Raw genomic sequence first — 144,179 nt, 5'->3', positions numbered from 1 at the left:
CATCGGCCCATTATGACATCATCGGTCCATTATGACATCATCTACCCATTATGACATCATCAACCCATTATGACATCATCGACCCATTATGGCATCATCGACCCATTATGACATCATCGGCTCATTATGATATCATCGACCCATTATGACATCATCGGCCCATTATGACATCATCGGCCCATTATGACATCATCGGTCCATTATGACATCATCTACCCATTATGACATCATCAACCCATTATGACATCATCGACCCATTAAGGCATCATCGGCCCATTATGACATCATCGACCCATTATGAGATCATCGGCCCATTATGACATCATCGACCCATTATGATATCATCGGCCCATTATGACATCATCAACCCATTATGACATCATTGACCCATTATGACATCATCGGCCCATTATGACATCATCGACCCATTATGACATCATCGGCCCATTATGACATCATCGACCCATTATGACATCATCGGCCCATTATGACATCATCTGCCCATTATGACATCATCGGTCCATTATGACATCATCTACCCATTATGACATCATCAACCCATTATGACATCATCGACCCATTATGACATCATCAACCCATTATGACATCATTGACCAATTATGACATCATCGGCCCATTATGACATCATCGACCCATTATGACACCATCGACCCATTATGACACCATCGACCCATTATGACATCATCGGCCCATTATGACATCATCGACCCATTATGACATCATCGGCCCATTATGACATCATCGACCCATTATGACATCATCGGCCTATTATGACATCATCGACCCATTATGAAATCATCGGCCCATTATGACATCATCGACCCATTATGACATCATCGACCCATTATGACATCATCGGCCCATTATGACATCATCGACCCATTATGACATCATCGATTCATTACGACATCATCGGCCCATTATGACATAATCGGCCCATTATGACATCATCGGCCCATTATGACATCATCAACCCATTATGACATCATCGACATATTATGACATCATCGGCCCATTATGACATCATCGACCCATTATGACATCATCGGCCCATTATGACATCATCGACCCATTATGACATCATCGACCCATTATGACATCATCGGCCCATTATGACATCATCGGCCCTTTAAGACATCATACACCTATTATGACATCATCGGCCCATTATGACATCATCGACTAATTATGACTTCATCGGCCAATTATGACATCATCGACCCATTATGACATCATCGGCCCATTATGACATCATCGACCCATTATGACATCATCGGCCCATTATGACATCATCGACCCATTATGACATCATCGGTTCATTATGACATCATCGACCCATTATGACATCATCGGCCAATTATGACATCATCGACCCATTATGACATCATCGGCCCATTATGACATTAACGACCCATTATGACATCATCGGCCCATTATGACATCATCGACCCATTATGACATCATCGGCCCATTATGACATCATCGACCCATTATGACATCATCGGCCCATTATGACATCATCGGCCCATTATGACATCATCGACCCATTAAGACATCGTCGGCCCATTATGACATCATCGACCCATTATGACATCATCGGCCCATTATGACATCATCGACCCATTATGACATCATCGGCCCATTATGACATCATCGGCCCATTATGACATCATCTACCCATTATGACATCATCGACCCATTATGACATCATCGGCCCATTATGACATTATCGACCCATTATGACATCACCGGCCCATTATGACATCATCGACCCATTATGACATCATCGGCTCATTATGATATCATCGACCCATTATGACATCATCGACCCATTAAGGCATCATCGGCCCATTATGACATCATCGACCCATTATGAGATCATCGGCCCATTATGACATCATCGACCCATTATGACATCATCGGCCCATTATGACATCATCGGCCCATTATGACATCATCGGTCCATTATGACATCATCTACCCATTATGACATCATCAACCCATTATGACATCATCGACCCATTATGACATCATCGACCCATTATGACATCATCGGCCCATTATGACATCATCGGCCCATTATGACATCATCGACCCATTATGACATCATCGACCCATTATGACATCATTGACCCATTATGACATCATCGGCCCATTATAACATCATCGACCCATTATGACATCATCGGCCCATTATGACATCATCGACCCATTATGACATCATCGGCCAATTATGACTTCATCGACCCATTATGACATCATCGACATATTATGACATCATCGGCCCATTATGACATCATCGACCCATTATGACATCATCGACCCATTATGACATCATCGGCCCATTATGACATCATCGGCCCACTATGACACCATCGACCCATTATGACACCATCGACCCATTATGACATCATCGGCCCATTATGACATCATCGACCCATTATGACATCATCGGCCCATTATGACATCATCGACCCATTATGACATCATCGGCCTATTATGACATCATCGACCCATTATGAAATCATCGGCCCATTATGACATCATCGACCCATTATGACATCATCGGCCCATTATGACATCATCGACCCATTATGACATCACCGGCCCATTATGACATCATCGACACATTATGACATCATCGGTCCATTATGACATCATCTACCCATTATGACATCATCAACCCATTATGACATCATCGACCCATTATGACATCATCGGCCCATTATGACATCATCGACCCATTATGAGATCATCGGCCCATTATAACATCATCGACCCATTATGATATCATCGGCCCATTATGACATCATCAACCCATTATGACATCATGGACCCATTATGACATCATCGGCCCATTATGACATCATCGACCCATTATGACATCATCGACCCATTATGACATCATCGGCCCATTATGACATCATCGACCCATTATGACATCATCGGCCCATTATGACATCATCGGCCCATTATGACATCATCGGTCCATTATGACATCATCTACCCATTATGACATCATCAACCCATTATGACATCATCAACCCATTATGACATCATCGGCCCATTATGACATCATCGACCCATTATGAGATAATCGGCCCATTATGACATCATCGACCCATTATGATATCATCGGCCCATTATGACATCATCGACCCATTATGACATCATCGGCCCATTATGACATCATCGACCCATTATGACATCATCTACCCATTATGACATCATCAACCCATTATGACATCATCGACCCATTATGACATCATCGGCCCATTATGACATCATCGACTCATTATGAGATCATCGGCCCATTATGACATCATCGACCCATTATGACATCATCGGCCCATTATGACATCATCTACCCATTATGACATCATCGACCCATTATGACATCATCGGCCCATTATGACATTATCGACCCATTATGACATCACCGGCCCATTATGACATCATCGACCCATTATGACATCATCGGCTCATTATGATATCATCGACCCATTATGACATCATCGGCCCATTATGACATCATCGGCCCATTATGACATCATCGGTCCATTATGACATCATCTACCCATTATGACATCATCAACCCATTATGACATCATCGACCCATTATGGCATCATCGACCCATTATGACATCATCGGCTCATTATGATATCATCGACCCATTATGACATCATCGGCCCATTATGACATCATCGGCCCATTATGACATCATCGGTCCATTATGACATCATCTACCCATTATGACATCATCAACCCATTATGACATCATCGACCCATTAAGGCATCATCGGCCCATTATGACATCATCGACCCATTATGAGATCATCGGCCCATTATGACATCATCGACCCATTATGATATCATCGGCCCATTATGACATCATCAACCCATTATGACATCATTGACCCATTATGACATCATCGGCCCATTATGACATCATCGACCCATTATGACATCATCGGCCCATTATGACATCATCGACCCATTATGACATCATCGGCCCATTATGACATCATCTGCCCATTATGACATCATCGGTCCATTATGACATCATCTACCCATTATGACATCATCAACCCATTATGACATCATCGACCCATTATGACATCATCAACCAATTATGACATCATTGACCAATTATGACATCATCGGCCCATTATGACATCATCGACCCATTATGACATCATCGACCCATTATGACATCATTGACCCATTATGACATCATCGGCCCATTATAACATCATCGACCCATTATGACATCATCGGCCCATTATGACATCATCGACCCATTATGACATCATCGGCCAATTATGACATCATCGACCCATTATGACATCATCGACCCATTATGACATCATCGGCCCATTATGACATCATCGACCCATTATGACATCATCGATTCATTACGACATCATCGGCCCATTATGACATCATCGGCCCATTGTGACATCATCGGCCCATTATGACATCATCAACCCATTATGACATCATCGACATATTATGACATCATCGGCCCATTATGACATCATCGACCCATTATGACATCATAGGCCCATTATGACATCATCGACCCATTATGACATCATCGACCCATTATGACATCATTGGCCCATTATGACATCATCGACCCATTATGACATCATCGACCCATTATGAGATTATCGGCCCATTATGACATCATCGACCCATTATGACATCATCGGCCCATTATGACATCATCGGCCCACTATGACACCATCGACCCATTATGACACCATCGACCCATTATGACATCATCGGCCCATTATGACATCATCGACCCATTATGACATCATCGGCCCATTATGACATCATCGGCCTATTATGACATCATCGACCCATTATGACATCATCGGCCTATTATGACATCATCGACCCATTATGAAATCATCGGCCCATTATGACATCATCGACCCATTATGACATCATCGGCCCATTATGACATCATCGACCCATTATGACATCACCGGCCCATTATGACATCATCGACACATTATGACATCATCGGTCCATTATAACATCATCTACCCATTATGACATCATCAACCCATTATGACATCATCGACCCATTATGACATCATCGGCCCATTATGACATCATCGACCCATTATGAGATCATCGGCCCATTATGACATCATCGACCCATTATGATATCATCGGCCCATTATGACATCATCAACCCATTATGACATCATGGACCCATTATGACATCATCGGCCCATTATGACATCATCGACCCATTATGACATCATCGGCCCATTATGACATCATCGACCCATTATGACATCATCGGCCCATTATGACATCATCGGCCCATTATGACATCATCGGTCCATTATGACATCATCTACCCATTATGACATCATCAACCCATTATGACATCATCAACCCATTATGACATCATCGGCCCATTATGACATCATCGACCCATTATGAGATAATCGGCCCATTATGACATCATCGACCCATTATGATATCATCGGCCCATTATGACATCATCGACCCATTATGACATCATCGGCCCATTATGACATCATCGACCCATTATGACATCATCTACCCATTATGACATCATCAACCCATTATGACATCATCAACCCATTATGACATCATCGACCCATTATGGCATCATCGACCCATTATGACATCATCGGCTCATTATGATATCATCGACCCATTATGACATCATCGGCCCATTATGACATCATCGGCCCATTATGACATCATCGGTCCATTATGACATCATCTACCCATTATGACATCATCTACCCATTATGACATCATCGACCCATTAAGGCATCATCGGCCCATTATGACATCATCGACCCATTATGAGATCATCGGCCCATTATGACATCATCGACCCATTATGATATCATCGGCCCATTATGACATCATCAACCCATTATGACATCATTGACCCATTATGACATCATCGGCCCATTATGACATCATCGACCCATTATGACATCATCGGCCCATTATGACATCATCGACCCATTATGACATCATCGGCCCATTATGACATCATCGACCCATTATGACATCATCGGCCCATTATGACATCATCGGCCCATTATGACATCATCGGTCCATTATGACATCATCTACCCATTATGACATCATCAACCCATTATGACATCATCAACCCATTATGACATCATCGGCCCATTATGACATCATCGACCCATTATGAGATAATCGGCCCATTATGACATCATCGACCCATTATGATATCATCGGCCCATTATGACATCATCGACCCATTATGACATCATCGGCCCATTATGACATCATCGACCCATTATGACATCATCTACCCATTATGACATCATCAACCCATTATGACATCATCGACCCATTATGACATCATCGGCCCATTATGACATCATGACATCATCAACCCATTATGACATCATCGACCCATTATGACATCATCAACCCATTATGACATCATTGACCAATTATGACATCATCGGCCCATTATGACATCATCGACCCATTATGACATCATCGACCCATTATGACATCATTGACCCATTATGACATCATCGGCCCATTATAACATCATCGACCCATTATGGCATCATCGACCCATTATGACATCATCGGCTCATTATGATATCATCGACCCATTATGACATCATCGGCCCATTATGACATCATCGGCCCATTATGACATCATCGGTCCATTATGACATCATCTACCCATTATGACATCATCTACCCATTATGACATCATCGACCCATTAAGGCATCATCGGCCCATTATGACATCATCGACCCATTATGAGATCATCGGCCCATTATGACATCATCGACCCATTATGATATCATCGGCCCATTATGACATCATCAACCCATTATGACATCATTGACCCATTATGACATCATCGGCCCATTATGACATCATCGACCCATTATGACATCATCGGCCCATTATGACATCATCGACCCATTATGACATCATCGGCCCATTATGATATCATCGGCCCATTATGACATCATCGGTCCATTATGACATCATCTACCCATTATGACATCATCAACCCATTATGACATCATCGACCCATTATGACATCATCAACCCATTATGACATCATTGACCCATTATGACATCATCGGCCCATTATGACATCATCGACCCATTATGACATCATCGACCCATTATGACATCATTGACCCATTATGACATCATCGGCCCATTATAACATCATCGACCCATTATGACATCATCGGCCCATTATGACATCATCGACCCATTATGACATCATCGGCCAATTATGACATCATCGACCCATTATGACATCATCGACCCATTATGACATCATCGGCCCATTATGACATCATCGACCCATTATGACATCATCGATTCATTACGACATCATCGGCCCATTATGACATCATCGGCCCATTGTGACATCATCGGCCCATTATGACATCATCAACCCATTATGACATCATCGACATATTATGACATCATCGGCCCATTATGACATCATCGACCCATTATGACATCATAGGCCCATTATGACATCATCGACCCATTATGACATCATCGACCCATTATGACATCATTGGCCCATTATGACATCATCGACCCATTATGACATCATCGACCCATTATGAGATTATCGGCCCATTATGACATCATCGACCCATTATGACATCATCGGCCCATTATGACATCATCGGCCCACTATGACACCATCGACCCATTATGACACCATCGACCCATTATGACATCATCGGCCCATTATGACATCATCGACCCATTATGACATCATCGGCCCATTATGACATCATCGACCCATTATTACATCATCGGCCTATTATGACATCATCGACCCATTATGAAATCATCGGCCCATTATGACATCATCGACCCATTATGACATCATCGGCCCATTATGACATCATCGACCCATTATGACATCACCGGCCCATTATGACATCATCGACACATTATGACATCATCGGTCCATTATGACATCATCTACCCATTATGACATCATCAACCCATTATGACATCATCGACCCATTATGACATCATCGGCCCATTATGACATCATCGACCCATTATGAGATCATCGGCCCATTATGACATCATCGACCCATTATGATATCATCGGCCCATTATGACATCATCAACCCATTATGACATCATGGACCCATTATGACATCATCGGCCCATTAAGACATCATCGACCCATTATGACATCATCGACCCATTATGACATCATCGGCCCATTATGACATCATCGACCCATTATGACATCATCGGCCCATTATGACATCATCGGCCCATTATGACATCATCGGTCCATTATGACATCATCTACCCATTATGACATCATCAACCCATTATGACATCATCAACCCATTATGACATCATCGGCCCATTATGACATCATCGACCCATTATGAGATAATCGGCCCATTATGACATCATCGACCCATTATGATATCATCGGCCCATTATGACATCATCGACCCATTATGACATCATCGGCCCATTATGACATCATCGACCCATTATGACATCATCTACCCATTATGACATCATCAACCCATTATGACATCATCGACCCATTATGACATCATCGGCCCATTATGACATCATCGACTCATTATGACATCATCGGCCCATTATGACATCATCGACCCATTATGACATCATCGGCCCATTATGACATCATCTACCCATTATGACATCATCGACCCATTATGACATCATCGGCCCATTATGACATTATCGACCCATTATGACATCACCGGCCCATTATGACATCATCGACCCATTATGACATCATCGGCTCATTATGATATCATCGACCCATTATGACATCATCGGCCCATTATGACATCATCGGCCCATTATGACATCATCGGTCCATTATGACATCATCTACCCATTATGACATCATCAACCCATTATGACATCATCGACCCATTATGGCATCATCGACCCATTATGACATCATCGGCTCATTATGATATCATCGACCCATTATGACATCATCGGCCCATTATGACATCATCGGCCCATTATGACATCATCGGTCCATTATGACATCATCTACCCATTATGACATCATCAACCCATTATGACATCATCGACCCATTAAGGCATCATCGGCCCATTATGACATCATCGACCCATTATGAGATCATCGGCCCATTATGACATCATCGACCCATTATGATATCATCGGCCCATTATGACATCATCAACCCATTATGACATCATTGACCCATTATGACATCATCGGCCCATTATGACATCATCGACCCATTATGACATCATCGGCCCATTATGACATCATCGACCCATTATGACATCATCGGCCCATTATGACATCATCGGCCCATTATGACATCATCGGTCCATTATGACATCATCTACCCATTATGACATCATCAACCCATTATGACATCATCGACCCATTATGACATCATCAACCCATTATGACATCATTGACCCATTATGACATCATCGGCCCATTATGACATCATCGACCCATTATGACATCATCGACCCATTATGACATCATTGACCCATTATGACATCATCGGCCCATTATAACATCATCGACCCATTATGACATCATCAGCCCATTATGACATCATCGACCCATTATGACATCATCGGCCAATTATGACATCATCGACCCATTATGACATCATCGACCCATTATGACATCATCGGCCCATTATGACATCATCGACCCATTATGACATCATCGATTCATTACGACATCATCGGCCCATTATGACATCATCGGCCCATTGTGACATCATCGGCCCATTATGACATCATCAACCCATTATGACATCATCGACATATTATGACATCATCGGCCCATTATGACATCATCGACCCATTATGACATCATAGGCCCATTATGACATCATCGACCCATTATGACATCATCGACCCATTATGACATCATTGGCCCATTATGACATCATCGACCCATTATGACATCATCGACCCATTATGAGATTATCGGCCCATTATGACATCATCGACCCATTATGACATCATCGGCCCATTATGACATCATCGGCCCACTATGACACCATCGACCCATTATGACACCATCGACCCATTATGACATCATCGGCCCATTATGACATCATCGACCCATTATGACATCATCGGCCCATTATGACATCATCGGCCCATTATGACATCATCGACCCATTATGACATCATCGGCCTATTATGACATCATCGACCCATTATGAAATCATCGGCCCATTATGACATCATCGACCCATTATGACATCATCGGCCCATTATGACATCATCGACCCATTATGACATCACCGGCCCATTATGACATCATCGACACATTATGACATCATCGGTCCATTATGACATCATCAACCCATTATGACATCATCGACCCATTATGACATCATCGGCCCATTATGACATCATCGACCCATTATGAGATCATCGGCCCATTATGACATCATCGACCCATTATGATATCATCGGCCCATTATGACATCATCAACCCATTATGACATCATGGACCCATTATGACATCATCGGCCCATTATGACATCATCGACCCATTATGACATCATCGACCCATTATGACATCATCGGCCCATTATGACATCATCGACCCATTATGACATCATCGGCCCATTATGACATCATCGGCCCATTATGACATCATCGGTCCATTATGACATCATCTACCCATTATGACATCATCAACCCATTATGACATCATCAACCCATTATGACATCATCGGCCCATTATGACATCATCGACCCATTATGAGATAATCGGCCCATTATGACATCATCGGCCCATTATGACATCATCGACCCATTATGACATCATCTACCCATTATGACATCATCAACCCATTATGACATCATCGACCCATTATGACATCATCGGCCCATTATGACATCATCGACCCATTATGACATCATCGGCCCATTATGACATCATCGACCCATTATGACATCATCGATTCATTACGACATCATCGGCCCATTATGACATCATCGGCCCATTGTGACATCATCGGCCCATTATGACATCATCAACCCATTATGACATCATCGACATATTATGACATCATCGGCCCATTATGACATCATCGACCCATTATGACATCATAGGCCCATTATGACATCATCGACCCATTATGACATCATCGACCCATTATGACATCATTGGCCCATTATGACATCATCGACCCATTATGACATCATCGACCCATTATGAGATTATCGGCCCATTATGACATCATCGACCCATTATGACATCATCGGCCCATTATGACATCATCGGCCCACTATGACACCATCGACCCATTATGACACCATCGACCCATTATGACATCATCGGCCCATTATGACATCATCGACCCATTATGACATCATCGGCCCATTATGACATCATCGACCCATTATTACATCATCGGCCTATTATGACATCATCGACCCATTATGAAATCATCGGCCCATTATGACATCATCGACCCATTATGACATCATCGGCCCATTATGACATCATCGACCCATTATGACATCACCGGCCCATTATGACATCATCGACACATTATGACATCATCGGTCCATTATGACATCATCTACCCATTATGACATCATCAACCCATTATGACATCATCGACCCATTATGACATCATCGGCCCATTATGACATCATCGACCCATTATGAGATCATCGGCCCATTATGACATCATCGACCCATTATGATATCATCGGCCCATTATGACATCATCAACCCATTATGACATCATGGACCCATTATGACATCATCGGCCCATTATGACATCATCGACCCATTATGACATCATCGACCCATTATGACATCATCGGCCCATTATGACATCATCGACCCATTATGACATCATCGGCCCATTATGACATCATCGGCCCATTATGACATCATCGGTCCATTATGACATCATCTACCCATTATGACATCATCAACCCATTATGACATCATCAACCCATTATGACATCATCGGCCCATTATGACATCATCGACCCATTATGAGATAATCGGCCCATTATGACATCATCGACCCATTATGATATCATCGGTCCATTATGACATCATCGACCCATTATGACATCATCGGCCCATTATGACATCATCGACCCATTATGACATCATCTACCCATTATGACATCATCAACCCATTATGACATCATCGACCCATTATGACATCATCGGCCCATTATGACATCATCGACTCATTATGACATCATCGGCCCATTATGACATCATCGACCCATTATGACATCATCGGCCCATTATGACATCATCTACCCATTATGACATCATCAACCCATTATGACATCATCGGCCCATTATGACATTATCGACCCATTATGACATCACCGGCCCATTATGACATCATCGACCCATTATGACATCATCGGCTCATTATGATATCATCGACCCATTATGACATCATCGGCCCATTATGACATCATCGGCCCATTATGACATCATCGGTCCATTATGACATCATCTACCCATTATGACATCATCAACCCATTATGACATCATCGACCCATTATGGCATCATCGACCCATTATGACATCATCGGCTCATTATGATATCATCGACCCATTATGACATCATCGGCCCATTATGACATCATCGGCCCATTATGACATCATCGGTCCATTATGACATCATCTACCCATTATGACATCATCAACCCATTATGACATCATCGACCCATTAAGGCATCATCGGCCCATTATGACATCATCGACCCATTATGAGATCATCGGCCCATTATGACATCATCGACCCATTATGATATCATCGGCCCATTATGACATCATCAACCCATTATGACATCATTGACCCATTATGACATCATCGGCCCATTATGACATCATCGACCCATTATGACATCATCGGCCCATTATGACATCATCGACCCATTATGACATCATCGGCCCATTATGACATCATCGGCCCATTATGACATCATCGGTCCATTATGACATCATCTACCCATTATGACATCATCAACCCATTATGACATCATCGACCCATTATGACATCATCAACCCATTATGACATCATTGACCCATTATGACATCATCGGCCCATTATGACATCATCGACCCATTATGACATCATCGACCCATTATGACATCATTGACCCATTATGACATCATCGGCCCATTATAACATCATCGACCCATTATGACATCATCAGCCCATTATGACATCATCGACCCATTATGACATCATCGGCCAATTATGACATCATCGACCCATTATGACATCATCGACCCATTATGACATCATCGGCCCATTATGACATCATCGACCCATTATGACATCATCGATTCATTACGACATCATCGGCCCATTATGACATCATCGGCCCATTGTGACATCATCGGGCCATTATGACATCATCAACCCATTATGACATCATCGACATATTATGACATCATCGGCCCATTATGACATCATCGACCCATTATGACATCATAGGCCCATTATGACATCATCGACCCATTATGACATCATCGACCCATTATGACATCATCGGCCCATTATGACATCATCGACCCATTATGACATCATCGACCCATTATGAGATCATCGGCCCATTATGACATCATCGACCCATTATGACATCATCGGCCCATTATGACATCATCGGCCCACTATGACACCATCGACCCATTATGACACCATCGACCCATTATGACATCATCGGCCCATTATGACATCATCGACCCATTATGACATCATCGGCCCATTATGACATCATCGGCCCATTATGACATCATCGACCCATTATGACATCATCGGCCTATTATGACATCATCGACCCATTATGAAATCATCGGCCCATTATGACATCATCGACCCATTATGACATCATCGGCCCATTATGACATCACCGACCCATTATGACATCACCGGCCCATTATGACATCATCGACACATTATGACATCATCGGTCCATTATGACATCATCTTCCCATTATGACATCATCAACCCATTATGACATCATCGACCCATTATGACATCATCGGCCCATTATGACATCATCGACCCATTATGAGATCATCGGCCCATTATGACATCATCGACCCATTATGATATCATCGGCCCATTATGACATCATCAACCCATTATGACATCATGGACCCATTATGACATCATCGGCCCATTATGACATCATCGACCCATTATGACATCATCGACCCATTATGACATCATCGGCCCATTATGACATCATCGACCCATTATGACATCATCGGCCCATTATGACATCATCGGTCCATTATGACATCATCTACCCATTATGACATCATCAACCCATTATGACATCATCAACCCATTATGACATCATCGGCCCATTATGACATCATCGACCCATTATGAGATAATCGGCCCATTATGACATCATCGACCCATTATGATATCATCGGCCCATTATGACATCATCGACTCATTATGACATCATCGGCCCATTATGACATCATCGACCCATTATGACATCATCTACCCATTATGACATCATCAACCCATTATGACATCATCGACCCATTATGACATCATCGGCCCATTATGACATCATCGACCCATTATGAGATCATCGGCCCATTATGACATCATCGAGCCATTATGAAATCATCGGCCCATTATGACATCATCGACCCATTATGACATCATCGGCCCATTAAGACATCATCGGCCCATTATGACATCATCGGCCCATTATGACATCATCGACCCATTATGACATCATCGGCCCATTATGACATCATCGACCCATTATGACATCATCGGCCCATTATGACATCATCGGCCCATTATGACATCATCGACCCATTATGACATCATCGGCCCATTATGACATCATCGGCCCATTATGACATCATCGACCCATTATGACATCATCGGCCCATTATGACATCATCGACCCATTATGACATCATCGGCCCATTATGACATCATCGACCCATTATGACATCAACAGCCCATTATGACATCATCGGCCCATTATGACATCATCAACCCATTATGACATCATCAACCCATTATGACATCATCGACCCATTATGACATCATCGGCCCATTATGACATCATCGACCCATTATGAGATCATCGGCCCATTATGACATCATCGACCCATTATGACATCATCGGCCTATTATGACGTCATCGACCCATTATGACATCATCGGTCCATTATGACATCATCCACCCATTATGACATCATCCACCCATTATGACATCATCGGCCCATTATGACATCATCGACCCATTATGACATCATCGGCCCATTATGACATCATCGGCCCATTATGACATCATCGACCCATTATGACATCATCGGCCCATTATGACATCATCGAACCATTATGACATCATCGGCACATTATGACATCATCGACCCATTATGACATCATCGGCCCATTATGACATCATCGACCCATTATGACATCATCAGCCCATTATGACATCATCGACCCATTATGACATCATCGGCCCATTATGACATCATCGACCCATTATGACATCATCGGCCCATTATGACATCATCGACCCATTATGACATCATCGGCCCATTATGAGATCATCTGCCCAATATGACATCATCGGCCCATTACGACATCATCTGCCCATTATGACATCATCGACCCATTATGACATCATCGGCCCATTATGACATCATCGACCCATTATGAGATCATCGGCCCATTATGACATCATCGACCCATTATGACATCATCGGCCCATTATGACATCATCGACCCATTATGACATCATCGACCCATTATGACATCATCGACCCATTATGACATCATCGGCCCATTATGACATCATCGACCCATTATGACATCATCGGCCCATTATGACATCATTGACCCATTATGACATCATCGGCACATTATGACATCATCGGCACATTATGACATCATCGACCCATTATGACATCATAGGCCCATTATGGTCATAATGGGTCGATGATGTCATAATGGGTCGATGATGTCATAATGGGCCGATGATGTGATAATGGGTCGATGATGTCATAATGGGTCGATGATGTCATAGTGGGCCGATGATGTCATAATGGGTCGATGATGTCATAATGGGCCGATGTCATAATGGGTCGATGATGTCATAATGGGCCAATGATGTCATAATGGGTCGATGATGTCATAATGGGTCGATGATGTCATAATGGGCCGATGATGTCATAATGGGTCGATGATGTCATAATGGGCCGATGATGTCATAATGGGTCGATGATGTCATAATGGGTTGATGATGTCATAATGGGCCAATGATGTCATAATGGGCCGATGATGTCATAATGAATCGATGATGTCATAATGGGTCGATGATGTCATAATGGGCCGATGATGTCATAATGAGTCGATGATGTCATAATGGGTCGATGATGTCATAATGGGCCGATGATGTCATAATGGGTCGATGATGTCATAATGGGCTGATGATGTCATAATGGGTCGATGATGTCATAATGGGTCGATGATGTCATAATGGGCCGATGATCTCATAATGGGTCGATGATGTCATAATGGGCCGATAATGTCATAATGGGTCGATGATGTCATAATGGGTTGATGATGTCATAATGGGCCGATGATGTCATAATGGGCCGATGATGTCATAATGGGCCGATGATGTCATAATGGGCCAATGATGTCATAATGGGCCGATGATGTCATAATGGGTCGATGATGTCATAATGGGCCGATGATATCATAATGGGCCGATGATGTCATAATGGGCCGATGATGTCATAATGGGTCGATGATGTCATAATGGGCCGATGATGTCATAATGGGTCGATGATGTCATAATGGGTCGATGATGTCATAATTGGCCGATGATGTCATAATGGGTCGATGATGTCATAATGGGCTGATGATGTCATAATAGGTGGATGATGTCTTAAAGAGCCGATGATGTCATAATGGGCCGATGATGTCATAATGGGTTGATGATGTCATAATGGGTCGATGATGTCATAATGGGTCGATGATGTCATAATGGGCCGATGATGTCATAATGGGTCGATGATGTCATAATGGGTCGATGATGTCATAATTAGAGTTGAGCGCGGTTCGCTGTTCGAGGTTCTCCAGTTCTAGGCTCGAGTGATTTTGGGGCCTGTTCTAGATCGAACTAGAACTCGAGCTTTTTGCAAAAGCTCGATAGTTCTAGAAACGTTCGAGAACGGTTCTAGCAGCAAAAAAACAGCTAATTCCTAGCTGGCTTTCCGCTGTAATAGTGTAAGTCACTCTGTGACTCACACTATTATGAAATTTCAGTGTATAGTGTGCGTGAACAGCGCCTTCAGATCACTCCTGTTTGTATAATGGCGATCGCCATTTTTTTTTTTCCTTGTCTTCCTTCCCTAAGCGCGCACGTGTAGTGGGGAGGGCCATTATGTCAGCCAATCCCAGACACACACACAGCTAAGTGGACTTTTAGCCAGAGAAGCAACGGCATGTGTGATAGGATGTCCATGTCACATGTCCCTGCATTATAAAACCGGACATTTTCCTCCAGCACGCCATTATCTGCCTCCTGCGTCCTTGGTGTCAGACATCACTGGCGCAGCTCCGTCCTAAATCCTATCGCCGATACAGCTGTATGCGCTCCATCCACAGCGCTGGACAGCTTAGGGAGAGCACTTTCTATCAGTCCTTTAAAGGGCTCGTACCGGCAGGGTCAGAGCCATAGGTGACAGGTCCTGAAAACAGAGACAGCGTCTGTGTAGCTAAGGTCAGGGATTTCGTCGCTGCATTTCCACATTAGGAGGGAATAGAAAGGCAGGCTTCCATTCCTCTACCCAGAGCCCCACAATCCTGGCATTGTACCCTCCTGTCCTCTGCACACTCCAACTCATTATAACTACGCCATTATACTAGCAAACACTCAGTGTACTTAGTGGCATCCTAAACGTGGCTATTGGACTTTGCTATAGTCCCACTAGTGCAAAGATATTTGCAGCACCTCTGCCTACATTGCACACTCCAACTCATTATAACTAAGCCATTATACTAGCAAACACTCAGTGTACCTAGTGGCATCCTAAACGTGGCTATTGGACTTTGCTATAGTGCCACTAGTGCAAAGATATTTGCAGCACCTCTGCCTGCATTGCACACTCCAACTCATTATAACTAAGCCATTATACTAGCAAACACTCAGTGTACCTAGTGGCATCCTAAACGTGGCTATTGGACTTTGCTATAGTCCCACTAGTGCAAAGATATTTGCAGCACGTCTGCCTGCATTGCACACTCCAACTCATTATAACTAAGCCATTATACTAGCAAACACTCAGTGTACCTAGTGGCATCCTAAACGTGGCTATTGGACTTTTGTCTAGTCCCACTAGTGCAAAGATATTTGCAGCACGTCTGCCTGCATTGCACACTCAAACTCATTGTTATTAAGCCATTATACTAGCAAACACTCAGTGTACCTAGTGGCATCCTAAACGTGGCTATTGGACTTTTGTCTAGTCCCACTAGTGCAAAGATATTTGCAGCACGTCTACCTGCATTGCACACTCAAACTCATTGTTACTAAGCCATTATACTAGCAAACACTCAGTGTACCTAGTGGCATTCTAAACGTGGCTATTGGACTTTGCTATAGTCCCACTAGTGCAAAGATATTTGCAGCACCTCTGCCTGCATTGCACACTCCAACTCATTATAACTAAGCCATTATACTAGCAAACACTCAGTGTACCTAGTGGCATCCTAAACGTGGCTATTGGACTTTGCTATAGTCCCACTAGTGCAAAGATATTTGCAGCACCTCTGCCTGCATTGCACACTCCAACTCATTATAACTAAGCCATTATACTAGCAAACATTCAGTGTACCTAGTGGCATCCTAAACGTGGCTATTGGACTTTGCTATAGTCCCACTAGTGCAAAGATATTTGCAGCACCTCTGCCTGCATTGCACACTCCAACTCATTATAACTAAGCCATTATACTAGCAAACACTCAGTGTACCTAGTGGCATCCTAAACGTGGCTATTGGACTTTGCTATAGTCCCACTAGTGCAAAGATATTTGCAGCACCTCTGCCTGCATTGCACACTCCAACTCATTATAACTAAGCCATTATACTAGCAAACACTCAGCGTACCTAGTGGCATCCTAAACGTGGCTATTGGACTTTGCTATAGTCCCACTAGTGCAAAGATCTTTGCAGCACGTCTGCCTGCATTGTACACTCAAACTCATTGTTACTAAGCCATTATACTAGCAAACACTCACTGAACCTAGTGGCATCCTAAACGTGGCTATTGGACTTTTGTCTAGTCCCACTAGTGCAAAGATATTTGCAGCACCTCTGCCTGCATTGCACACTCCAACTCATTATAACTAAGCCATTATACTAGCAAACACTCAGTGTACCTAGTGGCATCCTAAACGTGGCTATTGGACTTTGCTATAGTCCCACTAGTGCAAAGATATTTGCAGCACCTCTGCCTGCATTGCACACTCCAACTCATTATAACTAAGCCATTATACTAGCAAACTCTCATTGTACCTAGTGGCATCCTAAACGTGGCTATTGGACTTTTGTCTAGTCCCACTAGTGCAAAGATATTTGCAGCACGTCTGCCTGCATTGAACACTCCAACTCATTGTTACTAAGCCATTATACTAGCAAACACTCAGTGTACCTAGTGACATCCTAAACGTGACTATTAGACTTTTGTCTAGTCCCACTAGTGCAAAGATATTTGCAGCACCTCTGCCTGCATTGCACACTCAATCTCATTGTTACTAAGCCATTATACTAGCAAACACTCAGTGTACCTAGTGGCATTCTAAACGTGGCTATTGGACTTTGCTATAGTCCCACTAGTGCAAAGATATTTGCAGCACCTCTGCCTGCATTGCACACTCCAACTCATTATAACTAAGCCATTATACTAGCAAACACTCAGTGTACCTAGTGGCATCCTAAACGTGGCTATTGGACTTTGCTATAGTCCCACTAGTGCAAAGATATTTGCAGCACCTCTGCCTGCATTGCACACTCCAACTCATTATAACTAAGCCATTATACTAGCAAACACTCAGTGTACCTAGTGGCATTCTAAACGTGGCTATTGGACTTTGCTATAGTCCCACTAGTGCAAAGATATTTGCAGTACCTCTGCCTGCATTGCACACTCCAACTCATTATAACTAAGCCATTATACTAGCAAACACTCAGTGTACCTAGTGGCATCCTAAACGTGGCTATTGGACTTTTGTCTAGTCCCACTAGTGCAAAGATATTTGCAGCACGTCTGCCTGCATTGCACACTCAAACTCATTGTTATTAAGCCATTATACTAGCAAACACTCAGTGTACCTAGTGGCATCCTAAACGTGGCTATTGGACTTTTGTCTAGTCCCACTAGTGCAAAGATATTTGCAGCACGTCTGCCTGCATTGCACACTCAAACTCATTGTTACTAAGCCATTATACTAGCAAACACTCAGTGTACCTAGTGGCATTCTAAACGTGGCTATTGGACTTTGCTATAGTCCCACTAGTGCAAAGATATTTGCAGCACCTCTGCCTGCATTGCACACTCCAACTCATTATAACTAAGCCATTATACTAGCAAACACTCAGTGTACCTAGTGGCATCCTAAACGTGGCTATTGGACTTTGCTATAGTCCCACTAGTGCAAAGATATTTGCAGCACCTCTGCCTGCATTGCACACTCCAACTCATTATAACTAAGCCATTATACTAGCAAACATTCAGTGTACCTAGTGGCATCCTAAACGTGGCTATTGGACTTTGCTATAGTCCCACTAGTGCAAAGATATTTGCAGCACCTCTGCCTGCATTGCACACTCCAACTCATTATAACTAAGCCATTATACTAGCAAACACTCAGTGTACCTAGTGGCATCCTAAACGTGGCTATTGGACTTTGCTATAGTCCCACTAGTGCAAAGATATTTGCAGCACCTCTGCCTGCATTGCACACTCCAACTCATTATAACTAAGCCATTATACTAGCAAACACTCAGTGTACCTAGTGGCATCCTAAACGTGGCTATTGGACTTTTGTCTAATCCCACTAGTGCAAAGATATTTGCAGCACGTCTGCCTGCATTGCACACACCAACTCATTATATCTAAGCCATTATACTAGCAAACACTCAGTGTACCTAGTGGCATCCTAAACGTGGCTATTGGACTTTGCTATAGTCCCACTAGTGCAAAGATATTTGCAGCACCTCTGCCTGCATTGCACACTCCAACTCATTATAACTAAGCCATTATACTAGCAAACACTCAGTGTACCTAGTGGCATCCTAAACGTGGCTATTGGACTTTGCTATAGTCCCACTAGTGCAAAGATATTTGCAGCACCTCTGCCTGCATTGCACACACTTCAACTCATTATAACTAAGCCATTATACTAGGAAACACTCAGTGTACCTAGTGGCATCCTAAACGTGGCTATTGGACTTTTGTCTAGTCCCACTAGTGCAAAGATATTTGCAGCACGTCTGCCTGCATTGCACACTCAAACTCATTGTTACTAAGCCATTATACTAGCAAACACTCAGTGTACCTAGTGGCATTCTAAACGTGGCTATTGGACTTTTGTCTAGTGCCACTAGTGCAAAGATATTTGCAGCACGTCTGCCTGCATTGCACACTCAAACTCATTGTTACTAAGCCATTATACTAGCAAACACTCAGTGTACCTAGTGGCATTCTAAACGTGGCTATTGGACTTTGCTATAGTCCCACTAGTGCAAAGATATTTGCAGCACCTCTGCCTGCATTGCACACTCCAACTCATTATAACTAAGCCATTATACTAGCAAACACTCAGTGTACCTAGTGGCATCCTAAACGTGGCTATTGGACTTTGCTATAGTCCCACTAGTGCAAAGATATTTGCAGCACGTCTGCCTGCATTGCACACTCAAACTCATTGTTACTAAGCCATTATACTAGGAAACACTCAGTGAACCTAGTGGCATCCTAAACGTGGCTATTGGACTTTTGTCTAGTCCCACTAGTGCAAAGATATTTGCAGCACCTCTGCCTGCATTGCACACTCCAACTCATTATAACTAAGCCATTATACTAGCAAACACTCAGTGTACCTAGTGGCATACAAGAAGTGGCTGTTGTACTCCATTAGTGCCCCACTGGTGCAAATCTATGTGCAGCACCTCTGCATGACACCCTCCTGCTCTGTTTTTAATAGGCTATAATGATAGCAAAAAATACTGCCATTTAGTGGCATCATAGAACTGGCTGTTGTATTCCATTAGTGCCCCACTGGTGCCAAGCTATTTCTAGCACCTCTGCATGACACCCTCCTGCTCTGTTTTTAATAAGCTATAAAGATAGCAAAAAATACTGCCATTTAGTGGCATCATAGAACTGGCTGTTGTATTCCATTAGTGCCCCACTGGTGCCAAGCTATTTCTAGCACCTCTGCATGACACCCTCCTGCTCTGTTTTTAATAAGCTATAATGATAGCAGAAAATACTGCCATTTAGTGGCATCATAGAACTGGCTGTTGTATTCCATTAGTGCCCCACTGGTGCCAAGCTATTTCTAGCACCTCTGCATGACACCCTCCTGCTCTGTTTTTAATAAGCTCTAATGATAGCAAAAAATACTGCCATTTAGTGGCATCATAGAACTGGCTGTTGTATTCCATTAGTGCCCCACTGGTGCCAAGCTATTTCTAGCACCTCTGCATGACACCCTCCTGCTCTGTTTTTAATAAGCTATAATGATAGCAAAAAATACTGCCATTTAGTGGCATCATAGAACTGGCTGTTGTATTCCATTAGTGCCCCACTGGTGCCAAGTTATTTCTAGCACCTCTGCATGACACCCTCCTGCTCTGTTTTTAATAAGCTATAATGATAGCAAAAAATACTGCCATTTAGTGGCATCATAGAACTGGCTGTTGTATTCCATTAGTGCCCCACTGGTGCCAAGCTATTTCTAGCACCTCTGCATGACACCCTCCTGCTCTGTTTTTAATAAGCTATAATGATAGCAAAAAATACTGCCATTTAGTGGCATCATAGAACTGGCTGTTGTATTCCATTAGTGCCCCACTGGTGCCAAGCTATTTCTAGCACCTCTGCATGACACCCTCCTGCTCTGTTTTTAATAAGCTATAATGATAGCAAAAAATACTGCCATTTAGTGGCATCATAGAACTGGCTGTTGTATTCCATTAGTGCCCCACTGGTGCCAAGTTATTTCTAGCACCTCTGCATGACACCCTCCTGCTCTGTTTTTAATAAGCTATAATGATAGCAAAAAATACTGCCATTTAGTGGCATCATAGAACTGGCTGTTGTATTCCATTAGTGCCCCACTGGTGCCAAGCTATTTCTAGCACCTCTGCATGACACCCTCCTGCTCTGTTTTTAATAAGCTCTAATGATAGCAAAAAATACTGCCATTTAGTGGCATCATAGAACTGGCTGTTGTATTCCATTAGTGCCCCACTGGTGCCAAGCTATTTCTAGCACCTCTGCATGACACCCTCCTGCTCTGTTTTTAATAAGCTATAATGATAGCAAAAAATACTGCCATTTAGTGGCATCATAGAACTAGCTGTTGTATTCCATTAGTGCCCCACTGGTGCCAAGCTATTTTTAGCACCTCTGCATGACACCCTCCTGCTCTGTTTTTAATAAGCTATAATGATAGCAAAAAATACTGCCATTTAGTGGCATCATAGAACTGGGTGTTGTATTCCATTAGTGCCCCACTGGTGCCAAGCTATTTCTAGCACCTCTGCATGACACCCTCCTGCTCTGTTTTTAATAAGCTATAATGATAGCAAAAAATACTGCCATTTAGTGGCATCATAGAACTGGCTGTTGTATTCCATTAGTGCCCCACTGGTGCCAAGCTATTTCTAGCACCTCTGCATGACACCCTCCTGCACATTTAGCTATGCTAATTTTATAGCAAACTCAGGGAATTCCTTGCTGCATTTGATCATTAGGAGGAATAGAAAGTGAGGCTTCTTTTACTGTCCTGGTACCCACAGAACACGGCCACTGTACCCATCTGTCCACTTTTGCCACGCTATTTAATTTGCACAAAGAGCTGACTCTTTTTCTGCCTTCCTAAAATTGTCTGGAATACTAAGTTAGTGTTCCTTTGCTGCCAAGCAAGGTACAACACATGTGCATTCTACTCTCCTTTCCATTTCTGGAATGCAATTATTAACTGCAGGTAGTCCAGGCAATCTGTGACGAAGGTGTAGGCGTGGATATAATGTAGCCTGCATCCAATGATGGTTCTCTCGATGTCTGACAGCTCAACAATACGTTCTGTTTCCACTTCCAACACAAGTGATGACCTGCCAATCACACTCCCTGTTGCGGGTTAAGGAGTGGAAGTTCAGTGTGAAAAACCATGTGTGACTGCTGTCCCCACAGTCACAGAGGATGAAGAGCACGCAGATGCACTTGATGGGGCAGGCGGTGGTTGCACAGGCACGCTAGGCCGCATTGTAGCACAGTGAAATTCACATTGCGACTTATGCTTCATTTTAAGTCATGTACAGGGTGGGCTCCCCAGTATGCAGCAAAACCAGGCAAAAGGAAAAGGACTCTAGGCAGTTGGGTTGATAAATGATTGTTTAACTTTACCAAAACAAACAATAAGAACCATGCATACAATTAAAATAATTGAACAATCTATTCTGTTGCCTACTACCTGCTAATCCCTCTGTGTAGCAGTAATTGTGTGTTTGTGCGTGTGTGTGTGTGTGTGTGTGCGAACACGACTTACCAGTGGCGCATCACAAGAGCTTACAAGTTATCTACCTAAACATAGACAAAACACATGACCCCCCCCTGAATACCCTTGTTAGCTGAAGCCTCACAGATAATACAGATGATAACAGTGTGAATGCAAACCACACAGCTCTGCAACACAGTCATGGAAATCTTGAAAAGCAACAGTCAATGCAAACATGTGTTGCTGTCCCTCTATGATTTAAACTGTACGTGACAATTTGACAGTGCAGAGGCAGCAAGTCTTATTGTCTATATAGTCGGCCTACCCAGAACAGATATGTGTTTTGCTAATAAAACAAAGTGTTGCGTGCCTGCATTATTGTCTGGGCACAGCCTACCGTACCCGGGTACTGTGATGTCCAGTTGCCAGAAATACAGACTTTATGCTTCTCTCATGGTAAACAGTATAGACAGCACCGTAAGAATGTTGTTCTGTGGCACAGGATGCTGCTCACTGACGTTACAGTGCTCATCATCAAAGTACAACACAACTCCCCTCACAATTGAACGAAGTGTTTCCGCGGTGGCTCCTTGCTGTAACACACACCTTTAGCTTTTCCTTCTGTTCATAGACAGCATCTCCAAGTCCACACCCGAAGAGCAATTTTATATTGCTATAGTGACCAAAGGCAGATCCAAAAAAACAGCAGCCCCTTGTGTGTAGTCTGCAACAATGCATGCAATGAACGGCAAATAAACATATTGCGTTGACAGTTGCTAAAGCTGAGCAATACACCTTCACGCTGTCAATTCATATCCATGTGATACTTCATGGAGGAAGTACTCAAAAGTGTGAGTTTTTGCCTTCAACTTACAGATTGTTGACAAATCTTACAGATTACATGACTTTGGTGATCCTTTGCGATGTCCAAAAATTCACAGGCTAGGAAAGGCTTACAGCCCATGCGACCTGCATAGCCAACACGACATCTGCTCAGAGTCAAAGTTGTGGTCCAGGATTCAGTTGTTGACGTGCTTCCAGTACTTTGTCTCTGGCCAGCAAGACGCAACGTAACCTCGTCGTCAGTAGCATCCTCCTCCACCTCCTCTGCTGACCTCATCGACTGGCTGACTTTGGTTTGACAGTAAGTGTTGTCTCCAACCTCATCAATAACCCTGTGTGTTTTCATTCCCCTCGTCCTGAGTCCTCCGAGACAACCTCTTCCTGCCCTGACCGAATAGTAAAGTTGTCCTTCCAATCAGGTATCTGTGCTCCTCATCATGTTCCCCATTGTCTCCACCAGGAGGATTTACTTTTTGGAAATGAGGGTGTAGATTAGGCTCAGCACCTTCTTCATCGGGGCCTGGATCCCACTCACAAAGCTTCAGGCTATCTGCGCAGATCATTTCCCCTGTCTCATGGAACTCGCTACCTCAACACGTTAGATTATATGCTACACACGCAAGCTTCAAACTGAATCTGAAAACTCATCTGTTCAGAAATGACTATAACCTTCAATGACACCACCACCATACGTACTTGACGCTCAACCTAAACAACTCCTACTGTCTCCTCCCAAAAATCCTTTAGAATGTAATCCCACAAGGGCAGGCCCCTCTTCCCTCTGTACCAGTCTGTCTATAGTTACTTGTATATGTATTCTGTATGTAACCCCCTTCTCATGTACAGCACCATGGAATCAATGGTGCTCTATAAATCAATATTAATAAAAATAATAATAACTTCCTTGTCTGTACTCATTGCAGCTTTGGAGCAGACCTCTGATTCCCAGGCTATAGTGCGACTGAACAGCTATGCAAACTCAACCATCTCTGTCACCCCATACTCAGCAGGGCTGGTGGAAACTTGAGAGCTGTTAGGAAGCAAGTGCGATTGGATTGACACCACAGAGGAATGGAGTATTCGGGATCTTGAAATTGGGGTGGAGGAGAGGCCACTTTATGGAGCAATTCAGATCCATTGAAGCAGCTGCTGATTTGGCCTCATCTACATTTGTTAGCGATGGTCGTGTCCATGAAAAAAGGGATCATATCAGATTATTCATGGGAAGAAGTACACCTGTTCTTTTTGATGTTATTTGTTGTTACAAAACGGTGACGCCTTAAACGCAAGCAGCCTGCTGCGGTTTCAGTTGCGCCCAGGCATCAGCTGCCATTTAGGCCTGTGCCTCGGGTTGTCCAGCTGGCTGCTTTCTCCTCCACGTCTAAGTGTGGAGAGGCAGCTAGTGCGCATGCGTGTGCCGATTTACCCCAGCCGCAGCCTAACTCCAGTGTTTCGCCTAGTGAGTATGCTCAGCCTGACTGTGCCATTCCTGAGGCTAAGTCTTCATTTCGGGCTACAGCGCATGCTCCCACACTTAGTGCGAAAAGCCTCTTTGCACAGGTACTTGCACTCCGTGCCGGGTCTGAGTCCTGTGTTGTGCATAGACACCATGCTAAAGCTGATGGTCTTTTTTCAGAGACTGTATTTCATGCAACTGACCATGGTTAGGCACTTACTGCATCAGAAACTAGGTCCGGTAATGAACTCTTTGGCCCTGCCCCTGATGTGGGGGGCCCATTTAGACCACAGGGCATCAGGTGTCCTGACGATGTGGCCAGGTCACTCCCAAATGGCTTGCAGAGGCCCGCCCCTATGACTTGTCACCTCATTATTGATGGTCAGACGATGACTGGTGAGGTGTTTGGGTCATGACAGCCATGAGGTCATCATTGAAGTTGCAGTTCCAAATAGGACACTAGTTATGCCACTCATGACGTATCACTCTGCTTTTGTCTCCAGGAGGTGCATTGTGGTCCACCCTGGTTTGTGGCAGACCCAGGTTATAAAAGGGGCTGGAGACAACAAGGAGGTGCGCAGTCTTCTATTATGCTCCGAAAGAGCACACCTCCATGTGTTGAACCCATTGCGGCTTTAGGCCAGAGGTAGGCAGGGATAGGGCGTCGATGCAGGCCGCCACCACAGTTGGTAACGCAGAACGGTTAAGACCAGCTCCTGTCCTACAAGTCCTGCTTGTGCAGCCCAGTGGCATTAACAGGCCTGCTGCTGCTGATGCGCCTGCTGTTCACAGGTGTGGCCCCAATGCACACGGTCAGCGTCCTGAATAGCCCCTGTGATGTTAACAGGGAGTTTCTGGGCTGGGTGGGCGTGTGGACCCTGTTACGCTAACAGGGCTCCCAGTCTCAAGATCCGAGTGGCGTCTAACTTGGTTCAGGCTACTATTAGTTTCATAGCCACACAGCTCTGTATCCTCCACCGAACCTTCCAGTTGCCAACCTCTCCTTTTCCATCTGGGAGCACGGTGGACACTGACTGCTGATGGGGATATATACCTTTCTCTTTCTTTTCTTATTAATTTTCGTTATATAGCGGTAACATAGTATATACCACCTTATCCAAATCTGCCAGTCCCACCGTAACAGATGGTGTTTCTTCATCAAATGTTACTTTTGCTTAACCACCAAACCCACGGACCAAAACTTTTTTCCCCTTTCCAACACACCTGTTCCCCTTTTCACCCGCATCTGTCCTTTTTCAACTCATTTTGTATATGACCAAAAGTGCAACTCTGCAGGGACACCGTACTCAATGGCATCTCAGCACAACAGCCAGCCCTCGGTCCCTCAGATGTGGACAAGTAAAAGACCATTTCCTCCTATCCATGACAAACCGTTGAGATTCACTCTGTGCAGCACTGGTGTTTAGTGGAAAAGCAGATCAAAGATTGCGTAACACCTTCTGAAGATACTCCTGTACACGTGCGTCCCTTTATATGGCAGGAATTATTTCGCCAAATTTTGTCTTGTACCGGGGATCTAACAGTGTGGCAACGCAGTAGTTAGCATTACTTCGAATTCCTACAATCCGAGGGTCATGTTGTAGGTAGTGCAGCAAGAAGGCGCTCATGTGTCTTGTGCATCCAGGAGGACCAAGTCCTTGGTGTGTTGGTGGCAGAGAGGTGAGAATCGTACCTCCTTCCTCTGCCCTCTCCCCCCAACCTCGCACAACCAAAATGTGAGCAAGCTCTCACCCATCTGCTGAGTCTTCCATGCCCATCGCAAGTTCGTCCTCCATTTCTTCATGGCTCCTGCACCTTCCTCAACAATTTTTGCTGATACTATGCGCCCTTGTTAATCCCTATCCCCCACCATAACTGCTGCCTAGGTGCCGCTTACCGTATGGACCTTGTAGATCTTATTATCCCTTCTGCATATGACTCCTCCTGTACTTCCTCACCTTCCTCTTGGACCAATACCTGACTCCGAATAATGCTTACAGTGTGCTCCATCATGTAGATGACCAGAATTGTCACGCTGAGAATGGCATTGCCAGTGCTAAACATCTTCGTCGACATTTGGAAACTGTGTAGAAGGGTGCATAGGTCCTTGATCTGACACCACTCCAGCAGCGTGATCTGCACCACCTCTGGATCAAGTTAGCCCAGGGTATACGTCATACCGTATTTCAGCAGGGCTCTGCGGTGCTGCCACACACGCTGCAACATGTGCAGATTCCAATTCCTGCGTGTCGGAACATCGCATTTCCGGCATTTAACCGCCAGACCCTAAGACTTCCGGAGCGATGACAGTTGTTGAGCTGCTGGGTGCGAAGGATGAAAGTGAGCACACAGCAGCGTGCCCGCTGCACAAGGCCATGTAGGCCGGGATGGTATTTTAAAAATTGCTGGACAACCAGGTTCAACACGTGAGCCATACAAGGCACTTGTGTCACATTGCCCTGAAGAAGGGTCGCAGACTGGTTTGCATCATTGTCGCACCCGACCTTCCCTGACTGCTGGTTGACTGTAGACAACCATTGATGAAACTCGATCTCACTCTCCAGAGCTAACCGTCCACAATTCCTCAGCGGTGTCTCACATTTCCCCTACATTTCAAAGTAAACATTTGACCGCCTGATGGCCTTGAGCTCTGCTGCCAGCATAGTAAGGAGGTGTGTGGGATTCCTTGGGCGCAGTTACAAGGAAGGGTGGCCTGACCACACAGGGTTTGGGCCGAGGTGGAGGACCCACACGAGGTTGAGGAGGCAGAAGCAGTGGAGGAACTTGTACATACAGAGGAAGGATTGACACACAAGTCGTGGGGACGGCAAGACTTGTACAGCAAACCCTTCTCCATCTCTCACCATAGTTACCCAGTGTCCAGTCAGCAACATGTAACTCCCCTGTCCATGCTTACTGGTCCAAGTATCTGTGTTGAAATGCACCCTGTCACACACAGAGTTTCTCAAGGAATTGGTGAGGTTGTGTGCGACCTACTGTGGTAGCGCGGGCACGCCTTTCTTGGAGAAGGAGTGACGACTGGCCATCGGCTCTTGGGGCACTGCAATGGGCATAAGGTCTCGAAAATCCTCGGTCTCAAAAGGGTGTAAAGGCAGCCTTTGTGTTGCCAACAAGTTGCAGATGATGAAACTCAACCTCTTAGGCATGTCATGCCCTTCGAAAATCATGTAAAACATAGCGAGGGGACTCCAACCACAGTCTCCCTCGTTGCCACTAATTGGGCCACACACACCCCACTTGACTGGCATCAGTTGACCCCACTTTTGAAAAAGAAAAAGATGCTTTGCATGAAGCACTCTCAAAAATACGCGTGCCTTTCCCGTCCCCTGACTGACCCAGGGGAAGAAAAGTCCTCTGAGAGCCATGACTTGTTCATCTTGGTTCTTTTAGAAACACAGCGAGGGGACTCCAACCACAGTCTCCCTCGTTGGCACTAATTGGGCCACACACACCCCACTTGACTGGCATCAGTTGACCCCCCTTTTGAAAAAGAAAAAGATGCTTTGCATGAAGCACTCTCAAAAATACGCGTGCCTTTCCCGTCCCCTGGCTGACCCAGGGGAAGAAAAGTCCTCTGAGAGCCATGACTTGTTCATCTTGGTTCTTTTCGGAAACACAGCGAGGGGACTCCAACCACAGTCTCCCTCATTGCCACTAATTGGGCCACACACACCCCACTTGACTGGCATCAGTTGACCCCCCTTTTGAAAAAGAAAAAGATGCTTTGCATGAAGCACTCTCAAAAATACGCGTGCCTTTCCCGTCCCCTGGCTGACCCAGGGGAAGAAACGTCCTCTGAGAGCCATGACTTGTTCATCTTGGTTCTTTTCGGAAACACAGCGAGGGGACTCCAACCACAGTCTCCCTCGTTGCCACTAATTGGGCCACACACACCCCACTTGACTGGCATCAGTTGACCCCCCCTTTTGAAAAAGAAAAAGATGCTTTGCATGAAGCACTCTCAAAAATACGCGTGCCTTTCCCGTCCCCTGGCTGACCCAGGGGAAGAAAAGTCCTCTGAGAGCCATGACTTGTTCATCTTGGTTCTTTTCGGAAACACAGCGAGGGGACTCCAACCACAGTCTCCCTCGTTGCCACTAATTGGGCCACACACACCCCACTTGACTGGCATCAGTTGACCCCCCTTTTGAAAAAGAAAAAGATGCTTTGCATGAAGCACTCTCAAAAATACGCGTGCCTTTCCCGTCCCCTGGCTGACCCAGGGGAAGAAACGTCCTCTGAGAGCCATGACTTGTTCATCTTGGTTCTTTTCGGAAACACAGCGAGGGGACTCCAACCACAGTCTCCCTCGTTGCCACTAATTGGGCCACACACACCCCACTTGACTGGCATCAGTTGACCCCCCTTTTGAAAAAGTAAAAGATGCTTTGCATGAAGCACTCTCAAAAATACGCGTGCCTTTCCCTTCCCCTGGCTGACCCAGGGGAAGAAAAGTCCTCTGAGAGCCATGACTTGTTCATCTTGGTTCTTTTAGAAACACAGCGAGGGGACTCCAACCACAGTCTCCCTCGTTGCCACTAATTGGGCCACACACACCCCACTTGACTGGCATCAGTTGACCCCCCTTTTGAAAAAGAAAAAGATGCTTTGCATGAAGCACTCTCAAAAATACGCGTGCCTTTCCCGTCCCCTGGCTGACCCAGGGGAAGAAAATTCCTCTGAGAGCCATGACTTGTTCATCTTGGTTCTTTTCGGAAACACAGCGAGGGGACTCCAACCACAGTCTCCCTCGTTGCCACTAATTGGGCCACACACACCCCACTTGACTGGCATCAGTTGACCCCCCTTTTGAAAAAGAAAAAGATGCTTTGCATGAAGCACTCTCAAAAATACGTGTGCCTTTCCCGTCCCCTGGCTGACCCAGGGGAAGAAAAGTCTTCTGAGAGCCATGATTTGTTCATCTTGGTTTTTTTCAGAAACACAGCGAGGGGACTCCAACCACAGTCTCCCTCGTTGCCACTAATTGGGCCACACACACCCCACTTGACTGGCATCAGTTGACCCCCCTTTTTGAAAAAGAAAAAGATGCTTTGCATGAAGCACTCTCAAAAATACGCGTGCCTTTCCCGTCCCCTGGCTGACCCAGGGGAAGAAAAGTCCTCTGAGAGCCATGACTTGTTCATCTTGGTTCTTTTCGGAAACACAGCGAGGGGACTCCAACCACAGTCTCCCTCGTTGCCACTAATTGGGCCACACACACCCCACTTGACTGGCATCAGTTGACCCCCCTTTTGAAAAAGAAAAAGATGCTTTTCATGAAGCACTCTCAAAAATACGCGTGCCTTTCCCGTCCCCTGGCTGACCCAGGGGAAGAAAAGTCCTCTGAGAGCCATGACTTGTTCATCTTGGTTCTTTTCGGAAACACAGCGAGGGGACTCCAACCACAGTCTCCCTCGTTGCCACTAATTGGGCCACACACACCCCACTTGACTGGCATCAGTTGACCCCCCTTTTGAAAAAGAAAAAGATGCTTTGCATGAAGCACTCTCAAAAATACGCGTGCCTTTCCCTTCCCCTGGCTGACCCAGGGGAAGAAAAGTCCTCTGAGAGCCATGACTTGTTCATCTTGGTTCTTTTCGGAAACACAGCGAGGGGACTTTAACCACAGTCTCCCTCGTTGCCACTAATTAGGCCACACACACCCCACTTGACTGGCATCAGTTGACCCCCCTTTTGAAAAAGAAAAAGATGCTTTGCATGAAGCACTCTCAAAAATACGCGTGCCTTTCCCGTCCCCTGGCTGACCCAGGGGAAGAAAAGTCCTCTGAGAGCCATGACTTGTTCATCTTGGTTCTTTTCGGAAACACAGCGAGGGGACTCCAACCACAGTCTCCCTCGTTGCCACTAATTGGGCCACACACACCCCACTTGACTGGCATCAGTTGACCCCCCTTTTGAAAAAGAAAAAGATGCTTTGCATGAAGCACTCTCAAAAATACGCGTGCCTTTCCCGTCCCCTGGCTGACCCAGGGGAAGAAACGTCCTCTGAGAGCCATGACTTGTTCATCTTGGTTCTTTTCGGAAACACAGCGAGGGGACTCCAACCACAGTCTCCCTCGTTGCCACTAATTGGGCCACACACACCCCACTTGACTGGCATCAGTTGACCCCCCTTTTGAAAAAGAAAAAGATGCTTTGCATGAAGCACTCTCAAAAATACGCGTGCCTTTCCCTTCCCCTGGCTGACCCAGGGGAAGAAAAGTCCTCTGAGAGCCATGACTTGTTCATCTTGGTTCTTTTCGGAAACACAGCGAGGGGACTTTAACCACAGTCTCCCTCGTTGCCACTAATTAGGCCACACACACCCCACTTGACTGGCATCAGTTGACCCCCCTTTTGAAAAAGAAAAAGATGCTTTGCATGAAGCACTCTCAAAAATACGCGTGCCTTTCCCGTCCCCTGGCTGACCCAGGGGAAGAAAAGTCCTCTGAGAGCCATGACTTGTTCATCTTGGTTCTTTTCGGAAACACAGCGAGGGGACTCCAACCACAGTCTCCCTCGTTGCCACTAATTGGGCCACACACACCCCACTTGACTGGCATCAGTTGACCCCCCTTTTGAAAAAGAAAAAGATGCTTTGCATGAAGCACTCTCAAAAATACGCGTGCCTTTCCCGTCCCCTGGCTGACCCAGGGGAAGAAACGTCCTCTGAGAGCCATGACTTGTTCATCTTGGTTCTTTTCGGAAACACAGCGAGGGGACTCCAACCACAGTCTCCCTCGTTGCCACTAATTGGGCCACACACACCCCACTTGACTGGCATCAGTTGACCCCCCTTTTGAAAAAGAAAAAGATGCTTTGCATGAAGCACTCTCAAAAATACGCGTGCCTTTCCCTTCCCCTGGCTGACCCAGGGGAAGAAAAGTCCTCTGAGAGCCATGACTTGTTCATCTTGGTTCTTTTAGAAACACAGCGAGGGGACTCCAACCACAGTCTCCCTCGTTGCCACTAATTGGGCCACACACACCCCACTTGACTGGCATCAGTTGACCCCCCTTTTGAAAAAGAAAAAGATGCTTTGCATGAAGCACTCTCAAAAATACGCGTGCCTTTCCCGTCCCCTGGCTGACCCAGGGGAAGAAAATTCCTCTGAGAGCCATGACTTGTTCATCTTGGTTCTTTTTGGAAACACAGCGAGGGGACTCCAACCACAGTCTCCCTTGTTGCCACTAATTGGGCCACACACACCCCACTTGACTGGCATCAGTTGACCCCCCTTTTGAAAAAGAAAAAGATGCTTTGCATGAAGCACTCTCAAAAATACGTGTGCCTTTCCCGTCCCCTGGCTGACCCAGGGGAAGAAAAGTCTTCTGAGAGCCATGATTTGTTCATCTTGGTTTTTTTCAGAAACACAGCGAGGGGACTCCAACCACAGTCTCCCTCGTTGCCACTAATTGGGCCACACACACCCCACTTGACTGGCATCAGTTGACCCCCCTTTTTGAAAAAGAAAAAGATGCTTTGCATGAAGCACTCTCAAAAATACGCGTGCCTTTCCCGTCCCCTGGCTGACCCAGGGGAAGAAAAGTCCTCTGAGAGCCATGACTTGTTCATCTTGGTTCTTTTCGGAAACACAGCGAGGGGACTCCAACCACAGTCTCCCTCGTTGCCACTAATTGGGCCACACACACCCCACTTGACTGGCATCAGTTGACCCCCCTTTTGAAAAAGAAAAAGATGCTTTTCATGAAGCACTCTCAAAAATACGCGTGCCTTTCCCGTCCCCTGGCTGACCCAGGGGAAGAAAAGTCCTCTGAGAGCCATGACTTGTTCATCTTGGTTCTTTTCGGAAACACAGCGAGGGGACTCCAACCACAGTCTCCCTCGTTGCCACTAATTGGGCCACACACACCCCACTTGACTGGCATCAGTTGACCCCCCTTTTGAAAAAGAAAAAGATGCTTTGCATGAAGCACTCTCAAAAATACGCGTGCCTTTCCCTTCCCCTGGCTGACCCAGGGGAAGAAAAGTCCTCTGAGAGCCATGACTTGTTCATCTTGGTTCTTTTCGGAAACACAGCGAGGGGACTTTAACCACAGTCTCCCTCGTTGCCACTAATTAGGCCACACACACCCCACTTGACTGGCATCAGTTGACCCCCCTTTTGAAAAAGAAAAAGATGCTTTGCATGAAGCACTCTCAAAAATACGCGTGCCTTTCCCGTCCCCTGGCTGACCCAGGGGAAGAAAAGTCCTCTGAGAGCCATGACTTGTTCATCTTGGTTCTTTTCGGAAACACAGCGAGGGGACTCCAACCACAGTCTCCCTCGTTGCCACTAATTGGGCCACACACACCCCACTTGACTGGCATCAGTTGACCCCCCTTTTGAAAAAGAAAAAGATGCTTTGCATGAAGCACTCTCAAAAATACGCGTGCCTTTCCCGTCCCCTGGCTGACCCAGGGGAAGAAACGTCCTCTGAGAGCCATGACTTGTTCATCTTGGTTCTTTTCGGAAACACAGCGAGGGGACTCCAACCACAGTCTCCCTCGTTGCCACTAATTGGGCCACACACACCCCACTTGACTGGCATCAGTTGACCCCCCTTTTGAAAAAGAAAAAGATGCTTTGCATGAAGCACTCTCAAAAATACGTGTGCCTTTCCCGTCCCCTGGCTGACCCAGGGGAAGAAAAGTCTTCTGAGAGCCATGATTTGTTCATCTTGGTTTTTTTCAGAAACACAGCGAGGGGACTCCAACCACAGTCTCCCTCGTTGCCACTAATTGGGCCACACACACCCCACTTGACTGGCATCAGTTGACCCCCCTTTTTGAAAAAGAAAAAGATGCTTTGCATGAAGCACTCTCAAAAATACGCGTGCCTTTCCCGTCCCCTGGCTGACCCAGGGGAAGAAAAGTCCTCTGAGAGCCATGACTTGTTCATCTTGGTTCTTTTCGGAAACACAGCGAGGGGACTCCAACCACAGTCTCCCTCGTTGCCACTAATTGGGCCACACACACCCCACTTGACTGGCATCAGTTGACCCCCCTTTTGAAAAAGAAAAAGATGCTTTTCATGAAGCACTCTCAAAAATACGCGTGCCTTTCCCGTCCCCTGGCTGACCCAGGGGAAGAAAAGTCCTCTGAGAGCCATGACTTGTTCATCTTGGTTCTTTTCGGAAACACAGCGAGGGGACTCCAACCACAGTCTCCCTCGTTGCCACTAATTGGGCCACACACACCCCACTTGACTGGCATCAGTTGACCCCCCTTTTGAAAAAGAAAAAGATGCTTTGCATGAAGCACTCTCAAAAATACGCGTGCCTTTCCCTTCCCCTGGCTGACCCAGGGGAAGAAAAGTCCTCTGAGAGCCATGACTTGTTCATCTTGGTTCTTTTCGGAAACACAGCGAGGGGACTTTAACCACAGTCTCCCTCGTTGCCACTAATTAGGCCACACACACCCCACTTGACTGGCATCAGTTGACCCCCCTTTTGAAAAAGAAAAAGATGCTTTGCATGAAGCACTCTCAAAAATACGCGTGCCTTTCCCGTCCCCTGGCTGACCCAGGGGAAGAAAAGTCCTCTGAGAGCCATGACTTGTTCATCTTGGTTCTTTTCGGAAACACAGCGAGGGGACTCCAACCACAGTCTCCCTCGTTGCCACTAATTGGGCCACACACACCCCACTTGACTGGCATCAGTTGACCCCCCTTTTGAAAAAGAAAAAGATGCTTTGCATGAAGCACTCTCAAAAATACGCGTGCCTTTCCCGTCCCCTGGCTGACCCAGGGGAAGAAACGTCCTCTGAGAGCCATGACTTGTTCATCTTGGTTCTTTTCGGAAACACAGCGAGGGGACTCCAACCACAGTCTCCCTCGTTGCCACTAATTGGGCCACACACACCCCACTTGACTGGCATCAGTTGACCCCCCTTTTGAAAAAGAAAAAGATGCTTTGCATGAAGCACTCTCAAAAATACGCGTGCCTTTCCCTTCCCCTGGCTGACCCAGGGGAAGAAAAGTCCTCTGAGAGCCATGACTTGTTCATCTTGGTTCTTTTCGGAAACACAGCGAGGGGACTCCAACCACAGTCTCCCTCGTTGCCACTAATTGGGCCACACACACCCCACTTGACTGGCATCAGTTGACCCCCCTTTTGAAAAAGAAAAAGATGCTTTGCATGAAGCACTCTCAAAAATACGTGTGCCTTTCCCGTCCCCTGGCTGACCCAGGGGAAGAAAAGTCTTCTGAGAGCCATGATTTGTTCATCTTGGTTTTTTTCAGAAACACAGCGAGGGGACTCCAACCACAGTCTCCCTCGTTGCCACTAATTGGGCCACACACACCCCACTTGACTGGCATCAGTTGACCCCCTTTTGAAAAAGAAAAAGATGCTTTGCATGAAGCACTCTCAAAAATACGCGTGCCTTTCCCGTCCCCTGGCTGACCCAGGGGAAGAAAAGTCCTCTGAGAGCCATGACTTGTTCATCTTGGTTCTTTTCGGAAACACAGCGAGGGGACTCCAACCACAGTCTCCCTCGTTGCCACTAATTGGGCCACACACACCCCACTTGACTGGCATCAGTTGACCCCCCTTTTGAAAAAGAAAAAGATGCTTTTCATGAAGCACTCTCAAAAATACGCGTGCCTTTCCTGTCCCCTGGCTGACCCAGGGGAAGAAAAGTCCTCTGAGAGCCATGACTTGTTCATCTTGGTTCTTTTCGGAAACACAGCGAGGGGACTCCAACCACAGTCTCCCTCGTTGCCACTAATTGGGCCACACACACCCCACTTGACTGGCATCAGTTGACCCCCCTTTTGAAAAAGAAAAAGATGCTTTGCATGAAGCACTCTCAAAAATACGCGTGCCTTTCCCGTCCCCTGGCTGACCCAGGGGAAGAAAAGTCCTCTGAGAGCCATGACTTGTTCATCTTGGTTCTTTTCGGAAACACAGCGAGGGGACTCCAACCACAGTCTCCCTCGTTGCCACTAATTGGGCCACACACACCCCACTTGACTGGCATCAGTTGACCCCCCTTTTGAAAAAGAAAAAGATGCTTTGCATGAAGCACTCTCAAAAATACGCGTGCCTTTCCCGTCCCCTGGCTGACCCAGGGGAAGAAACGTCCTCTGAGAGCCATGACTTGTTCATCTTGGTTCTTTTCGGAAACACAGCGAGGGGACTCCAACCACAGTCTCCCTCGTTGCCACTAATTGGGCCACACACACCCCACTTGACTGGCATCAGTTGACCCCCCTTTTGAAAAAGAAAAAGATGCTTTGCATGAAGCACTCTCAAAAATACGCGTGCCTTTCCCTTCCCCTGGCTGACCCAGGGGAAGAAAAGTCCTCTGAGAGCCATGACTTGTTCATCTTGGTTCTTTTAGAAACACAGCGAGGGGACTCCAACCACAGTCTCCCTCGTTGCCACTAATTGGGCCACACACACCCCACTTGACTGGCATCAGTTGACCCCCCTTTTGAAAAAGAAAAAGATGCTTTGCATGAAGCACTCTCAAAAATACGCGTGCCTTTCCCGTCCCCTGGCTGACCCAGGGGAAGAAAAGTCCTCTGAGAGCCATGACTTGTTCATCTTGGTTCTTTTCGGAAACACAGCGAGGGGACTCCAACCACAGTCTCCCTCGTTGCCACTAATTGGGCCACACACACCCCACTTGACTGGCATCAGTTGACCCCCCTTTTGAAAAAGAAAAAGATGCTTTGCATGAAGCACTCTCAAAAATACGTGTGCCTTTCCCGTCCCCTGGCTGACCCAGGGGAAGAAAAGTCTTCTGAGAGCCATGATTTGTTCATCTTGGTTTTTTTCAGAAACACAGCGAGGGGACTCCAACCACAGTCTCCCTCGTTGCCACTAATTGGGCCACACACACCCCACTTGATTGGCATCAGTTGACCCCCCTTTTGAAAAAGAAAAAGATGCTTTGCATGAAGCACTCTCAAAAATACGCGTGCCTTTCCCGTCCCCTGGCTGACCCAGGGGAAGAAAAGTCCTCTGAGAGCCATGACTTGTTCATCTTGGTTCTTTTCGGAAACACAGCGAGGGGACTCCAACCACAGTCTCCCTCGTTGCCACTAATTGGGCCACACACACCCCACTTGACTGGCATCAGTTGACCCCCCTTTTGAAAAAGAAAAAGATGCTTTTCATGAAGCACTCTCAAAAATACGCGTGCCTTTCCCGTCCCCTGGCTGACCCAGGGGAAGAAAAGTCCTCTGAGAGCCATGACTTGTTCATCTTGGTTCTTTTCGGAAACACAGCGAGGGGACTCCAACCACAGTCTCCCTCGTTGCCACTAATTGGGCCACACACACCCCACTTGACTGGCATCAGTTGACCCCCCTTTTGAAAAAGAAAAAGATGCTTTGCATGAAGCACTCTCAAAAATACGCGTGCCTTTCCCTTCCCCTGCTGACCCAGGGGAAGAAAAGTCCTCTGAGAGCCATGACTTGTTCATCTTGGTTCTTTTCGGAAACACAGCGAGGGGACTTTAACCACAGTCTCCCTCTTTGCCACTAATTAGGCCACACACACCCCACTTGACTGGCATCAGTTGACCCCCCTTTTGAAAAAGAAAAAGATGCTTTGCATGAAGCACTCTCAAAAATACGCGTGCCTTTCCCGTCCCCTGGCTGACCCAGGGGAAGAAAAGTCCTCTGAGAGCCATGACTTGTTCATCTTGGTTCTTTTCGGAAACACAGCGAGGGGACTCCAACCACAGTCTCCCTCGTTGCCACTAATTGGGCCACACACACCCCACTTGACTGGCATCAGTTGACCCCTCTTTTGAAAAAGAAAAAGATGCTTTGCATGAAGCACTCTCAAAAATACGCGTGCCTTTCCCGTCCCCTGGCTGACCCAGGGGAAGAAACGTCCTCTGAGAGCCATGACTTGTTCATCTTGGTTCTTTTCGGAAACACAGCGAAGGGACTCCAACCACAGTCTCCCTCGTTGCCACTAATTGGGCCACACACACCCCACTTGACTGGCATCAGTTGACCCCCCTTTTGAAAAAGAAAAAGATGCTTTGCATGAAGCACTCTCAAAAATACGCGTGCCTTTCCCTTCCCCTGGCTGACCCAGGGGAAGAAAAGTCCTCTGAGAGCCATGACTTGTTCATCTTGGTTCTTTTCGGAAACACAGCGAGGGGACTCCAACCACAGTCTCCCTCGTTGCCACTAATTGGGCCACACACACCCCACTTGACTGGCATCAGTTGACCCCCCTTTTGAAAAAGAAAAAGATGCTTTGCATGAAGCACTCTCAAAAATACGTGTTCCTTTCCCGTCCCCTGGCTGACCCAGGGGAAGAAAAGTCTTCTGAGAGCCATGATTTGTTCATCTTGGTTTTTTTCAGAAACACAGCGAGGGGACTCCAACCACAGTCTCCCTCGTTGCCACTAATTGGGCCACACACACCCCACTTGACTGGCATCAGTTGACCCCCCTTTTGAAAAAGAAAAAGATGCTTTGCATGAAGCACTCTCAAAAATACGCGTGCCTTTCCCGTCCCCTGGCTGACCCAGGGGAAGAAAAGTCCTCTGAGAGCCATGACTTGTTCATCTTGGTTCTTTTCGGAAACACAGCGAGGGGACTCCAACCACAGTCTCCCTCGTTGCCACTAATTGGGCCACACACACCCCACTTGACTGGCATCAGTTGACCCCCCTTTTGAAAAAGAAAAAGATGCTTTTCATGAAGCACTCTCAAAAATACGCGTGCCTTTCCCGTCCCCTGGCTGACCCAGGGGAAGAAAAGTCCTCTGAGAGCCATGACTTGTTCATCTTGGTTCTTTTCGGAAACACAGCGAGGGGACTCCAACCACAGTCTCCCTCGTTGCCACTAATTGGGCCACACACACCCCACTTGACTGGCATCAGTTGACCCCCCTTTTGAAAAAGAAAAAGATGCTTTGCATGAAGCACTCTCAAAAATACGCGTGCCTTTCCCTTCCCCTGGCTGACCCAGGGGAAGAAAAGTCCTCTGAGAGCCATGACTTGTTCATCTTGGTTCTTTTCGGAAACACAGCGAGGGGACTTTAACCACAGTCTCCCTCGTTGCCACTAATTAGGCCACACACACCCCACTTGACTGGCATCAGTTGACCCCCCTTTTGAAAAAGAAAAAGATGCTTTGCATGAAGCACTCTCAAAAATACGCGTGCCTTTCCCGTCCCCTGGCTGACCCAGGGGAAGAAAAGTCCTCTGAGAGCCATGACTTGTTCATCTTGGTTCTTTTCGGAAACACAGCGAGGGGACTCCAACCACAGTCTCCCTCATTGCCACTAATTGGGCCACACACACCCCACTTGACTGGCATCAGTTGACCCCCCTTTTGAAAAAGAAAAAGATGCTTTGCATGAAGCACTCTCAAAAATACGCGTGCCTTTCCCGTCCCCTGGCTGACCCAGGGGAAGAAAAGTCCTCTGAGAGCCATGACTTGTTCATCTTGGTTCTTTTCGGAAACACAGCGAGGGGACTCCAACCACAGTCTCCCTCGTTGCCACTAATTGGGCCACACACACCCCACTTGACTGGCATCAGTTGACCCCCCCTTTTGAAAAAGAAAAAGATGCTTGGCATGAAGCACTCTCAAAAATACGCGTGCCTTTCCCGTCCCCTGGATGACCCAGGGGAAGAAAAGTCCTGTGAGAGCCATGACTTGTTCATCTTGGTTCTTTTAGAAACACAGCGAGGGGACTCCAACCACAGTCTCTCTCGTTGCCACTAATTGGGCCACACACACCCCACTTGACTGGCATCAGTTGACCCCCTTTTGAAAAAGAAAAAGATGCTTTGCATGAAGCACTCTCAAAAATACGCGTGCCTTTCGCCTCCCCTGGCTGACCCAGGGGAAGAAAAGTCCTCTGAGAGCCATGTCCACATTGTCAGTGGACAGACACGTGTGCTTATCTGCCAGCAGACCCCCAGCAGCACTGAATATAGGTTCCGAGAGAACGCTGGCTGCAGGACACGACAAGATCCCCAAGGCATACGTGGCAAGCTCAGGCAATTTATCCAGATTGGAAGCCTAAAATGAGCAGGGCTCAAGTTGCACAATAATGGCATCGATGTTTCCTTGCTTATACTCATATATCTGTGTGTCCTCCTCTTTTTCCTTGTCCAGCTCTTTTGTTTTCGCATGAGTATATGTCCTTGTCACTTTCCCATGTGTTTGTGTTGTGTTGTGAGTTGTTTGTCACCTTTTGGACACCTTTGAGGGTGTTTTCTAGGTGTTTTTATGTGTTTGTGAATGCCTGCCATTGTTTCCTATGCGATTCGAGTTCGGTTCGTCGAACGTTCGACGAACTGAACTCGAACGGGACCTCCATTCGGCGAACCGACCTTGAGCCGAACCGGGACCGGTTCGCTCATCTCTATTCAGCACATAAGTCCAAGCAGGGAGATTTCATACAGGAGGACTTCTTACCTCCATACACAGACAGCTAATGAATCCACCTGAACCGGGTTGGGGGTATGCTAGCAGCCAGTCCCACCCACCTCACCGACTGCTAAAAAACCTGGCCCTTGTTAACTCTATTAACCCTCTCAATACTATATGTACAGGTGCTAGCTTCCAGGCTTACATCACAGAATAACCACCTCTGTGATATACATATAAATATCTCCTCTCCAAGACATGTCCGACGGCCATCTTATAATATACACACTGCACAGTGCCATGAAAAGTATTCATACCTCATCAGCGGCGGACTGGAGTACCTGGGGCCCACCAGCACCATGCAATTACTGTACTGTTTATAGTTCTCGGTAAACCCCGCCCATTTGAAAACCACACCCATTCTGTAACCACACCCATTCTGTTAGCCACACCCATTTTCACACAATTTCCTCAACCAAAAAATACAAGTAATTTAAAGTAAAATCTCCTTCCCCCTCCTCTCCTGTCCAGCATCAGTTGTTCCAGTCACTGTCAGTCTTATTGTATTAAATGATTTTTCTACAGTTTTTAAAAATTATTACTAAAGGAGCCCTGCTAAAATTGGAATGGACGACCTTCCCCATACAGATCTCATCACATTATGGCCTCTTTCCCCTGCAGATCCCATCCCATTATTGCCTCTTTTCCCCTACACATCCCATCCCATGTGGCTCCTTTCCCCTACACATCCCATCCCATTATGGCATCTTTCCCCATACAGATCCCATCCCATTATGGCCTCTTTTCCCCTGCAGATCTCATCCCATTATGGCCTCTTTCCCTTGCAGATCCCATCCCATTATGGCCTCTTTCCCCTGCAGATCCCATCCCATTATGGCATCTTTCCCCTGCAGATCCCATCCCATTATGGCCTCTTACCCCCTGCAGATCCCATCCCATTATGGCCTCTTTCCCCTGCAGATCCCATCCCATTATGGCCTCTTTCCCCTGCAGATCCCATCCCATTATGGCCTCTTTCCCCAGCAGCTCACATCCCATGTGCTCCTTTTCCCATATAGCTCCCATCTTATGTGGCCCCTCTCCCCATATAGCTGCCATCTTAATGCGGCTCCTCTCCCCATATAGTCAAATATAGCTGCCATCTTATGTGGCCCCTCTCCCCATATAGCCACATATAGCTGCTATCTTAATGTGGCCCTTCTCCCCATATAGCCACATATGCCGATGAGTAAAAAGCTGTGGAGAAGAAGCGCAATAGGGTTTTACCCCAATAACACACGGGGTAGAGACAGGGAGCAGTAATACTCACCAAGTGAAGTTGTGAAAGTCACAACTACTATGCAGGCATGGAAAGTTTTGATCAAGGCAGCAGCAACCCAGACTGCAGATAACAGAGAACAATAGAGGAAAATAGGGTTTTTTTGAGCCGCGCCAATGATCACTTCTCAGGTATTCAGATTAATGGATCTTTATTTTGCACAGGTCTACGCGTTTCTGCAGTCTCAGCTCCCTTCCTCAGGACCATCAGGCATAAGAACACATCAAATCTACCATAATGGAGACTAACACAGTATAAATACATTTGATGACATCACAAGACCGCCCCTGACAAAAAACAAAAAAAAAGGCGGGAAAGGGTGCATTGCAGTGAAGCATGATGCAATACAAGTAACTTCATGAAGGATGTGAAAAATAAAATCAATTATAGTGGCGATAACACATATCTCAGATCGTGAAATAATGAAATTACTCAAAACATAAAAAAAACCAAAAATAACAGATCTATGTGTGATCATGATTATCTCTCAAAAAATATACATATGTATGTATGTGCAGGGAGGACATGAAATGAGCCTAGAACTCACTTAGACATGTCAGTGCTGGAAAACCCAGGAATGTAAGGGGGGGGGGGTATTGTTCTGCAAGACAAAGATACCTATATTCAGGAAGCCTGGAGGATGCTCTCTAATAATCTACACTATGAGATAGTAGATACCACACAATACCATCTTGCCATCTCAGAATATCGTATTCTGATCCAGGGGGCTGCTGAGTCAGGGGTCCACAATAAGGATGAGAGGAAATTTCTCGACATCAAGAATCCCAAATTAGCTTTTCACTACCACCTTCCCAAAATACATAAGAGTCTCTCAAACCCCCCCGGAAGACCCATCATTTCTGGGATTGGGTCTCTAACTGAAAATTTGGCAGCCTATGTCGATCATATCATGAGGGTACACGTTACCAACCTCAAGAGCTATTTAAGGGACTCCACGCATCTCATTAATATCCTGAAAGACATTGTATGGAAAGATTCCTTTATTTAGTCATTTACTTCTTCAATATGTTCTTCATTCTCCACTAGTGTATGCAGGAGAGCAGACAGCAGCTGCAGAACCACAAGGCTCAGCATGCTCCATCCAGGACTGTATGCAGGAGTTTTTTGCCCTCCAAAGAAATGACGTGGGCTTTGCCATATTTTTGTATGCTAGCCAGGTACAGCAGGCAGCTATGGGCTGCCCCCAACCCCCAGCTGCCTATTTGTACCCGGCTGGGAACCAAAAATATAGAGAAGCCCTTTTTTTTTTTATTCCATGAATTTCATTAAATAATTAAAAAAAAAATGACGTGGGCTTCGCCCAATTTTTGAGTCCAGCCAGGTACAACTAGGCGGCTGGGGATTGGAATCCACAGTGCAGGGTGCCCAAGCTTTCTGGGCACCCCCTCTGCGAATTGCAGTCTGCAGCCACCCCAGAAAATGGCACTTTCATAGAAGCGCCATCTTCTGGCGCTGTATCCAACTCTTCCAGCTGCCCTGATGTCAGGTGGCTCGCTGGGTAATAATGGGGTTAGAGCTAGCTGTCTGTATATTATCAGCTGGCCCTAAGCCCGAAATTCATGGTGTCACACCAATATTAGACATGGTCACCATGAATTTCTAGTAAAGATTAAAAAAAAACCACAACACACAGAAAAATATTTTTATTAGAAATAAAACACAACACAATTAGTGACTCCATCTTTATTGAAAAAAAGAACCCCCCTCCGCAGTAATCCTGGGTCAGGGTCCCGCGCCGTCCAATCCAGATCCAATATCATCTGATCGTTTGCTGGAAGGCAGAGCGATCAGATGATGTGTCAGGATCAAGGATGTGAATTCCATGACACAGCAGCTGATTGTATAAAAGCCGTTTATACAATCAGCTGATGCATCAGTGCAAAAAAAAAGAAAAAAAACCCACACACTTCTGTGCAGACTCCTGTCAGACCGATCAATGCAGGACCCGGCGGTAATCAGCTGATAAAGTCTCCTGACGGCATCAGCTGATAGTTTAGCCGGCAGGGTAGTAAAAAGCCGGCATCACCGCTGTCACTATCACTGTCAGCTGATTCCATAAGGTGACCGCATCAGGTGATCAGCGCCAGGTCCTGCAGCTATCGGAGGTGTCCTGGCCGTCTGCACACAGCCGGAGCCGCGGTATCGGGAGTGGACATGGCACCGGGAGGCTGCAGACAGGTGAGTATGAGGGGCCCCTGCTCACTCCCCGGGACCCTGCACCCCCCCTCCGGGGCCCCTGCTTGCTCTCCGGGCCCCTGCACCCACCTCTGGGGCCCCTGCTCGCTCCCCGGGCCCCCGCACCCTCCCCGGGGCCCCTGCTTGCTCTCCAGGCCCCCGAACCCCCCCCCCCGGGGCCCCTGCTCGCTCCCCGGGCCCCCGCACCCTCCCCCGGGGCCCCCGCCTTCTATACTCATGTGCTGCTGCAGCCAGTGGGGTGACGCCAGTCCGTCCTCCGCAGCGCGCAGCGCGATGCTGTCAGCACCTGCACAGGAAGGAAGCAGTCATCACTCTGAGACTGCCTCCTCCCGCAGTGTCGCTGCGCAGATGAGTCAGAGCCGCGCGGCACTGACAGTGACAGCAGGGAGAGCGGGGAGATCGCTCTCCCTGCTTGCCGCTCCAGAGGGAATGGGATTGTCACTAATCATATCGGCAATGCGCCGATATGATTAGTGAAATTACTAGCCGGGGGGGGGGCCTCTCACACAATCCATAGGGGCCCAGGTGGGGTAGGGGGGGCGGGGCCTAAGGGGCATGGCCATCAATAGCAGGGGCCCACCGGGGGTTCTCCCGACCTCCTGGTGGGCCAGTCCGCCCCTGTACTTCATGAGCTTTCCCACACTTTTTTCATGTTAAACCCACAAACGTAAATGTATTTTATTAGGATTTTATGTGATATACGAACACAAAGTAACAAGTATTTCTGACGTGTAATGAAATGATACTAAATATTCAAAAAATATAAATCCAAACATTGTGATGTGTATTTGTATTCTGCCCCCCTGAGTCAATATTTTTAGGTCTTTCTTCCACATGATAGCTGTATCCCCTACATGGCTTTTTGCAAACTGCAGTGACTGACTTCTTATGACTTGCTTTAAGAAATTGTTTTCTTCTTGATATTCTCCCATAAAGACCAGATTTGTCGAGCATATAACTATTTGTCCTGTTGTCAGATTCTACCTCCTGAGCTGTTGCTACATCTGCTCCAGAGTAACCATGAGCCTTTTGGTTGCTTCTTTAATTACTTTTCTCCTTTCTTGGGATGTAAGTTTAGGTGTAGGACGGCCAGGTCTTGGTAGGTTTGCAGTTGTGCCACATTCATTTTATTTTTGGATGATGGATTGAACAGTGCTTCCTAAGATCTATTTGTTTTTTTTTATCTAACCTTGCTTTACTCTTCTCCACAATTCTATCTCTGACCTGTCTGGTGTGTTCCTTGGTTTTGATGATGGTTTTTGATCCCTATTGTTCTTGAACAAACCACTGAGGCCATCACAGAACAGCTGCAGATATACTGAGAATATATTACTACCAGCTGGATTCAATTTACTAATTAGGTAACTTCTGAAGACAATTAGTCACTCAGGATTTTATTTAGGGGCATCAGACTACAGGGGGTTGAATACAGAGCATATCACAAGTTTCAGATTTAGATTTTTAAAATATTTAGCAAACCATGTATCATTTCCTATATCACATAATCCCAATAAAATATAATTACATTTGGTGGGTGTAACATGAAAAGATGTGGAAAATTTCATGGGGTATGAATACTTTTTTAAGGCACTGTATATAAAGATACTATATTCCTGGAAGTCCCTTTAAGAAGATATTGTGATTTCCATGTTGTGTACTCCTACTTCAGCAAAAACAAGCCCTGCTGCCTCAGTTGGCCTCATAATCACATCGATGGCTTTAGTTCTTAAAAAAGCTGGCATTATGATAATCTGATTTCCTGGCTGTGTTTTAGTTTCTTCACACTCTGGCCTTATATGTGGCTAAGAACCACAGGTGATTGTTTTCATCTCACATGAAATGTTCATTTTCAGGCAACTAGAGTCGAATTATTTTCCTTTTGCATTTCATAGCTTAATGTATAAAATAAAATAGGAAGTTATTTCTCATTTTATCCACCATGAGGTTTCTGTTTAAAAGTATCATAAGCAACACTCAAATATTCTAAGGCAGTGTAGGAGAAAACGATAAAAGAAAAAAATTATAAAGGTACACAACGGTTGGAAAATAGACTATATTTATTTATTTTTTATCCAAAACCCTATCGACACTGCATATAAATCTTCTATATATTTACTAAACACATTTTATTAGTGAAGTATTGTGTTATTTTTTACTCATTAATGCTATCCTATAATGAATATCACATTTAGAGAATAGAAGAAAGGGTAACCGCTATTAATGTGACACCACATAGCATCAATGACGCAACAAATTGTCCTTCACTACAGCATTGGCGTCTGTCTCCTCCTCCGTCATCTACAGAAAGCAATGCCGTTGATGAGGCATCGGTGCCGTCAAGCTCATCATTCATGTTTGCTGCGGCTTCCACAGTCCACCTTAACACATTGACCTTCAACTCCATGTCAGTGATCATCTGGTCCACCTTCAGAATTTCATTTTCCAGTTCACTGTGCTCCAAATTCTCTTTGTTAGTTGGTGAATTGCTGTAGTTGATGTTCTGGACACTCAGTGCCCTGGAGGCAATAGCTGAAGTGTTCCCTGGAACATAAAAGGTACTTTAGAAGTCTGAAACAGTATAATAGCTCAAAAAGGATGGCTAGTACATGTCATTAGAGCTATGTTATTTATAGTAGATAAGAGAGACACAGACCGGATGCTCGGGGCAAAATAACCACTCTTTTTATTATAAGAAAAAAAGGTAAAAAAAAGAAAAAAATAGGTCATCCAAACTAATAAAAACTACCATGCTGTTGCAGATTTATTCGTCATCCTTAGAAGTAACTATTTTAATACTTAAAATTTAAAGAACAGTTTCTGATACATACGAGATGTTTCTTACTTCTATTGTGATTTGGCTACTTAGAAATTAGATTTGTCTATTAACTTATGCACATTTTGTGCTTTTATTATTTTACATAAATAAAAACAATAAAAACACATAACAAAAAAAGGCACAATTTTTTACATAAGCAAGGAAATTTAATATTTTATACTAGCATCTTAACTGTGAGAACATAAAGTCTTATCATGATTCTAGTATGTCTAAATCCAGACAACTAAAAAGTAAGCACCGTGTGGTCATTAATGTTCCTAATATTGAGATTGGTATAAACATAGAAAGACCTATATTTCGTGTTGTCTTATGTCTTAACTGCCTCCCTAGTTGAACCTCCTCATTTAATGGTGTCCACCTTACTGCATCATTTCTTATAAGCATATTATAAGTAATATGTACCTTAAAGGGAATTTATCACCAGGATTTGTCACCCCAAACTATTTATATGTACATATAGCTCTTTAAGATACAAGTCCAGCAATAACTTTACATAGGCAATCCATTCATCCATCACTGAGAAATCAGTATTTGAATTGAAATGCAAATAAAGCTGAATATCTGAAGCCTCTGTCACTCCAGCTCTATTCCCTGCCCAATGTTGCCTCCTCCTGCTTCTCTAACAGTCTCTAAGCTTTGTCACGTCAGGCAAAGGAGTTGTCAGTCAAGCAGGAGGAGGCGGTGCTGGGCTGGGAATAAAGCTGGAGTGACAGAGGCTTCAGATCCTCAGCATCATTTCCATATCAAGTCAAACGTGGTGTAACACCCAGGCCAGCGTCCTCGCAGGCTCCTGCTCCCCTTTTCAGCGAGGACATTAGCGTTCTCACCTATGTAGGCATCCTGTTGCGGGAGTCATGGTTTCATCTCATGTTGCAGCCTCCCAGAGTGTCTGTGCACCTTGCAGAGCTCTAGTTTCTGCTCCTAGGGCTCGCCCACAGTCACGCTCCTTTTCTTAAATGGCCAGCACCCTCTTAAACCTGGAAGTGCTTCCCAGGTCAGCTGGAAAGCTGTAGGTACTTAAGGCACCCTAGCCCTAAGCTAGGTGCATGTGCAATTAGTTTAGTAAGTTCTAATTATCAGGTCCACTAACACTGTACTGCTGTTGCTGTTCTGTAGTGTTATACGTACTGCTTATACCTATCTGTATTGTAGAGTGCTGCTGCTGCTTCCACTACCTGCTGCTGCCTCCACATCAGCCACCTACCACTATACCTGTTGCCACAATGTATCATCACCAACTGCTGCCATCCACCCGTCCATCCATCCATACCGGACAGAACCTCTATACCAGCTTCTGCCATACATCCACCCATCCATCTATCCCGGATGGAACCTCTGCACCAGCTGCTGCCGCAACTCTACTGTCGTTCCCATACCCCTAGGGCCAGCCAACGCAACACCAGTCTCCTGAGTGGCAGCCAGATCCCACCTGAAACATAACACCTGCACCATTAGGAGCTCTGGTGAAAACCAGGTTGAGATCTGTAGTCAAGCCCCTCTGGGTTTTGTGTGTGTTGTGGCCCAGTGGGTCCACCAAATCCCTGCTCGCCCGGCAAGCCTAACACACGGATTTCTCAGTGACAAAGGAATGGACTGGCCATGGAAAGGTATTGCTGTAGTCATCTTTGAAAGAACTACATGCACATATATACTAGTTTGAGAAGGAAACAGGCATAAATCCTGCAGACAGATTCCCTATAATGATATCTATATGTTTAAAATTTGTAGGACATTTCCTATAGTAGAAAAGGTAATAATAATACAATGTATTTATAGACATAAGGAATTAGGGTTTTACCCTTCTTTACCCACTTTTTAAATGTCATCAATTATAATTGTTGTCTGTGAACAGACAACTATAAGACTAAGACATTGGCTGTGGAGGTTGGATTTCTCTTAGTAACGTAGTTTCTTCACATAATAGGTCATTACTGAGGTTAAAGGAGATTAAGACAAAATTACTGTGTGTCACGTATGCACTGTCCCCGCACATGATGTTGAAGCGATTTAAGAGGTAATCTATTTCCACTCACTTAATCTTGCACTCACACTTTTCAAGCAGGTTGCAAACTTAACAAAAGGCTTGGTTCCCTTGCGCTAGTTCTGCTTTTTATCACCTTTTGAAAAACCAGGCCGCAGCCGATAATAAAGGGGTGCAGCAAATAGAAAAGCAGGGAACAAGAAAAAAACCCTTTCAAATATAAATTTTAATAATATCATTAAAAGGTCGAGTGACCAACAAGACACAAAAATAGGTAGGGTACAGAAAGTATAAGAACAACAGCTAGGTGGGAAATGAAAATATCTAGCCTGTCCCTAAATAGGCCCTAAATTGTCTCTCCCTACCTAGCAATGGAGGGTATGATGTCGTAGGGTTGTGGCACCCCCATTCACTGACGGGAATCCCTAAATTTCCCTGTTACACCCTACACTTTACTAAAGACACCTTATATACGAAAAAAATGTAAATGACTCCATAACAATAAGTGATGGTCCAGAAAAGAGGTTACTTTTCTGATAGCGATGTCCAGACACAAAATCCCGACTGTTTCTCCCCAAAAGGTGCTAGGGATTCATCAGGGGAAAAAATCCAGGGCGTAGATAGCAGATACAGAAGCCTCCATGGGATACCGGGTAGATGGTGTCAGAGGATAATACCTGAAGTGCCCTGGTAAGAGCCTGCTTTTCATATCCGGGGTGAGCTATGACACACAACCCAGAAGTTAATAGTACACCCGGCGGCCCTGCTCCCAAAGTATAATGGTATGTATACTAAATAATAATAGAGGGCCAGGGCTTACCGTTAGGCAAAATGAATATATAAAGTTAATAAGAGGCAAAAATGCTGCAGGCGCTTCACTGTTGTGACCGGATGTGGTCACAGTATCTGACAATGGAGGCATGCATGGAACGCATATGTGCTCCACAGCGATGTAACCCCGGTGTTCCAGAAATGAGTCAGATGGCGGGCGCCAAATTGAAAACGTGGAGAGAAAATGCGTTCGACGAATATAAACAAGGGCGCTCACCTTTCCCTTGTTTTTTTATTTGCTTAATAATCTGGTAATTCATAGCCTGAGTACAGATTGTGAAGCACAAACTGGTCAAGGGTCTTCTGACTTGAACTAAATACGGTAGCCTCATAAACATATTCAGAGCAGCGCAGTCCAAGTACGGACCATGTTGTTTGCCAGCTTAGATTTTACAGGTGCAGTAAAAAAATGTATGTTTCATCAATTTATGGTAAAACTTGTGGTTTTTATATTACATTTTTTTCAAGCACAAATGGTGATAAAATCATTACAAAAAAGGCTAAACAAAAAAAAAAACACAACTGCATTGAAAATCAAGATTATTCACAGTCCCAACTCATATCACAAATCCCAGGTACGCAATTATATAATATCGTTCATAAATCCTAACCCCACACACTGATCTCCAGCAGTCAAACATCAAAAAGAACTTATTAAACGCTATGGATTCTTTGGAGCATTTAAGGATTTTTAATACACAGGATACAGTGCTTATAAAAAGGGAGAATAAACAGAAGACCTACAATAAGTGCTTCTTAAGAATTCTCATTTGTGTGCTGTCTGTTTGGAAAATTGTCAGCAATAGACCCGTATTAGTTAATGGGACTATATATTCATATGTGTTTATTGCAGATGTATGTAGTAGTTCAAAAATAATTTACAGCATGTTTTTTTATTTTTTTTCGTGGATCAGCTTAGGCCATTGATGTTTATGGAAGTGAGAAAAAAACGCATTGAAAACCATGGCCATCCTTGCGCTTTCTGTTTTTGACATTCATTTTTTGTAGCTGCAAAATTGGACATGCTCATATGACTGTTGCCTACAACAATTAGTAGAATCTTCAGTTTCCTTGAGACTGGGGCAACAATGGATATATATATAGGGCATCTGATATTCTAAAAGTCCTTTTATATTGCAAGTAATAATCTTGAACAATCCTTCGAAGGAAGGCTGTTTCACGATAATCTTGTAGTCTAGATAGGCTTCCGATTATTTTCCTCATTCATCAGGTGAAATGATCTGTTGAGCATCACAAAAGATCATCGTTCTCGGCAGTGCATCATCCTGTATAAAAAGGACTTGTGCTGTTGAGGACAATTATTGTCCAAAAGATTGCAGCACACTTGTTTTGGGAATGCAAGAAAAAAAATTCAATTTTTAAATTTGGTGAGAAAACAGAAATATATACAGTGTACATTTCATTATACATTATACATACGGTACTTTTTGGTAGTGTAGCCTTCATAATCGGGAATATCCTTCTTCCTGACCCTTATTGAATCTAGATGCATATACTCCATTGTATCTTTCAGCTTATGGAGCGACTATATAATTAAGACCGGATAGGTCGAAACGTCTCAAAAGTCTCTCTAGATAGATGTACACTGTATATAATTTTGTTCTCTCACAAAATTTGATTTTTTTTTTTCTTGCATTACCAAAACAAGTATGATGCAATCTTTTGGACAATAATACATTAGGGGCATAAGGACCCTCTTTGCTAGCACCTTAATTTTTACTGTGTGCTCACCATCCTGTTTTTTGAAGACTGTTGAGATTAACAGGAGACAATTGGCACTGAACGATCTATTTCAGGTGGGCTACCTGTGTAAACAGGCTAATAAAGGACTGCCTATTAGCCAATAAGTAGCTGATCGCTAGTTGTTTAGTGCGACTGGTTGGTTCAAGTACCCAAATTCAATCCTCGGGTTGCCACCATGCCATCATGCAAATCTGTTGTTTATAACTGAATAATGCAGTAATAAGGGGGAATAAGAAGGAATATTATAAAGCTTAGTGTAAAAATCAATTGGAAATGGTGGGAAATTTGGTACCCTTGAGGTGTTTCTTTAGGTTTGGAAACAGTTGATAGTCAGAGGGAGCTAGATCTGGTGAATAAGGTGGATATTCAACCAGCTGGAAGCACAGCTCTGCCAGTTTTGCCATGGTCACTTGTGTAGTGCAAGCGGAGTTATTGCCTTGCAGGAACAAGTTTCCTTTGGACAACTTGTCACGCCATTTGGTCTTCAGCGCTGCCTTCAGTTGGAAAGTTCAATGTAATACCTTGCATTGATGGTGGAACTCTTTTGAAGGTAGTCCACTAGCACCACACCCTCCTTATCCCAGAAGACAGACACCATTACTTTAGTGGCTGATTTTTGCACCCTGAATTCTTTGGATGAGGAGAACCACTGTGCTTCCACTCTTTAGACTGCTCTTTGTTTTCAGGGTCATACAAATAAATCCAGGTCTCATCCATAGTGATCAGTCGATCCAGGAAGTTCTTAACAGTCTGGAAACGCTGACAAATGGACTGGGAAGTTTTCACTCACATGTTTCTCTGATCTGTTGTCAAACATTTGGGGACCCAGTTTGCAGATAGCTCCCTCATGTCCAAATGTTCATGGATAATGACACAAACACGTTCACGGGAAATCCCCATGATGTCTGCTATTGCTTTACATGAAATTCGTTGATTCTCCAATATGAGGTTCTGCACAGCGTCGACGATCTCCGGAACAACAACCACTCTTGGTCGTCCAGGATGTTCCTCATCATTGGTGCTGAAGTGGCCCGTTTTAAATTTGGCAACCCAGTTCTTAACTGTGGAATATGAAGGGCATTGATCCTCCAATGTCTGCGACATATAACCATGAATATCCTTCACGGACTTTCCTTGCAGAAACAAGAATTGTATTACTCCTCTTCTCTTAGTTGCTGTGAATATTGCATTAGACTCCGCCATTTTGTTTTCCCGCATGCGTAGAACACTGATGCCATAAGCAAACAACACAAAATTTTGGACCCATATATTAGACAGATAAGGCTTTCATGTGATGTAACATTCGTTACATTCGAAACAAAAAAAGATCACAAAGCCAAAGGTTTATCAGCTGCCCCCCGTATAACTTTAATTTATAGTATTGTCTCTCTTCTTTTAGTTATTGGCGGTATAACACACAAGTATAACTGGTATAACAAGTGCTATGATTGATAGCACTGTTGGGAGGAGTTGGCATTATTGCTCAATTTTTATTAATATTTTTGCATAATTAAAAAAAATCTGTCTGACATTGTGTCATATAACCAGCTCTTTGTCTTTTTGATGGAGTGAGCATTATTAGATAATTATTATATGTAATAATTGCATAATATTAATTACATATTATTGCATAATAATGATTAACAAATGCTTTATCCTTAAATTGCCTCTCTTTTTTTACCACTGGGTAGGTATTAGTTATAAGTGTTCCATATGCACAGTGAAATACTTTCCAGAAGCTGTATTTTGCTATTCCCAGCACCGCTCCGTTCCTCTTCTGTACCATGTGACTGAAGCAGTAACTGGTGTGATTGCTCCAGTGTGTGCCGGAAATCAGTTTTCATTGTATGTCTATGAGACTCAGAAAAATGCCCTCATAGACTTAGAGGAAAAGAGATAGTAACCATTACCAATGATTACTAACCAGTGGTCACAAGATGGAGAAAACAGAGAGGCGCCAGAAACAATAGAAGAAAGTCCACCAATAAGTGTTTTACTACACCCTGGGAACACATGTTACTGATACCTCAGGAAGAGAAATAAAAAAGAAAAAAACAGAGTGATACTGTAAGGGTTTCAGGATTTGCTCTCCTATACATAATGAAAGAAAAATAATATCATAGAAATGTTAGGGTAGGAGCACATAACTCTTTTTCAGGTGAATACCGCCTGAAACCCATCTAAAAAAGTCCTTTAAAAATACGCCAAAAAGAATGAACATATGCACAGCCATGTCAGTATGACTGAATATTCCATGTTTGTTTCTTCAGGCTTCAAAGGCCATGAAGCAGCTGAAAGAAGTGACTAGAGATGAGCGAACCGGTCGCGGTTCGGCTCGAGGTTGGTTCGCCGAACGGACCTCCCGTTCGAGTTCGGTTCGTCGAACGTTCGACGAACCGAACTCGAACTGCATAGGAAACAATGGCAGGCAATCACAAACACAGAAAAACACCTAGAAAACACCCTCAAAGGTGTCCAAAAGGTCACAAACAACTCACAACACATGGGAAAGTGACAAGGACATATACTCATGCGAAAACAAAAGAGCTGGACAAGGAAAAAGAGGAGGACACACAGATATATGAGTATATGCAAGGAAACATCGATTCCATTAATGTGCAACTTGAGCCCTGCTCATTCTTGGCTTCCAATCTTGATAAATTGCCTGAGCTCGCCACGTACGTCTTGGGGATCTTGTCGTGTCCTGCAGCCAGCGTTCTCTCGGAACCTGTCTTCAGTGCTGCTGTGGGTCTGCTGGCAGATAAGCACACGTGTCTGTCCACTGACAATGTGGACATGGCTCTCAGAGGACTTTTCTTCCCCTGGGTCAGCCAGGGGACGGGAAAGGCACGCGTATTTTTGAGAGTGCTTCATGCAAAGCATCTTTTTCTTTTTCAAAAGGGAGCTCAACCGATGCCAGTCAAGTGGGGTGTGTGTGGCCCAGTGAGTGGCAACCAGGGAGACTGTGGTTGGAGTCCCCTCGCTGTGTCTCTAAAAGAACCAAGATGAACAAGTCATGGCTCTCAGAGGACTTTTCTTCCCCTGGGTCAGCCAGGGGACGGGAAAGGCACGCGTATTTTTGAGAGTGCTTCATGCAAAGCATCTTTTTCTTTTTCAAAAGGGAGCTCAACCGATGCCAGTCAAGTGGGGTGTGTGTGGCCCAGTGAGTGGAAACGAGGGAGACTGTGGTTGGAGTCCCCTCGCTGTGTCTCTAAAAGAACCAAGATGAACAAGTCATGGCTCTCAGAGGACTTTTCTTCCCCTGGGTCAGCCAGGGGACGGGAAAGGCACGCGTATTTTTGAGAGTGCTTCATGCAAAGCATCTTTTTCTTTTTCAAAAGGGAGCTCAACCGATGCCAGTCAAGTGGGGTGTGTGTGGCCCAGTGAGTGGCAACGAGGGAGACTGTGGTTGGAGTCCCCTCGCTGTGTCTCTAAAAGAACCAAGATGAACAAGTCATGGCTCTCAGAGGACTTTTCTTCCCCTGGGTCAGCCAGGGGACGGGAAAGGCACGCGTATTTTTGAGAGTGCTTCATGCAAAGCATCTTTTTCTTTTTCAAAAGGGAGCTCAACCGATGCCAGTCAAGTGGGGTGTGTGTGGCCCAGTGAGTGGAAACGAGGGAGACTGTGGTTGGAGTCCCCTCGCTGTGTCTCTAAAAGAACCAAGATGAACAAGTCATGGCTCTCAGAGGACTTTTCTTCCCCTGGGTCAGCCAGGGGACGGGAAAGGAACGCGTATTTTTGAGAGTGCTTCATGAAAAGCATCTTTTTCTTTTTCAAAAGGGGGCTCAACCGATGCCAGTCAAGTGGGGTGTGTGTGGCCCAGTTAGTGGCAACGAAGGAGACTGTGGTTGGAGTCCCCTCGCTGTGTTTCTAAAAGACCCAAAATGAACAAATCATGGCTCTCAGAGGACTTTTCTTCCCCTGGGTCAGCCAGGGGACGGAAAAAGGCACGCGTATTTTTGAGAGTGCTTCATGCAAAGCATCTTTTTCTTTTTCAAAAGGGAGCTCAACCGATGCCAGTCAAGTGGGGTGTGTGTGGCCCAGTGAGTGGCAACGAGGGAGACTGTGGTTGGAGTCCCCTCGCTGTGTCTCTAAAAGAACCAAGATGAACAAGTCATGGCTCTCAGAGGACTTTTCTTCCCCTGGGTCAGCCAGGGGACGGGAAAGGCACGCGTATTTTTGAGAGTGCTTCATGCAAAGCATCTTTTTCTTTTTCAAAAGGGAGCTCAACCGATGCCAGTCAAGTGGGGTGTGTGTGGCCCAGTGAGTGGAAACGAGGGAGACTGTGGTTGGAGTCCCCTCGCTGTGTCTCTAAAAGAACCAAGATGAACAAGTCATGGCTCTCAGAGGACTTTTCTTCCCCTGGGTCAGCCAGGGGACGGGAAAGGCACGCGTATTTTTGAGAGTGCTTCATGCAAAGCATCTTTTTCTTTTTCAAAAGGGGGCTCAACCGATGCCAGTCAAGTGGGGTGTGTGTGGCCCAGTTAGTGGCAACGAAGGAGACTGTGGTTGGAGTCCCCTCGCTGTGTTTCTAAAAGACCCAAAATGAACAAATCATGGCTCTCAGAGGACTTTTCTTCCCCTGGGTCAGCCAGGGGACGGGAAAGGCACGCGTATTTTTGAGAGTGCTTCATGCAAAGCATCTTTTTCTTTTTCAAAAGGGAGCTCAACCGATGCCAGTCAAGTGGGGTGTGTGTGGCCCAGTGAGTGGCAACCAGGGAGACTGTGGTTGGAGTCCCCTCGCTGTGTCTCTAAAAGAACCAAGATGAACAAGTCATGGCTCTCAGAGGACTTTTCTTCCCCTGGGTCAGCCAGGGGACGGGAAAGGCACGCGTATTTTTGAGAGTGCTTCATGCAAAGCATCTTTTTCTTTTTCAAAAGGGAGCTCAACCGATGCCAGTCAAGTGGGGTGTGTGTGGCCCAGTGAGTGGCAACGAAGGAGACTGTGGTTGGAGTCCCCTCGCTGTGTTTCTAAAAGACCCAAAATGAACAAATCATGGCTCTCAGAGGACTTTTCTTCCCCTGGGTCAGCCAGGGGACGGGAAAGGCACGCGTATTTTTGAGAGTGCTTCATGCAAAGCATCTTTTTCTTTTTCAAAAGGGGGCTCAACCGATGCCAGTCAAGTGGGGTGTGTGTGGCCCAGTTAGTGGAAACGAGGGAGACTGTGGTTGGAGTCCCCTCGCTGTGTCTCTAAAAGAACCAAGATGAACAAGTCATGGCTCTCAGAGGACTTTTCTTCCCCTGGGTCAGCCAGGGGACGGGAAAGGCACGCGTATTTTTGAGAGTGCTTCATGCAAAGCATCTTTTTCTTTTTCAAAAGGGAGCTCAACCGATGCCAGTCAAGTGGGGTGTGTGTGGCCCAGTGAGTGGAAACGAGGGAGACTGTGGTTGGAGTCCCCTCGCTGTGTCTCTAAAAGAACCAAGATGAACAAGTCATGGCTCTCAGAGGACTTTTCTTCCCCTGGGTCAGCCAGGGGACGGGAAAGGCACGCGTATTTTTGAGAGTGCTTCATGCAAAGCATCTTTTTCTTTTTCAAAAGGGGGCTCAACCGATGCCAGTCAAGTGGGGTGTGTGTGGCCCAGTTAGTGGCAACGAAGGAGACTGTGGTTGGAGTCCCCTCGCTGTGTTTCTAAAAGACCCAAAATGAACAAATCATGGCTCTCAGAGGACTTTTCTTCCCCTGGGTCAGCCAGGGGACGGGAAAGGCACGCGTATTTTTGAGAGTGCTTCATGCAAAGCATCTTTTTCTTTTTCAAAAGGGAGCTCAACCGATGCCAGTCAAGTGGGGTGTGTGTGGCCCAGTGAGTGGCAACCAGGGAGACTGTGGTTGGAGTCCCCTCGCTGTGTCTCTAAAAGAACCAAGATGAACAAGTCATGGCTCTCAGAGGACTTTTCTTCCCCTGGGTCAGCCAGGGGACGGGAAAGGCACGCGTATTTTTGAGAGTGCTTCATGCAAAGCATCTTTTTCTTTTTCAAAAGGGAGCTCAACCGATGCCAGTCAAGTGGGGTGTGTGTGGCCCAGTGAGTGGCAACGAAGGAGACTGTGGTTGGAGTCCCCTCGCTGTGTTTCTAAAAGACCCAAAATGAACAAATCATGGCTCTCAGAGGACTTTTCTTCCCCTGGGTCAGCCAGGGGACGGGAAAGGCACGCGTATTTTTGAGAGTGCTTCATGCAAAGCATCTTTTTCTTTTTCAAAAGGGGGCTCAACCGATGCCAGTCAAGTGGGGTGTGTGTGGCCCAGTTAGTGGAAACGAGGGAGACTGTGGTTGGAGTCCCCTCGCTGTGTCTCTAAAAGAACCAAGATGAACAAGTCATGGCTCTCAGAGGACTTTTCTTCCCCTGGGTCAGCCAGGGGACGGGAAAGGCACGCGTATTTTTGAGAGTGCTTCATGCAAAGCATCTTTTTCTTTTTCAAAAGGGAGCTCAACCGATGCCAGTCAAGTGGGGTGTGTGTGGCCCAGTGAGTGGAAACGAGGGAGACTGTGGTTGGAGTCCCCTCGCTGTGTCTCTAAAAGAACCAAGATGAACAAGTCATGGCTCTCAGAGGACTTTTCTTCCCCTGGGTCAGCCAGGGGACGGGAAAGGCACGCGTATTTTTGAGAGTGCTTCATGCAAAGCATCTTTTTCTTTTTCAAAAGGGAGCTCAACCGATGCCAGTCAAGTGGGGTGTGTGTGGCCCAGTGAGTGGCAACCAGGGAGACTGTGGTTGGAGTCCCCTCGCTGTGTCTCTAAAAGAACCAAGATGAACAAGTCATGGCTCTCAGAGGACTTTTCTTCCCCTGGGTCAGCCAGGGGACGGGAAAGGCACGCGTATTTTTGAGAGTGCTTCATGCAAAGCATCTTTTTCTTTTTCAAAAGGGAGCTCAACCGATGCCAGTCAAGTGGGGTGTGTGTGGCCCAGTGAGTGGCAACGAAGGAGACTGTGGTTGGAGTCCCCTCGCTGTGTTTCTAAAAGACCCAAAATGAACAAATCATGGCTCTCAGAGGACTTTTCTTCCCCTGGGTCAGCCAGGGGACGGGAAAGGCACGCGTATTTTTGAGAGTGCTTCATGCAAAGCATCTTTTTCTTTTTCAAAAGGGGGCTCAACCGATGCCAGTCAAGTGGGGTGTGTGTGGCCCAGTTAGTGGAAACGAGGGAGACTGTGGTTGGAGTCCCCTCGCTGTGTCTCTAAAAGAACCAAGATGAACAAGTCATGGCTCTCAGAGGACTTTTCTTCCCCTGGGTCAGCCAGGGGACGGGAAAGGCACGCGTATTTTTGAGAGTGCTTCATGCAAAGCATCTTTTTCTTTTTCAAAAGGGAGCTCAACCGATGCCAGTCAAGTGGGGTGTGTGTGGCCCAGTGAGTGGAAACGAGGGAGACTGTGGTTGGAGTCCCCTCGCTGTGTCTCTAAAAGAACCAAGATGAACAAGTCATGGCTCTCAGAGGACTTTTCTTCCCCTGGGTCAGCCAGGGGACGGGAAAGGCACGCGTATTTTTGAGAGTGCTTCATGCAAAGCATCTTTTTCTTTTTCAAAAGGGGGCTCAACCGATGCCAGTCAAGTGGGGTGTGTGTGGCCCAGTTAGTGGAAACGAGGGAGACTGTGGTTGGAGTCCCCTCGCTGTGTCTCTAAAAGAACCAAGATGAACAAGTCATGGCTCTCAGAGGACTTTTCTTCCCCTGGGTCAGCCAGGGGACGGGAAAGGCACGCGTATTTTTGAGAGTGCTTCATGCAAAGCATCTTTTTCTTTTTCAAAAGGGGGCTCAACCGATGCCAGTCAAGTGGGGTGTGTGTGGCCCAGTTAGTGGAAACGAGGGAGACTGTGGTTGGAGTCCCCTCGCTGTGTCTCTAAAAGAACCAAGATGAACAAGTCATGGCTCTCAGAGGACTTTTTTTCCCCTGGGTCAGCCAGGGGACGGGAAAGGCACGCGTATTTTTGAGAGTGCTTCATGCAAAGCATCTTTTTCTTTTTCAAAAGGGAGCTCAACCGATGCCAGTCAAGTGGGGTGTGTGTGGCCCAGTGAGTGGAAACGAGGGAGACTGTGGTTGGAGTCCCCTCGCTGTGTTATACATGCTTTTAGAAGGGCATGACATGGCTTGGAGGTTGACTTTCATAAAATGCAAACTGTTGGCTACCAAAATGCTGCCTTTCCAACAACTGTGGTTATAGGCAATGAGGAACATACTGATGAAGATGAGACGCAGATACCCGATTGGGATGACAACTTAAATATTCGGTCAGGGCAAGAAGAGGCTCGGTCTGAGGGGGAGGGGAGTGCAAACACAACAATTGATGATGAAGTTCTAGATCCCACCTACTGTCAACCCCCAGTCAGGCACTCGAGGAGGTCAACAGAGGCGGTGGAGGAGGATGCAACCGACGACGAAATTACCTTGCGCCTTCCTGGACAGAGTCGGAGCACTGGTAGCACGTCTACAACTGCATCCTCAGCCACCACTCTGCCTATGAGCATTATTCGGGGTGCATCAACAGGTCGCATGGCCTCTAAGCCTTGCCTAGCCTGTTCCTTTTTTGACATAGAAAAAGATCGCCCAAATCATGTGATATGTAAAATTTGTCATGATTCTCTTAGTAGAGGTCAAAACCTCAGCAGTTTGACAACTTCTTCCATGAATCGTCACATGAATAAATATCATAGGTCCCGGTGGGAAGCTCACTGTGCTGCAATGCGGCCTAGCGGAGCGAACCATCCACCGCCCGCCCCTTCCAGTGCATCCGCGCGCTCTTCATCTTCTAGGACTGTGGGGACAGCTGTCACACCTGTTTTTCCACGCAAAACTTCCACCACTGTAACCGCAACAGGCAGTTTGCTTGGTAGGTCGTCAGTTGGTTTGGAAGGGGAAACAAGTGAGTGTGTACAGCTCTCTCAGACATCGATAGCACCTACGTTGGATGAAGGCAACATCATGTCTCCGCCTGCACTTTCCTCACAAACCTGCATTTTTCCAGGGACACCCTACTCAACACCGTCTACACACAGCAGCCAGATCTCTGTCCCTCAGATGTGGTCAAATAAAAGGCCACTTCCTCCGACCCATGACAAAGCTAAGAGGTTGACTCTATCCCTCTGTAAGCTGTTGGCTACCGAAATGCTGCCTTTCCGCCTAGTGGACACACAGGATTTTAGAGACCTTATGTCTGTCGCTGTGCCCCAGTACCAGATGCCTAGTCGCCACTACTTCTCTAAGAAAGGTGTGCCCGCGCTACACCAGCATGTCGCACACAACATCACCGCTTCCTTGAGAAACTCTGTGTGTGAACGGGTGCATTTCACCACCGATACTTGGACCAGTAAGCATGGACAGGGACGTTACATGTCGCTGACTGGGCACTGGGTAACTATGTTGATAGATGGTGAAGGGTCTGCTGCACAAGTCTTGCCGTCCCCACGACTTGTGTGTCAATCCTCTGTCTGTCCAAGTTCCGCCACTGCTTCTGCATCCTCCACCTCATCTGGGTCCTCCACCTCCGCCCCAAGCCTGCCTGGTCAGGCCACCAGCGTTCTCACTGCGCAGAAGGAATCACGCACCCCTCATTACTATGCTGGCAGCAGAGCGCAACGGCATCAGGCGGTCTTTAGCTTGACATGTCTTGGGAATAAGAGTCACACAGCTGAGGAGTTGTGGTCAGCTCTGCGGTCCGAGTTTAATAAATGGTTGTCTCCACTCAACCTGCAGCCTGGTAAGGCCGTGTGCGACAATGCTGCAAACCTGGGTGCGGCCCTTCGCCTGGGCAAGGTGACACACGTGCCTTGTATGGCTCACGTGTTGAACCTTGTTGTCCAGCAATTTTTAACACACTATCCCGGCCTAGATGGCCTTCTGACCAGGGCACGTAAACTGTCTGCAGTGCTCACTTCCGCCGTTCAACCGCCGCAGCTGAGCGACTTGCATCGCTCCAGAAGTCTTTCGGCCTGCCGGTTCATCGCCTGAAATGCGATGTGGCGACACGCTGGAATTCAACTCTCCACATGTTACAGCGACTGTGGCAGCACCGGCGAGCCCTGGTGCAATACGTCATGATGTATAGCCTGGGCCAACGAGATGCAGAAGTGGGGCAGATCACCCTGATGGAGTGATCTCAGATCAAGGACCTATGCACCGTTCTGCACAGTTTCGACATGGCGACGAATATGTTTAGCGCTGACAATGCCATTATCAGCATGACGATTACAGTCATTTACATGCTGGAGCACACGCTAAACACTAGAGATGAGCGAACCGGTCCCGGTTCGGCTCGAGGCGGTTCGCCGAACGGGGGGTCTGGCTCGAGTTCGGCTCGTCGAACGTTCGACGAACCGAACTCGAGCCCATAGGAAACAATGGCAGGCAATCACAAACACAGTAAAACACCTAGAAAACACCCTCAAAGGTGTCCAAAAGGTGACAAACAACTCACAACACAACACAAACACATGGGAAAGTGACAAGGACATGTACTCATGCGAAAACAAAACAGCTGGACAAGGAAAAAGAGGAGGACACACAGATATAGGCATGGCACGCCCTTCTAAAGTCATGTAAAACACCGCAAGGTGACTCCAAGCGGAGTCTCCCTTTTTTCCAAAAATTGGGCCCCACACACCCACCCCTTCAGTGGCAGCAGTTGTGCCCCAGTTGTACACTTCACAGCTAGATTTGCATCAAGCACATTCAAAAATACGCCATTCTTATCCGTCCCCAGGATGACACCGGGGTAGGTAGCAAAGTCTTTCCTGATCCCAGCTCTGTTCATCTTGGCTTCTTTTAAAAACACAGCAAGCAAGGGTTACTCCAAGCGGAGTCTCCCTTTTTTCCAAAAATTGGGCCCCACACACACCCACCCCTTCAGTGGCAGCACTTGGGCCCCAGTTGTACACTTCACAGCTAGATTTGCATCAAGCACATTCAAAAATACGCTATTCTTAGCCGTCCCCAGGATGACACCGGGGTAGGTAGCAAAGTCTTTCCTGATCCCAGCTCTGTTCATCTTGGCTTCTTTTAAAAACACAGCAAGCAAGGGTTACTCCAAGCGGAGTCTCCCTTTTTTCCAAAAATTGGGCCACACAGACACCCACCACATCAGTGGCAGCACTTGGGCCCTAGTTGCAAACAGGATGTTTTGATTTGCATCAAGCACATTCAAAAATACGCTATTCTTAGCCGTCCCCAGGATGACACCGGGGTAGGTAGCAAAGTCTTTCCTGATCCCAGCTCTGTTCATCTTGGCTTCTTTTAAAAACACAGCAAGCAAGGGTTACTCCAAGCGGAGTCTCCCTTTTTTCCAAAAATTGGGCCACACAGACACCCACCCCATCAGTGGCAGCACTTGGGCCCTAGTTGCAAACAGGATGTTTTGATTTGCATCAAGCACATTCAAAAATACGCTATTCTTAGCCGTCCCCAGGATGACACTGGGGTAGGTAGCAAAGTCTTTGCTGACCCATGACTTGTTCATCTTGGCTTCTTTTAAAAACAATGTAAGCAAGGGTTACTCCAAGCGGAGTCTCCCCTTTTTTCCAAAAATTGGGCCCCACACACACCCACCCATTCAGTGGCAGCAGTTGTGCCCCAGTTGTACACTTCACAGCTAGATTTGCATCAAGCACATTCAAAAATACGCCATTCTTATCCGTCCCCAGGATGACACCGGGGTAGGTAGCAAAGTCTTTCCTGATCCCAGCTCTGTTCATCTTGGCTTCTTTTAAAAACACAGCAAGCAAGGGTTACTCCAAGCGGAGTCTCCCTTTTTTCCAAAAATTGGGCCACACAGACACCCACCCCATCAGTGGCAGCACTTGGGCCCTAGTTGCAAACAGGATGTTTTGATTTGCATCAAGCACATTCAAAAATACGCTATTCTTAGCCGTCCCCAGGATGACACCGGGGTAGGTAGCAAAGTCTTTCCTGATCCCAGCTCTGTTCATCTTGGCTTCTTTTAAAAACACAGCAAGCAAGGGTTACTCCAAGCGGAGTCTCCCTTTTTTCCAAAAATTGGGCCACACAGACACCCACCACATCAGTGGCAGCACTTGGGCCCTAGTTGCAAACAGGATGTTTTGATTTGCATCAAGCACATTCAAAAATACGCTATTCTTAGCCGTCCCCAGGATGACACCGGGGTAGGTAGCAAAGTCTTTCCTGATCCCAGCTCTGTTCATCTTGGCTTCTTTTAAAAACACAGCAAGCAAGGGTTACTCCAAGCGGAGTCTCCCTTTTTTCCAAAAATTGGGCCACACAGACACCCACCCCATCAGTGGCAGCACTTGGGCCCTAGTTGCAAACAGGATGTTTTGATTTGCATCAAGCACATTCAAAAATACGCTATTCTTAGCCGTCCCCAGGATGACACTGGGGTAGGTAGCAAAGTCTTTGCTGACCCATGACTTGTTCATCTTGGCTTCTTTTAAAAACAATGTAAGCAAGGGTTACTCCAAGCGGAGTCTCCCCTTTTTTCCAAAAATTGGGCCCCACACACACCCACCCATTCAGTGGCAGCAGTTGTGCCCCAGTTGTACACTTCACAGCTAGATTTGCATCAAGCACATTCAAAAATACGCCATTCTTATCCGTCCCCAGGATGACACCGGGGTAGGTAGCAAAGTCTTTCCTGATCCCAGCTCTGTTCATCTTGGCTTCTTTTAAAAACACAGCAAGCAAGGGTTACTCCAAGCGGAGTCTCCCTTTTTTCCAAAAATTGGGCCACACAGACACCCACCCCATCAGTGGCAGCACTTGGGCCCTAGTTGCAAACAGGATGTTTTGATTTGCATCAAGCACATTCAAAAATACGCTATTCTTAGCCGTCCCCAGGATGACACTGGGGTAGGTAGCAAAGTCTTTGCTGACCCATGACTTGTTCATCTTGGCTTCTTTTAAAAACAATGTAAGCAAGGGTTACTCCAAGCGGAGTCTCCCCTTTTTTCCAAAAATTGGGCCCCACACACACCCACCCATTCAGTGGCAGCAGTTGTGCCCCAGTTGTACACTTCACAGCTAGATTTGCATCAAGCACATTCAAAAATACGCCATTCTTATCCGTCCCCAGGATGACACCGGGGTAGGTAGCAAAGTCTTTCCTGATCCCAGCTCTGTTCATCTTGGCTTCTTTTAAAAACACAGCAAGCAAGGGTTACTCCAAGCGGAGTCTCCCTTTTTTCCAAAAATTGGGCCACACAGACACCCACCCCATCAGTGGCAGCACTTGGGCCCTAGTTGCAAACAGGATGTTTTGATTTGCATCAAGCACATTCAAAAATACGCTATTCTTAGCCGTCCCCAGGATGACACCGGGGTAGGTAGCAAAGTCTTTCCTGATCCCAGCTCTGTTCATCTTGGCTTCTTTTAAAAACACAGCAAGCAAGGGTTACTCCAAGCGGAGTCTCCCTTTTTTCCAAAAATTGGGCCACACAGACACCCACCCCATCAGTGGCAGCACTTGGGCCCTAGTTGCAAACAGGATGTTTTGATTTGCATCAAGCACATTCAAAAATACGCTATTCTTAGCCGTCCCCAGGATGACACTGGGGTAGGTAGCAAAGTCTTTGCTGACCCATGACTTGTTCATCTTGGCTTCTTTTAAAAACAATGTAAGCAAGGGTTACTCCAAGCGGAGTCTCCCCTTTTTTCCAAAAATTGGGCCCCACACACACCCACCCATTCAGTGGCAGCAGTTGTGCCCCAGTTGTACACTTCACAGCTAGATTTGCATCAAGCACATTCAAAAATACGCCATTCTTATCCGTCCCCAGGATGACACCGGGGTAGGTAGCAAAGTCTTTCCTGATCCCAGCTCTGTTCATCTTGGCTTCTTTTAAAAACACAGCAAGCAAGGGTTACTCCAAGCGGAGTCTCCCTTTTTTCCAAAAATTGGGCCACACAGACACCCACCCCATCAGTGGCAGCACTTGGGCCCTAGTTGCAAACAGGATGTTTTGATTTGCATCAAGCACATTCAAAAATACGCTATTCTTAGCCGTCCCCAGGATGACACTGGGGTAGGTAGCAAAGTCTTTGCTGACCCATGACTTGTTCATCTTGGCTTCTTTTAAAAACAATGTAAGCAAGGGTTACTCCAAGCGGAGTCTCCCCTTTTTTCCAAAAATTGGGCCCCACACACACCCACCCATTCAGTGGCAGCAGTTGTGCCCCAGTTGTACACTTCACAGCTAGATTTGCATCAAGCACATTCAAAAATACGCCATTCTTATCCGTCCCCAGGATGACACCGGGGTAGGTAGCAAAGTCTTTCCTGATCCCAGCTCTGTTCATCTTGGCTTCTTTTAAAAACACAGCAAGCAAGGGTTACTCCAAGCGGAGTCTCCCTTTTTTCCAAAAATTGGGCCACACAGACACCCACCACATCAGTGGCAGCACTTGGGCCCTAGTTGCAAACAGGATGTTTTGATTTGCATCAAGCACATTCAAAAATACGCTATTCTTAGCCGTCCCCAGGATGACACCGGGGTAGGTAGCAAAGTCTTTCCTGATCCCAGCTCTGTTCATCTTGGCTTCTTTTAAAAACACAGCAAGCAAGGGTTACTCCAAGCGGAGTCTCCCTTTTTTCCAAAAATTGGGCCACACAGACACCCACCACATCAGTGGCAGCACTTGGGCCCTAGTTGCAAACAGGATGTTTTGATTTGCATCAAGCACATTCAAAAATACGCTATTCTTAGCCGTCCCCAGGATGACACCGGGGTAGGTAGCAAAGTCTTTCCTGATCCCAGCTCTGTTCATCTTGGCTTCTTTTAAAAACACAGCAAGCAAGGGTTACTCCAAGCGGAGTCTCCCTTTTTTCCAAAAATTGGGCCACACAGACACCCACCCCATCAGTGGCAGCACTTGGGCCCTAGTTGCAAACAGGATGTTTTGATTTGCATCAAGCACATTCAAAAATACGCTATTCTTAGCCGTCCCCAGGATGACACTGGGGTAGGTAGCAAAGTCTTTGCTGACCCATGACTTGTTCATCTTGGCTTCTTTTAAAAACAATGTAAGCAAGGGTTACTCCAAGCGGAGTCTCCCCTTTTTTCCAAAAATTGGGCCCCACACACACCCACCCATTCAGTGGCAGCAGTTGTGCCCCAGTTGTACACTTCACAGCTAGATTTGCATCAAGCACATTCAAAAATACGCCATTCTTATCCGTCCCCAGGATGACACCGGGGTAGGTAGCAAAGTCTTTCCTGATCCCAGCTCTGTTCATCTTGGCTTCTTTTAAAAACACAGCAAGCAAGGGTTACTCCAAGCGGAGTCTCCCTTTTTTCCAAAAATTGGGCCACACAGACACCCACCCCATCAGTGGCAGCACTTGGGCCCTAGTTGCAAACAGGATGTTTTGATTTGCATCAAGCACATTCAAAAATACGCTATTCTTAGCCGTCCCCAGGATGACACCGGGGTAGGTAGCAAAGTCTTTCCTGATCCCAGCTCTGTTCATCTTGGCTTCTTTTAAAAACACAGCAAGCAAGGGTTACTCCAAGCGGAGTCTCCCTTTTTTCCAAAAATTGGGCCACACAGACACCCACCCCATCAGTGGCAGCACTTGGGCCCTAGTTGCAAACAGGATGTTTTGATTTGCATCAAGCACATTCAAAAATACGCTATTCTTAGCCGTCCCCAGGATGACACTGGGGTAGGTAGCAAAGTCTTTGCTGACCCATGACTTGTTCATCTTGGCTTCTTTTAAAAACAATGTAAGCAAGGGTTACTCCAAGCGGAGTCTCCCCTTTTTTCCAAAAATTGGGCCCCACACACACCCACCCATTCAGTGGCAGCAGTTGTGCCCCAGTTGTACACTTCACAGCTAGATTTGCATCAAGCACATTCAAAAATACGCCATTCTTATCCGTCCCCAGGATGACACCGGGGTAGGTAGCAAAGTCTTTCCTGATCCCAGCTCTGTTCATCTTGGCTTCTTTTAAAAACACAGCAAGCAAGGGTTACTCCAAGCGGAGTCTCCCTTTTTTCCAAAAATTGGGCCACACAGACACCCACCCCATCAGTGGCAGCACTTGGGCCCTAGTTGCAAACAGGATGTTTTGATTTGCATCAAGCACATTCCAAATCCACAAGCATTTACTCTCCCCAGGATGACACAGGGGTAGTAAATTCCTTCTGGATCCATGACTTGTTCATTTTGATGAACGTCAGTCTGTCCACATTGTCACTGGACAGACGCGTGCGCTTATCTGTCAGCACACACCCAGCAGCACTGAATACACGTTCAGAGACAACGCTGGCAGCTGGACACGACAAAATCTCCAAGGCGTAAGTTGCGAGCTCTGGCCATTTTTGTAGGTTTGAAGCCCAAAAGGAGCAAGGCTCCAGTTGCACAGTCATGGCATCGATGTTCATTTGGAGATACTCCTGTATCATCCTCTCCAGCCGTTGACTATGTGTCAGACTTGTTGTCTCTGGTGGCCTTGCAAAAGAGGGTCTAAAAAAATTATGAAAAGATTCCATAAAATTGCTGTTACCGGCACCAGAAAAGGTCCTACTGGTACGGGTAGACTGTTGAAGATGACGAGACCGTCCCATGTTTGTCAAGTTACAACTGGGAGATTCACTCCCTGCACCTGCACGGTTGTTTGGTGGAAAAGCCGAGCTAAGATCTAGTAACAGCTTCTGCTGATACTCCTGCATACGTGCGTCCTTTCCTATGGCTGGAATTATGTCACAAAATTTGGACTTGTACCGGGGATCTAATAGTGTGGCAATCCAGTAGTCATCATCACTTCTAATTTTGACAATACGACTGTCATGTTGGAGGTAGTGCAACAAAAAGGCACTCATGTGTCTTGCGCAGCCATGCGGACCAAGTCCATGCTGTGTTTTGTGGCATAGAGGTGCTACCCGTTCTTTCTTCCTCTGACATCTGACCCCAACCTCTTTCAACTGAAATTTGACCAAGGTCTCCCTCATCCGCTGAGTCTTCCATGTCCATGGACAGTTCGTCCTCCATTTCTTCATGTTCTCCTGCACCTTGCTCAACATTTCGCCTGCTACTATGCGCCCTTGTCGATCCTGTCCCCCATGGTCCCATGCCTGCTGCGTTGGTGATGATGAACGTCTGGACTTCGTGATGTTGTTGTCCCTTGCGCATATGAATCCTCCTGTAGTTCCTCCCCTTCATGTTGTCCCCCCCCCTGACTCCGAATAGTGTTTAGCGTGTGCTCCAGCATGTAAATGACTGGAATCGTCATGCTGATAATGGCATTGTCAGAGCTAAACATATTCGTCGCCATGTCGAAACTGTGCAGAAGGGTGCATAGGTCCTTGATCTGAGACCACTCCATCAGGGTGATCTGCCCCACCTCTGCATCTCGTTGGCCCAGGCTATACGTCATGACGTATTGCACCAGGCTCTGCGGTGCTGCCACAGTCGCTGTAACATGTGGAGAGTTGAATTCCAGCGTGTCGCCACATCGCATTTCAGGCGATGAACCGGCAGGCCGAAAGACTTCTGGAGCGATGCAAGTCGCTCTGCTGCGGCGCTTGAACGGCGGAAGTGAGCTGACAGTTTTCGTGCCCTGTTCAGAAGGCCATCTAGGCCGGGATAGTGTGTTAAAAATTGCTGCACGACAAGGTTCAACACGTGAGCCATACAAGGTACGTGTGTCACCTTGCCCAGGCGAAGTGCCGCACCAGGTTTGCAGCATTGTCGCACACGGCCTTACCAGGCTGCAGTTTGAGTGGAGACAACCATTTATTAAACTCGGACGCAAAGCTGACCACAACTCCTCAGCTGTGTGACTCTTATTACCAAGACATGTCAAGCTAAAGACCGCCTGATGCCGTTGCGCTCTGCTGCCAGCATAGTAATGAGGGGTGCGTGATTCCTTCTGCGCAGTGAGAACGCTGGTGGCCTGACCAGGCAGGCTTGGGGCGGAGGTGGAGGACCCAGATGAGGTGGAGGATGCAGAAGCAGTGGCGGAACTTGGACAGACAGAGGATTGACACACAAGTCGTGGGGACGGCAAGACTTGTGCAGCAGACCCTTCACCATCTATCACCATAGTTACCCAGTGCCCAGTCAGCGACATGTAACGTCCCTGTCCATGCTTACTGGTCCAAGTATCGGTGGTGAAATGCACCCGTTCACACACAGAGTTTCTCAAGGAAGCGGTGATGTTGTGTGCGACATGCTGGTGTAGCGCGGGCACACCTTTCTTAGAGAAGTAGTGGCGACTAGGCATCTGGTACTGGGGCACAGCGACAGACATAAGGTCTCTAAATCCTGTGTGTCCACTAGGCGGAAAGGCAGCATTTCGGTAGCCAACAGCTTACAGAGGGATAGAGTCAACCTCTTAGCTTTGTCATGGGTCGGAGGAAGTGGCCTTTTATTTGACCACATCTGAGGGACAGAGATCTGGCTGCTGTGTGTAGACGGTGTTGAGGTAGGGTGTCCCTTGAAAAAATGCAGGTTTGTGAGGAAAGTGCAGGCGGAGACATGATGTTGCCTTCATCCAACGTTGGTGCTATCGATGTCTGAGAGAGCTGTACACACTCACTTGTTTCCCCTTCCAAACCAACTGACGACCTTACAAGCAAACTGCCTGTTGCGGTTACAGTGGTGGAAGTTTTGCGTGGAAAAACAGGTGTGGCAGCTGTCCCCACAGTCCCTAGAAGATGAAGAGCGCGCGGATGCAGTGGAAGGGGCGGGCGGTGGATGGTTCGCTCCACTAGGCCGCATTGCAGCACGGTGAGCTTCCCACCGGGACTTATGATATTTAGTCATGTGACGATTCATGGAAGAAGTTGTCAAACTGCTGAGGTTTTGACCTCTACTAACAGAATCATGACAAATGTTACATATCACATGAGTTGGGCGATCTTTTTCGATGTGAAAAAAGGACCAGGCTAGGCAAGGCTTAGAGGCCATGCGACCTGTTGATCCACCCCGAATAATGCTCATAGGCAGAGTGGTGGCTGAGGATGCAGTTGTAGACGTGCTACCAGTGCTCCGACTCTGTCCAGGAAGGCGCAAGGTAACTTCGTCGTCGGTTGCATCCTCCTCCACCGCCTCTGTTGACCTCCTCGAGTGCCTGACTGGGGGTTGACAGTAGGTGGGATCTAGAACGTCATCATCAATTGTTGTGTTTGCACTCCCCTCCCCCTCAGACCGAGCCTCTTCTTGCCCTGACGGAATATTTAAGTTGTCATCCCAATCGGGTATCTGCGTCTCATCTTCATCAGTATGTTCCTCATTGTCTATAACCACAGGTGTTACAGTTTGTGACAAAGGGTCAACATTATGCTCAGAAACTTGGTCCTCACGGCCTGAATCTGAGTCACAAAGGTTCTGGCATCACTGCAGACCATTTCCTGTTCTGTACTCACTGTAGCTTGGAGGCAGACCTCTGATTCCCAGGCTATAGTGTGACTGAACAGCTCTGCAGACTCAGCCATCTCAGTTCCACCATACTGTGCAGGGCTGATGGAGACTTCAGAGCTGGGAGAAAGCAAGTTTGATTGGGATGACAACTCAGAGGACTGGTGTTTTTTGGATGCGGTACTTGAAGTGGCAGAGAGGGCACTTGTTGGACCACTTGAGATCCATTCAAGCATTTTTTCTTTTTTGCCCATCATCTACCTTTGTTCCTGTTGTTCGTGTCCGTAACAAAGGGAGCACATCGGATTGTCCACGGTAAGTAGTAGACATCTTACTTTTGCTGTAGATGGTCTATCTTCAGCAGATGATAATGGAGCTTTGCACCTTCCCCACGGACAAAACCTTTTTTGCCTTTTCCACCACGCCTCTTCCCCTTTCCACCAGCATCTGTCATTTTGCCACTCATGTTGATTGCGACAAGATTGTGGACTGAAAATGTGGTAGTAAAAATTGAGAGGTGGTGAAGATTGCAGTGGTGGTCTAGCTTTATTAACAGCAGAATAATAAAGAATAAATATCCCTGACAATGCAACTTAGTTATAATTAGTTGGAGTGTGCAACGCAGGCAGACGTGCTGCAAATGTCTTTGCACTAGTGGGACTATAGCAAAGTCCAATAGCCACGTATAGGATGCCACTAGGTACACTGAGTGTTTGCTAGTATAATGGCTTGGTTAGAATGAGTTGTAGTGTGCAACGCAGGCAGACGCGCTCTGCAAATGTCTTTGCACTAGTGGGACTATAGCAAAGTCCAATAGCCACGTATAGGATGCCACTAGGTACACTGAGTGTTTGCTAGTATAATGGCTTGGTTAGAATGAGTTGTAGTGTGCAACGCAGGCAGACGCGCTCTGCAAATGTCTTTGCACTAGTGGGACTATAGCAAAGTCCAATAGCCACGTATAGGATGCCACTAGGTACACTGAGTGTTTGCTAGTATAATGGCTTGGTTAGAATGAGTTGTAGTGTGCAACGCAGGCAGACGCGCTCTGCAAATGTCTTTGCACTAGTGGGACTATAGCAAAGTCCAATAGCCACGTATAGGATGCCACTAGGTACACTGAGTGTTTGCTAGTATAATGGCTTGGTTAGAATGAGTTGTAGTGTGCAACGCAGGCAGACGCGCTCTGCAAATGTCTTTGCACTAGTGGGACTATAGCAAAGTCCAATAGCCACGTATAGGATGCCACTAGGTACACTGAGTGTTGCTAGTATAATGGCTTGGTTAGAATGAGTTGTAGTGTGCAACGCAGGCAGACGCGCTCTGCAAATGTCTTTGCACTAGTGGGGACTATAGCAAAGTCCAATAGCCACGTATAGGATGCCACTAGGTACACTGAGTGTTTGCTAGTATAATGGCTTGGTTAGAATGAGTTGTAGTGTGCAACGCAGGCAGACGCGCTCTGCAAATGTCTTTGCACTAGTGGGACTATAGCAAAGTCCAATAGCCACGTATAGGATGCCACTAGGTACACTGAGTGTTTGCTAGTATAATGGCTTGGTTAGAATGAGTTGTAGTGTGCAACGCAGGCAGACGCGCTCTGCAAATGTCTTTGCACTAGTGGGACTATAGCAAAGTCCAATAGCCACGTATAGGATGCCACTAGGTACACTGAGTGTTTGCTAGTATAATGGCTTGGTTAGAATGAGTTGTAGTGTGCAACGCAGGCAGACGCGCTCTGCAAATGTCTTTGCACTAGTGGGACTATAGCAAAGTCCAATAGCCACGTATAGGATGCCACTAGGTACACTGAGTGTTTGCTAGTATAATGGCTTGGTTAGAATGAGTTGTAGTGTGCAACGCAGGCAGACGCGCTCTGCAAAATGTCTTTGCACTAGTGGGACTATAGCAAAGTCCAATAGCCACGTATAGGATGCCACTAGGTACACTGAGTGTTTGCTAGTATAATGGCTTGGTTAGAATGAGTTGTAGTGTGCAACGCAGGCAGACGCGCTCTGCAAATGTCTTTGCACTAGTGGGACTATAGCAAAGTCCAATAGCCACGTATAGGATGCCACTAGGTACACTGAGTGTTTGCTAGTATAATGGCTTGGTTAGAATGAGTTGTAGTGTGCAACGCAGGCAGACGCGCTCTGCAAAATGTCTTTGCACTAGTGGGACTATAGCAAAGTCCAATAGCCACGTATAGGATGCCACTAGGTACACTGAGTGTTTGCTAGTATAATGGCTTGGTTAGAATGAGTTGTAGTGTGCAACGCAGGCAGACGCGCTCTGCAAATGTCTTTGCACTAGTGGGACTATAGCAAAGTCCAATAGCCACGTATAGGATGCACTAGGTACACTGAGTGTTTGCTAGTATAATGGCTTGGTTAGAATGAGTTGTAGTGTGCAACGCAGGCAGACGCGCTCTGCAAATGTCTTTGCACTAGTGGGACTATAGCAAAGTCAATAGCCACGTATAGGATGCCACTAGGTACACTGAGTGTTTGCTAGTATAATGGCTTGGTTAGAATGAGTTGTAGTGTGCAACGCAGGCAGACGCGCTCTGCAAATGTCTTTGCACTAGTGGGACTATAGCAAAGTCCAATAGCCACGTATAGGATGCCACTAGGTACACTGAGTGTTTGCTAGTATAATGGCTTGGTTAGAATGAGTTGTAGTGTGCAACGCAGGCAGACGCGCTCTGCAAATGTCTTTGCACTAGTGGGACTATAGCAAAGTCCAATAGCCACGTATAGGATGCCACTAGGTACACTGAGTGTTTGCTAGTATAATGGCTTGGTTAGAATGAGTTGTAGTGTGCAACGCAGGCAGACGCGCTCTGCAAATGTCTTTGCACTAGTGGGACTATAGCAAAGTCCAATAGCCACGTATAGGATGCCACTAGGTACACTGAGTGTTTGCTAGTATAATGGCTTGGTTAGAATGAGTTGTAGTGTGCAACGCAGGCAGACGCGCTCTGCAAATGTCTTTGCACTAGTGGGACTATAGCAAAGTCCAATAGCCACGTATAGGATGCCACTAGGTACACTGAGTGTTTTGCTAGTATAATGGCTTGGTTAGAATGAGTTGTAGTGTGCAACGCAGGCAGACGCGCTCTGCAAATGTCTTTGCACTAGTGGGACTATAGCAAAGTCCAATAGCCACGTATAGGATGCCACTAGGTACACTGAGTGTTTGCTAGTATAATGGCTTGGTTAGAATGAGTTGTAGTGTGCAACGCAGGCAGACGCGCTCTGCAAATGTCTTTGCACTAGTGGGACTATAGCAAAGTCCAATAGCCACGTATAGGATGCCACTAGGTACACTGAGTGTTTGCTAGTATAATGGCTTGGTTAGAATGAGTTGTAGTGTGCAACGCAGGCAGACGCGCTCTGCAAATGTCTTTGCACTAGTGGGACTATAGCAAAGTCCAATAGCCACGTATAGGATGCCACTAGGTACACTGAGTGTTTGCTAGTATAATGGCTTAGTTATCAGTTGGAGTGTGCAGAGGACAAGAGGGTACAGTGGCAGGATTGTGGTGCTCTGGGTAGAGGAATGGAAGCCTGCCTTTCTATTCCCTCCTAATGGTGAAATGCAGGTAGGAAATCCCTGACCTGGGCTACACAGACGCTGTTGCTGTTTGCAGGACCTGTCACCTATGGCTCTCTGACCCTGCCGGTTGGAGCCCTTAAAAGGACTGCTATAAAGTGCTCTCCCTAAGCTGTCTAACGCTGTGTATGCAGCGCATACAGCTGTATCGGCTATAGGACTCAGGAAGACGGAGCTGCGACAGTGATGTCTGACACCAAAGACGCAGAAGGCAGATAATGGCGTCCGTGAAGAAAATGTCCGGTTTTATAATGCAGGGACATGTGACATGCAGATCCTATCACACATGCCGTTGCTTCTCTGGCTCAAAGTCCACTTAGCTGTGTGTGTGTCTGGGATTGGCTGACATGCTGGCCCGCCCCACAAGACGCGCGCACTTAGGGAAGGAAGACAAGAAAAAAAAAAAAAAAAAATGGCGATCGCCATTATACAAACAGCAGTGATCTGAAGGCGCTGTTCACGCACACTATACACTGAAATGTGATAATAGTTTGATTCACAGAGTGACTTACACTATTACAGCAGAAACCAAGCTATGATTTAGCTGTTTTTTGGCTGCTAGAACCGTTCTCGAACGTTTCTAGAACTACCGAGCTTTTGCAAAAAGCTCGAGTTCTAGTTCGATCTAGAACATGCCCCAAAATCACTCGAGCCGCGAACTGGAGAACCACGAACCACGAACCGCGCTCAACTCTACTAAACACTATTCGGAGTCAGGGGGTGGGACAACAGGAAGGGGAGGAACTACAGGAGGATTCATATGCGCAAGACACAACAACATCACCAAGGTCCAGACGTTCATCATCACCAACGCGGCAGGCATGGGACCATGGGGGACAGGGATCAACAAGGGCGCATGGTAGCAGGCGAGATGTTGAGGAAGGTGCAGGAGGACATGAAGATATGGAGGACGAACTGTCCATGGACATGGAAGACTCAGCGGATGAGGGAGACCTTGGTCAAAATTCAGTTGAAAGAGGTTGGGGGGAGATGTCAGAGGAAGAAAGAACGGTTAGCACCTCTATGCCACAAACACAGCGTGGACTTGGTCCGCATGGCTGCGCAAGACACATGAGTGCCTTCTTGTTGCACTACCTCCAACATGACCCTCGGATTGTCAAAATTAGAAGTGATGATGACTACTGGCTTGCCACACTATTAGATCCCCGGGACAAGTCCAAATTTTGTGACATAATTCCACCCATAGAAAGGGACGCACGTATGCTGGAGTATCAGCATAAGCTGTTACTCGATCTTAGCTCGGCTTTTACACCAAACAACCGTGCAGGTGAAGGGAGTGATTCTCCCAGTTGTAACTTGACAAACATGGGACGGCATCGTCATCTTCAACAGTCTACCCGTACCAGTAGGACCGTATCTGGTGCTGGTAACAGCAATTTTATGGAATATTTTCATAATTTTTTTAGACCCTCCTTTGCAAGGCCACCAGAGACAACAAGTCTGACACATAGTCAACGGATGGAGAGGATGATACAGGAGTATCTCCAAATGAACATCGATGCAATGACTTTGCAAATGGAGCCTTGCTCCTTTTGGGCTTCAAATCTAGAAAAATTGACAGAGCTCTCCAGTTACGCCTTGGAGATTTTGTCGTGTGCAGCTGCCAGCGTTGTCTCTGAACGTGTCTTCTTCAGTGCTGCTGGGTGTGTGCTGACAGATAAGCGCACGCGTCTGTCCAGTGACAATGTGGACACACTGACGTTCATCAAAATGAACAAGTCATGGATCCAGAAGGAATTTACTACCCCTGTGTCATCCTGGGGAGAGTAAATGCTTGTGGATTTGGAATGTGCTTGATGCAAATCAAAACATCCTGTTTGCAACTAGGGCACAAGTGCTGCCACTGATGGGGTGTCTGTGTGCCCAATGTTGGGAAAAAAGGTAGACTCCGCTTGGAGTAACCCTTGCTTGATGTGTTTTTTAAAAATGATACAAGATGAACAGATCTGAAGGCAAGATGAAGGCAACATCATGTCTCCGCCTGCACTTTTCTCACAAACCTGCATTTTTCCAGGGACACCCTACTCAACACCGTCTACAGACAGCAGCCAGATCTCTTTCCCTCAGATGTGGTCAAATAAAAGGCCACTTACTGCGACCCATGACAAAGCTAAGTGGTTGACTCTATCCCTCTGTAAGCTGTTGGCTACCGAAATGCTGCCTTTACGCGTAGTGGACACACAGGATTTTACAGACCTTATGTCTGTCGCTGTGCCCCAGTACCACATGCCCAATCACCACTGCTTCTCCAAGAAAAGCATGCCCGCGCTACACCAGCATGTCGCACACAACATCACCACTTCCTTGAGAAAATCTGTGTGCGACAGGGTGCATTTCAACACAGATACTTGGACCAGTAAGCATAGACAGGGTCATTACATGTCACTGACTGGGCACTGGCAAACTATGGTGAGAGATGGAGAAGGGTCTGCTGTACAAGTCTTGCCATCCCCACGAGTTGTTTCAATCCTTGTTCTGTATGTAGAAGTTAATACACTGCTTCTGCCTCTTCAACCTCGTGTGGGTCCTCTACCTTGGCGCAAACCCTGTGTGGTCAGGCCACCCTTCCTTGCAACTGCGCACAAGGACTACCACACACCTCCTTACTATGCTGGCAGCAGAGCTCAATGCCATCAGGCGGTCAAAGCTTTACTTTGAAATGTATGGGAAATGTGAGTCACACCGCTATTACAGAGAATAGTAGTCAGGCAGGGTCAAAACATTAATTGAGGAACAGGAACAGAATGGGACGGCCAGGAAAGAATCAGAAAACAAGCAGAGTTGAAATGCGTATCGGCCAACAAGGTACATAAACAGCAAGCAGGAAAAGTAGTCAGGTAACAAGCACACAAAATCATAAAACTGAACTGGGGGTAAAATTAACCAGAGGTTCATAGCTATGTCTGGCAGTGGTCTGCAGACAGGATGGGCATAAAAAAGGGTGTGGTGTCTTCCCATTGGTTGTAGCTGAATGATGGTATTTCATCGGTGAGATACCCACCAGCTACATTCAGCCAGAGATTCTGCATCTGTCAAGGTAATGCAGCCCAGTGGGTGAGCATAACCTGCGTCCACCTGCGCCGCTGGCATCGACTACTCTCACATCATCAGCACTATTCATGAAAGGAACACGTTGTCACCTGGCAACCGGAGTACAAATTGACGGAGCGGACTACGTTGGTGACTTAACAGCCGTGTGCGGCAATGATGCAAACCTGGCTGCGGGCCATCCTCAGGGCAATGTGACACACGTGCCTTTTAGGGTTCACGTGTTGAACCGAATTCGCCAGCAATTTTTAAAACACCATCACGGCCTACATGGCCTTGTGCAGTGGGCACGCTCGCTATGTGCTCACTTCCATCGTGCGCACACAGCAGCTCAACAACTTTCATCACTCCGGAAGTCTTAGGGTCTGGCAGTTAAACGCCGTAAATGCGATGTTTCGACACGCAGGAATTGGAATCTGCACATGTTGCAGCGTGTGTGGCAGCACCGCAGAGCCCTGCTGAAATACGGTAAGACATATAGCCTGGGATAACTTGATCCAGAGGTGGTGCAGATCACGCTGCTGGAGTGGTGTCAGATCAAGGACCTATGCACCCTGCTACACAGTTTTGAAATGTCGACGAAGATGTTTAGCACTGGCAATGTCATTCTCAGCGTGACAATTCTGGTCATCTACATGATGGAGCACACTGTAATTATTATTCTGAGTCAGGTGTTGGGACAAGAGGAAGGGGAGGAAGTACAGGAGGAGTCATATGCGGAAGGGATAACAAGATCTACGAGGTCCAGATGGTCAGCGGCACCTATGCGGCATTCATGGTGAGGGAGAGGGATTAACAAGGGCGCATAGTATCAGCAAAAAGTGTTGATGAAAGTGCAGGAGCCCATGAAGAAATGGAGGACGAACTGGCGATGGGCATGGAAGACTCAGCAGATGAGTGAGAGCTTGCTCACATTTCGGTTGTGCGAGGTTGTGGGTAGAGGGCAGAGGAAGGATGCACGATTCTCACCTCTCTGCCACCAACACACCAAGGACTTGGTCCTCCTGGATGCACAAGACACATGAGCGCCTTCTTGCTGCACTACCTACATGACCCTCGGATTGTATGAATTTGAACTAATCCTGAATACTGGGTTGCCACACTGTTAGATCCCCGGTACAAGACAAAATTTGGCGAACTAATTCCTGCCATAGAAATAGACGCACGTATACAGGAGTATCTGCAGAATGTGGTACGCAATCTTAGATCTACTTGTCCACTAAACACCAGTGCTGCACAGAGTGAATCTCAACGCTTTGTCATGGATAGGAGGAAATGGTCTTTTACTTGTCCACATCGGAGGGACCGAGGGATGGCTGCTGTGCTGAGATGGCGTTGAGTACGGTGTCCCTGCACAGTTGCACTTTTGGTCATATCCCAAAATGAGTTGAAAAAGGACAGATGCTGTTGGAAAGGGGAACAGGTGTGTTGGAAAGGGGAAAAAAGTTTTGGTCCGTGGATTTGGTGGTTAAGCAACTGTAACATTTGCTGAAGAAACAACATCTGTTACAGTGGGACTGGCAGATTTGGATAAAGTGGTATATAATCTGTGACCGCTATATAACGAAAATTAATAAGAAAAGAAAGAGAAAGGTATATATCCCCATCAGCAGTCAGTGTCCACCGTGCTCCCAGTTGGAAAAGGAGAGGTTGGCAACTTGAAGGTTTGGTGGAGGATACAGAGCTGTGTGGCTATGAAACTAATAGTAGCCTGAACCGAGTTAGACGCCATTCGGATCTGGAGACTGTGAGCCCTGTTAGCGTCACAGGGTCCACATGCCCACCCAGCCCAGGAACTCCCTGTTAACAACACAGGGGCCATTGAGTACGCTGACCGTGTGCGTAGGGGCCACACCTGTGGACAGCAGGCGCATCAGCAGCAGCAGGCCTGTTAATGCCACTGGGCTGCACAAGCAGGACTGTTAGGACAGGAGCTGGTCTTAACCGTTCTGCGTTACCAACTGTGGTGGTGGCCTGCATCCACCACCCGATCCCTGCCTACCTCTGGCCTAAAGCCGCAATGGGTTCAACACATGGAGGTGTGCTCTTTCGGAGCATAATAGAAGACTGCGCACCTCCTTGTTGGCTCCAGCCCCTTTTATAACCTGGGTCCGCCCCAAACCAGGGTGAACCACAATGCACCTCCTGGAGACAAAAGTAGAGTGACACGTCATGAGTGGCATAACTAGCGTCCTATTTGGAAACGCAACTTCAATGATGACCTCATGGCTGCCATGACCCAAACACCTCACCAGTCATCGTCTGAGCATCAATAATGCGGTGACAAGTCATAGGTGTGGGCCTCTGCAAGCCATTTGGGAGGACACCTGATGCCCTGTGGTCTATATGGGACCCCCACATCAGGGCCAGGGCCAAAGAGTTCATTACCGGACCTAGTCTCTGATGCAGGAAGTGCCTGAGCATGCTCAGTAGCATGAAATACAGTCTCTGAAAAAAGACTATCAGCTTTAGCATGGTGTCTATGCCCAAAACAGGACTTAGACCCGGCACGGAATGCAAGCACCTGTGCAAAGAGGCTTTTCACACTTAGTGTGGGAGCATGCGCTGTATCCCGAAATGAAAACTTAGCGTCAGGAATGGCACAGTCAGGCTGAGCATACTCACTAGGCGAAACACTGTAATTATGCTGCAGCTGGGGTACATCGGCACACGCATGCGCACTAGCTGCCTCTCCACACTTAGACGTGGAGGGGAAATTTGTCTTGGAGATGCTGTCTATGAACAGAAGGAAAAGCTAAAGGAAGCCTGACTTTCTATCCCTCCGAATTATGAAATGCAGCAATGAATTCCATGAGTTTGCTATAACATTAGCGTAGCAAAATGTGCATGAGGGTGTGATGTAGAGGTGCTAGAAATAGCTTGTCACCAGTGGGGCACTAATGGAATACAACAGCCAGTTCTATGATGCCACAAAATGGCAGTATTTTGTGCTATCATTATAGCTTATTAAAAACAGAGCACGAGGTTGTCATGCAGAGGTGCTGCACATAGATTTGCAGTAGTGTGAATTGACAAAAGTACAATAGCCACGTTTAGGATACAACTAGGTACAGTGAGTGTTTGCTAGTAAAATTGCTTAGTTTAAAAAAGTTGTAGTGTGCAATGCAGGCAGACGTGCTATGCAAATGTCTTTGCACTAGTGGGACTATAGCAAAGTCCAATAGCCACGTATAGGATGCCACTAGGTACACTGAGTGTGTGCTAGTATAATGGCTTCGTTATAATTTGTTGGAGTGTGCAACGCAGGCAGATGCGCTCTGCAAATGTCTTGGCACTAGTGGGACTATAGCAAAGTCCAATAGCCACGTATAGGATGCCACTAGGTACACTGTGTGTTTGCTAGTATAATGGATGAGTTTAAAAAAGATAGAGTGTGCAATGCAGGCAGACGTGCTGCAAATAACGTTCCAATACTGTGAATTGACAAAAGTACAATAGCCACGTTTAGGATACAACTAGGTACAGTGAGTGTTTGCTAGTATAATGGCTTCGTTATAATTAGTTGGAGTGTGCAACGCAGGCAGATGCGCTCTGCAAATGTCTTGGCACTAGTGGGACTATAGCAAAGTCCAATAGCCACGTATAGGATGCCACTAGGTACACTGACTGTTTGGTAGTATAATGGCTGAGTTTAAAAAAGTTAGAGTGTGCAATGCAGGCAGACGTGCTGCAAATAACGTTCCAATACTGTGAATTGACAAAAGTACAATAGCCACGTTTAGGATGCCACTAGGTACACTGACTGTTTGCTAGTATAATGGCTGAGTTTAAAAAAGTTAGAGTGTGCAATGCAGGCAGACGTGCTGCAAATAACGTTCCAATACTGTGAATTGACAAAAGTACAATAGCCACGTTTAGGATGCCACTAGGTACACTGACTGTTTGCTAGTATAATGGCTGAGTTTAAAAAAGTTAGAGTGTGCAATGCAGGCAGACGTGCTGCAAATAACGTTCCAATACTGTGAATTGACAAAAGTACAATAGCCACGTATAGGATGCCACTAGGTACACTGACTGTTTGCTAGTATAATGGCTGAGTTTAAAAAAGTTAGAGTGTGCAATGCAGGCAGACGTGCTGCAAATAACGTTCCAATACTGTGAATTGACAAAAGTACAATAGCCACGTTTAGGATGCCACTAGGTACACTGACTGTTTGCTAGTATAATGGCTGAGTTTAAAAAAGTTAGAGTGTGCAATGCAGGCAGACGTGCTGCAAATAACGTTCCAATACTGTGAATTGACAAAAGTACAATAGCCACGTTTAGGATGCCACTAGGTACACTGACTGTTTGGTAGTATAATGGCTGAGTTTAAAAAAGTTAGAGTGTGCAATGCAGGCAGACGTGCTGCAAATAACGTTCCAATACTGTGAATTGACAAAAGTACAATAGCCACGTTTAGGATGCCACTAGGTACACTGACTGTTTGGTAGTATAATGGCTGAGTTTAAAAAAGTTAGAGTGTGCAATGCAGGCAGACGTGCTGCAAATAACGTTCCAATACTGTGAATTGACAAAAGTACAATAGCCACGTTTAGGATACAACTAGGTACAGTGAGTGTTTGCTAGTATAATGGCTGAGTTTAAAAAAGTTAGAGTGTGCAATGCAGGCAGACGTGCTGCAAATAACGTTCCAATACTGTGAATTGACAAAAGTACAATAGCCACGTTTAGGATGCCACTAGGTACAGTGAGTGTTTGCTAGTATAATGGCTGAGTTTAAAAAAGTTAGAGTGTGCAATGCAGGCAGACGTGCTGCAAATAACGTTCCAATACTGTGAATTGACAAAAGTACAATAGCCACGTTTAGGATGCCACTAGGTACACTGACTGTTTGCTAGTATAATGGCTGAGTTTAAAAAAGTTAGAGTGTGCAATGCAGGCAGACGTGCTGCAAATAAAAAAGATCACCATTGCATGTGACAGATCTGTTCAAACTGACGTTTTCCGTAAGGAGACGTCGGTGAACAGTCTGTTACATGCATCTTCGGCCCATCTACCATCAATCATCAGGGCTGTCCCCATAGGTCAATTTCTCAGAATGAAAAGGGTGTGCTCATCAGACACCCTTTTTGAAAGGCAGGCAGGGGACCTCTCCCAACGTTTTAAGGATAGGGGTTATAGTGCAAGAGGTATTAAATCAGGTTATGCCAGAGCCAGAGCCACGCCCAGAAGTGATCTCCTTTCAGTAACTCCTAAATTGAATACCAATAAACCAGCTATTAGGTTCATTTCCACATTTAATAATCAGTGGGAGGACATTAGACGCATCTTAACCAAACATTGGTCTGTCCTGACAACCGAACCTACTCTTAAAAAAGCTTTGTCAGAGCGTCCCCTGATGACTGCAAGAAGGGGGAGGAACCTAAAAGATCTTTTGGTTCACAGCCATTATGTATGTAAAAACCCGCTCCCATTTAATATTGGGAAACCTAAATGGGGGTGCTTTCCTTGTGGGTCTTGCCTCTCGTGTAAAAACATTGAGAGGGCAACATCGTTTTCGTCGGTAGATGGCCTGAGAGAGTTTGAGATCAGGAAATACATCACCTGCAGCACTGATTTTGTAATCTATTTAGCCAAATGTGGTTGTGGTTTATCCTATGTCGGTTTAACATCAAGACAATTACGTGTTCGCATTCGCGAACACGTTAGGGATATAACTGCTGCAGTTGATGTAGATGATCTCGACTCTCTCAGGACCATCCCTAGACACTTCAAACTATTCCACAATTGTAATTCCTCCTCCCTTCGTGTTAGGGGTATTGACAAGTTGCATATGGGTTCTAGAGGTGGTAACTTTAAGCAGGCTTTGGCACGCCTGGAATGCAGGTGGATTGTCACCTTGGGCACGATGTCGCCCAAAGGTCTTAACGAAAAATTGTCATTTGCCCCTTTTCTCTAATTGAGCTCACTTGTGTTCCATCATGGTGGAGTTCTTATGGTTTATGTGGCAATTTAGTGTGTACAACCGCCTCTCTGTCATTTTATTTGTGTGTTAGTGTTGTTGTTGTTTTTAATTCCTCATCTCTTTTCTTTTATTTTTAATTTAGCTATGCTCTCTACATATATTTATATATATCTTCCGGATTATCTTTCTAAATACAATAATTGGAGGCTTGGATCGGTGGATATTATATAATTTGGATTTTTGGACCGTGGAAAAACCTAAGTGTTATCACCTACGCATCTAAATACATCTCAATATTGGATGATATGATCCCTGACGGAATCTTGGATATGCTATAATATACTTGGATCGTATTACGTCTTTTATATATATATATATATATGAATTATTAATGCCTGTCTGCTTAATACATAGTAGCCTCTGCTATGATCTGTATTTATCCCCTTTATGTGTGGTGTTCATCTGGGACAGTCTAGGATATAAGAATTTTATTATTATATATCTTTATCTATTGTCTCTCACTGTGTAGATGGTGCCCCACACATATTAGGACTATATGGTTTGGCTGCAGCATATTTCAGACAGGTTTAACATCTTCATATTTGGTTTCATTCTTCCAATATTTATCTGTGCAGTGTTGACTTTAATGGATGCGCATTTATCTTTTGGTATTTATTCTATTTATTGATATTGATATTCCTTCCCTCTGTGCCCCTCCACGTTCTTGCCCTCACTTTTGCCTTTAGAGAGCATGGCTGCCACTATGTGCGCATGAGCAGTGACTCCACATTAATGTGTGCCTCTGACGGTCTCCGTACAGGCTGAGGGAGGTGTGTCATGTGACGACATGACTCACACCCTCGTTATCCCTGGGAGTTCCCGATGACGTGCACCGCTCATTGTGGTTTCACTCCTCATGCTCCAATCAAATTCAGTGGCTCTTGTTTTAAACTCCTTCACACTACACAGTTGTAGCGCAGCTCCCCGAGGAAGGTCACGAAACGTGCGCGTCGGAGCACGCCACGTCGGGTAGTTAACACATATGGGTAAGTGTTTCACATTTATTACGGCTTTATAACTTTAAATTCAGCTGGTAATTTGCCTTGTCGCTGAACACGTACTAAGCTGTTGAATGTGAAACAGGGCACATCGCTCATTATGTCTATTTACTGTCAGCAGGTCTGCTCTGCATTCCTTATCTTTACTGTATAATTTAATTAGACCCACCCCCTGGGCTTACGGTTTTGGCGATCTGCCCTGTGGTATTACATCTATCAGCTATTGTTTGTGAAACTGAGCTTATCGCTCTTTTATGTTCACTAACAGCGGGTCTGCTACTTTGCATTCCTTTATTGTACAGCTAAACTAGATTCATCCTCCGGGCTCACAGCTTTGGTTTGGCATTAGCCTTAAGCATTGCTGTTTTCCTGCAGGTGGATCTAGTTTAACTCCTCACTGTCTGACACAGATCACTCAGTATGTTTATTTACTATCGGCAGGTCTGCTTTGCATTCCTTATCTTTAACTAGTTTCACTCCCTGGGCTCACGGCTTTGGCAATCTGCCCTGTGGTATTACATTTATCAGTTGTTGATAGTGAAACGGAGCTTATTGCTCATTTATGTTTACTAACAGTGGGTCTGCTATTTTGTATATCTTACTGCACAGCTAAACTGGATTCATCCTCCCGGCTTACAGCTTTGTTTTTGCCTCAGCCTCAAGCATCACTGTTCTCCTGCAGGTGGATGTAGTTTAACTCCTCACTGTCTGACACACTCGGACATTGGGGTGTTTTTCTATGGCTATTATAACATCTCCTTATATACAGTTACCTTGCTGATACCCTTATTCAGTTTTTTTTCCCAATGTGTACTACCCGATTTTTTTATGGTTCCTGGTATTTTCCTGACATTAACCTGATTGTCTTTATATATACATTTTTATGAAACAAACTTTTTTCCTCTTATGCCTGTAATTGTATACTAATAAAATTTCATTGGATTATTTGCAAGAGGTTGTTATACTGTGCATTATTTTTGATTAATCGATATCCTCACTAGTAGAAACCCCTGCTCTCTCTTGTTTTCCTGTATTTCCAATATGGGGTCTAGTGTTTTTGGATATTAACTATGACAGGTCTAATTATCCCTACCCTTTTCATATATGTGCTGCAAATAACGTTCCAATACTGTGAATTGACAAAAGTACAATAGCCACGTTTAGGATGCCACTAGATACACTGACTGTTTGCTAGTATAATGGCTGAGTTTAAAAAACTTGGAGTGTGCAATGCAGGCAGATGTGCTCTGCAAATGTCTTGGCACTAGTGGGACTATAGCAAAGTCCAATAGCCACGTATAGGATGCCACTAGGTACACTGAGTGTGTGCTAGTATAATGGCTTCGTTATAATTTGTTGGAGTGTGCAACGCAGGCAGATGCGCTCTGCAAATGTCTTGGCACTAGTGGGACTATAGCAAAGTCCAATAGCCACGTATAGGATGCCACTAGGTACACTGAGTGTTTGCTAGTATAATGGCTTCGTTATAATTAGTTGGAGTGTGCAACGCAGGCAGATGCGCTCTGCAAATGTCTTGGCACTAGTGGGACTATAGCAAAGTCCAATAGCCACGTATAGGATGCCACTAGGTACACTGAGTGTTTGCTAGTATAATGGCTTAGTTATAATGAGTTGGAGTGTGCAACGCAGGCAGATGCGCTCTGCAAATGTCTTGGCACTAGTGGGACTATAGCAAAGTCCAATAGCCACGTATAGGATGCCACTAGGTACACTGAGTGTTTGCTAGTATAATGGCTTCGTTATAATTAGTTGGAGTGTGCAACGCAGGCAGATGCGCTCTGCAAATGTCTTGGCCCTAGTGGGACTATAGCAAAGTCCAATAGCCACGTATAGGATGCCACTAGGTACACTGAGTGTTTGCTAGCATAATGGCTTAGTTATAATGAGTTGGAGTGTGCAACGCAGGCAGATGCGCTCTGCAAATGTCTTGGCACTAGTGGGACTATAGCAAAGTCCAATAGCCACGTATAGGATGCCACTAGGTACACTGAGTGTTTGCTAGTATAATGGCTTAGTTATAATTCGTTGGAGTGTGCAACGCAGGCAGACGTGCTGCAAATGTCTTGGCACTAGTGGGACTATAGCAAAGTCCAATAGCCACGTATAGGATGCCACTAGGTACACTGAGTGTTTGCTAGTATAATGGCTTCGTTATAATTAGTTGGAGTGTGCAACGCAGGCAGATGCGCTCTGCAAATGTCTTGGCACTAGTGGGACTATAGCAAAGTCCAATAGCCACGTATAGGATGCCACTAGGTACACTGAGTGTTTGCTAGTATAATGGCTTCGTTATAATTTGTTGGAGTGTGCAACGCAGGCAGATGCGCTCTGCAAATGTCTTGGCCCTAGTGGGACTATAGCAAAGTCCAATAGCCACGTATAGGATGCCACTAGGTACACTGAGTGTTTGCTAGTATAATGGCTGAGTTTAAAAAACTTGGAGTGTGCAATGCAGGCAGATGTGCTCTGCTAATGTCTTTGCACTAGTGGGACTATAGCAAAGTCCAATAGCCACAGATAGGATGCCACTAGGTACACTGAGTGTTTGCTAGTATAATGGCTTACTTAGAATGAGTTGGAGTGTGCAGAGGACAAGAGGGTACAGTGGCAGGATTGTGGTGCTCTGGGTAGAGGAATGGAAGCCTGCCTTTCTATTCCCTCCTAATGGTGAAATGCAGGGAGGAAATCCCTGACCTGGGCTACACAGACGCTGTTGCTGTTTGCAGGACCTGTCACCTATGGCTCTCTGACCCTGCCGGTACGAGCCCTTAAAAGGACTGCTAGAATGTGCTCTCCCTAAGCTGTCTAACGCTGTGTATGCAGCGCATACAGCTGTATCGGCGATAGGACAAAGGACGGAACTGCGACAGTGATGTCTGACACCAAAGACGCAGAAGGCAGATAATGGCGATCGTGAAGAAAATGTCCGGTTTTATAATGCAGGGACATGTGACATGCAGATCCTATCACACATGCCGTTGCTTCTCTGCCTCAAAGTCCACTTAGGTGTGTGTGTGTCTGTGATTGGCTGACATGCTGGCCAGCCCCACAAGACGCGCGCGCTTAGGGAAGGAAGACAAGAAAAAAAAAAAAAAAAATGGCGATCGCCATTATAGAAACAGCAGTGATCTGAAGGCGCTGTTCACGCACACTATACACTGAAATGTGATAATAGTTTGATTCACAGAGTGACTTACACTATTACAGCAGAAACCAAGCTAAGATTTAGCTGTTTTTTGGCTGCTAGAACCGTTCTCGAACGTTTCTAGAACTATCGAGCTTTTGCAAAAAGCTCGAGTTCTAGTTCGATCTAGAACATGCCCCAAAATCACTCGAGCCTAGAACTGGAGAACCACGAACCACGAACCGCGCTCAACTCTAGAAGTGACTGACCTGGGCGATTTTGCTTTTTGTTTTGTTTTTTTTCATTTTTGCTTTTTCCTCCCTTTCTTCCAATAGGCAGAACGTTTTTATTTTTCCGTTAATATAGCTGTATGTGAGCTATTTTTTTGCAGCACGAGTTGTATTTTTGAATGATTCCATTCATGTTACCATATAGTGTACTGGAAAATGGGAAAAAAATTCCAAGGGCATTGAAACAGCAAAAAAAAGTGCAATTCCACAATTCTTTTTATTTACCATGTTCACTATGTGGTAAAACTGACCTGGCAATAAAACCCAGGTGAGTATGAGTAGCTAGATACCAAACTTGTACAGTTTTAAGTGGTGAAAAAAAATTGAGAAATTTGTAAATAATAAAAATGTTGCTTGTGTTGCCATTTTCCGTGGCCAGTAACGCTTTCATTTTTTTAATTCTGAGTCTGTGTGAGGGCTTAGTTTTGCAGCTTGAGCTTACATTTTTAATGATACCATTTTCAGGTAGATACAATGTTTTGATCGCCTCTTATTGCATTTTATTGTAATGTTGCAGCAACCCAAAAAAAATAAATCTGGCATTTTGATTTTTTTATTGTTACGCTGTTTACAGATGGGATTAATCTATTTTATATTTTGATAGAACGTACATTTCTGAACACAGCAATATCAAATATGTGCATTTATTTTCTTTTATTGTTTTATTTTTAATGGGGCACAAAGGGGGTGATTTGCACTTTTGTGTTTTATTTTTTTCATATTTTGAAAAACTTCATTTTATAATTATACATCCCTGGAGATGCTGGGGCATCTATACATAACTAAAGATGCTGGGTCAACTATACATTACTGGCGACGCTGGGGCATCTATACATCATGGGAGATACTGGGGCAGTTATACATCACAGAGACGCTGGGGCATCTATAAATCACTGGAGATGCTGGGGCATCTCTACATCACAGGAGACGCTGAGGCATCTATACATCAGAGGACACACTGGGGCATCTATACATCCCAGCGTCTCGTGTGATATATAGATGTCCCAGCATCTCCTGTGACGCTGAGGCATCTATACATCACTGGAGATGCTGGGGCATCTCTACATCAGAGGAGACACAGGGGCATCTACACATCCCAGTGTCTCGTGTAATATATAGGTTCCCCAGCATCTCCTGTGATGCTGGGGCATCTATACATCACTGGGGATGCTGGGGCATCTATACATCACAGGAGATTCTGGGTAATCTATACATTACAGAAGATAGATACATATAGTCCAACAATATCAGATTGGCACAGATGCAACAGTCCCTCATTTAGGACACCGCATACTGTGCCTGAGCTACTCAGAAAACAGATCCAAAAACAGGAGAAAAAGCGAGTAGAATTGCTTCAAAGAATATATATATATTTTTATTATATTTTTTGTTTATAATGTATCAAAAATGAGCAAATATACATATATAAATATGCTGAAAATACAACAAATAGATAATGTGGCCAAGAGGGGAGATGTTAAAAAGAAGCACATACATAACCTGCCAAACCTCTAGCTAGATGTACTGCAGGGATAAATAAAAGGAAAAATCAACTGCAAGAGTAAAATCTCATAAAGAAACTAGAAGTATTCATCATGAGTATAATAAGACATATTATTGAAACAACAGGTTGATTAGTTCGGTACACGCAAACTATCATACAAGAGTTGCGCCAGCAGGGTTTTGCAGAAGCCCCATCTGCACACTGCACAGACACTGTTAAACCAAGCAGATCAAAATATCGGATCAGTATATCGCAAATACATTTATTTAAAAAAAGAGTAAAACAGTGTAGGTATATGCACAGGGGGCTTCTATATACCAAAATAAGTCTCACAAGCAGCGTTGTCTCGTGAAAATACCATCTCATAAATTAGTGCACTGAAGCAGTTGTGAAAGGGTCCTATCTGCACAATGCCAAATACTGCTGGAATACTTTAGCTATTATGTTGCACATAAATCAGGTATGAAATTGATATACCACAATATATATTAATGTAGCAGTACAGGCATATGTGAAGAGGAACCTCATACATACCGCAATACAAATATCCTGCAGAGAGAGGTAGACAGGCAGGTTATTCAGGTGAGGAGGAGGTTAATCCCCAAAGGAGGACTCCAACATACGTTTCACAAACAAAATGTGTACTGTTGTTTCATCAGGGAGTGACTGATCCCTGTGACCGGCAGATTTAAATAGCCGCCAGCAGCTTGTAACAGCTGTGTCCTGTCAATAGATGTAAGTGGCGCATGTGCCCATGGCGCTCCCGAAGTCCGGAAACCCCCACACACCGTCACAGTGTCAGAGCATGCGTGGGAGCGGGGACGCATCTCCATAGCACCCGTCCATGTGCACACGCCATCCAGAGACGGCCGGGAGGAAGACGGACCCGAGGCGCAAAGCACGCACGCGCACTTCCATGACAGATAGAGGAAACCAAGGAATACGTAATACAGAGCACACAGCAATTATGTATTCAGGGCAAATACAGTAAATATATAAAATACATAATGAAAAATCGCTGCCAAGACTTCACACAGCATAATATATAGGCAGAATATATTGTAGCACGATATATATATAATCCGGTGTCTGTATTCATTTCAATAGGAAGTATCCTCAATCAAAGTGTCATTCCATGTGTCACATTTCAGCTTGATAGAATGGAATAAGACAGGCCTAAAAAGTCAGATGCTGGTGAAACATAATGGCTCGTGACAAGCACGTCACGGAGATTGGCCGATCTTCTAGCCATCATCAAAGGATGGTCAGAGAGGGAGTCCCTCAGAAGGGGGTCAGCTGTTAATATGGACCAGTGACAGTTCAGAATAGCCCTAACATTGTGCCATGCATGATTAAAGGTGGTAATAAATCTGACCCCAGGGCAGATGTCGATACCAAGGAGGCAATTATACGGTATAGGGACCTCCTGAGGAAAAGAACTAAAACCTGGTGGAACAGGGCTTTTCTTGATAAGTAAACGCAGAGAAATTTGATCCCGCGAGGCTTACGCATTCAAGTCTTTCCGTCCTGTCCGGTGGAGTGTGAGTCTTTCAAGAATAAATGGGAAGAACTATCCAGCACTTGCTCCAGAGGGTACTTACAACTCCTAAGTGAGCTGAATAGCTCATCCATTGGAGAAATGGAGAAAGAAATGGAACAACTTCTGCTACTTATTAAATCTTCATTATCCACTGAGGCTCCTTCTAAGTTCAATGCTGATATTGATCTTGAGCTTTGCTTGATGGAGAAGGAGATACAAGCTTTTAAAATTAAAAAATTCCAACGCGATCTTCGTGATTGAATCAAATCTACAGATGGCAACAACCTTACTATAGGTCTAGATCTAGATATAGATCCAAATCGGGATCACAATCGCGTTAAACATCTCTTGTCTCTTGTCTCTCGTCTGACGAAACGACGATTCCCGGTGTTGGGGATGGGGTGAATATGAGATCTAACCCTACGGCGTCGGGTGTAGTAACACGACTAAAGGCAACTAAACAAGTCCCACAAAAAATATCCAAAAAAGATAATCGCACCCTTCAGGTAATTAATCTGTCTACCCATGTGCTGTCAGGGGCACAGACTGAGGTTCTGTCCAAGGGGTTATCTTTCTCTCTGACTAACTCTTTAAATTTTTTCACAGCCATGAAAGACTTACATATTTTTTCTAGAAAGCTGGTATTGAAAAAATGACATAATCGTAACACACCTAATCTTGGTTTGGATAGTCGCGCTGAGAGAGAGGCCTTGGCAATTCTGGAGGAACTTCAGACTTCAACCCCCTAATGGCACAGGTGTGGTTCCACCATCGATTTTACCTAAGTCCACTAGATTTTACCCCCTTGTCACTTTGTCCCTCTGTCGAGATATTTACGAGATTGGTACTAAGTGATTTTGCTCAACTGTCATCTAGACGTCATAATGACAATCTTACTTCCCGACAGAGAACAGCACTAAAACAACTTGAGAGCTGGAAGGACGTGGTAATAAAGCCCACTGACAAGGGGGGAAATGTAGTGATATGGCCCACTGTTAAATATGAAAGAGAAGCCTTTCGTCAATTGAGGGACAAAGAGACATAAAGGAAATTGGATGTTAATCCTATCAACTCCTTCTCCAAGGAGCTTTCGGTGATCCTGGAGCGGGCGCTGGATTTGGGTCTCGTCACGAGGAAGGTTGTGGATGGCTTGTTGATTAAATACCCTAAGGTGCCTACCTTATACTTGCTCCCTAAAATTCATAAGGATGCCCTTGACCCGCCGGGCCGTCCAATCGTGTCTGGATTGGAGGGAATGTGTGACCCAGTGTGTAAGTTCATTGATTTCTACCTGAAACCCATGGTTGAAACACTTCCCTCCTATCTAAAAGACATGACGGACGTGCTCAATATGGTCAATGGCATCCACATGGAACCTGACATGTTGTTGGTGACGGCGGATGTAGAATCATTATACACCTGCATCCGCCATGATGATGGATTGGCAGCCGCTCAATTCGTTCTTGGGACCTCCGGTCGGGACAGCGCGATCTTTGATCTGATTCTCCAGCTGCTCCGCTTTATCATTACCCATAATTTTTTTACGTTTAAGGATTCATTTTACCTGCAACAACACAGCACTGCGGCCTGTGCGCCCTCATATGCCAATCTATTCCTAGGGTTCTGGGAGAGATCCGTTTTTGGCGACGAGGGCGACCAGGCCGTATCCCATGTGCAGAGCTGGCTCAGGTATATAGACGATTTGTTGATTTTTTGGCAGGGTACGGCGGAGCAGCTTGAGACATTTGTGGGCAGACTTGGCATGAACCCATTTAACATCAAATTGACGCATAAATATCACAGCAAACGCATTGACTTTTTGGATGTATTGATTACAGTGGATGATGATAATCTCATCCAAACTGATGAATTTCGGAAAACTACATCTGTCAATGCGTTACTTCATTCCTCGTCTGCTCATAACTTATCCACTATTCGCGCTGTCCCCACCACAGTTCCTGAAAATGAGGAGAATTTGTTCATCAGATCAGAAATTTGAGGAGCAGGCTGCCGACCTCATGTCACGGTTCCAAGAAAGAGTGTATAGTAATTGCAGTATTAAGAAGGGCTACCTTTGGGCTAAAAATACTCCGAGATCCCAACTCATCTTGACGAGACAGAAGGACAAATCAGATTGCCCTGGGGTCAGATTTATTACCACCTTTAATCATGCATGGCACAATGTTAGGGCTATTCTGAACCATCACTGGTCCATATTAACAACTGACCCCCTTCTGAGGGACTCCCTCTCTGACCATCCTTTGATGACTGCTAGAAGATCGGCCAATCTCCGTGACGTGCTTGTCAGGAGCCATTATGTTCCACCAGCATCTGGCTTTTTAGGCCTGACTACTCCTCGGGTTGGCTGTTTCCCATGTGGCCACTGTCTGGCCTGCAGCAATATCCTGCTGAGTTCGGTTTTCTCCTCAGTGGACGGGACACGCGAATTTCACATCACGGACTGTATTTCATGTGGCACCTCAAACGTCATATATTATGCTGTTTGTGGGTGCCCATTGATTTATATTGGTCTGACGTCGCGCGAACTACGCGTCCGTGTCGGTGAACATGTTAGGGATATTGCTGCGGCCAAGACTGTGGCTGACATTGCCTCCTTGAAAACCATTCTGCGCCACTTCAAGGCCTACCATGGGTGCGATCCGAAAACCCTATCCATACGTGGGATTGAGGTAGTCCATGGTGGCATTAGAGGTGGCAACATTAAGAGAAGGCTAGCCCAACGTGAGACAAGATGGATGTTGACACTCGGTACAGTCCCCTTGTTCCCTTAAAATAGCAGCTTGGATCCTGTCTTATTCCATTCTATCAAGCTGAAACGTAACACATGGAATGACACTTTGATTGAGGATACTTCCTATTGAAATGAATACAGACACCGGATTATATATATATCGTGCTACAATATATTCTGCCTATATATTATGCTGTGTGATGTCTTGGCAGCGATTTTTATTATGTATTTTATATATTTACTGTATTTGCACTGAACACATAATTGCTCTGTATTATGTATACCTTGGTTTCCTCTATCTGTCATGGAAGTGCGCGTGCGTGCTTTGCGCCTCGGGTCCTTTTTCCTCCCGGCCGTCTCTGGATGGCGTGTGCGCATGCGCGGGTGCTATGGAGACGCGTCCCCGCTCCCGCGCATGCTCTGACGCTGTGACGGTGTGTGGGAGTTTCCGGACTTCGGGAGCGCCATGGGCGCATGCGCCGCTTACATCTATTGACATGACACAGCTGTTACAAGCTGCTGGCGGCTATTTAAACCTGCCGGTCACAGGGATCAGTCACTCCCTGACGAAGCAACAGTACACATTTTGTTTGTGAAATGTATGTTGGAGTCCTCCTTTGGGGAGTAACCTCCTCCTCACCTGAATAACCTGCCTGTCTACCTCTCTCTGCAGGATATTTGTATTGCAGTATGTATGAGGTTCCTCTTTGCATATGCCTGTACTGCTACATTAATATACATTGTGGTATATCGATTTCATACCTGATTTATGTGCAACATAATAGCTAAAGTATTCCAGCAGTATTTGGCATTGTGCAGATAGGACCCTTTCACAACTGCTTCAGTGCACTAATTTATGAGATGGTATTTTCACGAGACAACGCTGCTTGTGAGACTTATTTTGGTATATAGAAGCCCCCTGTGCATATACCTACACTGTTTTACTCTTTTTTTAAATAAATGTATTTGCGACATACTGATCCGATATTTTGATCTGCTTGGTTTAACAGTGTCTGTGCAGTGTGCAGACAGGGCTTCTGCAAAACCCTGCTGGCGCAACTCTTGTATGATAGTTTGCGTGTACCAAACTAATCAACCTGTTGTTTCAATAATACGTCTTATTATACTCATGATGAATACTTCCAGTCTCTTTATGAGATTTTACTCTTGCACTTGATTTTTCCCTGCAGTACATCTAACTAGAGGTTTGGCAGGTTATGTATGTGCTTCTTTTTAACATCCCCCCTCTTGGCCACATTATTTGTTGTATTTTCAGCATATTTATATATGTACAGTGCCTACAAGTAGTATTCAACCCCCTGCAGATTTAGCAGGTTTACACATTCGGAATTAACTTGGCATTGTGACATTTGGACTGTAGATCAGCCTGAAAGTGTGAAATGCACTGCAGCAAAAAAGAATGTTATTTTTTTTTTTAAATTGTGAAAAGTTTATTCAGAGGGTCATTTATTATTCAACCCCTCAAACCACCAGAATTCTGTTTGGTTCCCCTAAAGTATTAAGAAGTATTTCAGGCACAAAGAACAATGAGCTTCACATGTTTGGATTAATTATCTCTTTTTCCAGCCTTTTCTGACTTATTAAGACCCTCCCCAAACTTGTGAATAGCACTCATACTTGGTCAACATGGGAAAGACAAAGGAGCATTCCAAGGCCATTAGAGACAAGATCGTGGAGGGTCACAAGGCTGGCAAGGGGTACAAAACCCTTTCCAAGGAGTTGGGCCTACCTGTCTCCACTGTTGGGAGCATCATCCGGAAGTGGAAGGCTTATGGAACTACTGTTAGCCTTCCACGGCCTGGACAGCCTTTGAAAGTTTCCACCCGTGCCGAGGCCAGGCTTGTCCGAAGAGTCAAGGCTAACCCAAGGACAACAAGGAAGGAGCTCCGGGAAGATCTCATGGCAGTGGGGACATTGGTTTCAGTCAATACCATAAGTAACGTACTCCACCGCATTGGTCTCCGTTCCAGACGAGCCCGTAAGCTACCTTTACTTTCAAAGTGTCATGTCAAGGCTCGTCTACAGTTTGCTCATGATCACTTGGAGGACTCTGAGACAGACTGGTTCAAGGTTCTCTGGTCTGATGAGACCAAGATCGAGATCTTTGGTGCCAACCACTCACGTGACGTTTGGAGACTGGATGGCACTGCATACGACCCCAAGAATACCATCCCTACAGTCAAGCATGGTGGTGGCAGCATCATGCTGTGGGGCTGTTTCTCAGCCAAGGGGCCTGGCGATCTGGTCCGCATCCATGGGAAGATGGATAGCACGGCCTACCTGGAGATTTTGGCCAAGAACCTCCGCTCCTCCATCAAGGATCTTAAGATGGGTCGTCATTTCATCTTTCAACAAGACAACGACCCAAAGCACACAGCCAAAAAAACCAAGGCCTGGTTCAAGAGGGAAAAAATCAAGGTGTTGCAGTGGCCTAGTCAATCTCCTGACCTTAACCCAATTGAAAACTTGTGGAAGGAGCTCAAGATTAAAGTTCACATGAGACACCCAAAGAACTTAGGTAACTTGGAGAAGATCTGCATGGAGGAGTGGGCCAAGATAACTCCAGAGACCTGTGCCGGCCTGATCAGGTCTTATAAAAGACGATTATTAGCTGTAATTGCAAACAAGGGTTATTCCACAAAATATTAAACCTAAGGGTTGAATAATAATTGACCCACACTTTTATGTTGAAAATTTATTAAAATTTAACTGACCAACATAACTTGTTGGTTTGTAAGATTTATGCATCTGTTAATAAATCCTGCTCTTGTTTGAAGTTTGCAGGCTCTAACTTATTAGCGTCTCATGTGATGTATAGATGCCCTAGTGTCTCCTGTGATGTATAGATTCCCCAGCATCTGCTATGATTGATTGTTCTCCGTGAGAGAAACAAAATTATAATTTTGTAGTTGTGATACCTTTTAATGTCTAACTAAAATAAAATAAAATGGTGTTACAAAGCAAGCTTTCGAGACATCTCAGGTCCCTTCATCAGGCATGGTATGACAAAATATCTGAAGAAACACAAATATATACACAGAGCAGAGGGATTATTAAAAGGACATTTAAATAAATAAACACTGAGCTGTTTGTGTATATATTTGTGTTTCTTCAGATATTTTGTCATACCATGCCTGATGAAGGAACCTGAGATGTCTTGAAAGCTTGCTTTGTAACACCATTTATTTTATTTTAGTTAGCCATTAAAAGGTATCACAACTACAAAATTATAATTTTGCTTCTCTCACTGAGAACAATCAATCATTTTTCAACTAGCTAAGGCCTCTTTCACAGGTCCATGATAAACCACGCATATTTTTCACGGACGTGTCAAAGGTGCGTTTTTCCCTCCGTGAGCTGTGTTTATGGCACACATGTGTTCTCCGGGATAACACACGGAGAACGGGAACTTTCTACTCACCTGTCCCTGGCTTCGCTGTCCGTGGTGCTGATCTTTGGTCTCCGGTCCTGCCGACTCCCCGCTGCTGCTGCTTCCGGCCGCAGTGAAGTGAATATTCAATGAGCATAATGAGCGGCGGTCGGAAGCAAGTGACAGCAAGAGCAGAGACAGCAGGGCTGGAGAAAGTGAGTAAAGTTTTTTTATTATTTTCTCAGACACGTGTGTTTTCTCCGGCGCGTGTCACACGGAACACCTCCGTGTGGTCCGTTTGTGTTCCGTATGACACCCGTGATGCCGGAGAAAAATGGACATGTCTACGTGTGGAGCACACGGGCACACGTATGCTCCACACGTTTCTCACGGTCCATGGCAAAATACGCATTTGAGTGCAGACCCATTGATTTAAATGGGTCTACGTGTGCCCGTGTCTCCGGTATGTGAGGAAATGGACCAAACACGTACCGGATACACGGATGTGTGAAGGAGGCCTAACACGGTACCAAAACCTTTTCTCTTGTAGCATCACCTATGTGATGTATAGATGCCACAGCATCTCCTGTGATGTATAGATGCCCCAGAGACCCCTGTGATGTATAGCTGCCCCAGCATCTCCTGATGATATGATACTTTGATAAAATGTAAAAACGGAGGCCAAGACCATACAGCAGTTTAACAAGACAGGTTCCACTCAGAACAAGTCTCGTTATGGTGGACCAAAGAAGTTGACCAAAGAAACACCTGTGCTCAGCATCATATCCAAAGCTTGTCTTTTCAAAATAGGCATATGAGTGCTGCCAGCGTTGTTGCAAAGGTTAAAGGGGGAGTCAACCTGTTAGTGCTCAGACCATACACTGCACAGTGCATCAAATTGGTCTGCATGACTGTCATTCAAGAAGGAAGCATCTTCTAAATATGATGCACAAAAAGGTCCACAAACAACTTGCTGAAGACAAGCAGACTAAGAACATAGATTACTAGAACTATGTCCTGTGGTCTGATGAGGCAGAAATACATGTAATTGGTTCAGATGGTGGCAACCAGGTGAGGAGTAAAAAGACAAGTGTGTATTGCCTACAGTCAAGCATGGTGGTGGGAGTGTCATGGTTTGAGGCTGCATGAGTGCTGCTGACTGTGGGGAGCTACAGTTCATTGAGGGAACCATAAATACCAACATGTATTGTGACATGCTGACACAGAGCATGACTGGAAAACTGGGCCGCAGGCAGTCTTTCAAACACACCTCCAAGATGACCACTACCTTGCTAAAGAAACTGAGGACTGGACTGGCCAAGCATGTCTCCATCCCTAAACCAACATTGAACATCTGTGGGATATCCTCAAATGTAAGGTGGAGGAGCACAAGGTCTCTTAAATCCACCAGCTCCATGATGTCAGTGGAAGAGGATTCCAGTGACAACCTGTAAAGCTCTAGTGAACTCCATGCCCAAGAGACTAAAGGCAGTGATTGAAAATAATGGGGTGGACCACACAAAAATATTGACACTTTGGGCACAATTTGGCAATTTTTATTTAGGGGTGTACTCACTTTTGGGGAGAGGTTTAGACATTGTGTGGTATATAGGAATTTTAATTTGGATATTAAAAGTTACATTTTAATTGTGACCACAATTGTTTAGTACCTTTTGCTTTGCTGTTTTTTGACTATTGGTAAGCAACGACACATCCTTGCATTGATTTATATTCATTGGAATGGCAGGTTTTCTCACAACTGGCCTCGACACGGGTAACTGGGCACAGGAGGCCAAGGATATTTTTTCTGAGAAAGATTTCTCACAACCCAAATATACTCCTACTTACACTGCTGCCTTTAAAGAGCTAACTAGAGTTTATAAAAATCAGATTACTTCTTGGTGGGAGGTTCAAAGTCTAGAAAATTATATAAAATCTGACATTGTTCCCCGTCATCTTAGAATCTCCCTTCTTCCAGGCCTCAGATATAAGAACTCTACCCTGTTGGATAAATGGGAGAGAGAGGCCACCAATAGCTCCATACAATTTATGAAGTTATTGTTGGAGGAAGAGAGGTCTACATTATCCATTCTTTCAACACAATTGAAAGAACAGATTGAAATCACAAAAATTTTTTCTAGTGAGCCTGATTTCACCTCTAAAGAAGCATCTTTGCAGGGTCAGTTGGAGAGGTTTCAGTATAACCTAAAAGAACGGAAGCATAGATATTTTGTACGAGATTTGCAGGAGTTCAAAGATAGGAGGGCTTATCTTTTTTCTACCTCAGGAGTACTCCTGCTAATCTCGAGACGGATTTCTCTTCAACAGATACTGAGGCCTCGGACAGTGAAAAACGTAACAAGAACTCTAGAGGGAGGCAGCGTGGCCGGGGAGGGAGAGGAAGGGGCAGGGGGTTCCACAATGACAATTCAGGAGTGCGTTTTTTAGACCAGGGATATTACCTGAGGAGTCAATCGCGCCCGTCCAATCAGACAACCACAGGTCCTGAACTTATCTTCACGTGCTTTGACCACCGAAGAGATGTGCATGCTGAGCAAAGGTCTTTCCTTTGTTCCCACTTCAGACTTCCAATTATTTGATGGTATTAAAGATCTACATTTATTTGCCAGGAAGCTGAAGTGGCACAAACATTTTGTTAAAGAGGAAAAGCGCACTAGTAAAGAATCGGGTGTACCTGAGGCCCTTTTGGGAGACATACGCTTGCTTTATCATTTGTCGGACCCAGACCCAAATCTTTGTGGCGAAGGTCCGTTTACTTCTCTTAAGAACAAAAGCAACCGTATGCCTCCGAATTTGTTTGATCAGTCTACGATAGATGTTTTTGTTGAGCAAGTCTCAAGAGACTTCGAAATTTTGGCTCGCCGAAAAAAACGCAAAATGTTTAATTTGACCAGATCAGAAATGATGGCCTTGCAGACCCTTGAACGAGACCGCTCGATCATCATAAAAAGTTCTGACAAAGGGGGCAATATAGTGGTGCAGGATGTGGAGGATTATAGGAATATGTGTTTGACTATTCATGGAAACAATAGTAATTATAAGAAATTGAGAAACAATCCCCTCAATGAATTTAAAGCAGAACTTAAAGTACTTCTATCAGAGGGTCTAGAAGATAAACTCATAGATAACAATGAATATGATTTCTTGTTTCCCCCACATCCTACTTTGGCCACTTTCTATTGTCTCCCCAAGGTTCACAAAGGCCTCGCACCCCTTAAAGGCAGACCAATTGTGTCTGGGGTGAGAGGCCTTTGTCAGAACATTGGCACCTATCTGGATCATATCCTCAAACCCTTTGTGGGTGCTCTCAATTCATTCACTCTGGATTCCACCGATTTTTTGAGGAAGATTGAAGACGTAGTGCTAGATGACGATACCATCCTGTGCTCGGTTGATGTAGAAGCCTTGTATTCTTCAATCGTGCACGAGAATGGATTGAGAGCGGTGGAATATTTTTTGAAGGGGCGTGGCTGTCACTTCGCTAGACACAATGCGTGGCTAATTAGACTGCTCTCTTTCTGTCTCATGAGAAATTTTTTCCTCTTTGACGGGTTCTTCTTCCACCAGCTCAGGGGCACAGCCATGGGTTGTCCATGTGCACCATCTTATGCCAACTTGCTCCTGGGTTGGTGGGAAGAGAACCTTATTTTTGGGGAGGAGTCCCCCTATGATTTGGATAGGATTGTGTTGTGGACCCGTTACATAGACGACGTGTTCGTACTATGGCGGGGTACCAAGGAGACGTTTTTACAATTTGTCTCCGACATCAATCACAATCCTCTCGGTTTGGGCTTTACAGCACAATGTGATGAGAGAGAGCTCTCCTTTTTGGACATTCTGGTTACAAAAAACATTGATGGAACCCTGACGACTAACACATTCCGAAAACCCACTTCCTCCAATACACTCCTACGCTGGGAAAGTAATCACCCTCGACCTCTTAGGGCAGGCATCCCCAAGGTGCAGTATTTGCGAGCACGGCGGAACTGTTCTACCCCTTTGAACTTCTTCTGACAAGCGGAAGATCTACGCAACCGTTTCAGAGAAAGGGGATATCCAGACCATGTCCTCTCGAAAGCCTTTCAAACAGCACAATCTAAAGAAAGGACTAGCCTACTAGTCCCCTCACCTAAAAAGAATGAGACAATGGAGGGCAAATTTCGCTTTATTTCCACCTTCACCAATGGGTCCACGGAGATACGCAAGATCTTGGAACGGCATTGGCCAATCCTGAGAATGGACGTGGACATTGGTGATGTAGTAGGAAGCCATCCAAAGTGTACTTATAGGAGGGGCCGCTCTATCAGTGATAGGGTAGTCCACAGCCACATCATTCGCCCGAAAGAGAGTACCTGGCTACGTTCTGAGCTTAGAGGCTGTTTTAGATGTAGGGGGTGCGTTGCGTGCCCGCACATCGAGACAGGAAGAACCTTTTCAAGCTCAGCTACGGGACATTCTTTTGACATCAGAGATTTTATAAATTGTCGCTCTAAGGGCGTAATTTATAAAGCAAGATGTGGCTGTGGACTTGAATATGTAGGCAAGACGAGGAGGGAGTTCAGAAGACGTGTGGGGGAACACCTCAGAGATATAGCCAACAAGAGGGATACTCCCCTGGCGAAACATATGGAAATAATGCATAATGGAGACATCTCAGGTTTGACCTTTATGGGGATTGATCTCAATTATCCGGCTCGAGGTGGGGATTGGGATCGGTTGATCCTTCAACGCGAGTGTAAATGGATTTATACATTGAGGACCCAGACACCGCTGGGCCTTAATGAGACACTCACTTTTGGGTGCTTCCTGCAGAGCCTAGGGCCCTATAGGGATTTTAGGGATAGCCACCGTGGAGCGGGGGCACCCGGTACTTTAAGGTGTTGTTACACTCCGTTGGTAGGTAGGGGACAGATAGGGCGGTGTAGGGATAACTGCAGGAGGCCCTCATGAGAACATCCCGCTTTTTTTGACTATTTCCCCCCCTTCAAACCCCCCCCCTGCTGTTGTATTGGCATTATTATTGAGTCCCGACCCCCCCCCCCTTTTTTGGTTTTATGATTTACACCAACCAACCTATACCAATACATTATCAAAAGCTGCCACAAGTTCATCCTTACATTTCATGCCTTATTATAAACACCCATTCATATTAGTGATTCTTATATGGCATGTACCTATGGGCGTTTTTTAGCCCCTACAATACATAGGTGGGTGTAATTTACACCCATGGCTCCGGGTCTTATTGTAGCTATGGGCGTCCCATTTGCATTATGACAGCGGTCCATGTGACTGGTCACGTGACGCGAACATGGGCGGCGTCTAAATGACGTCTTTAGCCTGGGCTCTGTATCACGTGCCCGTATGCGCGTCGGGTGAATATGCGCAGTTCGGGTCACGTGGCCAAATAGGTAATGGTAGGATGGGTGGCGCCGGCATGACGTCTATCACCCATAAACGGGTCACATGATCATCACGTGCGGGGGCGTCACTTAGTGACGGTTCCCCGTTGATGGCGCTTTTGGTTTCTAAGGGTGGGGTTTGGATGACGTCCACCACTTATTGTGGATGGATGCTCTGGTGGGCGGCACACCCTCCGACCCCCCGCCTATGGTTGGTTAGCTCCGGTGGGGGGATGTCGCCTTTCCAGCATGGGGGCGGTCATTATGATAAGCGGGGCAGTCCGCCCACAGGATATTTAAGGGCGGCAACTTTGAAAGCCCAGTGCTTTATGCCAGCCCGGACACAGTATGCTGGATGTCCGCTTTCCAAATGAAGGTAGGAACGAGATTTCTTTGAAAATACTTTGCGAATTCTTTAGTAGACCCTTGCATTGTTTAGTCTGATCATACTGTTTATTCTTGCAGTTGTAATTTCTTGACCACAGTCCCCTGAGGATTAAGCAAAATTAAGAAACGCGTCGGGAGGTCTAAGAAAGTATCAGGTCAGATTGTTGCCAGCTAAGGGGTATTGTGAGGCTGATTGGTGCCCCCCCCTGTTACTGGACAACCGTTTTTGCTTCATTTATCACAGCGAGACCTGTGTTATGGTTATCTATTGCTGTGGATTATTAATTGTATACATTACTTATGAGACAGTTCTATACTCTAGTCTCAATATTTGTTACTTCGGTGGGGTGACTCCTACCGAATGTATAGTGTCCTAAACTGGGTAATAAGAGGAGCCTAACATTAGCTCCATTTTTTTGGTTGGTTTTACAACCATTTATGTTGTGTGGTATATAGGAATTTTAATTTGGATATTAAAAGTTACATTTTAATTGTGACCACAATTGTTTAGTACCTTTTGCTTTGCTGTTTTTTGACTATTGGTAAGTAACGACCCATCCTTGCATTAATAATGGGGTGGACAACACAAAAATATTGACACTTTGGGCACAATTTGGCAATTTTTATTTAGGGGTGTTCTCACTTTTGGGGAGAGGCTTAGACATTAATGCAGAGGCATAACTACCGTGGTCGCAGCGGTCGCCATTGTGACCGGGCCCGGGAGGTTAGTCGCCCGCGGCCGCCCGGCAGATCAGCAGCCAGCTCCTTTCAGTGAGAGAGGTGCTGCGCTTTTCTGCCGCAGACCACGCGGCTGCTATATGACCCGCTGACACTGGACCCCCTGCCTCGTGTCAGTGGTGGTGGCACCGGGCCCCCGTCATAGCATACTGCTATGATATTGCATAGAGGGGCAGGTGCCGCTCTAGGCATCATCATTCTTTCCCCAAGCCTGCGCAGTGACGTCACTCCTGTGCGACTGGTGTGTGTAGTGAGAGTGCAGAGCGCAGGACGGGAGGATGCTGACTGGAGCAGTGGGGGAACAAGGACAGAGGTGAGGACGAGCAGCGGTGAAACGAGTAGAGGTGAGGACAGAGCAGCGGTGAAGGAGAAATGAGGTGAGTATTTGTTTTTTATTTTTTTTTATAAATTAGTGAGTACACGGGGAGGCTGGCTGCATGACAAATGGAGGCCTTGGGGGGGGCTGGCTGCATGACACATGTAAGCCCTGGGGGGATGACTGCATGACACATGGAGGCCTTGGGCGGGCTGGCTGCATGACACATGGAGGCCCTGGGGGGGCTGGCTGCATGACACATGGAGGTCCTGGGGGGGCTGGCTGCATGACACATGGAGGCCCTGGGGGGGCTGGCTGCATGACACCTGGGGGGTGCTGGCTGCATGATACATGGAGGCCCTGGGGGGGCTGGCTGCATGATACATGGAGGTCTATGGCGCTGCATGATACATGGGGGTCAATGGGGCTGCATGATACATGGAGGTCTATGGGCCTGCATTATACATGGAGGTCTATGGGGCTGCATAATAAACATGAAGGACACCTTATACATGGATTGTAGGGGTGCATTATACATGGAGGAGTATGGGCTGTATAATAGAAAATGATGGACACCGTATACATGGACTATAGGGGTGCATTATACATGGAGGAGTATGGGGCTGCATAAGACAATATGAAGATTTATGGGACTGCATTATAATACATATATGACTATGGGGGCTAAATTATAATATATGGAGGACTATGGAGGCTACCTTATATACCTTATACATGGACTATGGGGGTGTGTTAAAAAATATGGAGGACTATGTGGTGCAGTATAATATATGGAGAACTATGGGGTGAAATATAATACATGGAGAACTATGGGAAATTTATTATAATAATTGGAGGGCTACTTTATACATGGAGGACTATGAGGGTGCATTATAATATATGGAGGACTATGTGGTGCAGTATACTATATGGTGAACTCTGGGGTGAATTATAATATATGGAGGACTATGGGGTGAATTATAATACATGGAGAACTATGGGAAATGCATTATAATACATGGAGGACTATGGAGGTGCATTCTAATATATGAAGGGTTATGTGTAGAGATGAGCGAACCGGTCGCGGTTCGGCTCGAGGTCGGTTCGCCGAACGGAGGTCCCGTTCGAGTTCGGTTCGTCGAACGTTCGACGAACCGAACTCGAACCAATAGGCTATAATTGGAGGCAATCACAAACACATAAAAATGCATTATAAATGTACACATACAGTTAATAAACATTGCCATAACACTTACCGGTCCCCGCGATCCCTCCTGCACTCTGTCTCCTGCCGCTATTCCATCCGATGATCGCTGAATCCTCCCGGTGACCGGCACTGCCAGCAGTGATGCAGGACCTATCGTGACGTCAAAATAGCCATGTGACCAGTCACGTGGCTATTATCTCATTGGCTACAGACTGGTCACATGACTATGACGCGTCATGTAGGACCTGCGAGTGCATCTCTCCGGTACACGGTGCACATTTGTGTATCGCCATGCACCGGCGACATGCTGTAGCACACGGTCGACTCCCCATTCCGTTAGGGACCGGCTGACATAGCCGGTCATTACCGGAGATCACCGTTGCCATAGCAACGCAGTTAGTGGTGACGTCACCGCTAACCGCGGCTCCGGGAATCACATGATCGGAGCAATGTTGCTATGGTAACGCGTCTGTCACCGCCAGCAGCACTGATCTCTCACTCCGTGAAGGCTGCAAGCTGCTTTCCGTGCAGCCATCACGGAGTGATTTCTGCACGGGAAGCAGCGTCTTCCCCCATTCAGCAGTGATGGAGCAGAGCTGCATTTGTTGAACGAGAAAGACAGAAAACCATGGATCATGGAGGGCTGACAGGGGGTAATAAAGATGGAGTCTCTAATGTGTCTGTGTATTTATTTCTATTAAAGTATTTTTTCTCTGTGTGGTGTCTTTTTTTTAACCCTTTATTGGAGATTCTTAATGGCTGGGTCAAACGTGTCTGACATTAAGAATCTCTGGCTTAATACTAGCTAGTAAAACAAAGCCAGTATTAACTCATGATTACCCAACAAGCCACCCGGCTTCAGGGCTGTTGGAAGAGTTGGATACAGCGCCAGATGATGGCGCTTCTATGAAAGCGCCATTTTCTGGGGCGGCTGCAGACTGCAATTCGCAGCAGAGGCGCCCACAAACCTCGGGCTAACCTGTGCTGCGGATTCCAATCCCCAGCTGCCTAGTTGTACCCGGCTGGACACAAAGATGGAGCGAAGCTCACGTCGTTTTTTTTTTTAAATTATTTCATGAAATAAGTGAAATAATTAAAAAAAACGGGCTTCCCTATATTTTTGGTTCCCAGCCGGGTACAAATAGGCAACTGGGGGTTGGAGGCAGCCTGTGGCTGCCTGCTGTACCTGGCTAGCATACAAAAATATGGCGAAGCCCACGTCATTTTTTTGGTGGGCAAAAAACTTCTGCATACAGTCCTGGATCGAGTATGCTGAGCCTTGTAGTTCTGCAGCTGCTGTCTGCTCTTCTCCATACAGACAGACAGCAGCTGCAGAACTACAAGGCTCAGCATACTCCATCCAGGACTGTATGCAGAAGTTTTTTGCCCCCTGAAAAAATTATGTGGGCTTCGCCATATTTTTGTATGCTAGCCAGGTACAGCAGGCAGGTACGGCTGCCCCCAACCCCCAGTTGCCTATTTGTACCCGGCTGGGAACCAAAAATAAAGGGAAGCCCTTTTTTTATTATTTCATGAATTTCATGAAATAATTAGAAAACAAATGACGTAGGCTTCACCCCATTTTTGTGTCCAGCCAGGTACAACTAGGCAGCTGGGGATTGGAATCCGCAGCACAGGTTGGCCTGAGCTTTCTGGGCCCCACTGCTGCGAATTGCAGTCTGCAGCCGCCTCAGAAAATGGCACTTTCATAGAAGCGCCATCTTCTGGCGCTGTATCCAACTCTTCCAGCACCTGCCTGCTATACCTGGCTAGCATACAAAAATATGGCGAAGCTCACGTCCTTTTTTTGTAGTTTTTTGGCAAAAAAAATAAAAAATGCTTCACTGGATTTTCCATTGCCAGTGAAGGTAACACCAAGCAGTGGGGGTTAGCAGCCAGTAGCTGCTTGGATTACCCTTAGCTAGCAATACAAAAATGCAGCGGGAGCCCATATATATTTTTTTTAATTATTTATTTAAATAACTAAAAACAAAATGGGCTTCCCTGTATTTTGATTGCTGGACATCACAGTGCTGTAAAAATAAATCTTTAAAAAAAATGACGTAGCGCTCCGCGGTATTTTTGATTCTCAGCGCAGATAAAGCAGACAGCTATGGGTTGCCACCCCCATCTGCCTGCCGTTACCTTGGTTGGCAATCAAAATACAGGGAAGCCCATTCATTTTTTCTATTTAAAAAATAGTTAAAAAAAAAATGACGTTGGGTCCCCCCATTTTTGATAGCCAGCTAGGGTAAAGCAGACGGCTGTAGCCTGAAAACCACAGCTGGCAGCTTTACCGTGGTTGGGGATCCAATGTGGAGGTCCCCCCAGGCTCTTTTTTTTATAATTATTTTATAAATATTAATAATTACACAAAAAAGTAGGGTCCCCCCAAATTGGATCACCAGCCAAGGTAAAGCGGACAGCTGTGGTCTGGTATTCTCAGGGTGGGAAGGTCCATAGTTATTGGGCCTTCACAGCCTAAAAATAGCAGGCCGCAGACACCCCAGACGTGGCGCATCCACTAGATGCGCCAATCCTGGCGCTTCACCCCAGCTCATCCCGTGCCCTGGTGCAGTGGCAAACGGGGTAATAAATCGGGTTGATACTAGCTGTAAGGTCACCTGACATCAAGCCCAGCAGTTTGTGATGTCATGGCGTCTATTAGATACCCAACATCATAAACTGTCAGTACTAACAAAAAAAAATCGACAAAAGAAATTTATTTGAAAAAACAGTCCCCAAAACATTCCCTCTTTCACCAATTTATTGTAAGAAAAAAAATAAAGGGGTCCCACGACGACTCTGGACCGTCTAGAATATGGGGGGGAGACACTCAGGGAACGTATCCTCCATTTTCTAGGAGTGCTGTCACGCTCCCCGGCTCCCCTGCCACGATCCCCGGCTCCCCTGCCACGCTCCCCGGCTCCTTTGACAGGCTTCCCCCGCTCCACGGCCTCCATGCTCCCTCATCTGCATCCTCCAGGCAACCCGGTCCCCGGTCCCGGCGCCCATCTGCGATGCTGAGCGCTCCTGCCTCCTGTGCACCGCTCCCTGCTCTGGCTTCTGGCACCCGGGCCTCGCGCATGCGCATTAGGGCGCGCGCGCGGTCATTGACCCTCTTTTAAAGGGCCAGCATCCTCCAACAGGATATTGAAGATTCAGGTGCAGGGTATATAGGGGGTTCCTTTCCAAGTGGGCGGGGCCAGTTCTTCGTGTTTGCTAAGCTAGGAGTCAGGTCTCCCTGTGCCATTATCTCGTACTTACCTATCTCTCTTGTAGAGCCGCTCCTGTCTCGCCAACCGGTCCTGACGGTTCCAGAACCCCGAACGGACTGTCCTCCATCTTCTCAGTTCCTACCGTCTCCGATCCCTGGATCCGTGTGGTGACCGACCTCCCCGTTCCGCTGGTTTCGGACCCTGCCTGACATCATCTCGGCTTCCGAACCTGCGCTCCGTCACCCGGACTACCTTCAGAGACTCCGTGGTCCCAGGGACTTCTACACCCACTCCTCTGAACGGACTGTCCTGCTACCCGTAGTGCTTCAGCTACCGGGCACCTTGCCCTCGGTGGGGTGCTCAGTCCAGTGGATCCACCTCCTGGGCCTACCCGTCATCCTGGTCCTAACAAGTGCAGACCCTTCATGTGAGGAGTGTGGGTGCAATGAATCTGCACTCACTCTCCCCGGGTCCACAGCAGCAGAGTCCATGTCGTAATGGTTGCTACCAAAGCTGCAATGCCCTGCTCATGAGGTAAGGGCATGCCTAATCAGGAGAACTATTCTACATTTCCAAATATTGGTATTTGCTGATATTTTTGCTATTCCACCTACTATATATTAGGGATAGGATCTTGGAGATGGAATACCCCTTTAAGTCCAGTTATCCAGCTGAATGAATACTTAACAACAGAGCTCGCTATTTAGATGTGTTTTCTTGTGGCGTATAACGGACTCTTATGTTTGGTAGTCATTCAGCAGGGCAACTATAAAAGCAAATCCCTCCATTTGGAAATGTAGTATAGCTCTCCTGATCAATTATGTTCCTTACCTCATGAGCAGGGCATTGCAGTAATAATAATAATTTATTCATTTATATAGCGTTATTAATTCCATAGCGCTGTATGTCTTTAGAGTGTGGGAGGAAACCGGAGTACCCGGAGGAAACCCACGCAAAAACGGGGAGAACATACAAACTCCTTGCAGATGGTGTCCTTGGTGAGAATTGAACCCAGGACCTCAGCGCTGCAAGACTACAGTGCTAACCACTGAGCCACCGTGCCGCCCATTTAGCTTACAGATGCATAACCACCACTCACTGTGTCTGAACACAGGAAGCTGAGCTGACAGCCGCTCTGTGCATGCGGCAGCGTCTATTGTGAAGGAGAGGGCCGCGTGGGATCAACGCTGCACAGGTACCGTGGGACACCGGGGAACACCGGTGGGGTTATAGGGGGTGACCTGGCAGGGCCTGGGGAGGAGTTTTCTGTCGCATGTGTCATGGCACATGCGACAGAAATCAGAGGAGTAGGGTGAATGCGGCCGGCGCGCTGCTGTGCGCGCGGCCATCTTGGATTTCTGGGAGGGCATCAGGGGGGGCACTTTGGCGACACCGGGGGACCGGAGGGGACCGGGGAGGAGATTTATCATGTTTGTTCATGCCAGATGGGAGATAAATAAATTTTTACCGGCGCTGTCATTTACTGTAACGTGATCATCGGTGTACGGTGTATACCTGTGATCACGTGAGCGGGGACTGGAAAAACCGTCCTGAATCATGATCTCCAGGGTCTCAGCTAGCCCTGAAACCCCGGAGATTTTCTGATGCTGGGGGGCGCTATTCACTTATTTCTGCCTGCTGTTTATAAACGGCAGATCAGAATAAGGCTACATTAACACGACCGATCCATTTTTGCGGTCTGCAAAAAACAGTCCGTTTTTTTTCACGTGTGCATCCGTGTGGCATCCGTTTCCATTCCGTAGATGGTCCGTATGTCATCTGTTTGTCATCCGTGTGCCTTCCGTTTTTTTTGTGTACTGCAAAAAAACTGAAGGAGGGTAAATGCATAAATTTACCCAGGATCCATAGCTTCATCCTACATGAGGCGGTCACATGTTCACTCCAGTGCCATTTTCTACTGCTTTTCACAGCGTAGAGCGCTCTGGTGATTTTCTTGTGTTTGTGCACTTCATATCAGTCTTTTCTGTCATTATAATGGCAGAAAGACACATAATGTCCCACTCTCCTGCATTTTGTAATTTTGCACCCTTTGGTGCCTTTCATGTGGCACTAAGGGGTGCTTAGCTTTGTATTTAGCCAAAAAAATGACGTAGGGTTCCCCCTAGTTTTGTAGCCAGCTAGGGTAAAGCACACGGCTGCAGCCTGCAGACCACTGCTGGCAACCTCACCTTGGCTGGTAATCCAAAACTGAGGGCACCCCACGCTGTTATTTTAAATTAAATAAATAATTAAAAAAAAAAACACGTAGGGGTCCCCCCAAAATTGGATCACCAGCCAAGGTAAAGCAGACAGCTGGGGTCTGATATTCTCAGACTAGGGAGGTCCATGGTTATTGGACTCTCCCCAGCCTAAAAATAGCAGGCCGCAGCCGCCCCAGAAGTGGCACATCCATTAGATGCGCCAATCCTGGTGCTTCGCCCCAGCTCATCCTGCGCCCTGGTGCGGTGGCAAACGGGGTAATATATGGGGTTAATACCAGATGTGTAATGTCACCTGGCATCAAGCCCTGGGGTTGGTGAGGTCAGGCGTCTATCAGATACCCGACATCACCAACCCAGTCAGTAATAAAAAAAAATAGACGACAAACACATTTTTATTTGAAAAAACACTCCCCAAAACATTCCCTCTTTAACCAATTTATTAGAAAGAAAAACAAATCCAAGTCTGGTGTAATCCAAGGGGTTGCCATGACGATCCACACTGTCCCAGTCAATGAAGAGCAGAATGTTCCCCATTGGCTGGGAGAGCAATGCAGTGACCTGAGCTAACATCAATGGGTCAGCCCAGGTCACTGCAGGGCATGACAAGTGCTGCTGTCAGTGAGGTACATTACCTGCGCTGATCTCCAGCACACTGACAGCACCTGTCACTGAGTTCAATGACCGCCGCCTTCACAGCCAAGTATCGCGAGAGGCCCGTGACGTCACCGCTAGTCAGTCTCGGGTCGGAAGCGAGAGAAGGTGATGTGACAAGCGGCGACCATGGAGGACAGTGACAGCGCTGAGGTCGGGATGGCGGGACTTCATCACCGCAGGTAAGCCGAGCGGGACCATGTGTGCAGAGTGTGTGTGCAGAGTGTGTGTGTGTGTGTGTGTGTGTATGTGTGTACGTGTGTACATGCCGCGGGCAGGAGGGGGCGGAGCGAGCTGAGCGGGGAAGTGTGGGCTTCCTGCACGTAACTAGGATAAACATCGGGTTACTAACCAAAGCGCTTTGGTTGGATACCCGATGTTTATCTTGGTTACCAGCTTCTGGCAGGCTGCCAGCGATGGCTCCTGCACACTGTAGCTGTAAAAAGCCCTGCTTTTTGCTGCTAGAACCGTTCTTGAACGTATCTAGAACTATCGAATTTTAGCAAAAAAGCTTGAGTTCTAGTTCGATCTAGAACAGCCCCAAAATCACTTGAACCGCGCTCAACTCTAGTTATGTGGGACCCTTTATACTATATGTAAGGCTATGTGGGGGCCATTATAGTATTTGGAGAACTATATAGGAGGGGGGACAAAGATACAAGCATGGGGTGGGAATGTTTTGTGCTGAAGGAAAAAGGCTCTTTCCCTCAGCACCCAGGTTTGTCATGCTCTGCTATACATCTTCTCCCAGCACCCAAATTTCCCATGCTCTGATATGGGAAAGTTGGGTGCTGAGGGAAAGATGTATAGAAGAGCATGGGAAAGCTGTGTGCCGAGGACAAGATGGACATCAGAACATGGGAAAGCAGGGTGCTGATAGAGGGATTTCAGATCATGGGAAACCTGGGTGCTGTGGGTAAAAGCCAAATGTCAGCATCATTATCCTCAACCCCGCGTGTCAGTGTCATTATCCCATACCCCAAGTGTCGGTGTACGTGGAGGGCGGGCCCCGGTCCAAATTTTGCACCAGGGCTCATCAAACTCTAGTTATGCCACTGCATTAATGGCTGTGTGTTGAATTATTTGTAGGCCACACCAACTTTACACTGTTATACAAGCTGTACACTGATTACATTATATTGTGTCAAAGTTTTATATCTTCACTGTTGTCCCATAAAAAGATATAATAAAAAACAATACAAAAATGACAGGGGTGTAGTCATGTTTGTGATATACTGTAGCTGTAGCAGAGCTAAACTTCTGGGCTGTGTATAACCTCGCCCACACCCCTGACTGGCAGCATTCTCCATATACTGTGTATTGTAAACAAGCTGCTATTCAGTGTTGGGGCGGGATTACACAGATTAGCCTGAATGAGATGTAGTGATAATCTCCTGCTAGTGATAATCTCCTGCTGATACAAGACACTGATTGTACTGAAAGCACAGCACTCATCCTAATAAGTGACACATCTATGGAATCAGGCTTTCAGCTCTTATATCATGCTGCCCTCAGATTAAATGGTGAAAACCTGCTGATAGATTCTCTTTAGAGAAGTGCCAAATTTATCATTCAGCACTAGCCACTGAAGTAAATTTGGCACATCTTCAGACTGTCTAATCCAAGTTTATACTCGCTACGTATTAGGCAGGATTAGTAAATCAGCCTCAATGTCTCTGGATCATGTAATAGCTTAAACACTGAAAGATTTAGAAGAACTCTAAATACACCCAAAAATATCCCAGAAGGGAATTACTATGGTCAATGAGTGCTATCCAGGGCCAGACATATTATTGGTGCAATCTGCGTAGCCACACAGCGGCCCAAGAGGTAAGGGGGCCATTTCCACCTTCAAAGCAGCAAACACCTTGACTGAACTATTGGACTGTAAAGGGCCCATATACTTTTAATACAGGGCCTTATTCTGGCTATGCCCGCCACTGGTAAAATCTACTGCGAGGATACAAAGAAAGAACTTACATGCTAAAGATTTTAGAAATCTGAAGGTCAAGTTAATTTTCACAAGAAATTATTTGCAGCGGGTGGCTGAGCTTTTTGACAGCTCATATACTTTTTTGCTTCTGTAATATTTTGAGAATTTTCCTGTTCCTAAATATGAACGGAAGATTTTCAGTAAATCCACAACAAGTTAGCAAGCCCTTAATTGTCTATTTTCCTTTGATAATGTTACATCTAATATAAAAAATTAAAATTGAGAAATCTATAAATTTATCTTCTACAGATATCTGAGGAGCATAGTCATGTCCCGTGCCCTCATTTTCACTATCCTGTCACTGCCTTTATAACAACAAGCTAGTAAATTGTTTTCCAGGACTTTTACATTGTTGGGCATTCCAGAGTATAAGTAATCAACATCACATCCCCACCAATAAGCTGTTTGTAGGTGCAGTGATTGTGTGCCGCCCCCGTGCCAGCAGCCGACGCTGCTCGGATCCGGACCTTCAGGGGTGGTGGCTCGAGGGTCTCGCGGACACGCCGAATAACATGGGGGACTAGATGTACGGGCTGGGCCATAATAGGTTTGTGACGCCACCCACGGTGTGTGGTGAGGTGGGACACCACCGCTGCTGTTACGGGGCCCTTGGGGGAGATGTTGTGCAGCAAGATGTTAACCCCTCCGTGGGCAGGGATGGTGGCCCCGGAACCCGATGGCTCTGGTGCAGGGGGAATGACGAACGCAGGGGGTGCTGGTGTACTCACTGTTAGTAAAACACACAAGTCTCTGATAACCCAAGGTGGTGGTGGCCGGTGCCGCGGCCGGTTTCGTTCCGGGTCCCCCACCCGGCTGGTGGTCTCTATCCTTTTCCTGCACCGTTGTGTAAGGTGGACTTTCCCAGTATAAAACTCAGGAGTCCGCTTCTGGCTGGATGTGGCCTAAGGAGTGGTGCCCACAGACGCTGGCCCATGGGATCTATGGGCCCTGGCGGTGACCTCTTATCCCTAATCGGTGGGCTTTTGTCTTCTATGAGGGACTTTGGGTGGGTCAGGACCTCTAGTCCTGGCCTCAATCGGTTAATTAACCAGTTCCTCTTGGTTCTGGTTCAAGGCTTCAGGGTCCGAGTACCCCCCTTTGTGCTACGGTTTCCGGGTCGGTTCCCCGTGTCGGTACTGGTGGGCTACAACCCTGGCCCAGTCCATTTCAGTTCCACCGAGCCGTCTTCCTGTCTCCTGTTGACGGAGACCACCGTCTACCTCCTAGCCAATGCACCAGGGCTCCTACCCTGGCACCGTTCAACTTGGACTTCACTGCTGGCACCAGCCCTAGCTGCATCCCACACTCCTCTCCAAACTGAACTCCAAACTAGACTGCTTGTTTTTCCGCCCCGGGTTGTCTAGACCCCTGGGTGGGCATGTCCCAACCACCTGGTCACGCCCACTGGTGTGTCTGTCTTTCCCTAAGGGGGAGTGACTAGGGTTTTCTGGTTGGCTGTGTGTTTCCTAGTGAGGGAAGGTGTTATGCAGGGGCCTATTTGTGACTACCTGGTTTTGCCAGGGCTTCACAATTGCTCTTATTAAAGTGAATGGGAGCAGAGATGCAGTTGCTGAAAACAGTTACTACACAGTGTACAGAGCTGTGGAGTTCTGGCTCCATAACCCATACTCTATTTACTTCTAGGTAGCTGGGTGCCAGACCACTACTGATCTGCTATCAATAATTTCTGACTTAAACACCCCTTTAGCCAGGAGCATAACAATTGAGGTCGCAGGGGTCGCGACTGGCCCCGGGGGGTGGGGGGGCCCGCCAGCCACATCACTTGTTTCAGCTGAATGGGCATCCAAGGGCACACATCCAGCTGAAATGCATTGTGGCACAGAGACCCGTCATGTTCCTGTGCTGCAATACAAGCTACTAACCTTACAGTAGCCAGCAGCTGAAGTAGGCCAATGACAATGACGTCTTGCGCTGCTATAGCATGGACTCCGATGTCAGCTGCCTACCACTGAGTGCTGGCTACAGAGAAAGACCCCGCACAATGTGGAAGCCAGGGAAGGTGAGTAGAATGATTTTTTTTCTTGGAGACAGAATGGAGACATATATACCAGGAAGGGAACATATTTACCAGGATGTAGCCGTATATACCAGGAGGGGCCAAGGATGGAGACATCTATACCAGGAAGGGGACATACTTACCAGGATGGTGCCATATATACAAGGATGGGGCCTAGGATGGAGGACATATTTACCAGGATGGGGGCAAACTCATATGTCTTTATAGGATTTAGAACACTTTAAAGGTCCATACATCTGACTGACATGCGTGAGGGGAGGGTCCCTGGTTAAAATTTTTCACTGGGGCCCATTGAACTCTAGTTATGCCACTGCTTTTAACTCTTGCCTCACATGAATTCTACAAAACTATTTACTTCAGGAATATGCAGAAAATCCTGCCGACTGACATCAACTTTGGACAAGTTTATTTCCCAGTGATTCTGAGAATATTTTTCATGATATATTGTACTTCATGATAGTGGTGATATTAGGGAAATATTTTTTGTTTTTATTTGTGAAAATAATTGGAAATTTGTCAAAAAATGTAAAATTTGGCAATTTTCAAACAGTGATTTTTTTGGCACTTAAACCAAAGAGTTATGACACTCATGGAATATTTAATAAATAACTTTTACCAAATGTGTGCTTTACATAACCACAATTTTTAAAACATCATTTTTTGGGTAGGAAGTTAAAAGGATTAAAAGTTTATGAGCAATTTCTTATTTTTCCAACAAAATTTACAAAACCATTTTTTAGGGACCACAACACATTTGAAATAACTTTGAGAGGCCTATGTGACAGAAAATACCCAAAAGTAACACCATTCTAAACATTGCACCCCTCAATCTGCTCAAAACCACAAGTTTAATAACCCCTTAAATGTTTCACAGGAACTAAAGCAATGTGGAAAGAAAATATGAACATTTTACTTTTTCCAACAAAAATGTTACTTTACCCCAAAATGTTGCACTTTCATAAGGGTATCAAGAGAAAATGTACTGTATATTTCTGTTGTACAATGTCTCCTGAGTACACTGATACCCAATTTGTAGTGGATATCTACTGTTTGCATGCATGGTTAGAGCTCAGAAGGAAAAGAGCGCTATTTTAATTTTACAACACAAAAACATTTGGAATAGATAGCAAACTCCATGTAGCATTTGGAGAGCCCCTGATGTGCCTAAACCTAGGAAACCCCAGACAAATGACCCATTTTGGAAATGAGACCCTTCAACCAAATTATTCTAGATGTGTGGTGAGCACTTTGAATCCCCAGGTGCGTCACAGATTTTTATAACGTTGAGCCGTGAAAATGAAAAAATAAATTTTTACCACAAAAAAAGGTTGTTTAACCCCAAATCTTTCATTGTCAGAAGCATACCAGGAGAAATTGTACCATACCACTTGTTTTGCAAGTGGTGGAAAATGCTTGGAATGGCGGTCACGTGACCGCAGTTGTGTAGTATGGATGTTCCTGGCCAGAACCTGACTAGTGGGCGAGGCCTTGCTCAATACAATTGTATGGAGTCGGCGTGTCTGCCTAGTTGGCGCTGCCGTCTACTGGGCGAACTTGCTCAATATATTTGTATTGAGTGAGGCCGTTCTCACTAGTCGGGTTTTGCCAGGGAACACGCATATTGTACAATTGCGGTCACAAGATCGCCGTTCCCGGCTCAGAAACTGGTAACTCCTCGCAGCATGCAGTGCAGGCCCTGGGAAGATTCATAAGTCTCCACTCACTAAGAGTGACTAGAGACTTACCATTTTAGACTGGAGAACCCCTTTAATCATCCCTTTTTTCGTAAGATCTGATTAGCAAGACAACTGTCCTTTTTTATCTCAGTAATGGGAACATCTGTCTTTACTGCAGACTTTAGTTTATTAATAGAAACGATTTCTCTGATAAGATATATTACTAAGGTGCTACTTTTTATCTTTAGTAGTGATTTATGAAAAAAACAAAACAAAAAAAAACCCTTGTCGGAGAGAGGTTAGTCTTTGAGCGCCAGTGGCAACTAAATATAAGGGGTTCCTATACCCCATTTATAAGCATCTTATAAGTAGAAAAAATAGATGGGAATAAGAATGAATGAGGAATGGTAAGGAGTCAAGGTGGAGTAAATAAGAGAGAAAATAAAAAATTGGTGGGGGATTTTTTCTATCATATCCCATTTCGTCAGCAGGGAGAAACCATGGGTGACACATCCATAAGGCATCTGTTTTCCTCTGAGAATGTGTATTCATGCTAAAAAAGCCATGTTTTGTTCAAAAGCAAGGGATTTTTCTTGTTAGAAGAGATTTATCTCATTCACCTGAGCAAAATAGTTTGGCATAGTGGGAGGAGGAGTAGATTTCCATAACACTGGTATATAGGCATTGGTTCCATTAAGTAAAAGGTGCAATAAAGAACAGTGGTAACTATTACGAGTTCTTTGATGAAAAAGGAATAAAGTATGATAACTCTGTGACGCCCTGGCCTATCAGGTCGTCACAGGGTATTGTGCAATCTGCCCTTCTGTGCAATATCCACCTCCTCCTTGGTTACGGGTCCCTAACCAAATGGTGTTGCTAAAGACCAGCTCCTAGGAACACTCTGCACCACACCCACCAGACACACCAGTGGACGACCTGAGTGGAATAGGGTCGCCCACTTGGGAGGTTGGTTAAGGGGAGGTCAGGAGTGTCAGGAGTCAGTCAGAGAAAGGTAGAGTGTAGTGTTGGAGGTGAGAGTAAGAGGAGGTGAGGAGCTGGGCTCCTTGGAACTACGAGGTAGCAGACGTTGGTCTGGGCCTGGTAGGAGCTGGACCCCTGGTCACAGGGGATCATGACAAGGGGCACAGCATTGTCGTGGAGGACAGCCGGCAGCCTTGTACCATCACCAGGCTGGGACCAGGGCATGACGGGGTACGTGGACCCTAGGTCAGGGAGTAGCTTCAGGCAACCTGACAATTTACCCGACGAGAACGGAGCCTTGAAGATCCGCTCTCCACCTGCTCCAAAATCGAGGTACTAGCACAACGAGAGGGATAGAACTTTCCACAAATACGGTCCAAGAAATCCCAAGCGTGAACCCTAAGAGCAAACTCCCTCAGTTAGCCATACTGGGGAGCGGGACCCGACTAGTTTCAGGTTACAGGGACCAACCAGAGAGAAACAAGGTTCCAAGGGAAAGATCTCAGATCAACAGGCAACACCAACAGAAACGGGACCCAGGCGTGCTCCCCCTCAGCGGCAGTGGTGTGCAGAACTTTGGTTTACTACAGTTGTCGGTTTCAGCGTTATTTTACTGAGTGAGTACGCATGTGACTCATTAATGCTCAACGGCATCTCCCTGTCACCATCACCAAGTCCCGGGGCATTCCCCCTACCCGTGGAGGGGTTAAACACCTGGCTGCCCACTCCTTCGCCACTGGGTACTCCCAGCCGCAGTGGTGATACTCCATCTTACCGCACACCACGGGTGGCGTCACGAATTATTTCATTCAATACCCTCTGCAAATACCAGCCTTTTTCTATTCGAGTGGCCGCGAGACTCCCGGATCCGGACATCCCTAGAGCCACCGCAGATCCAGATCCGAGCAGCCCGGCTGCTGGCATGGGGGCGGTACACATCCTGAAAGGTCTGATGAAATTCTACATACTTCTTTCCAATAATCTGAGCTTAAGAGGCAGGACCAAAATATGTGAAGTAGGGTACCATCACCAGAAGCACAGCGCTAGAAATGAGATGTGGTAGATGTAGGGAATATTTTCTCAAATATGGACCTGCCTCTTCAACTAGTCAACCATATTTTACTCATATAATTAAAGAGAATCTCTCACCAGTTTTTGCCACCTAATCTGAGAGCAGCATAACGTAGGGGTATAGATCCTGAGTCCAGGGAAGTGTCCCTTACTGGGCTGCTTAGGGTAGTTCTGATAATTTTACTGTTTATTCAGCAGTAGATTATCAATACAGGACTACTTGGCATGCTGCAGGTAGTCCAGCATATTCATGATCTTTGATTTGCAGCAGAGAAAACATTGATTTTATCAAAATGACAGCAAACAGCTCAGTAAGTGACACATCACTGGAATCAGGGTCTCTGTCGCTACATTATGTTGCTCTCAGATGAGGGAGGAAAAACTGGTGATAAATTCCCTTTAAATAATACAGCCAGTGTCTATACATGCTACCCGACACTAAATCAAAAGTGTTTTCGTTTTATAAAATATTTATGTTGTTTTCAATATAAAAAAAATGTTGAAAAAAATGCTGTGAAAACACACGTGAACATACTCTTAGGCCATGATTGCGCACAACGGATGCTTTTTTGCTAATACTGAGATTTTCATAGCTCTACATACTAGTAGTGACAAATGGCAGTGTGAATACAATAGTTTGTGACATATCCTTCCTTTCCCTAGTTATTTGATCATTTACAGTGAGAAAACTGCAAGCAAAATATTTTTTTTCACGAGTTAGAATAAACATATAATGTTTTTAAAATATTAAAGACATGATACTTTATATTTCACTTGCTTTGTTTCTCTTTACACATTTCTTTAGCTATTTTATTCTTTCACCTTGAAAAATGTAAATACACAAACTGCCTATGCAATCTAATGTGCATAAAATGGAAAAAACCTTGGAAAAAAAGCCCAATGTTCAATATTAACTAATACAATATTTATCTATAGATTAGGACTATAGATTTCCAATCCTAAATACAGTAAAGATCATTATCTTTTTAGCCTATATTTAGCTGGTGTACGGCGCCCAGTATGCTGCTTACCTGTGGCACCAGTCTGTATTGCAGGTTGATTGGTTGATGAGAGGGGAACTGCCATGCCCAAGTCAAACACTTTGCACATGTCATTGTGCAGAAGCTCCAAGCAACTGGAAAATTGCACCCATAGTCGCTCCAACTCTTGTCGCTCTTCCTTGCCCAGCTGCTTGTCTCGAAGAGCATCAGTTATTATGTTCCTGTTGCTTATTGCTAGCTCTTGTGCCCTTTCCCTTGTGCGTCTCAATTCATCACGCAAGTGTTTGCTGTCTGACGAACCGCCAACAGAGATTGCCAGGTGTCTGTAGCAGGCCACAACCTTCCCATTAAAAAAAAGGTTAAATAGTATGGTAAGTATAAAGAAAATAACTTCTCATGCATTGATATATATGTGGATGGTTGAGCATTAATAAATCAAACATAATATATACATTGTAGTAAAAACAAAGGGACGGTGTTGTGCTTAATGATCGGCATCGCTCTGTGCGCCACCACTGAAACTTTAGTGGTGTTAATTTGAAAGAATTTGACATCCGACCTTACTCACACTGCCCAATCAGCCCACGGTGTGTTTATTTTATTTTTCTTGAAGCTTTGGGATAAAAATGCCAAACGTCATAACATTTTGTCACTACTTCAAGTTGTGCCAAAATATTTGCACATTTTTAGAGTATTTTAGCCAAGAATTCAGGCATAAATACCCTTAGGAATCAGTGCCAAAGTTGAGATGCATTAAAATAATAAATTTTTGACTGTAGAATCAGCCAACATGCCTTCTTTGTTTGTAGTCTGTAGTCATAGAGACACATACAGCAGGTGAAATAGGTATTGAATATGTCACCAATTTTTTAAGTAAATATATTTCTAAAGGTGCTATTGACATGAAATTCTCTCCAGATATCAGTAACAACCCATCCAATGCACACATGTAAAGAAATCAAACCATAGCTGTTCATAAATTTAATGATGTGTAATAACGGGAAATTACACAGGGAAAAGTATTGAACAGACTTACTGAAATTTATTTAATACTTCATACAAAAGCTTTTGTTGACAATGAAGCTTCAAGATGCCTCCTGTATGGAGAAACTAGTTGAAATCTTTGCTCAGGTGTAATTTTGGCCCATTCTTACACATAAACACTCTTAAATCTTGAAGGTTCGGTGGGCTCTTTCTATGAAGTCTGAGCTTTAGTTCCTTCCATAAATTTTCTATTGGATTCAGGTTAGGTGATTGGCTGGGCCATTCTAGCAGCTTTATTTTCTTTCTCTGAAACTAATTGAGAATTTCCTTGGCTTTGTGTTTGGAATTGTCTCACTGAAATGTCCATCTTTGTTTTATATTCATCATCCTGATAGATGTCAGTAGATTTTTATCAAGAATTCCTCGGTACATTTGTCCATTCATCCTTTCTTCAATTTTATTAAGTTTGCCAGTGCCACATGCTGAAAAACATCCCCAGACCATGATGCGCTTACCTCCAAACTTCACTATTGGAGTGGTGTTTGGGGTGTTTTTGTTTTTTGGGGCAATATGCATTGCCTTTTGGCCTTCAAACATGGTTGTGTATTATAGTATCCAAAAAGTTCAAATGTCATCTCATCTGATTATACTATACTATACCAATATTTTACAGGCTTGTCTCAATGCTGTTGAGCAATATGTAAATGTCCTTGAACATGCTTTTTGTTCAGCAGTGGACTCTTGCATGGTGAGTGTGCATACAGGATTTATACCTCAAATTCTAAATAAAGGGAGGAACCCAATTATCAAAAAAACCATAAAGAAATTCCTATATTAAAAATATCAATTTTTATTAGTCATTTTCTAAAAAACTGTCAGTGCAGTCAAAAGAGGAATAGCCACTTAAAAGTGGTTGGGCGGGTGAATGGGAGACACGTGCGCCAGATGTCGATATTGAGGATATAGGCAGGGGAGGGGGGGCCTATCCTAGCCCTATGAATTTCCCCTACCTACCAGCGGAGTGTAAACACCCTAACACTCGGTGCCCCCGCTCCTCGGCGGCTGTCCCTTACTGTCCCTCCAACCATAAAACCACCATCACCAAATAGTGTACGTACACTATTTGGTGATGGTGGTTTTATGGTTGGAGGGACAGTAAGGGACAGCCGCCGAGGAGCGGGGGCACCGAGTGTTAGGGTGTTTACACTCCGCTGGTAGGTAGGGGAAATTCATAGGGCTAGGATAGGCCCCCCCTCCCCTGCCTATATCCTCAATATCGACATCTGGCGCACGTGTCTCCCATTCACCCGCCCAACCACTTTTAAGTGGCTATTCCTCTTTTGACTGCACTGACAGTTTTTTAGAAAATGACTAATAAAAATTGATATTTTTAATATAGGAATTTCTTTATGGTTTTTTTGAGTGTGCATACAGGCCATGGAGGTTGAGCGCATTACTTATTATTTTTTTTAAAAGAATTGTACCGGCTGATTCCAGGTCTTTCTGTAACTCTCCACAGGTAATCCTTGGCTCTTGGACAACTCTTCTGATAAATCTTTTCACTCCTCTGTCTGAAATAACGCAGAGAGCACCTGGTAATGGCTAGTTTATGGCAAAATTATGTTCTTTCGACTTACGGATTATGGCCCCAACTGTGCTCACTGTAACCTTCAGTAGTTTAAAAATTCTTCTGTAACCAATACCATCAGTATGTTCTTGAAACAAAAAGGTTGAAAAGGCTTTGAGACAGCTCACTGATTTTATGCATCATGAGATGTTTCTTGTATAGCACCTTCGTAATGAGACACCTTTTTATAGGCCATCAGTTGAACCAGCTGATATAATTTTTCACTAAGTGGCAGGATTGGTTTTTAATTACTGATAGCCTCAGTTGGTGTCATGACTTTCCATGGCTTTTTGCACCTCTATTCCTTCATGTGTTCAAAGCGGTTTTCCCTGTGTCATTTCTCAATATTACACATAACTTAATTTATGGATATGTATGGTTTGATTTCTTTGCCTGTGTGGATTGGATGGGTTGCTCCCGACATCTGGTGAGAAATTCATGTCAATAGCACTTTTAGGGTACGGTTCCACTAGTGTATAGCTTCTGATGTGAGTGCATCACAAGTGATATGCTAACAACCCTCTGGTGCAGGTTTCAGCCGAGGGTCATGCAACTGTGATGTGATCTTGCGATCGCATCACAGATGCAGAGAAGAGGGAGCATTTTCCCATCCCCTCTGCTGCTTGTCTCTGCGTATATCAGACTGCACTCGGATTACATGTGAGTGCAGTGCGATGTTTCACACACTTACATATACTTGTAAGTAGTATGCAGTGATTCATTCCGCATTCCACTATTGCATGAGAAATCAATTGCAGATGGACGCTGCCCCACAGTTTTGCACTAGAGTGAGAGCAGTCTGATGTTTTATCAGATTGCACTCGCCTGTATCGAACTGTACCCTTAGACATATATTTACTTAGAAAATTAGTGATGTGTTCTGTACTGATTTCACCCGCTGTAAGTGGACATAATGGCATTAGATAAAATCGAAAAAAATTTGATCTATGACTTTTTTTTAAAAAAACGTAGAGCAACAACAAACAAAAGTTATCCAGCAATCTCTGACTATCTGATAGAGAAGGGATTCAATGATGGTGCTCCATTCTGAGAAGACACCTCAGAGCTCTGATTTAATCATAGTCTTAGCAAGTTAACTCATGCAAATTAGATTTTAACTGCTCTGTACCTGACATAGCACTTAACAAATCATTGCCTCTGGAGGTGGCTTTGCTGCTGCCAATGATTCTAAGGGCTCATGCGCACGTTGCGTACTTTCATGCATTTACGCTGTGTATTGCACTGCAGCGTAAATGCATGCGTCCTGCGTCCCCTGCACAATCTATGTAGATTGTGCATGAGACGTGCACACGTTGCTTTTATGAACGCAGCGATTTGGGTGCTAAAATTTTGACCCAAATCTGTGCGTTCATAAAAGCAGCATGTCAATTATTTGTGCGTTCTGGATGCAGTTCCCACTCTGTCTATGGTGGGGGCAGCAGCCATAGTGCATGAAATCAGCTTTTTAAAAAAAAATACTGCATTAATTCTGCAGCGATTTGAAGCGCACATCTGCTGTCAAATCGCTGCAGAATATTCTGCAGTTAAGTGCGCCTGAGCCCTAAATCGACTTGCGCTGGGGTGGGAAAAGAAACTCTGGAGGTAGCGGCTTGGGAATAGCTTTAATGTGCCTAGAGCTTTTAAAGCCTTACTGTTATATGAATGAAACACTATTTACTCGGGAATGCAGCAACAGCATAATATAGCAATAGTGTACCCCATCTGAGAGCAGCATGATGTAGAAACAGAGACTCTGATTCCAGCCATGAGTCACTTACTGAGCTGTTTGTTATCATTGTGATAAAAGCAATGTTTTCCCTACTACAGATCTAGCAGTTATATAGAGCTCATGAATATGCTGGACTACCTGGCAGAAGGTCAAATAGTCCACTAATGATAATCTACTCCTGAATAAACAATGATTTCATCAAAACTACACTAAGCAGCCCAGTAAGTGACACACCATTGGAATCAGGATCTCTGCAAAAACCTGGTGACAGATTCCGTGTAAACGATTAACAAACAAAGGAATAAAATTGGTTAAACTTGATGTCGTATTAGTGATGCAAATGGAAGAACATAAATGTTATTCATTGCAATAGGAGAAATATCATTTCAACTTTGAAAATATTGGTGCAGTTACTAAGTAGTACAACTGCCTATATTGAAGGGGGTTATCCACTACTGAACAACCCCTTCTTAACAGCTAAACTGTCCTCCATAAAATAATAAAAAAAAAAACATATACCATATCAGTACATCCTGAACTGCCGCTGTACCTCTGCTGTTGGTACTATGTGTACCAGTGGGCATGTGACATTGTTACATTCAGCTTTCAGTAATCAGACTAGATACTGTAGCCTTCAATATTCCATCAGTGCGGACTTCACTTTACCGGAATACTAAAGGCTGCAGCTGATCAGCAGCTGTTGATTGACTGCAGCGGTCACTATACACAATAGCGATAGACATAGAAAGAATAGCGTCTGTTTGGAAGGCAAGTATATGCTATTTATGTTATGATGGAAAGTTAAATTGTCAAGAAGGATTTATAGTGGACAAGCCCTTTAACCGCTCATTTAATTTTTAACTTGCCATGAAAGAATGTAAGCTAGATTCTGATTGGTTACCTTGTTCACAATTCATCTAATGTACATTTACAAGCTGACTCACATTTCTTGCTTTAAAAAGTCACAAACGTTTATAAAATTTGTAATTGTGCAAGAATTTGCATTTTGTTGGTTTCACGCTAGTGTAGCACCCAGGGATATGGGATACTTCGTTCCAGGCAGTACAGGTTTTGGGGAAGTCACGGTGGTGGCTGTTACCCGGTTCCGTGACCTGGGCCCAGTAGAATGTCTCTACTGGGGCTGTTAGTATGGACAGCTAGAATGGTAGACCCTCCGCAAGTAGGATTTTGCCCCAGAGGGTGTATGGTGCAGTGGGCGTCGGAAAAAGGTAGTCCACACAGGTGTTCAGTGCAACTGGTTTACTCATTGCTGATAGATGTTGACTGGTTACCCGGGCCTGGCTGGTTTCGCCTCCAGGTCCCCTTCATCCCAGTGCCAGTTTGGTTCTCTGGTACCTTCGTCCCCTGCACCTGTCTCTGGTAAGTGGGTCCCTGTGGTATAGAAAAACTGGGGGTCCCCGTTCTGTGGTTTGTCTACTTCTGTCCGCCTGACGGTAGCATGAACCCTGTGAGGTTGGATTCTCTGGTCCTGTCCCCGGTTCTTCTTTTGCTACTGAGTCTTCAGATTCTTTAGGGTCAGCAAGGTTCTTGATGGTCCCCTTACTGTGCAGGTGTTAACAGGTCAGCCTGGAGCTCTTTCCTGTCCTAGGGTCCTGTACCCCGTCGGTGCATAGTTTCGGGAGTACTCTACCGTACTCCACCAGCAACCACTTTTCCTGGGTACCAGGTCACCGTCAACCCGAGTCAGGACGTCGCTTCGCTTCGACCTTCACTCTCCTACTGCTGTCAACTCACCGACTACTCTCCACAGTGTACCCCTTCCACCTGGTCAACTAGTGGACTGGATTGGCTCCACCTCTAGGCGGCCATCCATTGGTCCCAGCCTAGCTGGATACCATTGTATGGTGGATTGTTGGGCAAGAACTGGAATTACCAGGGTTTTTGTTGGTACCGGCACTAGGGTTCTGGGTCCGTAAGGGGTTAGGCCCTGCATCCTTGTGGGGATGCAGATCCTTGTAGCACCCTGATGGTTTCAGGGGCGCTACACTAGCTATATCAACTTTTTTTAAAAATGTAATGGGGCTTTACGAGAAGGGGGTATGACATAGTACAGCCCAAAAGAGTCACTGAAATGTCGACCTCGAGTAGTATAAATTATAGCACAAGTTGACACCAGTCTCGTGCATGGAGAGCCAAAATATGCACCATGTTTAGAGATGAGCAAATATATTTTAGTGGAATTGAATTCTACTTGAATTTTACATAAATCCATTCAACCAAATAATTGTAATTTGCTTCCGTGCGGATTGAGCAAATTGTTGCTGACTGCCGTTTTTCTGAACTGTAAAGGGGCATCAAACTGCTAAAAATTAAATAAGATACATATACTCACCTTCCTGCTCATCACTCTGGCCCCTCTGCTCCTCACTGACACACTTCTGGTCCTTGCCGCATCCCCTGCTCTGAGTTAGTGAGTGCTGAAATCCCCAGGTCTACTACGCTAGGCCCGGACTTAAGATGGTGTGTGTGTCTGTGTGTGTGCAAAGTCATGAAGCACATTATGATGTTGTGACCTTTCGCTCTCTTACACAGAACCATCCCAGGCTTTGTCACAACCGGAATTCCTAGAATAAGTGCCCGTGGCAGTGGTGACAAGATGTGACGAGGACAGGACAGGTGACGGTGAGGAGCAGAGGGGTGAATGAAGTGAGTAGTAAGTTATCAGGATTTTCTTCAGTTTTTACATTTATGTCTGGAGAGACCCCAGAGCATAATAAGACATTACATTTGCAGAGAATTTTTCTGTGAATTGAATTTTCTGGGGAAATCAGTGGAAAGAAGACTAGTTCGAATTTTGCCTGATGTGCTCATCTCTAACCAAATTAATTAATGAGACTGTCCACTACTAGGACAACCCCTTTTGATTCCACACATTTCCCCCATGTAAAATAATAGACTATACTCACCTCCCATACCAGCAGTGTCCTGGACCGCGGTACTGGGGCACACGTGGGGTTGTGACATCAAGCGAACCCCACACTACCAATGAGCGCCGGCTTCCTTCTCCCCGCCTTCAAATCAAAAGAAAAATCAACAGGAAGTGAGCATAACCGCTGCCCTTACTTCCTGTTGATTAACTAATTTGGTCCGAAGGCGGGGAGACAGAAGTTGGTGCTGATTGGACACATTACTCCCGTGGTGTCACAACCCCATATGAACCCTGGCGCCGCAAGCCTGTATACCGCTGTAAGGGCGCCAATATGGGAGGTTATTATATAGTCCCTGACAAAAGTTCTGTCGCTTATTCATGTTATGTAAGTAAAAGCTTATAACCTGACTTTAAATTCCTCCATTGGTTTCATAGATTACTCTTTTGAAAGCTGAAACCCTCCCAAATTTGGTTTAGGTTATGAAAATAAAGTTGCTGCAAAGCTGAAATATTGATCATTTAATGACCACAGAAAGGTCAGATTTTGGCAAGACAAAAGTTTTGTCGCCCACAGAAAGTAATGTGAGATTCAAACAAATAATTAACTTCTAATACAAAAATATGTTGCATAACATTGGTGAATGAAGTTATGGTGCTGTTAGAGCCATATTTAATATTTTGTGTGACTTCCATGAGCTTGAAGGACTGCATGCATGTTCAACAATGATTCATACAATTTTTTGATGAAGTCATCAGGAATAGCAAAGAATGCAGTCTTACATGCCTCTCAGAGTTCATCTAGATTCTTTGGTTTTGTCTTCGAAGCTTCCTCTTTCATCCTACCCCAAACATGCTCAATGATGTTCATGTCTGTTGACTGGGCTGGCCAGTCCTTGAGCACCTTGATCTTCTTTGCCAGAAGGAACTTTGTTGTAGAGATGGATGCATGAGATGGAGCACCATTCTGGTGCAGAATTTGACCACTTTTATGATTGGGAAGGTAAGAGGTATCTAATACTTATTGATATTTTAGGCTATTGATATTGCCTTCAAACTTGTAAATGTTTTGCACACCCCCATACTGAATGTGATCCCAGACCATGATCATTCCACCACCAAACTTAACTGTTTTCTGGATCCATACGGGCTCCAGCAGGTCTCCTGCAGTATTTGCAGCGGCTGTGGTGTAATTCAACTGAAGATTCATCAGAGAAATCCACCTTCTGCCACTCTTCCAGCATCCATCTGTTTAGCAGGCTGTGGGACTTGACAAATGCAACATGGTTTTTTAATTGCCTTTTGTTAGTGCTGGCTTCTGGGCACTGATTTGACCATGGAGGCCATTTCGAGAGAGAATCCTACAAACTGTTCTAGTTGACACAGGGACTTGAGGTGACCAGGCCTTTTGGAGCTCTGCTGCAGTGGAAAAGGGGCTGGCTTTGGATTTTCTAATGTTCCTCCTGAGCAGTTGTCTTGCAGGGCCTGCCAGACCTGGGCTTATCAAAAACATGTCCAGTCTCTTCAAATGTTTTTTTTTAATTCTTTGTACTTGACGCAGAGACATAATAAAGGTGCCAGCCACCTCTGCAGTGGATCTGGTCTTCAGTCTCTTGATAATCAAGACTTTGGTCATGGGGGGGAGTTTTGTCATGTTGTCAGAGGTCAAGTTGCAGTTCAACTGAAGGTCTGGGGTGCTGGGTTTCTTTTTATACACACCCACTAATTAACTGATCATTTAGTGAGCACAGGTGAGGATGTAAACTAGGATTGGGTGCATTATATGACAAGGCGACAAAACTTGTCTTGCAAAAATCTGATCTTTCTTTGTTCATTAAATGATCAATATTTCAGCTTTGCAGCAACTTTATTATCATAACCTAAACCAAATTTGGGAGGTTTTCAGCTTTCAAAAGAGTAATTTATGAAACCAATGGATGAATTTAAAGTCAGGATATAAGCTTTTATTTGCAGAACATGGATAAATGACAGAATTTTTGTCAGGGACTGTAGTCTTTATGGTTTTACCTGGGGGAAACATATGGAATCAAAAGGGGTTGTCCTAGTAGTGGACAACCTCTTTAAGAGGCAAACAACTCCTAATGATTTTGACACATCTTACTACGGCTGAGACTGGATCCAGACTGGCAAACAAATTGCCAGTTTTGATGAATTTTTCCCTTTAAAGTAATATCTAATATTTTTATTTACGGTACTTTTTATAGTCTACTTTTAATGCATTCATTCTTCCATCTAAAGAAATAAACTGTAACTGTGAATTTTTCATGTATCTAAACTAGAGAAGCTTTGCTTTCACCAGCAGCACTGTGACATATGAGACATAATCCTACCACGGATCTATTCTCGTCCAGCTACACTGTGTGGTCATCTGTCTCCTCTCTGTCAGTAGGCAGCACTTATCCTTGCACTGACATTGAGCACTTGTCCACCACACACCAAATACACTATAACAGAAAGGCACAGAGCAACTTCAAAATGAGTTTGATGTAAATAGAATGATTTCTGAAAGACAGCTAAGGGCCAGCCCTAAGAAGAAAAATTAAATGCCATGACCTACAAAAACAGCATGCAGCATTACAATAATCACTAAAACAATAATATACCTTGTGCAGTGCGTCCAGTACAACAGTACATTCATCCTTTACTTTCTGGAAGTTCACCTGCCCTTCACTGGCCACCTTGTTATTTTGTATAGGCATCGCTGCTCAAAGCTCTTGAAATTTCTCCGATAGATCTTGGGGTTTATCAAGCCGCTTGTTGTTCCTCAGCTGGTAAAGTTGCCATTTCCATCCTTGAATTATTAGGTGCAATGTTGTCCTTTAGTGTCTCTTGAATAATCCTTTTTTCTAGATGAAATAGTGGTAGCAGCCTTTCTGAATACGGTCGAGCATCAGCATTAACAAGAAGAGTGCTGATAAGTAATCTGAAGGATTATGAAAGGAGGTCCTGACCCTTCGTGAATCGACTAGGCCTCTGTAATCCCTTTAGCATCTTTTGGAGACCAAGTGTTCTCTAGTATGCAGTTCTCTTGAATCCTATTGTATACATTTTTTTAATTCTATTTATGTTCCATAGGGACCAATCTATACACTTCATAATGCTCTGTGTATTACATATGAACGTTATGTACTTCATGATGATGATGATGATATGCACTTGAGGATGTCTGACTGAAAAATGCAGTATAAGCCATTGTATAAGACCACAATGCTGTATACTGTAAACTTCATGGTTCCTATTTAGAAATAAAGACTGTATGCTGTAATTGTATTTTTTATAATGTATTCTTCTACACAGAACAGTATAGTCTACTAAACTACTCTATAGGTAAGGGTGTTGAGCTGATATATCATTCTGGGCATATGGCATAAGGATATTCCATTGACATTCCCTGGATGAATAAAGGTCTATAGAGCTTTTTATTGCCGGCCATGAATGTAATTAATAAGTGTGAAGTGAACAAAGGATGTGCACTTGTTAAGTATTTTCAGTAACTATTTCTGCATCAAAAACGTGTTTCTTGGCAGGGAAACACAACCTAAATAAGCGCGTTTTTGATTTGTTTGAAATCTGCAAAGACAAAACAAGAAAAAAGGGGCTAGCACGATCTGAAAATGGCATGCATCATATAAAAAGTGCAAATTCACAGATTTATTCCAACTGTACTTATAATAAAAAAATGAGATTTTTAGCAAATAATTAATCAATTCTTTGAGCCACCCCTGCCAACGTCACGGCAAATCTCAATAGGGGGGTCCTACTCTATATTATGTATTGCATGTGCCATGCGGCCTCCTAGATAAAGTTAAAAGCAGAACCATAATGGAGCACACATACCTGTAACCTGTATATAGCCGCTTCCATGTTGCAAAAGAGGCAATAATGGATAGAGGCCAGCCCAGGTCCCAGCATGTGGAGCAAGCTCTACACATACCAGGACTATATCAGAACTGACCCTCCCAGTGCCAGACAGCAACCATTGATAAAGGCGGACCAAATCCAAATATGGTGCTTAATTAGCATTGCCTGTGGAAAGGGGTGTTGCAACTGAATGTGAACAGCTACCAACAGGAGGAATACATTGCAAACCAAGATCAGGCGTGCATAGCATGGTGGTGGTCAGCCACCAGAAAAATGTAGCATAACTACAGTCATAACAAAGAAAAAAGGAGCTAGCAGGATCTGAAAATGGCATGCATCATATAAAAAGTGCAAGCAAATTCACAGATTTATTCCAACTGTACTTATAATAAAAAAATGAGATTTTTAGCAAATAATTGATCAATTCTTTGAGCCACCCCTGCCAACGTCACAGCAAATCTCAATAGGGGGGGTCCTACTCTATATTATGTATTTCATGTGTCATGCGGCCTCCTAGATAAAGTTTAAAGCAGAACCATAATGGAGCACACATACCTGTAACCTATATATAGCCGCTTCCATGTTGCAAAAGAGGCAACCTAAATAAGTGCGTTTTTGATTTATTTGAAATCTGCAAAGACAAAATAAGCAACATGTGCACGAGATTTCAGAAATCTCATTCACCTAGCTGGAACAGTAAAATATTGTGTTTTTCCGTTGCAAAAATGCTGCAAAAGCACAATGTTTGAGCACTTTTTTTTCATTCTTTATGTATGCAATTTTTTTTTCTAAATGTTTCTCTATTGGGTTTGGAAAATGCAGGAATAAATGCTACAATTTGCAATAAACTGAAAAAAGAAATAAAATGCAATGAGAAACACATTGTGAGAATACAAAATATTTTTCTATATGCTTTTTACTGTGAGAATATATATATATATATATATATATATGTATATCTTTATATATAAAATGCAAAAATAGGAGCAGCACTTAACCTGTTGTGGTGCAAAGTCCTTCCAATCAGTCTCACCCGATTTCAATGAGCAGCAAAAAAAGTGAAGGCAGCACACAGCTTCAATCTTGAATGAAAACACCTATTTATTGACCCATATGATACACCATGACGTTTCAGTCACAAGTGACTTTTTTCAAGCAGTACCTATATATATATATATATTTTTCTATATACTTCTCTATAACCAAACTTTCTTTTTTATGGCCTCCGACACACATCCTTGCCGCCGGTATGTGTTTGGCACGTTTTTGCGCGTAGCGGCGGCACGGAGACACGTAGACCAATGCTACCCTATGGTAGCAGGCACACACACGTAAAAACACGTGGAACGTGTGTCCGTGTCGTTTGTACGTGTGTGCCAACACGCTCGACATGTCCGTTTTTCTCCGGGATCACGCAGGCACGGACCCGCTAAAGTCAATTGGTCCGTGCCTGCACGGACGGCACACGTAGCATGTCCGTGTGCTACACGTACCGTCCGTGTGCGTTTTTAAGTGAGCGATGTCGGTCAATCTATTTTTTATTTGGTTATTAGTCAATTTACCTTTTTTTCTGTGGTTGTCAGTCAATATCCCTTTGTCGGTCGGTCTGTAGCTCTCCCTGTCCATTACTTACCAATCCCCGATCACCACCGCGGCGAAGAACAGCTGTGCAAAAGATATGGTGGCTTTAATTATTTTGAAAATGCCGGCCGATCATTATTCAATCTACTATTCCCTGCTTCCCCCACCCACCGGCGCCTATGATTGGTTGCATTAAGACACGCCCCCACGCTGAGTGACAGTTGTCTCACTGCAACCAATCACAGCATATGGTGGGCGTGTATATATTGTGCAGTTAAAAAAATTAATAAATATTTAAAAAAAGCGGATTGCGGTCACCCCCCATTTTTGATACCAGCCATGGTAAAGTCACACGGCTGAAGGCTGGTATTCTCAGGATGGCGAGCCCCACATTATGGGGAGCCCACCACCCTAACAATATCAGCCAGCAGCCACCCGGAAAAGCCGCATCCATTAGATGTGACATTTCTGGGACTCTACCCGACTCTTCCCAAATTGCCCTGGTGCGGTGGCAATTGGGGTAATAAGGAGTTAATGGCAGCAGCCCATAACTGCCACTAAGTCCTAGATTAATCATGGCAGCCATCTCCCCAAGATAACTTCCGTGTTTAACCTGTTATTAAAATTAAATAAACACACACATTCAAAAAATCCTTTATTTAGAATAATTAAAACAAAGACCCTCGTTCACCAATTTAATAAAACCAAAAAACCCATCCAGGTCCGCCGTAATCCATGGATATCCCATGACACTCTCAGCTCTGCTACATGATGGTGACAGGAGCGGCCACGCACAATGACCGCTCTTTGTCACCTCCAAGCAGCAACTGAAGTGAGCCACGCGATCATTGATGACATCACTCAGGTTACTCGCGGCCACCACTGGATCCTCCACCTGTGACAGCGAGTCGCCCGAATGACTGAAGTGAGCTGCATGATCAGCGAAGTAGTCACAGGTGAGTTGTGGTGTCGGGTGGGTGACTCCAGCTAGCCACGGGTAACCTGAGTAACGGCAGCGCTAATGTCGTCGCTAACTTCAGTTACTCAGGGGATTAGCGGACACCGGTGATTCCATCACGGATGTCCGCTAATCAGGATGCCACACACAGACAGAGTTGTGGTATGACAATGAAGTCGGGTGAGGTTCACCCGAGTTCATTCTCATCGCTCGTCTCTGTCTGTGTCGGCTGTCAGCAGGTATGTAGCAACGACATTTTACAACACACACAGATCAACACATACGGACACCACATGGACATGTATGCATACACGGATATTCCACACGCACACACGGCAAGCATACACCATCAAATGGATGTCACATGTACCGGAGAAATGCCCATAAAAAATGGAACACGGACCCGAAAAACAGAACGTGAGACACGTACATTTTTTATGCGGAAGTGTGTTTTAGGCCTATATGAGTAAGAAGGAAAAGCCTGTCTTCTGATTACTGCTGGTATCAGGAAAGTAAGTATGTGTATACCTAGGTTAGCAGTTGAAGACAATACAAAGTAATGGAACGCAGATGTTGATAACAAAGACTTGCTATCTGCGCAAGTCCAAATTTATGGCCTGAGGTGTTGCGTGCCAGAAACTCTGCAAGATATGGAGTTAGAGACACAAGAGGGGCTGGAGGCGAACTCCCAAAAAATGCAGAAACGTCACAGGTTTTCTGCATATGCTTTAATATAGCCAATGGCATACTTAGGAATTTTACTAAAAGCTTAACCCATTACTGCTCTATAAAAGGCTTGTGTAATAAAAAAAATAAAGCACCTCCTCATATTACTGAAAGAGGAGCTTATACCAACTACATTTTGCATGGTATAATTTCCTCCTTGCTAGCATTCAGTGACGCTTGATTTGAGATTGTAATGACAATTTTTTTTTTTTTTTTTTTTTTAAATGGTCAAAAACAAGGAATTTTCTAGTGGAATCCACATCTGGAAAGTTTTGAAACGGTTTTTTCCTGAAACTTTTCCTGATGCAATTTTGAAGAGTTAAGTATTTTGGAAGAGTTTTTTTGCTTCAGTGTTTTTCTTTAAGCCTTTTGGTTGGATAGTGACTAGTTTGGAACAGATTCTAGCAGATTCTAGCAGCAGCTGCTTTAAATGAGTTGACATGCATTCAGTTTCTCCACCAAGCATTTTTGACAACCTGAAACGCTCACATAACTAAACACATGAACAAAATGACCAGAAGGAGACTTTCATTGGTATTTGAGTGTTTTTTCAGGTTTTTATTTTTTTAAAGGACCAGCTCCAAAAAAAAACAACCCCTTTGATTTCCTCTTTGCTCAAATGATCAGCTCTTATCTTTCTCCTCTGTAACAGAATTGATGATAATCATTATGTATCTAAAGGTATGATCCAGTTTCCGGCTCATTGCACAGTACGTTGTAGAACACAGTGTGAGCTGACCTCTTTATTAATATTTTGTGTTATTTCATGCTCATGATAAAAGACATGAAGGAGATAGAGAAGAACCTAATGAGCTTTGCCGTATTTCGCAGCAGAGGCAATTTTCTTAAGATGAATGTCGTTTTGCATTTTCCATAACTGCTGCTCTATCACTACGTTCCTTACACTAATGTTCTTTCATCCTTTAGTCTACAGTGGAAAATGTCTGCCACTTACAGCCGTCAGTATTGTGCATCATAATTTTGCTCGGCTGACTGAAACATTGTTAGTAAAAAGACATGTTTTTTCTTTTAACCTGTTTTCCATGTAGAATTATAGAGGATATAGTTGATAAATATTATCTCCCTTGTGTTATATAATAAAAAATCAGATTTATTCAACAAAATACCAATTGGAGTGTGTGTGAAAAGAAATAAAAGTAATGCAGTAAGAACATTTTTTTGTTTCAATCTTAGAAGTAACTAAACTAGCTTTCCATGGCGGTCACATTGACATGTCATAGGCTCCTGTCCAGCAGGAGCACAAAAGACAGAATAATGTAATGAAAGATGTGGCATTTTGTGGTGGTGATTTGAGCTGTTTAGTATGTGCATGCGGAGACCCAGCACAGTTTGGCTTCAGATGTGTTTGCAATGTTTTGTAATACAGATTGGACAAGATATGTGAAGAGGCCATGGCTAGTAAACATGCGGCAGACATAGAGGGGTAGGCAATAAGGAGGAGAAAAGTTTACTGTGCAACAGCCTAATCAGAAAGGATGTATAGCGCCACCTAAGGGATATAGCAATCCTAAAAGTCAATATCAATCCTTTAGCGATCCTTGCCACATGACTTAGGATAAGATACTGTTTCGCCCCTGAGTACATCAGGGTGCCACAGGGAACTGCATCCTTCTCGCAGGGTGAAGGACCTACCCTTCATCATTCCAAGTTCCCAGAAATCGGTGTCACCTCCATCAGTACCACAAATCCCAATCAACACTTCACATCATGACCTGTCAGACACACCAGTGGGTTGGTCTAGCTGGTACAGGGCCACCCACCTAAGGGTCAGGCAGACTGGTACGAGGAACAAGGAGAGAGTCTAGTTAGAGCCCTCAAAGAGAAAGTTGCTGGGCAGTGTTAGCTCCCGGGGAGCTAGAAGGACTGAGGTTGGGTTGCAGACAGTGGTCCGGGACCAGAGGAGTCGGGGACAGGTAGCAGTGACATTGGATAAGGGTGCGACGGACATAGTCTTGGAGGACTGTCGGCATCAGAAAGCCCAAAAGAACTGACCGGTAACGAGCATGACGGAGAACGGGACCCTAGGTCAGGAGCCCCGATTTAACGTCCTGACAATTAACCTGCAGAGGAAGGGGACCTTCAGGGACCTTCCCAGAGAGCTCAGAGACAGAGGGCATCAGCACACCGCGGGGGACAGGGTTTTCCAGAGAAAGCAACCCATTAAAGTCCTAAGTGCCAGCCCTTGGGAGCAAATCTTCATTTAAAAACTGAAGAGCGGGACCTCATAGTTTCAAGCTAGAGGGACCCACATGGACACTAAACTGTGCATGGAGGCAGGCTCCGGAGTACTATGTGACACCGGTGGGACTGGGTACTTAGACAGGCTTCCCGCAGCGGCACACTGAGAATTTGGTTTACCTGCAGGGTGTGTGTCTCCTTTATAATCCTCATCCAGCACCATGACTACCCACAGTGAGTACCCTGGTTGCCTGCACCCTGCTCTCCCAAACAACCACCAACACCATGAACCCGGGGCTTCCCCTACCTGTGGAGGGACTAACATCTGGCTGCTTAACTCCATCTGTCCCAGTACTTTTTACGGCAGTGGCGGTACTCCCATTACCACAACCCACAGGTGGCGTCACAAACTTATCCCCTGTAAATACCCCCTCTATATGGTATTGTCCACCAAGCCGGGTCCGGACCCCCCTCGAGCCACGATCCCGGATCTGAGCAGCCCGACTAAACCCAGGGCGGTACAATACCAAATCAGAAATTCTGTTTGCAGACATGTGTTTCAGGTGTATACCTCTCCTCAGTGCAAAGCAAAAGATCTGATTTGGCTGGGTGAGATTCCTCTAACTGTCTAAGGGGGAGCACTGTGTAAAGAGCCTTATAAGCCTAGAACATTTGTTGGTTAGGAAATCCAAAGCCAGCCCCTCTTCCACTGCAGCAGAGCTCTAAAAGGCCTGGTCAACTCAAGTCCCTGTGTCAACTAGAACAGTTTGTAGGATTCTATCTCAAAATGGCCTCTATGGTCGAATCAGTGTCCAGAAGAAAGCACTAAACAATAGGCAATTAAAAACCATGTGGCATTTGCCAAGTCCCACAGCCTGCTAAACAGATGGACACTGGAAAAGTGGTAGAAGGGGGATTTCTCTGATGAATCTTCAGTTTAATTACACCACAGCCAAGACAAATACTGCAGGAGACCCTACTGGAGCCCGTATGGATCCAAAATACACCCAGAAAAAAGTTAAGCTTTATGATGGAAAGATCATGGTCTGGGGTTACATTCAGTATGAGGGTGTGCAAAATATTTGCAAGGTACAAAATATCAAGAAGTATTAGCTACCTCTTACATTCCCAATCATAAAAGGGGTCAAATTCTTATGCAGGATGGTACTCCATCTCATACATCCATCTCTACAACAAAGTTCTTCCTGGCAAAGAAAATCAAGATGCTCAAGGACTGGCCAGCCTAGTCACCAGACATGAACATCATTGAGCATGTATGGGGTAGGATGAAAGAGGAAGCTTGTAAGACAAAACCAAAGAATCTAGATGAACTCTGGGAGGCATGTAAGACTGCATTCTTTGCTATTCCTGATGACTTCATCAATAAAATTGTATGAATCATTGTTCTACCGCATGGATGCAGTCCTTCAAGCTCATGGACGTCACACAAAATATTAAATATGGCTCTAATAGCATCACAACTTCATTCACCAATGTTATATCTTTGTATTAGAAGTTAATTATTTGATTGAATTTCACATTACTTTCTGTGAGCTGAGCGACAAAACTTTTGTCTTGCCAAAATCTGACCTTTCTGTGGTCATTAAATGATCAATATTTCAGCTTTGCAGCAACTTTATTTTCATAACCTAAACCAAATTTGGGAGTGTTTCAGCTTTCAAAAGAATAATTTATGAAACCAATGGATGAATTGAAAGTCAGGTTATGAGCTTTTATTTACATAACATGGATAAGCGATAGAACTTCTGTAAGGGACTATATGGTAAAAAGTTGAATGTAATAAGCATCTGCTATTGCATGTTATCTTGTATTGAGCACTGACATCTGGGGGTGAATGAACCTGTGGTGATGTTCGAGGTCATCAGGTTCAACAGAACTGCTGTAGTCCAAAATTCGATTTGGGTACCAGAACTCTACCCGAACTTGAACCTGCATGCCATAGATTTCAATGGGGACCTGAACTTTTGTGCTTGAAAATGGCTGTAAAAAGGTAGTAGTAAAGTTTAGAAGGCTGCAAAAGAGGTAAGAGCAGGATAATTTACCTGCAAATAAATGTGGATAGGAAAATGAATGACTTAAAATCAAATGCAATAAAAATAATAAAAATATTTAACCAGGAGGCAGAGGTCCAAGTGGAGGAGGAGGGTGAAGAGAAAATGCAGGTGAACATGTGACGCCCTGACAAAATCAGGGTGTCACAGATGACTGTACCCCTCCAGTGTGCAGGAATCACCTTCTCCTTGGAATTCTACCAACATCCCACACATAGGTATAAACACCAGCCACAAAAGCCTAGTCACCCCCCGGGACAATATGGAAACACCAGTGGGCGGGGCAAGGCAGACGGTGACGCCCACCTAGGGGTCCTGAGGTGTCAGGGTAGGGAACACAGCAGAAAGCGTCTAGCAGAGGAAGTGAGAGGAGTGAAGTGGTAGTCGGGGGTTGTATCTCCCGGACTACCTGAGCTGACTAAGTCGCAGATCGTAGAGCAGGGCCAAAGGCGACGGAGATCCAGTCGCGGGAGACCTTAAGTGGAATGGGGCAGGATTATAGCCCACCGGTGCCAACAGCGGGAATCCAGTCTGGAAGCTATGCACAGTCGGGGTACCTGGACCCCAAAGCAAGGACAGCTTTGAGCACCTTCCTAATTCACCAGCAGAGGACAAGATTCCAGATCTTGTCCCATTAGCAGCCCGGATAGAGCGAGACGGCAGCCCAACGTGGGGAATAGGGCATCTGCATGTGCCTACAGAGATCCCAAGGGTTAGTTCTCGTGGGCCATAGCTCCCACAGCAAAGACACAGGGAGTGGACTTACCCCGTTTCATGCGGACTAGTCACCACACAAAGAAACAACACAAAAGTGCAGGAGGAAGGGCCCTGGTCCTGTCACCGGTGTGCGGGACCCGAGCACACCCCTTCAGAGGCAACCGGCATCCGGCCTTGGTTTATAATAGGACTCTGTGTGTTTACTGACCCTCCAAATTAGCACAGCCTCATCTATCACCATGACTACCAACTGTAAGTTCCCTATTTCCTGCCTTCTAATGACTGCTCCCTGCAACCCTTCACAATACCCTGGTCCCCGGGACTACACCTCCCCTATCCGTGGAGGGGATCCCACCTTGCTGCCCTGCTCCATTAGCCCCGGCCACCCCCATATCTAGGCAGCGACGGTGTCACCATCCATCACTGCAACCCATGGGTGGCGTCACTGACAAAGACTCTATCCCCTGTAAATATGTAAATAACCCCTTTTCACTGGTAAGCGACAGATGGCTGCGTGAGCCCTGAATCCGGATGCCACTCGAGCCACAGCAACCGCCCGGATCCGAGCGCCTCGAGCGGCCCCCCTGTTGTGGTCTATCCCCTGCCCGCATCAAACTTGGCGTCATGAGCAGGATTCTTACCCCATCCGTGACCTGGATGAAGTGCGCCTTGTTCCTGAACTGTTGATCCGTGAACTTTGGAATTTTTGGACTGCCGCCATCGTGCCCGCCATTTTGGCACCAAAAAGGGCAACCTTGCCATCTTCTTCCCCAAAAAGAGCGCAACTTCTAAGCCATGCCCCCTAAGAACGCGGGCGGAACCCAGAAGTCGCAAAAGATTGTGGGTCCCGCGAGACTGGTATTGAAAAACCAAGGGGGAAAAGACCAGAAGGATGTCAGCGCCTGATGGTGAACGCGGAGGCGCGGGTCCCCCGGCGGTGCAGGATGATGGAGAAGCAGCAGGCCCCACTCCGGTCGCTGGAGCGGCGGTTCCTGCGGTCCCAGCGGTCATGCAGGTTATGCCGATCACCCTACGTTACGTGCCCGGTGCCGCCTGGCTGCCCCAGTATGATGGGCGACCTGATGCCCTGCAGGTACTTAAGAAAAAGATATGTACTGTGCTCGATATGTATTCAATGACTGGCAAGCAGCGCGCATCCGTGGTGCTCGGACAGCTGACAGGCGCAGCCAAGCAGGAGGTAGAGACTTGGACTGATAAGGATCGGGCCTCGGTGGCCGCCATATTTGATAAACTGCAAGTAGCCTTTGAGGCCCGCACGGAGGCGGAGCTAAGGATTCAATTTTACAACTGCAGGCAACGTCCCCAGGACAGCATTAGAGATTATGCCCTAAGATTACAAATTGCACTGCGCAGCGTGAAACTAGTGTGACACCCTGGACTAGCCAGGTAGTCACAAATAGAGCCCTGCATAACCCCAGTCCCTCACTAGGTAATACCACCTAACCACATAAAACCCTTGTCACCTCCCTCAGGGTTGGATTGACACACCAGGGGGCGGAGTCAGGCGGTTGGACATGCCCACCGAGGAGTTCAGAGAGCCTGAGGCAGGAAACACAGTCAGTTGTCAGTTAGAGTTGAGTTTGAGAGTGAAGTGGAAGAAGACAGGCCTGTGTGACAGGCCTGTGACAGACTGACAGGTGCCAGGGTAGAAGCCCTGGTACCTCTGGCTAGGAGGCATATGGAGGCCTCTGCCTGCAGGAGCCGGGAAGACGGCTCGGTGGAACTGTGGTGGACCGGGACAGGGTAGTGGCCCGCCGGTACCGACCCGGGGAACCGACTCGGAAACCGGAGCACAAGAGGGGGTACTCAGACCCTGAAACGAGATCTAGAAACGACTGGACTGAGTTAATTAACTGATTGAGGTCTGGACTTTAGGTCCTTTCCCACCCAAAGTCCCTCATAGAAGACAACAGCCCAACGAGGGAGATAGAAAGCCACCGCCAAGGCTCAGAGATCCCACGGGCCAGCGTCTATGGGCAAACGGGCTCTCCCGACATCCACAAGCTGGGGAGAGTATTCCTGACGCTGCAAGCCCAGGCAGCCCAACCATTCAAACAGGTGCAGGAGAAAGGCAGAGACCATCAACCAGGTGGGGGATCCCGACTGCAGCCGGCTGCGGGCACCGACCAACATCATCTTGGTTTACCAGAGACTCGAGTGTTTCATTCTAATAGTGAGTACACCAGTGCCCTCTGGCTGCCCTTCTCCCTGCACCGCCAAAGCACCCCCAATGGGTCCCGGGGCCACCATCCCTTCCCACGGAGGGGTTAACAACTTGCTGCATACCATCTTCCCCGGGTGCCCCGTAACTGCAGCAATGGTGTTCACCTGCACCACATCCCGTGGGTGGCGTCACAAACATAAAACACGGCTCCGGCCGTACACCTATGTCCCAAAACCGCCAACCCCCCTTTCAGATCGGAGTAACCACAGGGGCCCCCGGGTCCGGAGACGCTTGAGCCACCCACCAGTGAGCCCGGATCCGAGCGGCTCGGTTGCAGCGGCACACTAGTAGACGCTATCAATGAACAAGAGAGCAAAAAAATGCTAATGGAGCAGTTCCTGCAGGGGCTGGGGTCAGCAGAGGATCGCAAGCAGCTCCGGCTGTGGGCCCTGGAACACCCGGACTTAAACTTTGCAGTCCTAAGGGACCGGGCCATAAAGGCTCTACAGACCTCCGAGGCTAATAAGTGGAAATGAGCAAACCTCTAGAGACTCGAGTTCGGTTCGATTCGTCGAACGGAGGCCG

At 45.6% G+C, this 144,179-nt stretch overlaps 1 protein-coding gene across 1 annotated transcript; it reads right to left on the bottom strand.

Annotated features, from left to right (window-relative positions):
- Positions 1-48,291: 48,291 nt before the first annotated feature.
- On the bottom strand, positions 48,292-131,994 carry LOC142244244 (regulator of G-protein signaling 9-binding protein B-like). The gene is made up of 3 exons (XM_075316443.1): positions 131,899-131,994; positions 122,078-122,387; positions 48,292-48,644 (listed from the first exon to the last, which is right to left on the bottom strand). The coding sequence occupies exons 1-3, from the start codon at positions 131,992-131,994 to the stop codon at positions 48,292-48,294; spliced, it is 759 nt and encodes a 252-aa protein (XP_075172558.1).
- Between the last annotated feature and the right edge of the window lie 12,185 nt (positions 131,995-144,179).

Source organism: Anomaloglossus baeobatrachus, chromosome 6 (assembly GCF_048569485.1).
Source record: "Anomaloglossus baeobatrachus isolate aAnoBae1 chromosome 6, aAnoBae1.hap1, whole genome shotgun sequence".
NCBI classification, from domain to species: Eukaryota; Metazoa; Chordata; class Amphibia; order Anura; family Aromobatidae; genus Anomaloglossus; species Anomaloglossus baeobatrachus.
This window is presented reverse-complemented; position numbering and strand designations above follow the sequence as displayed.

What these genes read in the sequence shown, in the direction of transcription:
- LOC142244244 (XM_075316443.1), bottom strand. Translation starts at nt 131,994, where the DNA reads ATGCCTATACAAAATAACAAGGTGGCCAGTGAAGGGCAGGTGAACTTC. An exon ending in TACTGGACGCACTGCACAAG is followed by an intron (nt 122,388 to 131,898) that starts GTATATTATTGT and finishes TTTAATGGGAAG; the next exon opens with GTTGTGGCCTGCTACAGACA. An exon ending in AATACAGACTGGTGCCACAG is followed by an intron (nt 48,645 to 122,077) that starts GTAAGCAGCATA and finishes TTTATGTTCCAG; the next exon opens with GGAACACTTCAGCTATTGCC.